Below are 120,431 nucleotides of genomic sequence, written 5' to 3'. Positions count from 1 at the left end.
AATCTGTGCCCAGGGTCCTTCTCCGTTTAAAATCTCCTCCCATGTCCAGGAGTCCTGAGATTTTGGCCGCTGCTGCCCGTTACCACGCTGCTTGGTCCTTTTTTGGTGGGTGATTCTGTCACGTTCGTCGTAATGTGGAAGAGAGGAGGACCAAGGCACAGCGTGAAGTGAATACATTCTTCTATTTATTTAAGAAGAAACACTAACCAAACTAATACAAAACAACAAAACGAACGTGACGCTATATATAACAGTGCAGACACAGGGAACTAACACATAGACAATCACCTACAACCCACAATGACAAAACAGGCTACCTAAATATGGTTCCCAATCAGAGACAACGACTAACACCTGCCTCTGATTGAGAACCATATCAGGCCAAACACAGAAACAGACAAACTAGACATACAACATAGAATGCCCACTCAGATCACACCCTGACCAAACAAAACATATAAACATACAAAGCAAACTATTGTCAGGGCGTGACAACACCAAAACAAAGATGCCCAGGGTACCTGCTCATCTGCATGAACGTGCCTTAGGCATGCTGCAAGGAGGCATGAGGACTGCAGATGTGGTCAGGGCAATACATTGCTATGTCCATACTGTGAGACGCCTAAGACAGCGCTACAGGGAGACAGGACAGACAGCTGATTGTCCTCGCAGTGGCACACCACGTGTCCAACACCTGCACAGGATCAGTACATCCGAACATCACACCTGCGGGACAGGTACAGGATGGCAACAACAACTGCCCGAGTTACACCAGAAACACACAATCCCTCCATCAGTGCTAAGACTGTCCGCAATAGGCTGAGAGAGGCTGGACTGAGGGCTTGTAGGCCTGTTGTAAGGCAGGTCCTCACCAGACATCACCGGCAACAACGTCACATATGGGCATAAAACCACCGTCGCTGGACCAGACAGTACTGGCAAAAAGTGCTCGGTTTTGTCTCACCAGGGGAGATGGTTTGATTCGCGTTTATCGTCGAAGGAATCAGCGTTACACCGAGGCCTGTACTCTGGAGCGGGATCGATTTGGAGGTGGTGGGTCCGTCATGGTCTGGGGCGGTGTGTCACAGCATCATCAGACTGAGCTTGTTGTCATTGCAGGCAATCTCAACGCTGTGCGTTACAGGGAAGACATCCTCCTCCCTCATGTGGTACTCTTCCTGCAGGCTCATCCTGACATGACCCTCCAGCATGACAATGCCACCAGCCATACTGCTCGTTCTGTGCGTGATTTCCTACAAGACAGGAATGTCAGTGTTCTGCCATGGCCAGCGAAGAGCCCGGATCTCAATCCCATTGAGCAGGTCTGAGACCTGTTGGATCGGAGGGTGAGGGCTAGGGCCATTCCTCGCAGAAATGTCTGGGAACTTGCAGGTGCCTTGGTGGAAGAGTGGGGTAACATCTCACAGCAAGAACTGGAAAATATGGTGCAGTCCATGAGGGGGAGATGCACTGCAGTACTTATTGCAGCTGGTGGCCACACCAGATACTGACTGTTAGTTTTGATTTTGACCCCCCCCCCCTTTGTTCAGGGTCACATTATTCAATTTCTGTTAGTCACATGTCTGTGGAACTTGTTCAGTTTGTCTCAGTTGTTGAATCTTGTTATGTTCATACAAATATTTACACATGTTAAGTTTGCTGAAAATAAATGCAGCTGACAGTGAGAGGACGTTTCATTTTTTGATGAGTTTATTTGTCTGAGGAAGTATTTTTTTTTTTTTGTTGGCTATCCAATATGTGTAATCATCAAATACTTCACCAAGCAGAGGGGAGGATAGAGATAAAATTGACAGAATATAAGTAGAACCAAATCACCCGACATCCCCATGCCTCCTCAAATAGGACTGTCATGAAGGATACACTAGTGAAATTAATACTATTGACATGGCAGGAACATATTAAAAGTACTGACGGGCCGGCCGATTCAATTGTTCAACATTTACACAGACATTTATTAAGAATATAAGCTCCAGAAAATAGGACATTCAGATGTCAAGTTCACCTATATATCCAGATTAGATTAGAATCAAGTTGCAGATGAATTATGTATTGCACATCACTTCAGTCCTCAAGAGGATTTAGCTAACAGAGTAATCATTTGTCAGTTAATCTCTCCAACGTGGTAACGCTGAAGACAGAGGATGGTTCAGGTTGGAGGGGGGGAAATTACAATAATATTGTCCTGTTCTGACATACACAAAGAAAATTATACATAATTGAATATCGTGCTTTCGTTTGCTCACTAATTGTTAGGGAATATATGCCAAATTAAGCCTTTGGAGAGTTCTCACTTAGACAACCTGTTTTTCTAGCTTTTCCAGATTTGGTCAGTCTTGTCAAAAGCATTAACGATTCAAAACTTTTCAAGTTTGAGCACGTTTAATTCAAACAGGGGTGAGGGGAAATGCTGAACAAAGCACATTGTATCTCAAACTAATCCATGACGGTTCTTTATCAGCAGAATCCCACAGATATTCCAAAACCTTATCACCTTCATTAAAATTACAGAAACTTTGTCTTTAAACAAACTTTGAGGAAAGTAGAAGTTAATACAAAGCAAACTTGTTTAAAGAATGCAAAGAAATAGCCCTGAAGTTCAGTCTCTTTCTAGAGTTGATTTTCGGGCTTTAAACACAAGGCTCTGGAAAACAGAGATAAATCTAAATGTGAACGTCTGAGAATTTGCCTTTATTTGTATGCTTGTGTGGGACCACAAACAGTTTCATATTAATACACTGTGACAGGTGAATGGGCTTTGCAGGATCTATCGACACTGCCCTCTGTAAACTGTGTCAATGTACTGTATGCCCTCTTTCTTATCTTCCTAATTATTCTTATTTATTTACCTGTACTCCCTGCCTTTCCTATACACATTATATTCGTGTAGGTGGGGTTGATGTTTGTTTTCCTACAGTATTGGAGATGTTATCTCTCTCTAATCTCTCCTGAATCCTCTTTCTCTTGTCTCTACCCCCTGCAGTGAGAGAGGGTATAAGGGAACAACTCCGTATGATTTGTGACCTGAGTTTATTTGTCCCCTTTTCACCGATCTGGGATTTTGAACATCCGCTATCCTGTGGAGCCATTCTCTTTCCATGCACAGTAGAGGGTCACACTGAAGTTGTCTCATCTGGTAAGCAGGTGTGACTGCTGCATCCATGGGGCTTTGTCTGATAACAAGCTATTTCCTCCTTGATCTCTTTGTCGATCTCTCTCTCAAACCTAAATGCCAAATTAAGAAGATAATTAGCACACAATATATCACATTAAGGCTGACTTAATTGGGTTGTTTTGTGAATGGATGTCAATTTGCCTGGCAGAAAGGATCAGAAAGGGAAATTAAGTTGCAAGGTTGAATTTTGATTACCTTTTTCTCTGACTTCCAAGTAAGCAGGGCCTCGGTAACATCCTGGTGCCCCACTTGTCACACTGAGCCCCATGAACACCAATATTTTTGGAGAGATGCTTACATTACTCCAGGCTTTGAACACTTCTACTGCAGTAATCCACTCCTGCACTTTGTGTCTTATCACCCACTTATCACCCACTTCCCCTGGGTTTCAACTCCCTCATCTCAACAAGCACTGGTGCTTTTGCAGAGCATTCACAGTCCAAAGCCTTAAATCCAAGGTATTTTTCTCTCTGAGACTTCTAAATATAATAATAGTGTGTACCGGTTATTTGTATAATTATAAAACATAATTTGTGAAAAAAAACACAGTCAGAGCTTCGTAGTGAGATGAATCAAGAATGCAGTCTGGCAGAACATGATGAACATAACAATTAGGACTAACAATGTCCATCCAACCGACTGACATGATCAGAATGCATAACTGTAAAAAAAGATATACAGCTGCAACAACTAATAAATACCAAATACCTAAAGTCACTTAAAACAATTCATAACTTGGTGCTAGGGTGGCAGGTAGCCTAGCGGTTAGAGCGTTGGACCACGAATACCCGAGCCAACAAGGTGAAAAATCTGTCAATGTGCCCTTGATTGAGCAAGGCACTTAACGATAATTTGCTCCAGGGGCACCGTAATACTATAGGCTGACCCTGTAAAACAACACATTTCACTGCACCTATCCAGTGTGACAATATAACCTTTTTGGGCTTAATGAATGGCAGTTTGTAATGAATTTAATTGCAAAAAGAAGCATAAAAAGCTTAAGTCAACAACACTTCCAATTGGTGGACAAAAATAGTGTCCCTTCCTCAGTGCTCTGTGAGCATCACTGTGTATGATTGTATTGTGTCTGATGATTAAAAGGCTCTGGGTTGGAACAAATTGAATTCTGTGTGTCTCCTATTTGTGCGTGTACATGGTGGGTTGTTTGCTGATAAACCGGAGCTTGCCACTAATAGAATCCCAGGTTATTTCCAGAGACAGTCAACAGGAAATGATACAGATATCTTAGGTGTCACAATAATACACCAGTAATATCTCTGACATAACTTATTTCTTTCATATTTTCCCCACATAATAATCAACCTCAAAGGTCACATACTTTGTACTAATTATATAGCATAACCTACATGCAATAGAGATTGTTCTCAAATGTCTGCACACTCTACCACTAAGATCTCCTCTCTCTCAATGGACATCGTGCCTATAAGTAATAAAGCAGAATTTTTGTGCCGCAGTTTCTCCATCATGTGGCCTTAGATGGAGCTGCAGTCTCAGTCACAAGAAGTTTGGGGCTTGATCACCCTGTATAGAGATAGTTGAGCTAGATAGCTGGAGTATTTATACAGACCCTGTAAGATAACATGGTGTCTAAGATAGCTGAGCATTATATAGTTCAGTACTCCAAAATGGCAGAATAGGTTAGGTATTGCCTGTCTATTAGCCTGTCAATTCATAGAGATTCATGAACGACTGCTGGTACCAAGGTAATTAGTGAACTAAGCTAAGGGAAGGCATGTGTATTTGCTAGTATAGTATAGTTAATTAATTTGTTTTATCTGCTGGATAAAAGGTCGGAAAAGCCCAATATCAGAGGGCAACATTCGTTTTTTTATTTGGACATAGCGGTTCTCAACATCCAAACAGTGGCATGGTGTACATTACATTAAAAGGGATTTAACCAGTCAGCACTCATGAACAGAGAGACATGAGAGAGAGAGAGAGAGGGAGAGACACATGAGAGAGAGAGAGAGACATGTGAGAGAGAGAGACATGAGAGAGAGACATGAGAGAGAGACATGAAAGAGAGAGTGAGAGTGAGAGAGAGACATGAGAGACAGAGAGAGAGAGAGAGAGAGAGAGAGAGAGAGATACATGAGAGAGGGAGACATGAGAGAGAGAGTGAGAGTGAGAGAGAGTGAGAGAGAGACATGAGTGACATGAGAGAGAGAGAGAAACAGAGATACATGAGAGAGAGATACATGAGAGAGACATGAGAGAGAGAGTGAGAGTGAGAGAGAGAGAGAGAGACGGTAGACAGTATGACGACAACTCACACTCACCACCACAGGCACTCAGCCAGTTTGGTCTCTGAATGTTACTTCATAAGCATTGTTATTAGCCAACATACAACATCCATTACCCAGGTTTAGCATACATTCCAGAAATCAAAACACTTCCTTGAACAGAACATCCTATACAGCTCATAGAAGAAGAGAGTTCACCATGTGCCTTATAAACCATGCAAGTAGAGGAGTAACACTGCAATGGTGCGTTCACTTTGTAGGAGGATGATGAGTATATGAGTAGAAGTAAAGGTTCAACCACAGCACAGACAGAAAACAGAAAGGATGAAATTATCAATCAGAGATGGTTTCACTGAACGATGCCATAAATGAGTAAATGTACAGCAGTCCAAGTCTTCTTTATAAATCGCTTACCCCTCCAGGAATCAACTAGAGCATATTAGACAATCAATCATACAAGTAAATAGTACATTTCAGTCGCTCTGGTAGTATGACATCTGAAGGGGTCATAGTACTTCTTCTATAGCAATGTGTACACTACATATTTACATCACTTGTTTTCTTGATATTCCTCAGATGAAATGATGTGTGGGAAGGGGAAAATATGAAAAAAGTGAATATCAAACATGACTGACTTACTATATCGTTAAAAAAGGTAAATATACAAGTTCATTAAAAACTGATGATGTGCACAAAAGGCACTTACTCATTTTAGACATAAATAAACAAAATACTAATAAACAAATATATACATTTTACTTTTGCAAATCAACATTTAGCATGTGTTTTACTTTATCTTTGAAAATACAGCTTATGTATGTTTGGGAAAAATGAACTTGAATGGACTCTTCAGTTATACCGATGAGAACTGTGGTTAATACAAAAATGTTATGTAATTCTTGTAGTTCAACGGGACAAAAAAAAACATGATTTGGTTGTCATCAGTGACAGTTCCTATTGATGGACAGTGCCATCTGTTTACTCATACCTGACCAGAATCACAGCACTTCTAGTTAAAGCAATACCATATAAGACCAGCAGAGGGTGTAAGTGTATAACTTATGTTGTTTGACTTGTCTCTGTGTGCCCTGCCTGTAGGCTAGAATCTACCCAGCAGGGGGCAACAGATGGAGTGGGACAGAATTGACTACAATGTTTGTGGTAAACAAAGCGCAAATGGCAAGCAAATGTCTGGGATGGGATCATGACAGCTTTTTCCAGTGAAAGTATGTATGTGTCTCATAGGAAACTATGTGTATGAAATCAAGATTTGCACACATAACAGTGGCTGAATAATATACATATGATTGATTATGGAATCACAGCATGAGATTCAGGTTGATATATCTGTCCTTGATTTTTTGTTCCACCTTGGCTGGCAATTCACTTCCATTGCCCACATGTTACTGCTACATGTTAGTGACAACAGGTATTCACATATTCCAAAATGGTTAACTACTAGGGTATAGCCCAACCCTCGAAAGCAAAAGGCCTAAACATTAAGTCACTTGTGCGTTTTACAGAGGAAGGGCACCGCAAACAGTCATTGTTCAATTGTCACATTGTTTGTGTCAAATGGTACAGCATAAAACATGCAGGGCAGCTACAATTTAACATGGCAGCTACAGTATAGGCCTACAGTGTCATCTTCTTTCAGTACGCACTTATATTTCCTCACTACAAAGGAGTGAAAACAAGAAGTGGGATGAGACACTGGAACATGACAGTGAGGATGTTAGAACCAAGAGGAGGAGAGGTAAGACCACTGTTCTGCTGTTATTATATCACAACACTTACGGTTCACTTCTCAGGCAACACTGGACTTGTCTAGGTAAGGTATCACATTTCAAATCACAAGGAATATTGTAACAGTACTTTGTAACATATTTTGCGCGTAGAAAGTATTACATAAATCAGACTCGAACAGGCAAGAGGTTGCTTTAAAGATGGCAAAGTGTGTATAGTTTGAAATCGGGTGCGTCGAAGGAACACAAATTAGTGTCTAGTTGTGGACTGACTTCACACAGGTTACTGTGTCAGCAGAAGACAGGCTCTTGTGTTGACCTCTAGAGCTGTTGGAACAGTGAGGGGCTATGTGGTAAAGGGCCATGGTCAACAGTATTCTCACAGTATTACAAACTTTTAAAAGATGGCTCAAACCTTACCATGGCAAACTATGGTATAATACACTCATTTTACTGTCTTAAATCTGAATAATATCTTGGAAGTATTTATATGAGGAATGATAAAGCATTTCAACAACAATACAAATGGAATAAAAGCAGACTCAACTGGAGACTGACTTGGCCTTATTTACAGTGCATGCAGAACTGCTGTGGGCAGAAGACAGAACATCAGGATCCATTTGAGTAGAGAAGCGCAAATGTAGTTTTAACTCATAAATACAATGTGTGGTATGATGACATCCACATGTCCACATACTCTAAACACAACTGTCCGTGCTGTGATGTGTGTGAGAAAGGGAAGAAAATAACAAAGGAAGCAGAAACCTTTTGATATTTTTTCGTTGTTTGCTGGTTGACTATTTGTGTTTGTTTTTTGACAATGCCATTCACATCTACTTGCCTGTTCCGTCTTGGCCTGTACAAGATTAACACACACAAAAAAATACATACTAATCAATAACTATATACAAGTTAAACTACATTTTGAGTTTCTTACAATTATCTCATATACGTTGACATGTTGTTACTTTGTTGAACATCCCTTATACTACAGTACAAACAAAAGGCATAACAACTTCAAGTAAGTCTCTATTTACAGCCAAAAGGCAGATGGCCATCTTGGTTTCAGTCTCTTAGAAGCAGTCTGGTAGACTGAGTGTCCAGTCCAGAGAGAAGAGTCTCATACACACCAGTAACGAGGGATCAGACATCATCTGGACAACTACTGCAGGATGAAAACCAATGCCAAAATTACACAAGTACTTCTTCATGTCTTGCAGTCAATGAATCTCTAAAAAGCGGGGCCACAGACATAATTTTGAGGTAAAAACGAAAACGAAAAAATTCCTTTTACTTTGAGGTGATTTTATTCATTCTCTTCAAGTCCGTTTTCACATCAAGCTTCAGTGTTGAGTTAATATGCTATCAAACCCCTACAGCCTCTCCACCTGCCATCACTATGGCAACTCAGGCTCACTCCAGGAGCTTTCTGAATTCAAGAAATTAAGTGAAACTCAAAACAAGGAGAGGGAAAATCCACACCTGTTCTCTGAGAACATATTGACAACACATCATCGCATTTCTATGGCCTTTCCTCTCCCTCAAGCTGTTGCAACATGAAAACCCTGAGTCTCCCTCAGAGTTACATGGTGCCTGACTTGTCCCCGGCTGCGTTAGCTGCAGAGCTAGCCGCGGCAGGGCTGTTGGGGAAGATCTTCTCAGTGGGGGTGACAGCAGGGCTTCCTACCCCAGAGGAACTGGAGCTGGAGGAGCGGTGCCCTGTGGGGGGCGGGCGGACAGGCCTCATGGGCGGGGGGCGCAGCTGGGCTCCGGCCAGACGGGCCGACAAGGCGGGCTTAAAGGTGGACATCATTTCAGAGGTGGAGCTGCTGCTGCGGCGCATGGCGGCGTCCGGGTCGCGGATCATGATGGTGTGGAGGGGGCTGCCGGGGTCCGAGTTCACAGGCTTCTTCATGGTGGTGTCCAGGGTATCCAGCACCACGTCTGGTGCTTGCTTGCCCATGTTTTGGCGCTCCAGCTCACGCAGCTCATGTAGGGCCGTGGTCATTGTCTTCTCTATGTCCTGACATACACAAAGTACACAGAAAATGTGAAAGGAGATAATTAACTTGATATAATTGCTAAGCCAAGCTAGGCTAAGTTAAGTTTAGCAATGGCAGTAGCCACTGATGCTGAGAGTCTAATGCAGAACCTTCTGTGCTTTTTATTCAGCTCTACTCCCCCGTGACATAGGTGCCAGACTGTCTCTAACGTTTACACTGAGACAGGGCTGCTTCACCCAGACACACAGACAGACAGTACAGCAGGACATCACATCTGCCTCTGCTCTCCCAGACACCACCTCTCTCTGCTCCCTCTCCTCACACAGTACAGCCCAACGGCACCAAATGAAGAGATTAACATCCCCTTTTAATGGCTGACACTCATTACCACAGTTACAATCGCACACACTCTCTCACACAATCACACAGACACACGTTTTGTTCTTCTATTCTCGTGGGGACCTAAAATGTATTTCCATTCAAAATCCTATTTTCCCTAACCCCTAACCTTAACTCTTACCCCAATTCTAATCCTAACCCCTAAGCTTAAAATAGCCTTTGTCCTCATGGTCCCCACAAGGGAGCATTTTACTTGTTTTACTATCCTTGTGGGGGCTTTTGGGGATTTTAGATCTCCACAAGGATAGAAGAACCAACCAACCCCTACACACACACACACACACACACACACACACACACACACACACACACACACACACACACACACACACTCTCTCTCTCTCTTACAATCACACACGCACGCACACACACAAACTCATTAGCACAATCACAATCAAGGTCATCAACATGGGCTCAGGCTGAAATAGGGCTCTGATAGGACCACTCTCATTAGCTGATCAGACCTTTTCCATTTCAAAATCTGCCCCTATTCCTTTTCCAGTTAGCCGACGCAGGGCTTGTGCTGCTATTATCAATGATCATTAGTACTCATTTCAGCATCGACATGAAATGCATTCTGCTTCCTGAGGGTGTTGGGGAGTTGCAGCAATGAGACAAAATCTAAATTGTGGAGAAAAAATAAATAATATATATATATTTTTGAAATGGACAGGTGATTCCATTCCATATTGTGTGAGGTTTTATGACTGATAAGGTTACATGACATGGGGAAAAGAGGTTATGCAGTTATACATTGGGGAGAGGTAATACTTTAGAACCTGGGTCTGATAGGACAGTGAAGGCCTTACCTCTGCCAGGACATCAGCCTCCAGTGACTTGTGGTCCCCCAGGCTGCTGTGGCGTGTGGCTCCTGGTACGTGCCTCAGGGGGTGGCCCTCGGGGTAGACCTTCCTGTCAGCATAGTTGATGCTGCCCGCACTGCCAAATGTGCCCAGGCGCCTCTTCTCCGTGCTCTCCAAGCGACTCCTGCTCACTGCCACCTTGTGGGGGCTGCTGGGACAGGCTGCGGCCCGCGGGGGTGTGTCTGTGCCCCGGGGAGGGCTGTGGGTCTCTCCGCTGCGGCGCTGAGGGATGGCGGCCCCGTCAGAACGTAGCCTCACCCTGAGGAGAGAGACAACATCACAGTCACAAAGAGTAGTATTAGGTTGGCCCTGGACACTGATCTAAAAAAAAAAACCATTTCAATGGGTATTCCTTCCCAGTCATTACCCACCTCCCCATGACTCCTCCAAAGTTGCAGTCGAGGGAGTGTTCACACGGTGATGGGACGTCGTTTTTGGATGAGGCCTTGTCATCCAGCAGTGGTCCGCTGCTCGCCTCGCTGTCCGCCTTCTGACTGAGATTATCTGAGAACGCATCATCCCTGAAAGGAGAGAGAGAAAGAGAGATGATAGAGTGTGGTAGAGATCTTATTTAGATGGTTGTTTATTCAAACTAATTGGTCCATATTTACAGCGGGCTCTGGTTTTCAATCTGCAGTCAGTTTATCTGATCCAGACAGATGGGGAGCCACTTCCCTGACTCCTTTTTGAACATTGATCATTCCAAAGTATTCCTAACACAGAAAGTAGCAATACGATATATAATTCTTACCTTACTGTTGACTCAACATCCAAATGGATTCATGAAACAGACACCAGCGATGATTAGCCACACTATAATTCGAGACTACGCGGCTCATCTTTCAAATGATTGTGTACATTTATAATGGGAATTAATATCTGAGGGTGTAAAACTTAAACCATACTCTGGCCTTCTTTTTAGCATCTTTACTCCTGCCTCTTAGCCTGATTGACTGACATCAAATCCACATTTAATTGTGTTACCACTTAAGGTGCACTAGTCAGTGAGGTGTCTTTGAGCGAACACATCATGCATGATTTTAATGATTTATCTGTGCCTTCCCTTTGTGATATTCAGTCAAGGATCTTCCATTAGTGTTACTGATGTGTAGCTGAGCGTTAGATACACCTGCCATGTGTAATTACTCTCAGGTTTCTATCACTTTAAAGAGGGAGATTTGTTGAGGAAAACACTTGATTACTGTAAGACTGACTGTTTCCTGCCTGCCTGATTTATTGTCAGACTGCTCATCGTCCATCGCTGAAGCTTCATGTTTATGAATTGGTGTTACTCACAGGTCCTGCACCACAATGTACTGGTGTGGGATCAGTCCGTCCACACCGTTGTGCCGCCCCTCCCACCAGTCCTCGGAGGCGCGGTGATACAGCAGTAGTGACGCTCCCTTCTTAAAGGATAGCTCCCGGGGGGTGCGCCCCACATAGTCAAACTTAGCGATGGCCTCAATCTGCTCCACCTCTGTGGACATAAAGAACAGCAGGAGATAAACATTGTCACAACCTGGACCACCTTCATTTCCTGATGTAATGACATAACTCACACCCCATTGAGATGTGTGGACTGAGTAGCCTACCCTACCCTGGCCTGTGTGTGTGGCCCAATCCAACTGCTTCACTGAGTTAATTAAGATAAATAAGGAGCCCCTTGCTCTAATTACTAAGACCTAAACAATGAGAGCATGTCTTCATGTTCTCAGACAATGGCCTCAGGCCTCTGGTCTGGGCTTAAGTCCAGAGAACTGTAGAGTACACTACTTCTCCAGACAGAGTTGTGATTGCAAAGAGCCTGTGAGGGCCGATAATAGCCAAAGAGGACAGGGGGACTCTATTTAATGGTGGGTTTGTTCTTCAGACTCTCAAATCAGACACAAGAGTCTCCAAGAGACAAAGAGCGAGAGGGAAAATAGGAAATGTCTGAGTTGAAGAAAAATAAAACGAGAGGCAGCATTACGATATAAACTCTATTCTCTAATAGAGAGGATGGTTACTGTTTGAGTGATACACTTCGATTCCAAGCATTATTGTGAGTTGAAGAGCAGCAGTAATTGAGTACCAATCAACTAACACTGTAGTCTGATCAGGGAACACTACTATCCCAACAGCTAGTAAACTGGTTGCCAACACATTCAATCCAATGACTTGGTCCTTTAATGACATTATGGGTCCCAACCTACTCACACACCAACAGCCAGAAGAAACAACGTTCATGCTATAGACAGCCTCCTGAGAGAGCATACGCACAAAGGCACAGGCTCTATTTGTCTGTAAGCAAACACCAGTCACCATTCAACCTTGGACCAGAGAACATTAGAGGACCTGTCTCTCACACAAACACACACACCCTGGGGCTAGGCTGATATCAATCACACAAACACACACACACACCCTGGGCCAGGCTGATATCAATCACACAAACACCCTGGGGCCAGGCTGACATCAATCACACAAACACACACACCCTGGAGCCATGCTGATATCAATCACACAAACACACACACCCTGGAGCCAGGCTGATATCAATCACACAAACACACCCACCCTGGGGCCAGGCTGATATCAATCACACAAACACACACACCCTGGAGCCAGGCTGATATCAATCACACAAACACACACACCCTGGAGCCAGGCTGATATCAATCACACAAACACACACACCCTGGGGCCAGGCTGATATCAATCACACTAACACACACACCCTGGGGCCAGGCTGATATCAATCACACAAACACACCCACCCTGGGGCCAGGCTGATATCAATCACACAAACACACCCACCCTGGGGCCAGGCTGATATCAATCACACAAACACACACACCCTGGGGCCAGGCTGATATCAATCACACTAACACACACACCCTGGGGCCAGGCTGATATCAATCACACAAACACACACACCCTGGGGCCAGGCTGATATCAATCAAACAAAGAGCCTGATGACTTGGGACACGCGTAACCTTGGTGACATCCCATAGAGGAGAGACTTCATCGCTACTTGTATTTGTAAGAAGTGTTGGCAACCTGAATGGACCGAACTGTCTGTTTGAACTACTAGCACACAGCTCAGACACCCATGCATACATCACAAGACATGCCACCAGAGGTCTCTTCACAATACTCAAGTCCAGAACAGACTATGGGAGGCACACAGTACTACATATAGCCATGACTACATGGAACTCTATTCCACATTATGTAACTGATGCAAGCAGTAGAATCAGATAAAAAAACCTGATAAAAATACACCTTATGGAACAGCGGGGACTGTGAAGAAACACACACACACAGGTACAGACACACGCATACGCAAACAAACGCTAGCACTCTACACACACGTACATACACGTATATCGTAAAATTGTTGTACGGCGTTATTATACATTTTCTATTGTAGATATGTAGTGGTGTAATGATGTAATATGATGTACTGTTTAATCTTTTGATTTATGTTTGATGTACAGTAAGTGCCTTAATGTGTTTGGATCCCAGGAAGAGTAGCTGCTGCCTTGGCAGGAACTAAAGGGGTCCAGAATAAATACAAATACAAATAGAGATATGCACATGTAGTGAGTGTTCAAAATGAAAAAGGAATCAAAGCTAGTCAGCTGTCAGATTGCACATCTAGATTTCCCTGTTAGGGAGGAGGGTGTGTGTGTACGTGGCAGGACTGCCCTTGACCACTGGTACTACAGCCACAGCCCAATGTGTGTCTATGGGCCAAACCAAACAGACAGAGACCAGGGGTCAGTCGGGGTTAAACACATGTATAAAATCAATTGTCTCCCAGTAGGAGATTTCCAAGTCAACCAGAAAGCCATTAGGTTCCTGTTCCATTAGGAGCTCCATCCAGCGGTGAAATGACCTACAGTGACATGGAGATAAAAGGAGGAAGAGGATAAGGAGAAAATAGGAGGAATATGAGATGGAGTAGGAGGAGGTGGAGGATAAGGAGGAGAGAGGAATATGAAAGGGGGGGAGAGACAGAAGAACATGGCAGGGTAACATTGTCTATCTTTGTCCCCCTCGTTAAATTAAGCTCTTTTGCTTCCTCAGAAACAAAATAACATGTCTGCCTGTCTGCAGTGAGGGTAAGATCCCTGTGATCATCACAATATAACTCAGTTTCTCTCCAAACAAGAGCAAATACTCAGAATAAAAACACAAGCTGATGGACACAACAGTCAAACTAGGCCCACAATGTGGTTTTATAGTATTTCTAATGACCTCATGTTCTAGATTCAGCTAGAAAGTGTTGCTGTGTCGGGCTGTAGGACCATGTCTCTAGACCCAGTGTGAGGGCCAGACTGTGGAGGGCGGCATCGCCTCAGGTCTGAGAAGAGCCAAGACAGGACCATGTGACTCACATTCCCTCCAAGCACACTAATTAAACAGCGGGAGATCACGATGCAGCGCCAAGAACCATGCCCTGCCTGGCCTGCTTGGCTGTGCCTCTGTACTCTCCTCTCCTCCCACCTCTCTGCAGGCGGAGCTGTGGGGGGCAGTCAGCCTTTGTCCTGCTGTTTGGTTCAGAAGGCTGGAGAGGGTGTTGGCACTCATTACCAACACACCCATCACTACAGATGGGGCTGTTCCCCGGGCGCCGATGACATGGATGTCAATTAAGGCAGCCCCCCGCACCTCTCTGATTCAGAGGGGTTCGTTTAAATGCAGAAGACAAATTTCAGTTGAATGCAATTCAGTTGTATAACTGACTAGCTATCCCCCTTTCCCGATAGGGTTACCCTAGCTTAGCTTAGCCAAGAATAGTACAGTATGGGCCTGCCCATTGAGAGCTAGCAGATAGCATCTCTGGTGTTGTTACTCGTGTTTTGGTTTTCCGAGTGCATTTAGCCCAATTATTCTGTCAGGGCTCTGAGCAGAAAAAGGAATATACAAAAGGCACAAAGGAGAAAGTCCCATGGGACCCGTTTACTATCGCTGAACAAAGAGAGAGCAGAGGACGGGAGAGGGAGGGAGATATATATATATATATATATAGAGAGTGTCACGGCTCATAGCCTGTGACAAAAATGAGGGGACACGAACAACAGGTATAGGCCAATTGAAAATGTTCTTTATTATAAACAAACTATTAACTTTAAACAAAGAAAAAGGAATGAGGTGTGGAAGTATCAGAATGTAAGGTGTATGTAAAGTGGATGGATGCATGAATCTGTGTGTGGGAATATGACTGAGTGAAAACTATGCAAAACTACAAAGGAACAAACAAAACAGGATCATACCGGGAGGAGCAGAGAGAGAGAGCGATTAGTGAAGCAGCAGTTTAAATACCCTGAGCCCAGGTGACTCCAATCACTAACGACCCTTCTCTGCCTGCAGGAGGAACCACCCCCTGCACTGCAGAGGGGCCGTGACAAGAGAGAGAGAGGGAGAGAGAGAGAGCTACACGGGGAGAGAGAGAGAGGGATAGAGAGGGAGAGCTACACGGGGAGGGAGAGAGTGGGAGAGAGAGGGATAGAGAGAGAGAGACGTGAGAGAGAGAGAGAGAGAGAGAGAGAGAGAGAGAGAGAGAGAGAGAGAACGAGAGATCGACAGAGAGAATAAGAGAGACGGAGGTTGCCAACATACAACCTTGTCTCAGGTTTGAAGCATGATGTGTTCCTGTGCATCCCTATGTCACGTCTGCTCCCCCTCTCTGAGGTCGCCAGGCTGCTCATCATTACGCACAACTGTCACCATCGTTACGTGCACCAGCTCTTCATCGGACTCACTTGGACGCAATCAAGTCATTGATTGCCTCCCCTATACCTGTCACTTCCTCAGAATCATCCCCATGTCTGCATTGATGTTGTTTTGTTTCTCTTGTCCAGACACTGTTTTTGCTTTGTTTCATGTCTATTTATTATTACATCTTGTCACAGTCTATCTGAGCTGTGCCTAGTTCTCTCCTTCAGTCTAAAGAAAACACAGAATAAGGTCAGTCAGTATGCAGGGCAACTCTATCTACACAGCCTTCTTATACGCCAGATCACATACCTTTCCTGTCCAAATATCAACAGAGTCTACACTACCGGTCAAATGTTTTAGAAAACCTACTCATTCAAGGGTTTTTCTACCTAGTAGAATAATAGTGAAGACATCAAAACTATGAAATAACACATATGGAATCATGTAGTAACCAAAAAATTGTTAAACAAATCAAACATTTTCTTCAAATAGCCACACTTTGTCTTGATGACAACTTTGCACACTCTTGGCATTCTCTCAACCATCTTCACTGGAATGCTTTTCCAACAGTCTTGAAGGAGTTCCCACATATGCTGAGCACTTGTTGGCTGCTTTTCCTTCATTCTGCGGTTCGACTCATCCCAAACCATTTCAATTTGGTTGAGGTCAGGGGATTGTGGAGGCCAGATCATCTGATGAAGCACTCCATCACTCTCCTTCTTGGTAAAATGGCCCTTACACAGCCTGTGGGTGTGTTGGGTCATTGTCCTGTTGAAAAACAAATGATAGTCCCACTAAGCGCAAACCACATGGGATGGCATATCGCTGCAGAATGCTGTGGTAACCATGCTGGTTAAGTATGCCTTGAATTCTAAATAAATGACAGACAGTATCACCAGCAAACCACCCCCACACTATACCTCCTCCTCCATGCTTTACGGTGGGAAATACACATGCGGAGATCCTCCGTTCACCCACACCGTGTCTCACAAAGACACGACGGTTGGAACCAAAAATCTCCAATTTGGACTCCAGACCAAAGAATACATTTCCACCGGTCTAATGTCCATAATTGAAATGCATTCCAGGTGACTACCTCATGAAGCGGGTTGAGAGAATGCCAAGAGTGTGCAAAGCTGGCATCAAGCTAAAGGGTGGCTATTTGATATAAAATATATTTTGATTTGTTTAACACTTTTTTGGTAAGTACATGATTACATATTTGTTAGTTCATAGTTTTGATGAATTCACTATTATTGTACAATGTAGACAATAGTAAAAATAAAGAAAAACCCTTGAATGAGTAGGTGTTCTAAAACATTTGACTGGTAGTGTATATCTATCACAGCTTCGAAACAACCACATACAACCTTAACCCTTTACCCTCGTGGAAATTGAAATGTTTCTATCAAAGAACTATAAAAAGCATACATACGCATGACCATGGTAGCAATTCAAAGAGAACAGTTTGGAGATTATGGGGAAATTATCTGACCAAAGGTGAGGACACAACAGTTCAACTGACACAAAACTGAATCCAAACATTACACCATCAATTTTATGTGCATTTTACATTTACTGTACTTTTCGCAGCAATTGTCAATTACGAAATCTGAAAATACTCTGGATACATTCAGTAACATAATAAGAATATTCATGGACATTTTGGGGTAGGTGCAACATAAGAAAAAACGGGTTTGAGTGAGAGGTCTAACTGGTGTCTTGAAGTGGCCACACACCTCTCCAAAGTGTGTACAGTACTGTAAGCAATTTCAATGCACTTTTGTGAATCAAGGAAATAGCCTTCAAATATAAAGTGCTTTTTTGAGAACTCCTAGCTTTGCCGTTAAGGAATTGAAGCAAGCACACTTAGAGTTTTTTTGTTTGGAACAAAGCCCTGCATCCCCACCATCACACAATTACTGTTGTTGTTTACGCAACGCAAAAACTTTCCATTATAAATCTCAATCTGGGTCAGGAGGGCATTATTAGAAAGCTTGTTCTATTCCCAACATGACTAGCTAAGTTATAAAATACAATCTTACATTGTTAGGCTTCACAAGGCACTGCAGACAAACAGATTGTAATTTTGGTGAGCATTGAATGGAGTTGTGAGTTCAATGATGTCCGAGTTTGTTGCGCTTGGTAGTACACACATTTAGAACAGCTGTCAGTTGAATCCCATACAGCACTGTAAAGTGGACAGCCTGAGTTCTGATATCATATATAGTATGTTAATGTACAGACACTGTGTTCCAATTGAGGCGTTTATCAATGACTAAATCTGCCATTTTCAACCCGTATACGGGACCAAAGGGTCTGTGAGTGTAAAGGGTTAAAACAACCTTTTATCAACTGCTCATCAGCTCTATAAAATCTACGATACATCTGCTGTTGTAATTGATATTACAGATCAATCTGTGCATCTCTATGGGGGACATTGTGGTCCATAGATAAATCCCTGCCCCTGGTCTGTCTAACCACTTTAATACTGAACATCTCATTACATCCTCTATATACCACGGCTACAGTACATTGGTGGTTTCTGCATCTGATCTCAATTATAATGGGAGGTCCAGTCCAGACACACTGAGCTGCAAAGCTGCAGTACACAGCAGAGCCACTGCTGCCTGGGGAGGGAGGGAGGGAGGGAGACACAGACAGACAGACAGACAGACAGACAGACAGACAGACAGACAGACAGACAGACAGACACAACCAACCTTCCATCATTAACATAGACAGCACAGGGTATGCTGTTATGTCATACTTTAGTAGACTATAATCATGTCTAGCACCATGACTAACATAATGACCACACGAGCGTTACGTGCGAGAAAGTTGAAAAATAAATGTACACATACATGTTATTCAATCATTGCATCCACAATGCTCGCGCGTGTCAACGAGCGTCTGCGTAGCCAGGCGCTAAAATAGAACTTGTGAAGCTTGACGCGCTGAACGCCCATCTCCTTGACGCCCATCTCCTCATTGGTTTTTAGGAGCATTTACCCACGTGGGTGATTAAAAGATGAACTGAGGTACACAATCCAGTTCAGTTGGTGGTGGTAATGCACTTTAAAGTTGGTTGCCAACTGCCATTTAAATCCAAAGAAGAAGACGAAGCCTGAAGGAGGAGAGATTACTAAATACGAACTTGGTTTACCCTTTTATCTGTGGATAAATTGTCGGAGTAGAGGACCTTGTGCATTTCAGGCAAAATAACAACCCAATGTTTATATCCCAGGACAAATTAGCTAGCAACAGCAAGCTAGCTAGCTAAATTGCCATAAATGTTTAATGCTTTTCGACCTGTCCCCAAATTAATATAGTTGGTTCAGAGTTCATTTTGATATTTCAACCTTTGTGTCCTGATCGCGTCTGGTGTGGGTGGACAAATTCAACATTCGCGCGATGGCGGACGCACGCTCACGCCCGGTCTAGTCAGCATGTAAGAACCACAGCAGGATAAACAGCAGTTCAGTTACAAAAACAAACACAACCCACAGAGTAATGAAACTTAAGACAACAGCAGGAAAGCAAGGGAAAGAGCACAAGCTTCAGGATTTTTTCAACAACCAATTGGTTATTCTGATTAGCTGTGTAGCCCGCTAGCTACAGCACATTTTATCTTAATCAATCACCCAAACCATTCCTCTACAGCGTGTCTGAAGGAGTAAAGGAACCCCATGTTACTGACCGTCATCACTGGTGTGTGGCTCAGTCCCGTTGTCAGCCTCATCGATGGTGCCTGGTTCACTGTGGGGGCTGTCACTGTGGACACAGAGAGAGAGATGGACAGTCAGTCAATGGTCAACTCAGACACACCCACAACACTTGCATAGGTTACAGGGTCTAAACTAATGCCTTCTCCAGGAAAGATGAGTTACAGGTCATACTTGGATCAGTACCAAGTGAGGGATTAATTGAAGTAGGGGAAATTTATGTCAGCATATTTCTCTAGGAAGTAGTACATGTTATAGTTGGACCAGCTCCAGGTAAGGGATTAATTTAACTATGAAAAATATGCATATTGATGCACGCTAGCTTGAAGCCATCTCTGTGAATTTTGATATGCGAAACATATCCAAACAGTATTATTGGCATCTGTGTAATTGAAATATAGTACACAGATATACACACACATATTGACACCCCCACACACACACATACACTCAAACATGCACACACAAAATCACCACATATGTTGCTGCTACTATTTACTACTGTATTTATTGTGCAGTTCTGTCAGTTTTACACCTGTTTACAATTTCTATCAGCATGTTAAATGTGCAACCAGAGGAAAAAGAACTCGGGACCACCTATACTCCACACACAGAGACGCATACAAAGGTCTCCCTCGCCCTCCATTTGGCAAATCTGACCATAATTCTTACCTCCTGATTCCCGCTTACAAGCAAAAATTAAAGCAGGAAGCACCAGTGACTAGATCAATAAAAAAGTGGTCAGAGGAAGCAGATGCTAATCTACAGGACTGTTTTTCTAGCACAGACTGTGTGCTGACATGATATTTTCCGGGATTCCTCCGGGATTCCTCCAATGGCATTGAGGAGTACACCACATCAGTCATTGGCTTCATCAATAAGTGTATCGATGACGTCGTCGCCATAGTGACCGTAAGTATATACCCCAACCAGAACCCATGGATTACAGGCAGGATACGCACTGAGCTTAAGGCTAGAGCTGCCGCATTCAAGGAGCGGGACTCTAACCTGGAAGCCTCTAAGAAATCCCCCTATGCTCTCCGACAAACCATCAAACAGGCATCAAACGAACCATCAAACATCAATACAGGACTAAGATCGAATCGTACTACACCAGCTCTGACGCTCGTCGGATGTGGCAGGGCTTGCAAATCATTACAGACTACAAAGGGAAGCACAGCCGAGAGCTGCCTAGTGACACGATCCTACCAGACGAGCTAAACTACTTCTATGCTCGCTTCGAGGCAAAAAACACTGAAACATGATTGAGAGTACCAGCTGGTAGGATCTCTCCCTGTCCGAGTCTGTAATACCAACATGTTTTAAGCAGACCGCCATAGTCCCTGTGCCCAAGAACACTAAGGTAACCTGCCTAACAACTATTGACCCGTAGCACATGAAGTCCTTTGAAAGGCTGGTCATGGCTCACATCAACACCATCATCCCAGAAACCCTAGACCCACTCCAATTTGCATACCTCCCCAAAAGATCCACAGATGATGCAATCTCTATTGCATTCCACACTGCCCTTTCCCACCTGGACAAAAGGAACACCTACAGTGGGGCAAAAAAGTATTTAGTCAGCCACCAACTGTGCAAGTTCTCCCTCTTAAAAAGATGAGAGAGGCCTGTAATTTTCATCATAGGTACACTTCAACTATGACAGCCACGTCAAGACCCAGCCACGTTTCATCTTCAATGCCCTTGCTGATGGAAGGTTTTCACTCAAAATCTCACGATACATGGCCCCATTCATTCTTTCCTTTACACGGATCAGTCATCCTGGTCCCTTTGCAGAAAAACAGCCCCAAAGCATGATGTTTCCACCCCCATGCTTCACAGTAGGTATGGTGTTCTTTGGATGCAACTCAGCATTCTTTGTCCTCCAAAAACGACTAGTTGAGTTTTTACCAAAAAGTTCTATTTTTGGTTTCATCTGACCATATGACATTCTCCCAATCTTCTTCTGGATCATCCAAATGCTCTCTAGCAAACTTCAGACGGGCCTGGACATGTACTAGCTTAAGCAGGGGGACACGTCTGGCACTGCAGGATTTGAGTCCCTGGCGGCGTAGTGTGTTACTGATGGGAGGCTTTGTTACTTTGGTCCCAGCTCTCTGCAGGTCATTCACTAGGTCCCCCCGTGTGGTTCTGGGAGTTTTGCTCACCGTTCTTGTGATCATTTTGACCCCACGGGGTGAGATCTTGCATGGAGCCCCAGATCGAGGGAGATTATCAGTGGTCTTGTATGTCTTCCATTTCCTAATAATTGCTCCCACAGTTGATTTCTTCAAACCAAGCTGCTTACCTATTGCAAATTCAGTCTTCCCAGCCTGGTGCAGGTCTACAATTTTGTTTCTGGTGTCCTTTGACAGCTCTTCTGTCTTGGTCATAGTGGAGTTTGGAGTGTGACTGTTTGAGGTTTTGGACAGGTGTCTTTTATACTGATAACAAGTTCAAACAGGTGCCATTAATACAGGTAACGAGTGGAGGACAGAGGAGCCTCTTAAAGAAGAAGTTACAGGTCTGTGAGAGCCAGAAATCTTGCTTGTTTGTAGGTGACCAAATACTTATTTTCCACCATAATTTGCAAATAAATTCATTAAAAATCCTACAATGTGATTTTCTGGATTTTCTTTTCTCACTTTGTCTGTCATAGTTGAAGTGTACCTATGATGAAAATTACAGGCCTCTCTCATCTTTTTAAGTGGGAGAACTTGCACAATTGGTGGCTGACTAAATACTTTTTTGCCCCACTGTATGTGAGAATGCTATTCATTGACTACAGCTCAGCGTTCAACACCATAGTGCCCTCGAAGCTCATCAATAAGCTAAGGACCCTGGGACTAAACACCTCCCTCTGCAACTGGATCCTGGACTTCCTGACGGGCCACCCCCAGGTGGTAAGGGTAGGTAACCACACATCCGCCACGCTGATCCTCAACACAGGGGCCCCTCAGCGGTGCGTGCTCAGTCCCCTCCTGTACTCCCTGTTCACTCAGGACTGCACGGCCAGGCACGACTCCAACACCATCAATAAATTTGCCGAAGACACAACAGTGGTAGGCCTGATCACCGACAACAATGAGACAATCTATAGGGAGGAGGTCAGAGACCTGGCTGTGTGGTGCCAGGACAACGTGATCAAGACAAAGGAGATGATTGTGGACTACAGGAAAAAGAGGACCGAGCAGGTCCCCATTCTCATCGAAGGGGCTACAGTGGAGCAGGTTGAGAGCTTCAAGTTTCTTGGTGTCCACATCCCCAACAAACTAACATGGTCCAAGCACACCAAAATAGTTGTGAAGAGGACACGACAAAACCTATTCCCTCTCAAGAGACTGAAAGGATTTGGCATGGGTCCTCAGATCCTAAAAAGGTTCTACAGCTGCAGAGCATCCTGACTGATTGCATCACTGCCTGGTATGGCAACTGCTCGGCCTCCGACCGCAAGGCACTACAGAGGGTAGTGCGAATGGCCCAATACATCACTGGGGCCAAGCTTCCTGCCATCCAGGACCTCTATACCAGGTGGTGTCAGAGGAAGGCCCTACAAATTGTCAAAGACTCCAGCCACCCTAGTCATAGACTGTTACCTCTGCTACCGAACGGCAAGCGGTGCAGGAGCGCCAAGTCTAGGTCCAAGAGGCTTCTAAACAGCTTCTACCGCCAAGCCATAAGACTCCTGAACATCGAGTCAAATGGCTACCCAGACTATTTGGGGTGCCCCCCCCCACCCGCTTTTTACACCACTGCTACTCTCTGTTGTCATCTATGCATAGTCACTTTAATAACTCTACCTACATGTACATATTACCTCAACTAACCGGTGGCCCTGCACATTGACTCTGTATCGATACACCCCTGTATATACTCTCGCCATTGTTATTTTACTGCTGCTCTTTAATTACTTTTTACTTTTATCTCTTATTCTTATCCATATTTTTTTGAAACTGCATTGTTGGTTAAGGGCTCGTAAGTAAGGATTTCACTGTAAGGTCTACACCTTTTGTATTCGGCGCATGTGACTAATAAAATTTGATTTGATTTGAGACAGTCGAGGCAAAGATCTGGGGAAGGGTACCAAAAAATATCTGTAGCACTCAAGGTCCCCAAGAACACAGTGGCCTCCATCATTCTTAAATGGAAGAAGTTTGGAACCACCAAGACTCTTCCTAGAGCTGGCTGCCCGGCCAAACTGAGCAATCAGGGGAGAAGGGCCTTGGTCTGTGGAGATGGGAGAACCTTTCAGAAGGACAACCATCTCTGCAGCAGTCCACCAATCAGGCCTTTATGGTCGAGTGGGCAGACGGAAGCCACTCCTCAGTAAAAGGCATATGACAGCCCGGTTGGAGTTTGCCAAAAGGGACCTTAAAAGACTCTCAGACCATGAGAAACAAGATTCTCTGGTCTGATGAAACCAAGATTGAACTCTTTAGCCTGAATGCCAAACGTCACGTCTGGAGGAAACCTGGCACCATCCCTACCGTGAAGCATGGTGGTTGGCAGCGCCATGCTGTGGGGATGTTATTCAGCAGCAGGGACTGGGAGACTAGTCAGGGTCGAGGAAAAGATGAACGGAGCCAAGTACAGAGAGATCCTTGATGAAAACCAGGTTCACCTTCCAACAGGACAACCACCCTAAGCACACAGCCAAGACAAAGCGATAGTGGTTTCTGGAAAGTCTCTGAATGTCCTTGATTGGCCCAGCCAGAGCCTGAACTTGAACCCAATCTAACATTTCTGGAGAGTCCTGAAAAAAGCTGTGCAGCAACGCTCCCCATCCAACCTGACAGAGCTTGAGAGGATCTGTAGAGAAGAATGGGAGAAACACTCCAAATACAGGTGTGCCAAGCTTGTAGCGTCATACTCAAGAAGACTCAAGGCTGTAATCGCTGCCAAAGGTGCTTCAACAAATTACTGAGTAAAGGTCTGCTTTGTCATTATTGGGTACTGTGTGTAGATTGATGAGGAAAAAAAACAATTCAATACATTTTAGAAGAAGGCTGTAACGTAACAAAATGTGAAAAAAATCAAGGAGTCTGAATACTTTTTGAATGCACTGTACAGCATCTACCTCAACTATCACCAGTATCCCTGCCCATTGATATGGTACTGGCCTTGCATATAGCTTACATTCTCATGTCTATATTATTTCTGGTGTGTTTTTATTTTCCCTGATTTAGTATTAATTCGGAGCTCTTTTTAAAATAATCTATTCTGGATTTGGCACTTTTCTATTTCTTTACCATGATATTGAATATGGCATTGTTGAGAAAGAGCCTACAAGTAAGCATTTCACTACACTGTTTAAACCTGTTGTATCCTGTGCACATGACAAATGAACTTTGATTTGATTTTGATTTGAATAATTAGTTCTACATGAACTTTAGAGTATCTGTATCATGAATATTGGGATAAAACGCGACAACGAGAAAAGGCCATATAAACAGTTACATAATATATCCTTCCATGCAGACCTGCTCTTTAACTAAATACAATTCTACATTTCTAGCCACTAGATAAAATTAATTATCTTAGGTATTATATCCAAGCACTGTCTGTAAAAGCATGTGCTTAAGAAAATACCACCCCCATAGGAATGCACTCATGCTTTACATAAATGAGCCTAGCATCCTCATCTCTACTACACACTCCAAATTCCGCTCTTCTCACCACATTATCAAGCAGGATGGTAATGTAGTCTGTGAGTGACCATGCCATATGCTGGAGCGGCCAGAAGAAGAACAATCTAACTGTACTGGTGATAAACCCAGGGTTACACAAGTAACAGTATTACTGCTTTAGCCTTAGCCATACGGTATGTCTTCAGTGCTTGTCTTAAAGATGGTGACCTCCCAGGTCTAGCTACTTCTCACCAGTAATCCTCTCCTCCAGTCATGCACTTCTCATAGACTGGCCCGTCCAGCTCACGGTAGCTGGGAAAGATGACCTCGTTGTGGATGATGATGGTCTTGATGACCTCATTGACATGCGCCTGGATGGCTACAGGGTCCTGTCCGTCGGGGATGGGCATCAGGGTGGGGCCGAAGCAGATGGCCAGGTTATAGGGATCCATCATGTTCTCATCACTGTACTGGGATAGACTGGAGGGGAAGAGAGAGAGAGAGAGATGAACCAATGAACTTCATAATTACATTATGAGGTGAATTGATGGGTGGATCCATTAAACATACTCAAAGACCTACGTTTGCCAATAAAAGTGAGGCCTATCTGTTTCCCAAATCAAATCAAAGTTTATTTGTCACATGCGCTGAATACAACAGGTGTAGACCTTACAGTGAAATGCTTCCTTACAGGCTCTAACCAATAGTGCAAAAAAGGTATGAGGTGAACAATAGGTAGGTAAAGAAATAAAACAATAGTAAAAAGACAGGCTATATACAGTAGCGAGGCTACATACAGACACTGGTTAGTCAGGCTGATTGAGGTAGTATGTACATGTAGATATGGTTAAAGTGACTATGCATATATGATGAACAGAGAGTAGCAGTATCGTAAAAGAGGGGTTGGCAGGTGGTGGGTGTCGGGACACAATGCAGATAGCCCGGTTAGCCAATGTGCAGGAGCACTGGTTGATCGGCCCAATTGAGGTAGTATGTACATGAATGTATAGTTAAAGTGACTATGCATATATGATAAACAGAGAGTAGCAGCAGCGTAAAAAGAGGGGGGGCACATAATGCAAATAGTCCGGGTAACCATTTGATTACCTCTAATATAAAGAGGGTTGAGTATGGCTGTGACTGTAGACTCTACACTCTACAGTGAGTTGAGATCTACAACTTCACTGAAGTAGCAACATGTCCTTTACAACATGAGTTGAGATCCATTTTGTCCCTCCACCACATCTCAGTATAAGAAAATCGTTAAACCCCCTACCTTAAGTTACATTAACCCCCAACATCCCAACTTAGCTAGCACATTCCTCAGTCTCCCTGTTTAGCTTAGATTCCCACACCCTTCCAACCTTAACAAGCCTGCCCTTAAAACTTCACAGTTTAACAGGCCTATTAATAAGCCATCCTGGTTTAGGGGGCAGTAATCCCATCCTCCCTTCCAGCAGCATCCCAGTCAGGCAAACGGCCTATCCTCACACTCATCTGTTTTAAGAGGGGCTCATAATCAGAACAGAGTGGTGTGGAGCTGTGGTGTGGAGCTGTGGAGTGGAGCTGTGGTGTGGAGCTGTGGTGTGGAGCTGTGGTGTGGAGCTGTGGTGTGGAGCTGTGGTGTGGAGCTGGAGCAGTAAAGAACTACAGCTGGCCCAGAGCCTAACTCTGTATGAGGGGGCATAAAACACAGAGGTAAAAGTCAGAATGTGGAATCAAATGCTTTGTTCTGCAGTGGAACCAAGCAAAGCGAGCATCAATAACAGCCCAATAAAACAGGACAGGTATATTACTGGGTTGATGGATCTGTTTCTGAGCAGGCCCGTAAATAAGTTCTAAAGAGCTGCTGGCAGACGCGGTAATAAATAGGAGGTGAACAGTAGGGCTGTTCAATAACTCTGGAAATCAATGTATTTTCCTCTCTGAATACTGCAGCGGAGATTCACTAGTTTTGTTGATTTAGTGCAGTACAGGGATTTTTCTTTTCCCCAAGACTCCGAAATTTTTATAAAGGTTATAATTTTAGACCTTTACTCCATCCTGTTTTACTGAATGCCCTTAGTGTATAGGTTCTCTGGTATAGGGACAACTCGATTCAACAACAGAGGACTGTGATATGTGAGCTGTTATGTCAATGTGGCCAACTTACTGATTGAGGAAAGCAAACAGGTATCTCATGACGATGATGACGGTGCGAGGAAGAGTCACAACAATCTGCTGGACGTGATGCGCTCTCTCAGCTCCAGACTCCAGTTCTGAAACAGAAGAAGGCCAGAGAGTCATAACACCACCTGTCACTGAGATGAATGGGAGGAGAGATAAAGACATGATGATCCATAACAACACCATGATCTATTGAATATACAGAATGAGCAGACTTTAGCAGGGGGCTGGCAGTCATACTAAGGTACAGTAATGACAACACAAACGCTCCTATTATTAATAGATAACCCCTCATTTAAATCAGAGGATATGGTGATTTGAGTGACTGGGCTATCTGGAGCAGGGGAAAACACTGCAAAGCTGTGCTGAGTTAGTAGACTGATGTGGTCCCCTCTCTCCTCCCTTCCTATTGGGTTTCTACTGAATCACAGGTGGTGTTGAGATTGTTTCCATGTGTTCCACTGCGTGCCTCTTGACCCTACCCTGCTATACCATAAAGCAGTGTGTGTAGGGTGTAGAGGTTGGGGAGTGATGATGTATCTGTGGACCTGGAGGTTGGCTTCTCTCTCTCTCCTATTCTGATTCTATCTCTACTAGTGAGGTACCCACCTAGATAGTGTGAATAATCCAAAGGCATGTACTGTACTGTAGCCCCAATTGTGTTATTTCACCACCCAGATGGGTAGGAATATGGTATAATTTCAGTTACCCTGAACACATTTACTACATTGACCAACAGTGTAGAGTCTACTCACTTATAGTAGACATGAGATCCAGGAAGCGTTCCTTGGGGAACAGAGGGTTCTCCAGGCCCCTGAAGTACAGCTTGAGGACCCCTGCCACTGAGTTGATGTCATGTTCATTCTGGTCTTCAATCAATGGGTCTTCGCCTAGTAAAACAATAGAGTAGAGTTATTATTTTGGAGGATCTGACCACTGCAACAGAACTGAATCACTGAAAAGATTAATCAATAAATACTTCATTACTGTACTTTTTTTTTTTTTAAGGTGGGCTTACAAATTCTTGCTTGTTACACGTAGAAAATAATATGAAGATTTCTACTGTATGTCTGAAGTTCAATGAGTTTGTAGTGTTATTGATCCTGAGCTGTAGAGGAAAAACTAAAAGCTAATCTATCACCATTTACCCCAAGTCTCACCAGGGACCTACCTCTCTCAAATGAGTTTTTAATATCATTAACCTCCACCTGGGATCCAGGCACACGGAATATGCCCTGCTGCTGGAGCCCTGCAACAACACATAGAAACATCATACTGAGTCCAAGGCTGAGCCTGAGCCCACCATTATCCCCACACCCAGATGGCCGATTACATGAAAGACCAACAGCGAACACACAACAGAGAGCAGGAAATGTAATCTAGTCATGAAGGGACATGTTTTTTCTTCTTCCAGGTGAGGGCCCCTCAGATGGTCTGCTGCATATGGTTTCTATTAGAGAACCCCTAATCAGTTTGTGGGGGTTTCATTAGGTCTAGGGGGGTAGGGGAAGGATGGGTCAGGAGGGGGGTACAGGCCTTGGGGCTACACCACTACGGCGGGAGTCCGATGTGGAGGTGGACAGAAGGATGAAGATATGAGGAGGGAAGGTTGAAGTGATTAGTAAACAAAGACCAAGGGACCTGTCAGTCCCTATGCGTGATGTGCTGCCACGTGATGTGTTACCACACTCCCATCACGTTATTCACTAGGGGCTGAGGTTAAATCATAGCAGGTTCAGTACCAGTCAAAAGTTTGGATAGACCTACAGTTCTCATTGAAGGGTTTTTCTTTATTTTTACTATTTTCTACATTGTAAAAATAATAGTGAAGATATTAAAACTATGAAATAACACATATGGAATCATGTAGTAACCAAAAAAGTGTTAAAGAAATCAAAATATATTTTAGATTATTCAAAGTAGCCATCCTTTGCCTTGATGACAGCTTTGCCCACTCTTGGCATTCTCTCAACCAGCTTCACCTGGAATGCTTTTCCAACAGTCTTGAAGAAGTTTCCACAAATGCTGAGCACTTGTTGGCTGCTTTTCCTTCACTCTGCGGTCCAACTCATCCCAAACCATCTCAATTGGGTTGAGGTCGGGTGATTGTGGAGGCCAGGTCATCTGATGCAACACTCCATCACCAAATAGCCCTTACAAAGCCTGGAGGTGTGCTTTGGGTCATTGTCCTGTTGAAAAACAAATGATAGCCCCACTAAGCGCAAACCACATGGGATGGTGTAACGCTGCAGAATACTGTGGTAGCCATGCTGGTTAAGTGTGCCTTGAATTCTAAATAAATCACAGTGTCACTAGCAAAGCACCCCAACACCATCCCACTTCCTCCCCCATGCTTCATGGTGGGAACCACACAGGCGGAGATCATCCGTTCACCTACTCTGCGACTCACAAAGACACAGCGGTTGGAACCAAAAATCTCAAATTTGGACTCATCAGACCAAAGGACAGATTTCCACCGGTCTAACGTCCATTGCTCATGTTTCTTGGCCCATGCAAGTCTCTTCTTATTGGTGTTCTTTAGTAGTTGTTTCTTTGCAGCAATTCGACCATGAAGGCCTGATTCATGCTGTCTCTTCTGAACAGCTGATGTTGAGAGGTGTCTGTTACTTGAACTCTGTGAAGCATTTATTTGGGCTGCCATCTGAGGCTGGTAACTCTAATGAACTTATCCTCTGCAGCAGTGGTAACTCTGGGTCTTCCTTTCCGGTGGCAGTCCTCATGAGAGCCAGTTTCATCATACCGCTTGATGGTTTTTCGACTGCACTTGAAGAAACTTTCAAAGTTCTTGAATTTTCCAGATTGACTGACCTTCATGTCTTGAAGTTATTATAGACTGTCATTTCGCTTTGCTTATTTGAGCTGTTCCTGCCATAATATGGACGGTGTTTTACCAAATAGGGCTATCTTCTGTATACTACCCTTACCTTGTCACAATACAACTGATTGTCTCAAACGTATTAAGGAGGAAAAAATTCCACAAATTAACTTTTAACAAGGCACACCTGTAAATTGAAATGCATTCCAGGTGACTACCTCATGAAGCTGGTTGAGAGAATGCCAAAATTGTGCAAAGCTGTCATCAAGGCAAAAGGTGGCTACTTTAAAAATCTCAAATATAAAAAATATTTTGATGTTTAACACTTTTTTGGTTACTACATGATTCCATATGTGCTATTTCCTAGTTTTGATGTCTTCACTATTAGTATACAATGTAGAAAGACTCTGGAATGAGTAGGAGTGTCCAAACTTTTGACTGGCACTGTATGTCTCAAGACCTGGAGATGTTTTAGTGACTGTATTACCTCTACCCAGAGGATATATCATATCATATGTTATGTTCACAGTGGAGTTCATAGCTTTCTGAATACCCTTCTATGCAGTCAATACAGTAAGGGTGTCATTTTAGTAGACTTACCATACAAATTGATGTGTCGAATACAGCTCTCAACCACAAGAGGAATAGGTTGACCTGAATCCTGAGAGCAAATCATGGCAATAGTGAGAGCAAAGTATGGATGACTGACACTAATACAGTGACAAGAAAATTATTAACCACAAATACTAGACTGTCCATATTGATAGATTCTGTTGTTTATGTATAATAAAATACATTTTAGCATACTGTGTATTCTATTAATCAGAGCACAGAGTATTCTAGACCTGCCCTGCACCCCACCATAAGGAAATACATGCCTCTTCTTGATGGCTTCATAAACAGCAGTGTCCACCAACATTCAAATGAGCACCATTAAAGTGACAGATATAAACCATTGCTATTCACAGCCCCTCATTATAGCAAGCAAACAGTCATGAAACAAGTGGAGTAGCAGTGACATGCTATTGGAGCTCATTAGTATGACTGCATGTGGAGGAGAAGGCAGAAATCAGCATGTAGAACTATTAGTGTAATAGTTTTCAGGTGGCCCCACTCTACAGCACCGTGCCATGCGCACTACCTCCCATCCTACCACCCCCCACTGATAGTACCTGATTGCGGGTACGGGCATTCCGTCTTCCCCTGGGGCAGAAAGTAGCGCAGCAAGGAGGTGCAGAGGGAAGGAGGCAGAGAGGCAACACAGTTAGAGAAGCACAGATGACAGACAGACAGAGACCCCCTGGAGGATAAGCACAGGTCAGAGGCCGCTGGGATGGCTTGAGATGCAGTGAGACGGGGTGCAGTGAGGGACAGAACCAACTAGCACAGGGCTCTCTACAGAGCCACTATGGGGACTATGAGACACGGTATCCTCACGTCTGAGGATTAGCCGAGGTTAGAGGCCTGTGCTACTACTACATCTAAAAGGATAGGGAGACACTAATTCTCCTTCACCATGTCTGTGTGCATCGTCAGAGCCATGGGAAGAGAGGAAGAGGAGGTGAGGTTAAAGACAGAGGTTACAGGATGAGGTTGAGCAGTAAGCAGGAAGAGAGCGCAAGGGAGAGAGAGGAGGACCCTAGCTGCCCTCTCTCTCCAGCCCCACAGAGGGCACTAATTCACACACCCTAGCCATGGGCGGGTACCTTGATGAAGGTCTCCATATTGCCGTTAAACAGTTTATGGTTATAGATGGAGCGCGGCCTAGGCTTCCGCATTTTCTGTGGTTTAGGGGGTAGAGTGGGGGGCCTGGGGAGATGACGGGTGAGGAAGGGAACAAAAACACCATATGCTGTGAAACAGTTGAACGAACACGCAAGGCTGAAATGCAGTTATGAAAACACCTTCCCAAATATCCCCGTCTGCTCTATGGTTTTTCTTTTATGTGTGTAGGCAGGAGGAAGTGATCCATATCCAAATGTTGAAAATTCTACCAAAACGAGACGTTTTATCACTTACTGGTGGTGTGTTATTTAAACCTGATGGCTCTGCCCTGTAATTAACCCTTAGGCAGCGCTAGGCTGGGCTGCTGGGAGTGTTGGGTCCCTGAGTGTCTCGAGGGCTGGGGGCTTGGGGCCCCTTCATAAAACCCACTCTGACTGACTTATTGAAAACATAAGAGAGATTAATGATTCCTAATATACAGTATATCACAAAAGTGAGTACACCCCTCACATTTTTGTAAATATTTGGGTATATCTTTTCATGTGACAACACTGAAGAAATGACACTTTGCTACAATGTAAAGTAGTGAGTGTACAGCTTGTATAACAGTGTACATTTGCTGTCCCCTCAAAATAACTCAACACACAGCCATTAATGTCTAAACCGCTGGCAACAAAAGTGAGTACACCCCTAAGTGAAAATGTCCAAATTGGTCCCAAAGTGTCAATATTTTGTGTGGCCACCATCATTTTCCAGCACTGCCTTAACCTTCTTGGGCATGGAGTTCACCAGAGCTTCACAGGTTGATACTTGAGTCCTCTTCCACTCCTCCATGACGACATCACGGAGCTGGTGGATGTTAGAGAGCTTGCACTCCTCCACCTTCCGTTTGAGGATGCCCCACAGATGCTCAATAGGGTTTAGGTCTGGAGACATGCTTGGCCAGTCCATCACCTTTACCCTCAGCTTCTTTAGCAAGGCAGTGGTCGTCTTGGAGGTGTGTTTGGGGTCGTTATCATGTTGGAATACTGCCCTGCGGCCCAGTCTCCGAAGGGAGGGGATCATGATCTGCTTCAGTATGTCACAGTACATGTTGGTATTCACAGTTCCCTCAATGAACTGTAGCTCCCCAGTGCCGGCAGCACTCATGCAGCCCCAGACCATGACATTCCCACCACCATGCTTGACTGTAGGCAAGACACACTTGTCTTTGTACTCCTCACCTGGTTGCCGCCAGACACGCTTGACACCATCTGAACCAAATACGTTTATCTTGGTCTCATCAGACCACAGGACATGGTTCCAGTAATCCATGTCCTTAGTCTGCTTGTCTTCAGCAAACTGTTTGCGGGCTTTCTTGTGCATCATCTTTAGAAGAGGCTTCCACCTGGGACGACAGCCATGCAGACCAATTTGATGCAGTGTACGGCGTATGGTCTGAGCACTGACAGGCTGACCCCCCACCCCTTCAACCTCTGCAGCAATGCTGGCAGCACTCATACGTCTATTTCCCAAAGACAACCTCTGGATATGACGCCAAGCACGTGCACTCAACTTCTTTGGTCGACCATGGCGAGGCCTGTTCTGAGTGGAACCTGTCCAGTTAAACCTCTGTATGGTCTTGGCCACCGTGCTGCAGCTCAGTGTCAGGGTCTTGGCAATCTTCTTATAGCCCAGGCCATCTTTATGTAGATCAACAAATATTTTTTTCAGATCCTCAGAGAGTTCTTTGCCATGAGGTGCCATGTTGAACTTCCAGTGACCAGTCAGTATGAGGGAGTGTGAGAGCGATGACACCAAATTTAACACACCTGCTCCCCATTCACACCTGAGACCTTGTAACACTAAAGAGTCACATGACACCGGGGAGGGAAAATGGCTAATTGGGCCCAATTTGGACATTTTCACTTAGGGGTGTACTCACTTTTGTTGCCAACGGTTTAGACATTAATGGCTGTGTGTTGAGTTATTTTGAGGGGACAGCAAATGTACACTGCTATACAAGCTGTACACTCACTACTTTACAATGTAGCAAAGTGTCATTTCTTCAGTGTTGTCACATGAAAAGATATACTCAAATATTTACAAAAATGTGAGGGGCGTACTCACTTTTGTGATATACTGTATAGCTGAATGTAAACATTATTAATCAGAGCTTATAAAAGCAAGCACACCTGCTGATAGTTCAGTTTATCCCTCACATATACACTAAGTGTACAAAACATTAGGAACACCTTCCTAATATTTATTGCACCCCCTCTTTTGCCCTCAGAACAGCCTCAATTCGTTGGGGAATGGACTGTACAAGGTGTTGAATGCGCTCCACAGGGATGCTGGCCCATGTTGACTACAATGCTTCCCACAGTTGTGTGAAGTTGCTGGATGTCCTTTGGGTGGTGAACCATTCTTGATACACACGGGAAACTGAAGCGTGAAAAACCCAGCAGCGTCTTGACACAAACCGGTGGGCCTGGCACCTACTACCATACCCCGTTCAAAGGCATTTAAATATTTTGTCTTGCCCATTCACCCTCTGAATGGCACACATACACAATCCATGTCTCAATTGTCTCAAGGCTTAAAAATCCTTCTTTAACCTGTCTCCTTCCCCTTCATCTACACTGATTGAAGTGGATTTAACAGGTGATATCAATAAGGGATCACAGCTTTCACCTGGATTAACCAGGTCAGTCTATGTCATGGAAAGAGCAGGTGTTCCTAATGGTTTATACACTCAGTACAGTGTGGTTAGCAGACCGGTGGTACTTTGGCGAGGCCGGTCATGGACAGGGAAAACTAAAGTTTGCCTGGCTACCCAGACTCCTTGCTCTGGCAAAACGCTACGCTACGCCCACGGACGTTAGTTTCTTCTCCACAATGAGTCTGAATCTGAGTACCTCCCCGACCCTTCACCGAATGCGAACACATTTGGGGCCGTCTGATTGGTCCAGAACCGATGGGTTGGGTCAGAGCCATAAAACACGTGGGTGAAGCGGCGGTGATTGGCATTGATGCTCTGATTGGCTAGAGACGATCCAATCACTGATGAATTTGTTTTGTTAAAATGCCCCTTATCTCCACAAACGACTTCAATGGCGATCTCAGACTAAAGATTGTAGCGAACGACAGAGCAGTGGAGGAGTCGTCAGGCTCAACCAAAGTAGCATTCCTAAAATATATTTAAGTCTTATCCAAACTTATAATAATATTACAAAACATTAAAATACACCTAGGAATTTACCTCATTTATATCACACACACACGTGCGCACACACACATTCACAGCACACACACACACACTAACAGCACACACACACACACACACACTAACAGCACACACACTAACAGCATGCCTGCTCCATCTGCACTGCGGTCCTGGAGCCCTTCCCAGAGACCGAGAGCAGTGACACACAGCCCTGTCCGCTCTGCCACCCAGCCGGAACTCTAAACACAGCCTCAACCATTCTGCTCATTGTGGCTTTGCATCACATGATGCTTAGGTTTGTATTAACTCCTGGCAATAAGGTAAATGGAGCAGAAAATAATGGTTGTATGTGAACAAGATGTTCTGAGAACTCCCTCCTGTATGACCTGCAGTAGCTTGTTCCTTTGTTTTTTTTTTTTATTAATTTCACCTTTATTTAACCAGGTAGGCCAGTTGAGAACAAGTTCTCATTTACAACTGCGACCTGGCCAAGATAAAGCAAAGCAGTGCGACACAAACAACATAGAGTTACACATGGGATAAACAAACGTACAGTCAATAACACAACAGAAAAATCTATATACAGGGTGTGCAAATGTAGTAAGATTGGGGAGGTAAGGCAATAAATAGGCCATTGTGGCAAAATAATTACAATTTAGCATTAACACTGGAGTGATAGATGTGCAGAAGATAAATGTGCAAGTAGATATACTGGGGTGCAAAGGAGCAAAATAAATAAATAACAATATGGGGATGAGGTAGTTGGGTGGGCTATTTACAGATGGGCTGTGTACAGGTGCAATGATCGGTAAGCTGCTCTGACAGCTGATGCTTAAAGTTAGTGAGGGAGATGTAAGACTCCAGCTTCAGTGATTTTTGCAATTCGTTCCAGTCATTGGCAGCAGAGAACTGGAAGAAAAGGCGGCCAAAGGGGGAGTTGGCTTTGTGGATGACCAGTGAAATATACCTGCTGGAGCGCGTGCTACGGGTGGGTGCTGCTATGGTGACCAGTGAGCTGAGATAAGGCGGGGCTTTACCTAGCGAAGACTTATAGATGACCTGGAGCCAGTTGGTTTGGCGACGAATATGAAGCGAAGGCCAGCCAACGAGAGCATACAGGTCGCAGTGGTGGGTACTATATGGGGCTATGGTGACAAAACGAATGGCACTGTGATAGACTACATACAATTTGCTGAGTAGAGTGTTGGAGGGTATTTTGTAAATGACATCGCCGAAGTCAAGGATCGGTAGGATAGTCAGTTTTATGAGGGTATTTACATTTTACATTTAAGTCATTTAGCAGACGCTCTTATCCAGAGCGACTTACAAATTGGATAGACTGCATCCAATTTATTGAGTAGGGTATTGGAAGATATTTTGTAAATGACATCGCCGAAGTGGAGGATTGGTAGGATGGTCAGTTTTACAAGGGTATGTTTAGCAGCATGAGTGAAGGATGCTTTGTTGCGAAATAGGAAGCCAATTCTAGATTTAATTTTGGATTGGAGATGTTTAGTGTGAGTCTGGAAGGAGAGTTTACAGTCTAACCAGACACCTAGGTATTTATAGTTGTCCACATATTCTAAGTCAGAACCGTCCAGAGTAGTGATGTTGGACGGGCGGGCAGGTGCAGGCAGCGATCGGTTGAAGAACATGCATTTAGATTTACTTGCATTTAAGAGCAATTGGAGGCCACGGAAGGAGTGTTGTATGGCATTGAAGCTCGTCTGGAGGTTTGTCAACAAAGTGTCCAAAGAAGGGCCAGAAGTATACAGAATGGTGTCGTCTGCGTAGAGGTGGATCAGAGAATCACCAGCAGCAAGAGCAACATCATTGATGTATACAGAGAAAAGAGTCGGCCCGAGAATTGAACCCTGTTGAGACTGCGAGAGGTCCGGACAACAGGCCCTCCAATTTGACACACTGAACTCTATCTGAGAAGTATCAGACACCCACTGACATCAAATAACCTTAAATATGCACCATGATCTTTGGATACATACATAGATGTAGCTTATCATTAATTAGAGACTTTGTTTATTTGGCTGAAGACTTGATAGTGTAGGACTGTGTATATTTTACAGTTACATTTTTATATTCATCATACAATAATCATTATTACTCTACCCAATGACTGTGCATGTTAAATCCAATTCCTATAAGTTCAGTTGAAAAGGCGTCTTGGAACAAAGGCAGGGGATTTGAAATGGTTTAGTTATCTTAAGACATCTTACCTCGAAGTCCCACATTCAGCCCTTTCTCCTGCAAACACAGAAGAGAGAAATGTCATTAAGAATATGAGGGCATGGTATGCAGTGCGCAGGCTAACTCCTGCTCCTCTACCAGGGCTCAGTGAAGGATTTCATGGGAATAGTCAAAGCTATTGAGGGAGAGCTGAATGGTCTAGCAACAACAGCATCCCTGAGACAAAGGCATTGAGCTGTCGCCGTAGAAACCTCAGAGAGGACCCTGTGGGGTGCAGGCCCGCTGCCCGAGGGAAGAAAAGGGCTCTGGGTGGGAGGTGGAAGACTGGGGGTACAGGGGGGGTCATCTCACACTGGTGACACTGTGCAATGTCAGTGCCAGCTCACTGAGCCCTTTGTCCCTAAGCCCTGTGCATGTCTCAGCACACACAGAGACACATGTGCACGTAAAAGCACCAAACCCAAATATTCAAATAGTTTCACTTTCAAACTTTCACCAAAAACACTCAAACAGCACCTCTCTCACACACACACACACACACACACACACACACACACACACACACACACACACACACACACACACACACACACACACACACACACACACACACACACACACACACACACACACACACACACACACACACACACACACACACACACACACACACACACACACACACACACACACAAACAATAAACCTTTTCTAATCTCAGGTAAACACAAGACATTGAGTGTAGGTTAGGCAGTGAAGAAGTCAGTTAGTTGTTATGACTGTAATCTATATCCATCAGAAGGGTTCTCCCACTAACCACAGCTCTAACTGCTGCATCTATGAACTCATTTCAAAGCCAATAGTTAATCAAAGGTTTATTAGCTAGGGTAGAGAAAAGCCTTTTATATAGAATCCATTGAGCATTGAATGAGAGACAATAGTGATGACTGACCCATTTCTCTATACATAATGTTGGCAGTACAGATGCCCTATCTTAATCTTAATGTTATGTTGATTTGTCCTGCCATCCAGGTCTCCAGTTGGTCATTTTGTACATATGTATATATAAGATGTACTTTACGCAATCCAAAAACCGTCCATTATAAACCGCAATCTGGGTCAGGTGAGCATGATTTGAAAGGTTGTTCTATTTCCAACATGACTAGCGAAGTTATAAAACATGATCTTACAGTGTTAGGCTTCACAAGGCAGTTCAGAGAAACAGATGGTAATGTTGGTGGGCATAGAAAGGAGTCATGAGTGCATTCAGGTTCGTGTGCTGCAGCAGATTCTCTTCAAGAATAAACAAACATTAGCTCATTGTGTTCAGGACAACCTAGGGTATGACGCCATGTCATCTTGTAACTGTACATCAGACATAGTGATCAGAAACGTTGACCCTGTAAAGGACATGAGTTTTATGATTGGCCCAGCGTCGTCCTGGTTAGGGGAAGGTTTGGCCGGGGGTGCTTTACAAATAGGCCGTCATTGTAAATAAGAATTTGTTCTTAACTGACTTGCCTCGTTGAATAAACATTAAATAAAAAATCTAAAAAAATAAATTTAATTTAGTGCACATTTGTGTTTGGCTTGCTTTACTACATCAAAGTGGTATTTATTATAATCCTCAACATCTCATCTTTTAAAATATATCAAGTCATCTTAATTTATAGGATTTTCCTCACTCTAACAACAAAAAAATTGCAAAAGTAGCCCAATTACCGGGTGAGATTGTGGCAGCTTCTTGTCGCGTGTGGTGTTCAGAACGGCTGTCAGTCAAAACCCATACAATGTTGTGAAGCGCAGTCAGAGCTCTGACGTCATGTATAGCATTCCAATTTAGGCGCTTATTAGTGCCCAAATCTGCCATTTTCAACCCGTATATGGGTATGAGTGTAAAGGGTTAAGTGGGTTAAGTGTTTCATCGTAACTACAAGAATACAGCAGTAATTGGTGACTGAAGTACTTTTGTTCAATGAGCCGAATGCTTTATGTAAAAGCTGTAAAGTTGAGGTCTCAATATTCTAAACCTACATTTCAAATACAGTGCCATAATCTAACAATAGGCAACAAATCATTATGATGGTGTATTTTGTATGACTAGCTGTGAGTTCTACCTGCGTAAACTGGAGATTTTCTTGATGAACCTCTCTAAAGTATCTACTACAGAAAATCTGTGATTTCCACTCAGAATCCAGGAGGGAAGCTATCCCAGTCACATTGACTAGTTTTCATGTTGACATAGTGCTGTAGTAATCTATACAGCGAGGTCTGATGTGTGCACCATGTGGTATTCTCCATGGTCTCTAATAACACATTCATGCATGTACACACACACACACACACACACACACACACACACACACACACACACACACACACACACACACACACACACACACACACACACATACACACACACACACTTAATGAGCAGGCTAGATTGATCACCTGAATAATTAAACATTGTTGGTATGTCCCTACACAGACAGCAGCACTGGGCCACGATCACACAAACAATCCAGCTGTGGGCTATGTTCACATGAAAACACATTCAAGCAGTCTGAGGTATCAGTTTGAGGTATCAGTTCATAGAGATCTGAAGATGACAGAGGAACATTAGAGATGCCTAAACTGAATAGACAAATCCATGTCGACCAAGTTTGTGCACTGTATGTGAGTATGGGGTGAAATTGTGTGTGTGTGTGCATGGCCTCAGCTGGTTGTACCTGCTGTCCCTCTCTACTAGGTGAACCTCTGGTGCAGTAGCAGCTGCTGAGATGGTGCTGCTGGGAGCTGGGACATCCTGACTGATTGGGCGTAAACTTCTCATGGCTGAGGTGACAAAGGTCCCCTTGGGAGGGGCCTCTGTGAGAAGGGCGGGGGTTTCTATTACCCATACTCCTCCAGGATCCTCCTAGAGGCTACAACATACAGGAACCAACCAGTGCAATGTCTCACTCGTGCAAATGAGAAGAGAGGAGTGGGGATCGATGGTGCTTTAGTGTTTTCTTGTGATATCTTTGATGCAACTCGCCTTTGAATTTGAACTTAATTTCTCTTCCCTGGTTCCCTTCTGCCCCTTGAGAAGAAACAAGTTCACGTGGTCTCCTCCCACTTCCTCTGCCAGGTTCAGCTTTGCTCATTAGATAAGAGCTCCACAACACTACTGGGCCTGATGGCGGCCATTTTGCAGACCCATCACCTATCACATAGGGATTTCTGGCTCATACTGAGCTAGGCGTTGACACGCAAGGCCTGGCGCCTGCCATTAACACCACTGTGACCAGAAGGAAGTAGGAGCATTAAGAGAAGGGGTGTCAAACTAACATTGATTTAAATAGATATGATGTCATTGGTGGAGAGACCGAGGGGCCTTACCTTCTCCCAGTGTCTGCTTCAGGAGGTCATGCTTGGCCTGCAGTTTAATGATGAGGTTGCTGCCGTTCAGGAACTCCTTGAATTTCTGTGAACCCAAACAGACCAGATGAAGGCGTCAGTGAGTGAACGGCGCTAATGGGATGTGACTGGAACAGGCGGAGACGCCTGCCATCCACCACAGAGGCCAGAGAACACATTCAGTCAGTTTCACTCTGTACGGAACAAACTCAATCTGTTCCAGGGATAATTGGATTTCCATGTGATTTCCAAAGCATGGGGCTTGTCATATGTGTTTTATGAAATAGTGTGATGGCTGATGGCTTGATGTTGATGTGCAGTACTGTACACTGCAGTGCCCCGCACTAAGCTGACACCTGAGGCCCTTTTAGTCAGGGAGTAAATGTTATGGCAGTACAGCCAGGTCTGTTACTTAACTGTGAAACAGATTTAACAGGCAGTTGCCCTGAGGCATGGCTGCATATCTCAGAGCAAAACAGACAGGTATGAAGGCTATGCATAACAGGCAGGTATGAAGGCTATGCATAACAGGCAGGTATGAAGGCTATGCATAAAAGGCAGGTATGAAGGCTATGCATAACAGGCAGGTATGAAGGCTATGTATAACAGGCAGGTATGAAGGCTATGTATAACAGGCAGGTATGAAGGCTATGCATAACAGGCAGGTATGAAGGCTATGTATAACAGGCAGGTATGAAGGCTATGTATAACAGGCAGGTATGAAGGCTATGCATAACAGGCAGGTATGAAGGCTATGCATAACAGGCAGGTATGAAGGCTATGTATAGCAGGCAGGTATGAAGGCTATGTATAACAGGCAGGTATGAAGGCTATGTATAACAGGCAGGTATGAAGGCTATGTATAACAGGCAGGTATGAAGGCTATGCATAACAGGCAGGTATGAAGGCTATGTATAACAGGCAGGTATGAAGGCTATGTATAACAGGCAGGTATGAAGGCTATGCATAACAGGCAGGTATGAAGGCTATGTATAACAGGCAGGTATGAAGGCTATGTATAGCAGGCAGGTACTCACAGTGAAGTAGAAGACCTCTGTCTCCTGCTGGTTGGCCCGTCTCTTGGCCACGTTCAGTTTGCTCATGTAGGTCTCAGAGGCCACAGACTTGATGGACTCAGTGGAGCGGCTATGCTGGAAGGCATCAGACACATCAAAGTCCTCCACAGTCAGCATGTCCTGCATGGTCTGCATGGTGGCGTCCAGTGTCTTCCTCACCTACAGCAAAGGGAACGATTCAACAACCAAAACGATGACAAATGAACTAGGATTTCCTACTCAGTCATCTGATCCATGTCCTTCAGAACAACAAGAAAGGGAAGAATTTCAACAAATAATGAAATGGTGACAAGCGAAACAGCATTTCCCCCCCAGTCATCTGATCCAGGTCTTTTGTAACATAATAGACCAGTAAGATTTTTTTAACTTCAGGGTTCCCTACGACATGTGCAAGGTCAAGTGTGAGTCATCACTGGCATATCCCATTTCAAAGACAAATTGACCCTGAATAACAACTGATGACCTTTGACTATAGCTGCATGACAGCTGGCAGCCTTCCTCTACCCTGAAGCAGGTACAGGGCTCATTCCTAGGCAGTGTACCAGATGACCCACCGGTCAGCCATCCATCAGAATAACAGCAGAATATGAATAGCGTCTGGTCTGGCTGGATGTAAAAGGGCTGCGGGCTCTTTCTCTACAGCATTGAAATTACCCGCCAGTTATATGAGATGTTATGAGACGGAGGCATAGCCATCAGGGCAGGCTGTAGCTAGCCAGCCAGGGTCATTAGCACCTCCGTTAGCACTTGCATCTACTCAGAGGGTGAGAGGTGTGTTTGTCTCCGTGTGCATGTGCGTGTGTGTGTGTGTGTGTGTGTGTGTGTGTGTGTGTGTGTGTGTGTGTGCCTGCTGCTCCCACTGAGAAGGACCAGTCATCACAACACACAATAGACCATCAACAGTGATGTACTGTATCTACATGGAACACCCATTGGTGTTATCACACACGTTAATATCACAAGCTGAATATACACTCTGCTCCCAAGGAGTGTGTGTGGGCCACTGAAATTAAATTGCGATGAGAGCTGATAGTCTCTAAAGACCGGCTGAATTTGGACGTGTCAGAGAGAGAGGTGACAGAGGCACAGAGGCTACAGAGCGGTCTCAGTGGGGGGAAGCAACAGACACACTGGGGGGATGCTATCATGGACTCCCGAGTGGAGCAGCAGTCTAAGGCCGTGCATCTCAGTGCTAGAGGCATCACTTCAGACCCTGGTTCGATTCCAGGCTGTATCACAACCGGCCGTGATTGGGAGTCCCGTAGGGTTGTGCACAATTGGCCCAGTGTCGGCCGGGTTAGGGTTTGGCCGGGGTAGGCCGTCATTGTAAATAAGAATTTGTTCTTAACTGACTTACCTAGTTAAATAAAGGTACATTTTAAAAAAGCCTTCACCTCCTCGTTCTCGATCTTGAGTGTGGCCAGGCGGGACTGCAGCTGGTGGTAGCGCATTAGGAGCTCAGTCTGCACAGGCTGCTGGGCACTCACCTGGCACACCTGAGAGGACACATAGACAGAGAGGTACGGGCTGGGCAACTTGGTTTTTCACAAACTGTCTCACAGGATTGGAAAAAACATGCTTGCTGTTTCTGCTGGCGTGAATGTGGTTTCCATGGTTTAACAAATGTATTGGTTGTACTTGTAACTTGGATACATTTCGATAAAGATATAGTATGAATCTATAAATGTACCAAATGTATCAGTCCTTTGACCCCTCTCACCTCGTCCCCCATGTGGGGCAGGTACTCGAAGCGCATGGGAGGGCAGAACACCTGGTTGTGCATGTCCATGATCTTGTGCTTGTCGCTGCGGGAGTCCAGGTTGTCCACGGCGTTCTCCATGATGTCCAGGCCCTCATGGCGACTAGTCTCCAGGTTGTACTCAGCTGACAGGTAGGTCCTGAAGGTACGTGCCAGGCTGGCATGGTAGCCCAGGTCGCAGCACTATAGAGATACAGTCATTATAGTATAGTATAATACAATAACTAACATAGGAGTAGAATATAATAAAAGAGTTGATCATGACCTGATTGGAAGCATAAGCCTAGGGTCCAGAGTTTTCCAGCTCAGGTCACGTGTCTAAGAACATACTGGCCCTAATTTTGAACAACCTGACAAACCAGTCTGAATCCATGCCCTCATTATACACAAGTCAATGTGATGAACTCAGTCTTTAGCATGCACACGATTCAGTTACACAATTCCGCTCATTTCCTACGAGCATGTTACTAACCTGACCTCCAACATGAACTAAATTCCAAATTAGACACTGTTGGGGGTTAACGGGCAGAAATAGAATACACCAAATTAGAGAAGCAGTAGTACAGTAGGACACCTAAGATAATTAGCTCAACCATGGAGCTGCATAAACTAACCTCATTACTATAGCCAAGTGGGTTTCTAAGAGGCTTCGAGGGGCCTGAGTCTGACTGCTTAGTGATTCACTAAACACTCTTTACAAAAAACACAGGAAGTTGTGCTCGACTCCAATGATAAACCCCCATATTTGTGGTTGTTTTATAACAGGGTCAGTGTACAATGAGTAAGGATATGGGAGCACAGAGCTCTTTATGGTACAGAGTTGTATTTCAACAGCCACATCCCATAAGAAACACACTGCCTGGCTCTAATGAGTTCCATGCTTTGATTGAATCATGGTCCTATCGTGAGTAGACTGTAGCAGGAGTGCTGACAGGCAGAATACTGCTACTGCAGAACTGATGACATTGTTTATTTGCATGCAAAAGACGTCTGTATTTTATTTCCATTGATTCAGGTGGACAGGGCTGACTTGCAGTGTGGATGTCTGTTTTGATGTCTGGCTGCTAGTGACTGTTTCTGTGTGGCATGACAAACAGGCCCTTATCCTCTGCAAAGCTTGTGGCGGCAAAGCACAGCGAGTCATGCTCACAATCTCTTTCCCTGCAGTGGGGCCGGATTTGGGATGACATGGCCCCTTTTGCTTGCCAGACACAGGAAGCAGCTCCAACAAAGTGACCCAGCACAGAGACACAGCCAACAATCAGAGGTCTCCGTCTGGCAGACCCCTGTGTAGCCTACAGCTCCTGGCTAGCTCCTTCACACTTCACACAGTTGATGTTTAGAACATTTTAAAGAGAAAAATCCTGGATGCAATCTCTCTCATTGCCAAAAGTCTGTCTAGCCTCAAGCCTCTCAGTTCAATTGCATCATATGTTTCTAGGCATACAGTACTTTACATATGCAGGATCTCTGTGTCCAACTCAGAGTATCAGAAGTGGCCAGGCAGGCCTGGGGCAATACCACAGTAACCACCCAGCAGTAGACCGGCAGGGAGGTGGGAGAGAGGGGGAACCACCAGGTAACCTGCGGCTGAATGATCCCTGCCACAACCACCAGGTAACCTGGGGCTGAATGAACCATGCCAACCATACTGGCCACACTGCTGCCTGTATACACAGAGCCTGCACCCAGACCCTGGCTAGGGTTTCATTCCTCCAGCCATTAGTGGTCCACAAAGCAAACTCACCCTGTTCACCAACCGTAATCACAGACTTCTCAGGCAGGCTTGCTGCTGGGCTGCATTGGCTTTGCATTTTGAATTATGATGGTGGTTCACCTAGGTATGGTTTTTTCTGTCATGTAACTGTGTATTACTCTCTATTTCTATAATCCAATGGATACTTTGGAGGGGAAGTTGCATACAGTTCAACGTAACACATTATTTATTAGAAGTGGACCAAAAGAAGAGGGTGAAAACCCTGGCTATATTGTAGATTTGAGGAATGAAGTAAAAGAAAAGGGAAGTGTTTTGTTTTGAAGTAGGAAGCACATAGGACCAGATTAGTTTCTGTGTGTGTGTGTGTGTATATGTGTGTGTACGTGTGTGTGTGTATGTGTGTGTGTGTGTGTCTGTGTGTGTGTCACCCAGGGTCATGTTTCACCATCAGTGTGTTTTGGTTGGCTCCCTGGGAGTGTGGTGTGTGACAGTAACAGGGCCATGCTCTGCTCCAAGCCTCTCAGCACAGCTTCCAAAGGGGCCTTAGCCCTGACAGCACTCCAAGCCCTCCCAGATAGATGAGGGCATGACAGAGGGAGGAGAGAAGAACAGGGGTAAGAGCGGGAAGAGAAGACCAGGAGTAAGGTATTCTGACTGTCAACACTGAACCATTCCCATCATTCATATTCCAGAAGAATCATAACAATGCCTTTTGGGTGGTAACATACAGTCCTGGTGTAATGTATACCTGGCAAAGCCATTCAGTTAGACATATAACAACAGTACTACTGGAGGGCTTAGAACAAAACTGTTGTGTTTGAGATTAAGAGACACAAAATGGAGGTAAACACTTTCAGTCAAACCGACAGAGCAGCTTGAAGCAATACAGCAAATGGGCTAAGAACCGTGAAACAGATGGTGAGATTATATAGTGTAGCAACGTTTGACCAACATAAGACCAACATAAGACCAACGTTAGACCAACATTAGACCAACATTAGACAATCCCAGCTGTGAGACACAAACCAGCCTGTGTGTCTATCGCATACTTACATCAATCATATCAGAGACATCGTGGATGTAGTATTTCGCCACAACGGCATTCGTTGCTGCCAGGTTCAACAAATAGTCGTTGCGGGCTTTAGTGCACTTCAGCTTGTTTTCGGAGTACTTGGCTTGCCTCTGGGGGAAGGAGAGGGGAGAAAGAGAGAGAGAGAAATGGAGAGCAGACAAAGAGGGGGAAAACAGTCTATGAAATGAAGCAACGTTGAGTGGGCTGAATGGTATTTGCACAATAACATAGGAGGATTGCTGTGCAGCCTGATGGCGTGGCTTAGTGTTGTCAGGAAAGAGGTCAGAGGGGTCCACTGTAAGAGATGTTTTTTAAGAAGCTCCATGTAGACAATATCATAAGTGGTCTACCCAGGCTGGTCCTTCAGTCACTCCCTCACAGCCATTCTGTCTGTCTGCTAACACTTGGCACAACAATCTGCACAGTCCAGATGTGAACAATGAAATAGCCATAAAATATTGTTTCGGTCCAGTGTGCTTGCAAACAAAAACAGACTAACACAAACAGTCCCTCTAGTGTTTTCCAATTGTGCTCACACATAAAACAAGTAATGTTTATAATGTGTCAATGACAAGTCATCTACGAGAATGAAATCTATAGAAATATGCTGTATTTAAACAGTTTAGATTTGTCATTGCAGAAATAACACATAGCTCTAGATGGTGCACCGGCTTTGTTGCTATGGTTAACTGGACATGCTGCATCTGCTTAATTAAGGCATCCAGCTGGGAAATATTCAATGAATCATAAAAACAGAAGAAGTAGTCGTCTGCTGTTCACATAGCATCACTAATGGATGCTAGTAGACCAATACATAATGGTATTGACAAAAACAATTGACTTAAATGGAAAGCAGCGGCACAGAATCATTGAGACATGGCTGACAAGCAGGACTAAAGAGAGAGACAATTTAACAGCCAAACCTTAACTTGTGTCTGTGTGTGTGTGTTTGAAACCACTCCTTATCCTCTTCCAGATGGATAATACTGGATAACATGTACTTCAAATACATACACATGTACTTCAAATATACATGATTCACTAACTCAAATTAGTGATGTCCATTATCGTGCAAATGAAAACAGTACATTGGAGAAAAGGGGATTATGGCTTGATTGTCTCATATCCTTGTCTCCTCTCCTTCTTGTCTCCTCTCCTTCTTGTCTCCTCTCCTTCTTTGTTTGGAGGTAGCTAGAACGATTCTGAATGAGACTGCCACTGTAGCCTGCAAAATGAAGTTACTAGGCAGCGTGGAGAGAAATAACGTTCATAGCTACAGCAAGTTATAAATAGTGAGTGGGGTTGGTATGGTTCTCCTGGCAGCATCTCTGTAGAGATGGCAGCCTGAGGAGGGAGGAAAGATGTCGGCCTGACAGCCTTTTGATTCCCTGAGCTGCACTGATAATGGAGATGCATTTGCATTGCAGAAATTCCCCCTGAAAATCAAATCAAATTGTATTCGTCACATGCGCCGAATACAACAGGTGTACCATGAAATGCCCTTCCCAACAACGCAGCTTTCAGAGTGCATGTGTGTCTAGCTGTGGACCCATGCTCCGTGCGGTCGGCTCTCTCTCTCAGAGCGGTGAGCTTACACAATGCACCCACTCTCACAAAGCCTTACTATCTTCTCATTCACATACTACTGAGAGGATCCCTCTGGCCCAAAATGAGCACACAAAATACCACTTATGGAAGTGACTAGGCTGAAAATGTACATTACTAGCAGCAGTTCCAGCCAACAGCTGTTATAGATATTATAACGGTCATCAAGCCTTGGTGTCAGCCTCACCTTCTCCTTCATCTTCTCAATCTTCCTGACGGAGCTGCGTCTCTGGGGCCGGTCCTCGTGGCGCAGCAGGTGGACGTTGAGATCAGCAGACTTACTGAACTGCTTCTCCTCCTGCTTCTCAGCGTCCTTCAGCTTGCTCTCAGCGCTGATGCTCTCTGTGTGGTACATGTGGTAGGTCTTCATCACCTGGAGGAGCAGGACAGGATGAGGAGGGTGGAACAAAAACTGGACATAGAGCGAACAAATGGGTGACCTGAGGTGACACATAGTTTGAATCTCTGCTATACTAACATCAAGCTGCATGATATATTCCCTTCAACGTTGGCATGTGGAAGCTGTTATTTGCCCCTTTGTTGGCCTAAGCTCAGTGAGCGTACACACACACACACACACACACACACACACACACACACACACACACACACACACACACACACACACACACACACACTGCAGGGTGTGTGTTTTTACTTCAGTGCTCGTGTCCCCCATTTAGCCAGCAGATGCCAGTCAGATAATGTTTTCAATAGAGCATGACTGGCAGACAGACAGACAGCACAGCATATCACAGTGGGTCTAACCCTCAGGCAGACAGACAGACAGGCAGACAGACAGCACAGCACCCTTGTAAAGTAGAGCCCTGATGTGTGCAGCATCTTAAAACGCCTCCTGTGCGTTTTACTCGACAGTGAGTGAGACCCAGTACTATAACTAGATCCACCCCAGGATGTTAGACTGACTGAGAGCCTGACATGAACGCTAGTTTGTTCTCTTCCAGTAGTTAATGCTCACTTTGTGTAGCATCTTGTGACTGGATGGTGTGGCTCCCTTTCATCTGGAAAGAGGACTAGACCCTTATGTGACCACCACAGGGTTAATGGTTAGTTCAGGTTATGTCAACTCAAACACACAGACAGAATCTCTACTATTTCCAGCTGACTGCTACTGTATGATAGTAAGGTTTCTTAGTCAGAATAACAGCAAATATCTGTCATCTATTCTATGCTTCCATCAACACTGCACAAGGTGCTACAAGTCTTAGGATATTCTTTTTTAAAAGACAAAGATTTGAAAGGCAAACACGTCAAAGCAAAAAAAAACTAAGCAAAAAAAAACTATTATCTTCTCTGGTATAAGACAGAGCTCACAGTGGAAAGAAGTCACTCCAGTGTTTTGAGAAACTAGGTCAGCAGTGTGCATCTCCCTAAGTTGGCAACCCAGTTCTCCAACAGCGTGAAAAGCAAACAGGGTTTCCAGTCAACTTGAGCAGCACAACTAAAAGACCTGCAGCTAAAGACAAAGACATTTGCAGGAACAATGAGGTGAGGCAGGGTCTCCCTTCCAGGAGGTGTGTGTGGTTGCTGTATGTCTCCACTCAGACAATACCCTGAGGCTATCTGACTTAACAACACACTCTCTGTTTTTGCACTGATGAAAGCTACCAGGAACATATTCCATTGTGGAAATACAGACAGACGTGATTTCCACTTAAAGTGAACCGTGGCTGCAGCATTGACATGCAGAGACCTCACCCAACCTAACATGACAGACAGATAGCACAGCACAGACACCACAGAACAGTGGGCCTAACCCTCAGACAGACAGAGACAGACGGACAACACAGAACAGTGGGTCTAACCTTTAGAATTTGAATTTTGTTTACTTTCTGAATTGCCTAGAATTGCAATTTCCACTTAAAGTAAACTGTGGCTGCAGCATTAAAGAGACCTCACCCAACCTAAAATGTTGCCACAAATGTGGCACTTTGATATTTTATTCTGTGTTCTATGAGCCTGTGAATTAAAGCCAAATTGTTTTCCTGTAGTTTGTCAACTGGAAAATATGAATGTGAGGAGACCTGTCACAATAAACATGTCCATTATGGATAACAATTACCATGACAGTGAGAGGAGCACCAGGAATGAAACAGGAGAGAGATGGAGAAACTGGGCCAGTTGTAACACTGAGACGATCTGTATCAGACTGTTCTGCTCATCTCAGACCCAGGTTGGAGACTGAGAGAGCATATCATCTCCATCATTGTTTCAACAAACGTACTACCAGGGTGCTGTGCTGCTGCATTCATTAGACAAACAGCCTCTAGTGGGACAGAGTTAAATAACAAATGAACCACGTGAACTGCAGCATGACTTTTTGTTCCTGTACTGTCTGGATAAGCACAGCCAGGTGAGTAATTGACTCTGTGATCCACTAAAGAGATTGCAGGTCTTTGCTCTCATTTCTCATTTCAGATTCACTAAATATAATTCAAGCCACGGGCATCAAGCCTCGCGCCCTCAAATCAATATCTGTCTCAGTGGCAGCCGCAGCAGATACTTTTCACAATGTTTGAACAATAGCTTAAGCCCAACACTCTTAAATCACTCCCCTCTGTGTTAGTGCATGTGAAAGGCATTCACAAGGGATTTCTGCAATTCTACTTCTGACTAAATACATTGTTGTTTGCAGTCCATAAGATCTGTCATCTGATTACCAATTAGCTAATAGCATCAAATGTTCTAGGAGCTAAATAGCTCCACTTGTTTTTTGCCGCCCGGTGTTTTTCAACCGCAATTTTATACAGAGAAAAACTATAGCAATAGTGGAAACCATAATCATCATTATCATCGTCATCAGAATCTTTCGGGAAAAAGTCACTGCTGTAGGTTTTTGTTAAGTTGGATTTTTGATTGGCCACCACATGATGCAGATGGGGCTTGAAGACGAGAGGGATCATTTGAGAGCCTCTCTCCGTTATCATTAAACATTATCATGGCTAGTCTATTCTACCAACATATTTAGCCAAGCTGGGCCTAGCTGCATGTCTGGGCTGGGCCTAGCTGTTGAAGAGCAGGGGGAGCAGAATAATAATGATCTATTCAACTGTCTGCTCCCTGATGCATTTGGACTCTCTGGCTGTGACCTTGAAATGCACACCACTGCTGGAGCGACCCCCCTGAGCCTTACCCCACACAGGGTAGCGGCTTGGACACCAGCCGCTTAAGAGGAAAAACAATCTCATCTCATTCAAAAACATATCATCTCTCTGTGCTCGTGGGAAAAGCCTGGTAGACTAAAGGGCAGACAGAGGTGCTGCTGATGGAGCTGTGAGCTCTCATATCCTTTCCTTTAGTATGTAGAGGGTGCTGCATACATGTGCAGGGTGAGAGTGGATCCGTTAGTGTAGACTAGAGAGTGTGATTGGACATGGAGCTTTAGAAACGATCAGTCAATAAAATATAGTATGCAGTGGAGAAAATGCATGAGTTTATTTACTGAAACATATACCACCTTTAGACAGATACTAATTGATTTGGTATAAAAAAAGACCAATGTCATTATTATGCAGTCATACACTGAGTATACAAAACATTAAGAATCAAATCAAACTTTATTTGTCACATGCGCCGAATACAAGTGTAGACCTTACCACGAAATGCTTACTTAACCAACAGCGCAGTTCAAGAAGAGTTAAGAAAATATTTACCAAGTAAACTAAAGTAAAACATTATAAAAAGTATCACAAAATAACAATAACGAGGATATATACACCTGCTCTTCCCATGACATAAACTGACCAGATGAATCCAGGTGAAATTTATGAGTGATGTCATAAATCCACTTCAATCAGTGTAGATGAAGAGGAGGAGTCAGGTTATAGAATGATTTTTAAGCCTTGACACAATTGAGAGATGGATTGTGTATGTGTGCTATTCAGAGGGTGAATGGGCAAGACAATCTATTTAAGTGTCTTTGAACGGGGTGTGGTAGTACAGTAGGTTCCAGTCACACCGGTTTGTCTCAACAGTTTCCCTGTGGGCATCAAGAATGGTCCACCACCCAATGAACATCCAGCCAACTTGACAACTGTGGGAAGCATTGGAGTCAACATGGGCCAGCATCCCTGTGGAACGCTTTCGACACCTTGTAGAGGCCATGCCCCGACAAATTGAGGCTGTTCTGAGGGCAAAAGGGCGGGGTGTAACTCAATATTAGGAAGGTGTTCTTAATGTTTTGTCCACTCAGTGTATATTTTACTTTACTGGGTAAGGGCTATAGTGCATTACAGGTGAAAGTCTGTCTTTGGTCCTTTCGCATTGATCTTGGTTGATGATGTTTCTGTTTCAATTAGTCACCTATTTGTAACTCACTATAACCCCCTTTCTTTTCACGGTGTTGTGGTGGACATGTCCTTTGATAGGCTGTCACTCATGACATCAGATGAAGAACTCATCCAGTCTGCTGTACTTAGGGGGTAGCTAGAGGAGGAGCCTCTCCAGACATGGGCACCTTCAGTATCAACTTCACAACGCTATAGGCGGGCACAAGCACAGTGTCACACAGTGTGCCCTTCATTTCTCCCTGGTAACAATGGAAAGTTTATAGAAGAATTAATAAAGCACAGAGAGAAGCCCTGATGGACACAACGATACAGTAGACCCGATGGTAGAGCAAATGGTGGTTAAAGAGTTTCCATTCTTTTTACTGTGGGCCCAGCCACTGGCATCAGAACAGCCTGCAATGTGGATGTGATTTGAGCTGCAGCCTGCAGCTGGCCGACTTGGAGAGAAATGCAATGTTCCATTCCATCATCATAACAATCACCATCCTCCTCCTCCTCCTTATCATCCCCTCCATCTGAGCTAAACACTGCAGTTGGAGAGAGAGAGAGAGAGAGAGACATAGACAGAGAGAGACAGAGAGAGAGACAGAGAGAGACAGAGACACAAAGAGACAGAGAGAGAGAGAGACAAAGAGAGAGAGAGAGACAAAGAGAGAGTGAGACACACAGAGAGAGAGAGAGAGACAGAGAGAGAGAAAGAGAGCAGGACAGAGAGAAAGAGAGAGAGAGAGACAGAGAAAGACAGAGAGAGGGAGAGAGAGAGACAGAGACAAAGAGAGAGACAGAGAGAGAGACAGAGAGAAAGAGAGAGAAACAGAGAGAGACAGAGAGAGAAAGAGAATGAGACAGAAAGAAAGAGACAGAGAGAAAGACAGAGAGAGAGACAGAGACAGAGAGAGAGAGAGAGTGAGACAGAGAGAAAGAGAGACACAGAGAAAGACAGAGAGAGAGACAGAGAGAAGCACTAGCCTCATCACATTGCTCTCTGTAGAGGCCTTGATACTGGCTGTGTCTGGATGAAGGGATGCATCGAGAAGGATGGATTCTGACGGGGGGGAGGAGATAGGTTTTGTTGTACTCACAGTGTAGAGTTAGTTTGATTCTGACGGGGGGGAGGAGATTGGTTTTGTTGTACTCACAGTGTAGAGTTAGTTTGATTCTGACGGGGGGGAGGAGATTGGTTTTGTTGTACTCACAGTGTAGAGTTAGTTTGATTCTGACGGGGGGGAGGAGATTGGTTTTGTTGTACTCACAGTGTAGAGTTAGTTTGATTCTGACGGGGGGGAGGAGATTGGTTTTGTTGTACTCACAGTGTAGAGTTCGTTTGATTCTTACGGGGGCGAGGAGATTGGTTTTGTTGTACTCACAGTGTAGAGTTCGTTTGATTCTGACGGGGGGGAGGAGATTGGTTTTGTTGTACTCACAGTGTAGAGTTCATTTGTCACTTTCACCAGCTCCTCATGCATCTGAATCCCAATGTCCTTACTCTGAAAAACAAGGGGTTGGAAAACAGTTAGGGCCAATGCACATCAATCAATGTACTGTCATATATTAACAAATAGCTAGAATTGTGATGAATATCCTGTACCAACAAACTGATAGGCAAAGTTTTTCAGTGTGTGGGTGGTGATGAGACACTGTCTGGATCGATTTGAATCTTGACAGCACTTTAAGAAGGTGTACATACAGTACAGAGAGAGACACCCTGAGAATGAGCATAGAGTATAAAGATGTGATGGATGGACAGAAACATAAATCATTCCAAAAGAGAGACTTCCAGCCAGAACAGCCAGTGGAACACAATCAACCACTAGACTAGTGAATTAACTACTTCCCCTCTGGCCTCACTCTCTCTGTCTGAAGAGTGCTGGAGTGCGTGTGGTTTCATGTTCCACCCCTCTCCGTGGGCTATGTTTAGCTACTGATGTTTAGGTGCTGATTGTTAAAGCTGCTGTTTAGTTGTGGTGCTTGATGAGTTAATGTCTCATCCCTCTCCTGATGAACTGCCACTTCTGGTCTGTACTGAGTGGATGGGGAAACACCCCCACTCAACGGTTGTTTGAGCCACCACCATCAGCATTTATAGTGTTACCACTTACTTGCTATATGATGTGGACACACATAATGTTGCAGTTCATTGAGGTCTTTCCATTTCTCATTCAAGTAGATGACATCAGTAATTACTCAAGCTGAGAAAAGGCACAATCAGCTGTTTCATCTTTCCCTGGTGGCAACCAATGTCCAGACTGTCATTCTGTCATGTCATGTACAGTGTTGTTTTTCAAAAGGAGCCTTGAGAAATATGCTGTAACTGATGGAAACTTGACGTGTCAATGACATTGAGTTCTTCTAACAGCTTTCAAGATGGACCAGGACTCTGAGTAATGTGTTTTTACAAAGGACAAACACTTAGTGGCCAGTTTATTAGGTACACCACCCCGTTCACGAAAATTGTTCACTCCTACAGACAGTGAGTGACGTGGCCGTGGCAGACTGGCATCGAAGCATTCAGTTACTGTTCTATTGAATGTTAGAATGGGCAAAACGAGTGACCTGTGCCAGATACTGCTCCAGTATCTCAGAACGGCCTGCTTCCTTTTCACATACGACAGTGTCTAAGGTTTACAGAGAATGGTGCGACAAACAAAAAACATCCAGTCAGCGGCAGTCCTGTGGGTGAAAACAGCTTGTTACTGAGAGGTCAAAGGAGAATGGCAAGAATCATGCAAGCTAACAGGCGGGCCACAAACAGACAATTAACGGTACAGTACAACAGTGGTGTGCAGAACGGCATCGCAGAACGCACAACTCGTCGGTCCTTGTCACGGATGGGCTACTGCCACAGACGACCACATCGGGTTCCACTCCTATCAGCTAAAAACAAGAAGAAGCTGTTCCAGTGGGCACGCAACCATCAACACTGGACAATTGAGGAGTGTAAAAACATTGCCTGGTTCTACGAATCCGGTTCCTGTTGCGTCATGCTGATGGCAGAGTCAGGATTTAGCGTAAGCAGCATGAGTCCATGACGCCATCCTGTCTGGAGTCAATGCTACAGGTTGGTGGTGTAATGGTGTGGGGAATGTTTTCCTGGCACACTGCAGCATTTACAGCCATCCCACACAACCTAGCTAGTAATGATGAGAGTGGGAACACACCTGGTATTGTGGGAGCTCAGTGAGAGAAAGTAATTGCTAGCATGGCTGTACGTGCGACAGGAAGCAATCTGTTCCTAGATTGAGACTACAGGGGTGTGTGAATCCACCCACACCACACATTACTGTATTCACAGAAAACAAAGTAGGCACACAAAGGAAATAACACCTGTACTAACTTCACAGAAGTATGACTGACTAACCTTTTCTCAGAAAAGTTTTTCTAGAGAAGAGACCATGAGTAATTACTCTCTCAAACTCTATCTCACATATATATAGGAAGTTTCACACTCCCATATTGTCCCCAAAGCCTCCACTGTCTAAGAGTCTGTTCCAGGCCCTAGCTTTGTGTATATTGAAACTGATATATGGTCCCTATACGTCCATGTCTGCTAGGATTTATGGTTCTGCCTGCTAAGATGGCCCTCTGTGGACATAAATCATAGTGGAGGGTAATACTGCGGGATCGATAGTCAGCAGCGCTGCTACTCTCTGACTCTACAGCACAGAGCCAAGCACCAGGGATAATCTCTAAACACACACAGGCCTCATACACACACACTGAATCACACACACACACACTCACACTCACACACACAGGTAGTTGTACGTAAGCTTGCACGCAGGCACACACACACCCTTTTCATACTTGAACGCACATCATCTATTTTTGTATAGCTTACGCCAAACAGGTTTAACCATAACAACCAAGCCCTAACATACGCAGGCTGATGACAAGTAAAAATTGGAACGTGGAATCAATCACGGAGGGAGGGGCTCATAGCAACAGGAGGAGGGGCCAGCTGAGATGGAATTTTCTGAGCTTTGGACAATACTGGTGTCTCCCTCCACCCTTTAAAATATATTGAGAAAAGATGGAGAGAAAGAGAGCAAGAAAGAGGTAGCAAAATTGTTATTCTATTTTACCTTCATCATCAGACCTCCCAAGGAGTACAGTCGTGGCCAAAAGTTTTGAGAATGACACAAATATTAATTTCCACAAAGTTTGCTGCTTCAGTGTCTTTAGATATTTTTGTCAGATGCTACTATGGAATACTGAAGTATAATTACAAGTATTTCATAAGTGTTAAAGGCTTTTATTGACAATTACATGAAGTTGATGCAAAGAGTCAATATTTGCAGCGTTGACCCTTCTTTTTCAAGACCTCTGCAATCCGGCCTGGCATGCTCTCAATTAACTTCTGGGCCACATCCTGACTGATGGCAGCCCATTCTTGCATAATCAATGCTTGGAGTTTGTCAGAATTTGTGGGTTTTTGTTTGTCCACCCGCCTCTTGAGGATTGACCACAAGTTCTCAATGGGATTAACTTCTTGAGAATACAGGGGGTGCTGTTTTTGCATTAGCATAATTTCCTCTACAGATTAAACTGCCTCTTATTTAATTATTGCTCTTACTATATGCATATAATTAATACCATTGGATAGAAAACAATCTATAGTTTCTAAAACCGTTTCAATTTTGTCTCTGAGTGAAACAGAAGTCATTTGACAGCACTTTCCCTGACCAAGAAGAAGAATGCAAGATGTGTATGCTCGCTTCAACGCTCTGCCTATATATGGTCACGCCACCTATGACCCGAAACACACTTCATTCGTCTTCCTCTGGGTGTCAAGAGGACGTCAGAGGAGAAATGTTTTGTTTATCTTGTACTGACGTGAAATAAGACCTATTTCTTTGGCGTGACCGACAACTTCCGGTTCTCTGAATCGCGCGATTTGTAGGTGCGATTGTCTACTGTTTTGCTGCCGTTACGGATGAAAACTATCTCCGTCTCGAAGTTTGTTTGATACATGTAGGTAAAAATGCACTTTAAACAAGGCTGTTACCTTCTTGATGTGTTTTCTAACAATGCTCCAGTTACAGATTATGATCAAATGCATATACAGTATATATGTGTTTTTAATCCCTTAAGTCTCCTTTGGTTGTATATCATCTTAATGTATGTTTTTTCAATATAGTTTAATCAGATTATTTGAATTTTTTCGGGAGTTTTGCCGTGTTCCGTTCTGTGACTTTTTTTACTTTGGCCAGTCGACCAGTACATATGCTAAATGAAGAGGGAAAGTTGCCATTATGAATGGATTGAACGTCTCATCAGGACTAAGGACACCTTGATCAACATTCTGATGAAAGATCAGCAATAGTAAGACCCAATTTACGATGTTATTTCATATATCTGTCGTGCATATATCTGGTCGGGGGCGCCCAGCTGGTTCTGGCTGGCGTGGCTATGCTAATTTAGCGCTACATTTTGTTTTCGCTATAAAACATTTAATAAATCAGAAATATTGTTTGGATTCACCAGATGTTGGGCTTTCAATATCTGTACGCTGTGCATTTTTTCTGAAATGTTTTAAGACAAGTAATTAGTTATATGACGTTGGTCTCTGTAATTGTTCTGGCTGCGTCGGCACTATTTCAGATTGCAGCTGCAATGTAGAACTGTGATTTATACCTGAAAAATTCACATTTTTCAAAAAAAAACTATGCTATACCATAAATATGTTATCAGACTGTCATCTTATGAAGTTGTTTCTTGGTTAGTGGCTATATATATTTTTATTTAGTCGAATTAGTGATAGCTACTGACGCAGGAAAAAACTGTTGGAGTAAAAAAATTGTGTCTTTTGCTAACGTGTTTAGCTAATAGATTTACATATTGTGTCTTCCCTGTAAAACATTATAAAAATCTGAAATGGTGGCTTTATTCACAGGATCTGTATCTTTCATTAGGTGTCTTGGACTTGTGATTTAATGATATTTAGATGCTACTATTTAATTGTGACGCTATGCTAGCGATGCTAATCAGTGTGTGTGTGGGGGGGGGGGGGGGGGTGTGCTCCCGGACCCGGGGTAGGTGCTCGGTAGAGGTTAAGGTCTGTGGAGTTTCCTGGCCATGGACCCAAAATATCGATGTGTTGTTCCCCGAGCCACTTAGTTATCACTTTTGCCTCATGGCAAGGTGCTCCATCATGCTGGAAAAGGCATTGTTCGTCACCAAACTGTTCCTGGATGGTTGGGAGAAGTCGCTCTCGGAGGATGTGTTGGTACCATTCTTTATTCATGGCTGTGTTCTTGGGCAAAATTGTGAGTGAGCCCAATCCCTTGGCTGAGAAGCAACCCCACACATGAATGGTCTCAGGATGTTTTACTGTTGGCATGACACAGGACTGATGGTAGCGCTCACCTGGTCTTCTCCGGACAAGCTTTTTTCCGGGTGCCCCAAACAATTGGAAAGGGGATTCATCAGAGAAAATGACTTCACCCCAGTCCTCAGCAGTCCAATCCCTGTACCTTTTGCAGAATATCAGTCTGTCCCTGATGTTTTTCCTGGAGAGAAGTGGCTTCTTTGCTGCCCTTCTTGACACCAGGCCATCCTCCAAAAGTCTTCGCTTCACTGTGCGTGCAGATGCACTCACACCTGCCTGCTGCCATTCCTGAGCAAGCTCTGTACTGGTGGTGCCACGATTCCGCAGCTGAATCAACTTTAGGAGACGGTCCTGGCACTTGCTGGACTTTCTTGGGCGCCCTGAAGCCTTCTTCACAATAATTGAACCGCTCTCTTTGAAGTTCTTGATGATCCGATAAATGGTTGATTTAGGTGCAATCTTACTGGCAGCAATATCCTTGCCTGTGAAGCCCTTTTTGTGCAAAGCAATGATGGCGGCACGTGTTTCCTTGCAGTTAACCATGATTGACAGAGGAATAACAATGATTCCAAGCACCACCCTCCTTTTGAAGCTTCCAGTCTGTTATTCGAACTCAACCAGCCTGACAGAGTGATCTCCAGCCTTGTCCTCGTCAACACTCACACCTGTATTAACGAGAGAATCCCTGACATGATGTCAGATGGTCCTTTTGTGGCAGGGCTGAAATGCAGTGGAAATGTTTTTTGGGGGATTCTGTAACGGTCGTTCTCCACGGTAAGTACAGAGAGCAGGCGCAGGTCTTCTACCTGACTTCGCCAGACTCCCTTTTAGCCCCCCCCCCCCCCCCCCCCCCTCGTCCGAAGAGGAGGAGTAGGGATTGGACCAAAGCGCAGCGTTGTTACATGACATAATGAAGTTTATTAAAGTGAGGACAAAACACGAAAAATCTTCAACAAACTACAAAACAAATAAACGATGTAGACAGACCTGGACTAGAGAACTTACAAATACGAAGAACGCACGAACAGGAACAGACTACATACACGAACGACAAACCGAAACAGTCCCGTGTGGTGCAACATACACAGACACGGAAGACAACCACCCACAACAAACAATGTGAAACAACCTACCTATATATGGTTCTCAATCAGAGGAAAAACGACAACCACCTGCTTCTGATTGAGAGCCATACAAGGTCAATTAACACTGACACTTAACATAGAACAAACAACACAGACTGCCCACCCAGCTCACGCCCTGACCCACTAAACACAACTATACAAAAGGAAAACAAGGTCAGGAACGTGACAGATTCAGTTAATTTGCATGGCAAAGAGGGACTTTGCAATTAATTGCAATCCATCTGATCACTCTTCATAACATTCTGGAGTATATGCAAATTGCCATCATACTGTTACGTCCGTCGTTGGAATGAGACCAAGGCGCAGCGTGGTAAGCGTACATCTTTCTTTATTTTTGATGAACACCCAAAAAACAACAAAAGATAAACGAACGTAACGTTCTGCAGGCTACACAGTAACTGTACAAAAACAAGATCCCACAAACTAAGGTGGGAAAAGGCTGCCTAAGTATGATCCCCAATCAGAGACAACGATAGACAGCTGCCTCTGATTGGGAACCATACCAGGCCAAACAAAGAAATAGGAAAACTAGATTGCCCACCCAAATCACACCATGACCTAACCACATAGAGAAATAGAAAGGCTCTCTGAGGTCAGGGCGTGACACATACAAACTGAGGCAGCAGACTTTGTGAAAATGTATATTTGTGTCATTCTCAAAACTTTTGGCCACGACTGTACAGGGAACATGTCCTGTTAAATCAGATATGAAAGAGCCTTGGCTTGAATGTGATAAGTGATAAGATCTTTTAGAGAGAAATATGTGAAAGCCTCCTGGCAGCAGTTGAATGGCATTTGTATACATGGTGGCTCTGATGTCAGACACTGCAGAGGGAGACAATGTGGAGCAGAGCAGGGAGTGGACAATCCTGATGCAACACACAGTAAGAATATAGATGTGACAAGTCAGATTGTGCTGGCCTACAAATAATACATTCATGAAATACTCTCTTCTCTCTCTAAAAAAAAGGGGGAAGAACACAGTGCAGCCTGATTCTATTGTTTGTTCCATTAGTCTTGACTGGATTTTGAACTGTGCAACCCACTGAGACTTTGCAGTTCTCGACAGAGCCATAGCTCGACATGGGTGCTTTAATTAAGCAATAATGCACGAGGGGGTGTCGTATAGCAGCCTATACCGTAGCCTATACCACACACCCGGGTAGCCTAGCGGTTAACAATGATGGACCAGTAACCAAAAGGTTGCTGGTTTGAATCCCTGAGCCGACTAGGTGAACATTACATTTTTTTTGTCATACCGGTGATAAACGTAAGGGATAATCAACGAGGGGCTGTGCGTTCTATGGAAAATAATGAATGGCAGAGAAGGTTTGTTCTACGACGCGCTAGAGTAATTCAACTGACCTTCCACAGAGTTGCCGCATAGAGACCTGAGTTGATTATCCCTTTTATACCATGCCTATATTTCAACACATTTGCTGCTAGAAATGTGTTCAACATCCACCGAAGTAGCTATCAAGCTCTAACCAGACTCAGAGGCTACTAAACCTCCAACAGAGAACACCTCACTGAGGATAGATACTACAACAAAGACCTGTGTCTTTTCCCCTGGACAGATCAGGTCTAGAAAAGGCCCAGAGTTTTTCCTGGTCAAGTTAAAGGTCAGATCGCATGAAAATGGCACTATCTATGGAGTATTGATTTATGACTGTCTGGATATCAGAAATCTTGGGCATCGGGGTCTTTCTTTCATGGGCTGCTTGATTCACTTGTAGCCTACTCAGCTCTCTCCTCCATTCATTTGCTTGAAAGCTACAAAACTATGCAGCACATTTCTTCAACATGTTATTCATTATGACCTCTAGGCATGCCAGCGAGTGCACATAGCTCCATTCATATTACCAGCCAGAGGAAAAGCTACTTGAGGACACTTCACTGACTGACAGGAGGCTGTGTTGTTCTGTTTTCAGCCCTGGCTGGTGCTCTCTACAGTGTTGCTTTTACCCCCATTCACATTCCTGCCGACACACACACACACGCACAGTAGTGTGTGAATGGAGGATGGCAGTCGGGCTGGGTCTCACCTCCAGGAAGTCCTGCCAGGTGTAAACAGGGGTCTGTGTGTGGGTTAGACCTCAGTCATCTCTGCTGACACAGGGCAAGACGCTGCTCACAACAGCAGGGGCCCAGGGGGAGGGGTAGGGGGCCAGGTGGATTAGGGGACCAGGGAGGTTAGGGGGTCAGGAGGGTACCCTAGCCTGCTCTACCTCAACCCTGCTTCTCTACTACTACTCCACAGGCCACATGGAACAGACGGAGGTATACAATGTGCTGACACACAGGACAGCTGGTAATGTAGCTGCTCAAAAAACAGCCCTGCTCACACAGTCTCACGGTAGCCTACCATCAATCTGTATACCAAAGTTGGAGTATGGAAAGGATGGAGGCAAATTGCTTTCTTTCAGACTCATTTCAAAAGTCCTGGTTTGAAAGCTGGTTTGAATGCGGTTCTAACCAAAAAAAACAATGAGGCCTGGTATTAATTGTGTATGATCACGATCTTAGAGAAAGATCAATCGACATGCTGCCCATTACTGCTCAGCAAACTCACAAAACAAGCCAGAGCTCTTTTGTATCTTTGCCTCTAACCACATTGGCACTGGTGATAAGGAAAGGTGTAAACAGAGGGACAGACGGACGGACAGAGGGATGACTGACATATTAACTGACCTTCTTGAAGAGGCGGATTACGTCCTCGCTGATCTGGGCGAGGCGGACGATAACGTTGTTGGTATAGATGTCATTGAGGGTGGCGTGGTCCCTGCTCTCTCTCCTGGTCTGGTTCAGTACCAGGTACCAGCAGTTCACACTGGACAGCAGGTGCTGGTCCTTCCTGAACACAACACAGAGAGGAGGGATTAGGAATGCAAGTGTTACTGTAACATACAGTACATTCCTGCCATTTGTCTCTGCTTTTATCATTTCAATATTTCTAAGGCCTACTATCTGATTAGGGTGTCTATTCAACAGACAACAGACCAAAAGTGATGGTCAGAGCAAATATCTGACCTCCCGCAGAAGGTTGATGACTTACCATTAAGTTAAGCATAGCCCATCCCCAGTAAATGTGAATGAGTACGTTGCCCACGGTTGCTCTGGGTAGACAACACCCACACATGCATTATGTTGTTCTTTTGACAGCTTTTGTTGGAGTAAAACACGAGGGCTACTAAGGCTGATTCCTGTTCACACTAAACAATACAGCTGCTGCATGATCCCATTGTTGGCTGACTGCAGAGACAACCACACTGACCTTAGACATTACAGCACTCTCTCTCTGCCTGTCTCTCCCGACTCTTTCTCTCCATCTCTCTCTACCTCTCTCCCACCGACCCTATCTCTCTTCCTCTCTCCATCCTTCCCTCCCTCACTCCCCTCTCTATCTCAATCTCTCTATAGTGATAGCACTAGGCCAGAACAGACGCCATTAGTTTCTCTTGCAGCGCCCCAGTCTGACACGGCATCGATTGTTTAATTCCTTAACGCTGGTAACCATAATGACCCTGACATGGGCTGACTGAAGCCTAATCCGCTTTCACGGCATCCCCCTCCAGTGTAGGTTAACTCTCACACACACACACACACACACACACACACACACACACACACACACACACACACACACACACACACACACACACACACACACACACACACACACACACACACACACACCCCTGTCTCTCCGTCTAAACCCTATCTCAACATTAATCAATCAACAAACTCTGGGGAAAAGGACAAAGAGGAGAGAGGGGTCTGAGGCAGAGTGAGAGAGATAGCAGGATAGGGTTTCACTGAGCCAGGGTGAAAACTGCACATGCAATTACTGCAAAGAAAAGGGATGAGCGCTAACATCAAAGGCTCCCCTCTACAGAGAGCTTCCGCAATGTTAATCACTTCTAATGAAGCTGATATCTGTCTGTTCCAGAGGGCTGCCACCATTATTCTCCCACAGCAAGACACCACAATGTACACAGTTAACATGCTATACAGTCATGTGGTTCTACCACAGCCATACATACTGACAGTCTATGACTGGTGAGAAGCTAATGCAGGTAAACTCAGCTGAGCCAAGATGAATCTCACCATTTGAGGAAGAGGAAGGACGCTTGCTGCGAAGAAGAAGTTGGGCAGAGAATCATATTATACTTTGAAAGCAAGAATTCAGACTTCTGCATTTGAAAAGGTCTGATTGAGCATTGTCCATCGGATCACGGTATAAAAATGACTTTTACAGAGGGACTTTGTCAGGGAAGCAAGCCAAACACGTTGATTTGGAATCAAGAGGAATCGGAGAAGTAATTCTCCAATCAACCCAAATTACAATATGGGCCAGTCCAATAATCAAGAGGTCACTAGTAATAATGGGACGATTAAATTGAACTTTGCGTTGCTATGGCAAAGGGATTAACAGCCTCAGATAGACTAGATAGAGGAAACGTTAGGCCTGTAGGTGACTCTCTAACCACAATACAAACTCAATGGGGTGAAACATGTTCACCTTGTCTTCTGGGATGGCCTATTTCCGTAATCCTTAATCACAACCAGGCTCACAAACACACACTCTCTCTCTCTCCCCACTCCCAGTCTCTCTCTCTCCCCACTCCCAGTCTCTCTCTCTCCCCATTCCCAGTCTCTCTCTCTCTCCCCACTCCCAGTCTCTCTCTCTCTCTCCCCACTCCCAGTCTCTCTCTCTCTCTCCCCACTCCCAGTCTCTCTCTCTCTCTCCCCACTCCCAGTCTCTCTCTCTCTCTCCCCACTCCCAGTCTCTCTCTCTCTCTCCCCACTCCCAGTCTCTCTCTCTCTCTCCCCACTCCCAGTCTCTCTCTCTCTCTCCCCACTCCCAGTCTCTCTCTCTCTCCCCACTCCCAGTCTCTCTCTCTCCCCACTCCCAGTCTATCTCTCTCCCCACTCCCAGTCTCTCTCTCTCTCCCCACTCCCAGTCTCTCTCTCTCCCCACTCCCAGTCTCTCTCTCTCCCCACTCCCAGTCTCTCTCTCTCCCCACTCCCAGTCTCTCTCTCTCCCCACTCCCAGTCTCTCTCACTCCCCACTCCCAGTCTCTCTCTCTCCCCACTCCCAGTCTCTCTCTCTCCCCACTCCCAGTCTCTCTCTCTCCCCACTCCCAGTCTCTCTCTCTCCCCACTCCCAGTCTCTCTCTCTCCCCACTCCCAGTCTCTCTCACTCCCCACTACCAGTCTCTCTCTCTCCCCACTACCAGTCTCTCTCACTCCCCACTACCAGTCTCCCTCACTCCCTCTCAATTCAATTCAAGGGCTTTATTGGCATGGGAAACACATGTTAACATTGCCAAAGCAAGTCCCTAGCCATCCAAACAACAAGGCTCTATTTACAGGGCTCCCTGTCTGTAGAATTGCACTCCTCCTCCGCTCGGCTAGGCAGAAACGCTGCGCAGGCATCTCCAAGCCCCTGTAATCGCTGATCAAATATTCATCTGCCCGTAAAATCACTGTTTTCCCTGATTATTAAAATAAAGTCAGCTGTTTAGCGTGACAGCAGCTCAGGGCTTGTAGGGTGTTGCCTGGGAGAGAGCAAGAGGGAGAGGGAGTTCCAACGCTCTGTGACAAAGCAACTGTGTGTTCAAAGGGCGCTGAGGTATTTGGGCATCTGGGTCCACAGCCTCAGCCTTATTATTATTCACTAGAACAAGTACAGAGGTTTGAGCTACATACATACAATACCTTAGCTGCCTATTCATTGTGACTTTCAATGCACCATTGAAACTGCCAACGCTGCAAAAACCCACCCACACCACTAGACCATAACTATAAGTAGAGCCTCCGAAAAGAGACATCTGAGAATCCGGCCAGGCCTGCCACTGATTCTCTGGGTTAAACCCTTTTCCTGAGGAAATAGACAAAAGCAAGCCGGCTCTCTTCTCCCCAGCTGCTGTCCTCATTTCACAGGAAGTGGGAGCAGAAGGCAGGCAATTAGACCTGTGTGGCTGTAGCAGGACACATCTCTTCTCCGAGAGGGAGGGAGCTGAATATTTTCAACCAGTGATACTGTAGAAGCAGCCCACAGTGGCGCTGGTTTTATAGTAATGGAGCACATGGTGGCATATCCACAGGTCACAGTCCTAGTATAAGTCATAAAGGGCCTCCTCATCCTCAGACCTCACACCTGACACTATAACTCCTCCCTGTGTCTCCAGGTCGGCAGCAGCCAGCTCTCCTTCCTGTCTCTCTGGATGGTTGAGTGTCAGTCAGCAGCCTTACTGCAGGGTAATACAAAGCTTCAAAATGTTCAGTTTTCCAATGGTTCCTTCTGTCCCTATCATTAACATGGAGAGAGTGGAGGATGAGCTCCCTGAGACTCAATAGGCGTGATGGGTAAGGAGAGAGAAGAGATAGGAGAGAGGAGAGGGGAGGAGAGGAGAGGAGAGGAGAGGGGAGGAGAGGAGAGGAGAGGAGAGGAGAGGAGAGGAGAGGAGAGGAGAGGAGAGGAGAGGAGAGGAGAGGAGAGGAGAGGAGAGGAGAGGAGAGGAGAGGAGAGGAGAGGAGAGGAGAGGAGAGGAGAGAAGAGGGGAGGAGAGGAGAGGGGAGGGAGAGAAGAGAGGAGAGGAGAAAAAAGGGGAGAGAAGAGGGGAGGAGAGGGGAGGGGAGAGAAGAGAGGAGAGGAGAGAAAAGGGAGAGAAGAGGGAGAGAAGAGAGGAGAGGGGAGAAAGGAGAGGAGAGCCTCTCTACAGCATCAGGCTCATCTGTTAGGACAATGGTTCCTAAACTTTTTCAAGGCGCCCATTACCGCATTGGAGAACATCCCACACCCCCCCCCCCCCCCTCCCTGCGTGCACACATACAATGTCTATTTCAATGGGCACAAGCACTGTTCATGACACAAACTGTTCACACCCCTCTTAATGATGGAAAGAATTTAGCAGGTTTAATGCTTATTTTCTGCAATTCTACACATATTGTCATGGGGTGCAAAGAACATTTTGCAGTTTTAAAGCAAATGTTCTTGCAATTCTATACATTTTGCCATGTCTAATGTCTATTCATGTGATATTTATGTGACAAAAAAAATACAACAATATCTACGGGCTGAAAAATCTAAACAATAAAATGGTAGCTGACATGGGCTAGATGATTAGTTTGTCGCTCTGGATAAGAGCGTCTGCTAAATGACTTAAATGTAAATGTAAATTAGTGACTAACATGACAAGAGGAACTGATGATGCACCACCCAATTTCAAAATTGCACCTTGTGCATTCTACTATCACAACTTTCAAGAGTAAGTTTAAAGACTGAGTGAGTTCAATTTGGGAACCACTGTGTTAGGACACTGCTCTGTCTTTCACCAGCATGCTCACCATGTGTGTGTGTGTGCGTGTGTGCGTATGTGTGTGTGTGTGCGCGTGCGTGCGTGTGTGTGTGCGCGTGTGTGCGTGTCTTTAGAATCTGAAGATGCCTCACTATTCATTTCATTCAAGGATGAATAACTGATAAGCTGTCTCCATAATGTAGTCTATACCCTTAACAAGTTGAAGTGATGTGTAGAAGAATGCTCACTCTTTAGTCACGGATGTATAGAACACATAAGACCTTTCAGAGGACTTCCACAAGGAAGTACGCATTATTAATCACACCAGGGTTGCATCCCAAATGGCACCCTATTCCATATCTAGTGCACTACTTTGACCAGGGCTAAGACATCTGGTCAAAGGTAGTGCACTATATAGGGAATAGGGTGCCATTTGGGACACATCCCAGAATTTAGAGCACTTTGAAGAGCTTTTAACCCACTCTGCACTGCTTATCTCAGCAGAACCTTTTTTTGTGGGGAAGGAAGGCATTGCCAACATTTGATAGCAAGCAGCTGCAGAGCAATGTGGTGGTGGTGATGGTGGTGGTGGTGGGGTTGGAGTGTTTGGCAGGGCCTGAAACACACACACACACACAAACACACACACACACACACACCCTACCTGGTGCTGCTGATAGTTACCTCATCCAGCTGTAAACCTAAGGGATATGGGACTACAGGCCTCTCCCACTTTCCCTTGGAGAGGAGTTTGATGTTTGCTCTGAACACACCTAGCCTTTCTCTGACAGGGACATAGTTTAACATTTAACCCCTGTCCTGCTCTGACCCCACTCCACCACCGGGGAAAGACTCAGTGATGGGCGCTGTACAGATGATGAGGGGCTGTACAGTCAGTGTGCTGGGTAGGACTGGTTGGCACACAGATCAGAGAACGTATGGTTCTCAGTTATGTCCGGAGGTTAGAAATGCACTGGTTCAATAATATCTGTATAGACAGAATATGATGTACAGAACATACTGGAGTCTATACTAAGGAATATTAATTCTAAGCCATTTGGGGGAATGCAGATTGGCAGCCCTGGGACTGCCTCTGACCCAAAGGCAAGTACGCCAACCTAGCAACCCCATGCATAACGCATAGCATTCTTCCGGGCGTCACTGGGAAGTTAATGCCCTCTGATACTCATAAGCTTATGAATAATTAGTGAAGGAATCAATGGCACATGATCATGAATACAGCACATGAATTATCAGCCATTCAGGCTAAAGCTAAATCAGGCTTCCTTGCTGATTGAGTTATGTGAAATCCTTTTATCAAATAACATCCATAAAGACATAGGATATTTTTACATTGCTGAAGGGGTCGGTATTTGGACCAATTAAGACATTTGATATTAGATTAAATGTCAAAGGCAATCAATAGAACATAGAGTTATGGGCTGTAGCCCATAGTATGTAGCTACATAATACATTGCAGGATGGTTTGGTTTTTAATACGAAACAGTACAGTTCTTATTTATAATGAAAAATCATGTAAAGTCAGTCTTTCATGTTTTGCAGTAACTGGTACATGTTTTGTGTTTTGCAGACAGACAGGCAGCTGGACGGAGATCGCAGGCAGCAACATCAGATGGAACGGGGTTGAGACAAATAAGAAGAGGCCACCAGAGTGATTGTAGTTAAGCAGAACGAGCATGGAGGAGACAGTCTGGCTCAGCGCGATACCAGGGCAATCATTAATGATGACCTCTTACACACACACATACACACAACACATGCACTAACACACATACGCAGGCAGGCACACACACGGTCACACACACAGACACACACACGGTCACACAATAACACACAGGATTGGATGTTAATGGAAGCTTTATCTTATCTCTCTCAGACAGGTTATGTTTCCTTTCAATATTACATGAGCTGCTTTCTAATGGCTTGCTTGCTGTTGATTATTTCTAATCCCTGTTTTGACTGACCATATTCAGCCATTAATTTAATAGGGTGTGATTAAAATCCCCATTTAATGATTAACCCTGAAACGTTTCCTCAATCAATGTCTTTTGTCTGTCTCATAGACATTGAAGACCATTTAATGAGCAATAGGAAGTGCCTGAAGCCCCACAAACACAATGGTTTAAAGTGATAGTTCACTCCACAATCAAAGTTGATTTGATCTCTAAGTGGTCTAATGTCAAGATGAGTCCAAATCCCATGTCATCTGTTGTGTAGATCTAGCTATATGCAAAAAATGAAAAAGATAGGCGCCATCTAAAGGGTAGAGAGCCCACTCTCTTACAGTGAGGCCACCATTTAATGGAATAGCAAATAGACTTCTGGTGGTTGGTGTTTTGGTGTTGGTTGGGTGGGTTGACTGGGACCAGACTGACAGATTTCAAGCAGAGACCCAGGTAGGCTGGAGCAGTACACTCTTAGAAAAAAAGGTGCTATCTAGAACCTAAATGTGTTCTTCGGCTGTCCCCATAGAAGAACCCTTTGAAGAACATTTTTTCCCCCATGTAGAACCCTTTCCACAGATCCAAAAAGGGTTCTATCTGGAACTAAAACGGGTTATTCTATGGGGACAGCCGAAGAACACTTTTGGAACCCTTTTTCAAAGAGTGTAGGTCTGAGTTTAGCTGAGCTACAGGGATCTCTTGCCTACTTATGCCCTCAGCTTCTCCTTGCATGTGGTCCAATCAGAGGGGGAGTGATAGGATACTTCACCCTCATCTTAATTAGTCTAACGAGAGATACTAGAGCCGCCTGATTTATTAATGTAGACAAGCCAAGATGAGACCGAGCAGACAGACAGCCCCATGGCAGAGCAGCTGTAAACTACAGTGGTGTTGGGCATTGTATCAGTGACTGCTTTCATAAACTCGGCTCATAAAGCCGCATTTGTATTGTGGGTTAAACCAACAGGACAGGGGCAGCGACCCAGCAGCTCAATGTGGACGTCTGCCCTGGCCAGGCCAACCAGAGTCTTTAACTGTGCCGTTTTAATTTCCCATAGTGTTGTGCAGTGCAGAGCAGAGGCAGCGGACTGCCATACATGAGTTGCTAGGCAGCGGAGGGGTTATGCTGTTCATGACCTATCCTTCCACAGAGAGCTGGGTTGCTGGGGTGGCCTCACAACTCAGAAATATCTACAGAGAGCCAAAAAACTGAGAGTAGGAGCTTGTTTGTGTTTAAACTAATGAGACAGTAAGAACAGGGTAAAAGACAAGTATCCATATTACATACGTGGGTGATAAATACTGTAACAGTATATACAGTCGACGGTGTGCCCAGAGTTTACTTACAACGTGAGGGTCTTTAACAAGGCCACTGTCAATGCTAATTGGTCAAATGTTTTTATGGTTGAATTTGGTTGGAGTCCAAACTAAGCCATTTTACATTTGAATCATTTAGCAGACACCCATATCCAGAGTGAAATACACTTAGTGAATTCATTTTAAGATAACTAGCTGGGACAACCACATATCACAGGCATAGAAAGTAAATGTTTTCCTTAATAAAGTAGCTATCAGTAGAGTCAGATGTGGCCCTCATAAAGAAGTGTGTGTAATGTGTTAACACACAAATATCCAGTGTGTGTGTGTCTTGCCTGATAACTACACACAGCCAAAGACTCAGCCAAAGACACAGCCAAAGACTACACACAGCCAAAGACTCAGCCAAAGACACAGGCAAAGACTACACACAGCCAAAGATGGATGCTTTACACTGCAGCCCTATGAGTGAGTAAAGTGGTTGAGGCAGCCTTGGCGAAGGCATTGAGGTGGCAGAGGGAGATGAGATGCAGAGTCTGGTAAGAACTGTGTGGCTGCTGCCTGCTCTTCAACAACTGTTTGGATTGGTCTACTAGAAGATGAACTGTACAGTCAGTGCAAGTGTGTTGGTTAAGCCAAAGTGTCTGCAGCAGTACAGGCCTGTTTACTGTCTGCCTGGCCTTGGGGGCCCTGGTGCAGGCTGCCTCCTCTAGAACAGCTGGCCTCAATTACTGAGTCAAATCCCCATCCAATTCCACAGGGCCTGAACTCAATGGATGATACAAAGCCCTCTGAAACACACCCGCTACTCTATTGCCTGCACTGACATGCAAAGCTTCATCACAACTGTTATGATCACTGTTATCATATTAACCTAGTTAACCTTTAGAATGTGTTAAAGTGTAGCTTGCTATTATATTCAAAAGTTGGGTAGAGCTCATACTATATAGATAAAGAATGAGGAGTACATTTTGCAGCATACGACTGCACTGTAATCAAATGCTGCAGTGTGAAGGCTGAGGCTGGCTAGCAAGCTGCAAATCTATCACTGGCAGCCCACCATGGCAGAGAATAATCAAGTTTTCCATTGATGTAATGCGAAACAAGGCCCATTCTCTTAGCATGCATGGCCGCGGCCGTGCCTGGACCTTATAGCATAATACTGGTGAAGGCCTGGCTGGCTGTGACTCCCTCCTCAGCCCAGAACTACAGGAAGAGGAGCATTATATGTGGAGATTCTGGAGTGCCAATTAAAATGGAGCTTTCATCCAGAATGAAATTCCTTTTGTATCGCCTTTGTATGGTTTGAGATTTCTAAGGAGTAAAGAGGAAGAATCTTTTTCGCTTGCATATTCTAAGAAGGATGTTTATATCCTAAGGCTATCCAATCAGAGTGAACCTAAAACGCAGCAGGAGTCGGTTTTGGAAAGATTACGGTGAGAAAGAGACATGATGGAGTAGTATAAGATCTGGGAATAAAAACTTGGCAAGAATGGATGTGTACTGAACAAAAATATAAACACAACATGTGAAGTGTTGGTCCCGTGTTTCATGAGCTGAAATAAAAGATCCCAGAAAGGTTCCATTTGAACAAAAAGCTAAGAATTAAAAAGGTATGGTTGGATTATTATTCATCTTAATTTAAGACAAATACTGGAAACAATAGAACACTATGAAAAATCTGGGAAACCATGCCTGGTATTCATAGCTGACTTTGAAAAGGATTTTGATAAAGTACGACTGGAATTTTTCAATTTTGGAGAATATGTCATACAATGGGTTAAAGTTGTGCATAGTAACCCTAGGTGTAAAATAGTAAATAATGGCTACTTCTCAGAAAGTGTTAAACTGTCAAGAGGAGTAAAACATTGTTGACCTCTATCGTCATATCTATTTATTGTGGCCATCGAAATGTTAGCTATTCAAATCAGATCCAACAATAATATCAAGGGGCTAGAAATCCAAGGCTTAAAAACAAAGGTGTCATTGTACGCTGATGATTCATGTTTTTCTTTTAAATACACAATAAGGATCCCTCCACAGCCTCATAGAGGATCTAGATAATTGTTCTAACTTCTCCGGATTACGTATTGGATCACAAAAAATACAACTTTTACATTACAGTGTAGTTTACTAATAAAATGGTCTGACGGTGAAGTGGACATATTCTGTATTCATATCCCGAAAGAAAGAAATGGTCTCACTACAATACATTTTAATAGAAAATAGATAAGATCTTGCTACCATGGAAAGGAAAATACCTGTCTATTTGTGTAAAAATCACCCTGATTAACTCTTTTAGTCATATTCCAGTTTACATATTTGCTTAGGGCCTTGACTACACCTAGCGACTTGTTTTCTAAATGATATGAGCAGAAAATATAACATTTTATTTGGAATGGTAAACCAGCCAAATTAAACGGGCCTATTTATATACTTAATATGAAATCGGAGGGCAGAAATTATTAAATATGAAAGCATAGACCTCTCACTAAAGGCTTCAGTCATACAAAAGTTATACTTAAGTCCGAACAGGTTCTCAAGCATATTAGTAAGTGTCACGGCTGTTGAAGGAGGACCAAGATGCAGCGTGGTGAGTGTACATTTTCTCTTTATTTTAGAAATGACGCCGACAAAACAATAAACAATACAAAACAAACCGTGAAGCTCAAAGGCTATGTGCCCTAAACAAAGTCAACTTCCCACAAAAACAGGTGGAAAAAAGAGCTACCTAAGTATGGTTCTCAATCAGAGACAACGATAGACAGCTGGCTCTGATTGAGAACCACACCCGGCCAAACACAAAGAAAAAGAAAACATAGAAATAAAGAAACTTGAATGCCCACCCTAGTCACACCCTGGCCTAACCAAAATAGAGAATAAAAACCTCTCTATGGACAGGGCATGACAGTACGAATGTCTCGCCCCATGTTCAAGAATGGCTTTTTTCCCTTTATTCAGATTAAAACCTTTCACTTTCGGTTATTTGAAAATGAAATAATCCCAAAAATATTGCTATTTTTAAAACATCCATAGAAAGTTGGTAGCAATTTCAGTTTAATCTACCAGAAAAGACCGAACAAATAATCCAACAAATATTATGGTTAAACTTAAATATGCTAATTAATTAAGAAATATATATTCCTAGGGAAAAAAACGGTATAATCTTTGTAAATGATATCATAAATACGATTGGTGTAGTTATGTCACACATGCAGCTAATAAAAATATATGGAAATGTCTGCTCTACTCAAAATTACAACCAACTATTTACAGCATTACCGCAAAAATGGAAGAGGCCATTGGAAGTGGGAGAAAGTATGGAACTTGTCTGTCGGCCCTGCATTAAAGACCAAAATTTGTTAAAGAAAATTGTAATAAATAAAAAAGTATACCAGTTTAGTTTAAGGACCAAAAGAAAAGACAGCTATGCCATATATCTCCATATCCCCGGATTTCAACCGCAAGCTCTGGACATTTACACCTGGATTTCGCAGCTAGCTAGCTGCTATCCGTGTGACTATTGGCTTACGTTGATCCCGGAGCAAACATCAATTATTCCGGAGCTAGCCAGCTGAAGAGTTCCATCAGCCACTCCTGGGCTACAATCACCTATCCGGACCCGTTTTACTGCCAATGCGGAGCCCCACCGGGCCTTCCCGACTGGGATACCGACATTATCTGCCCGAGGGAGTTACCCAACTGGCCCCTCCGTCGCAACGTTACCTGAACGCCCATTTGCGGCCTGCTAATTGTTAGCTGTCTTATCGGCTGCTATCTGAATAAGTCTATCGGACAATTTTTTCTTGGGTCACTATAACTATATCTATTTTGCCAATTGGATTGATCCCCTCTACCACACGGAACCCCACTAATCTACCGACGGAAACGCACGAGGTGGCTAAAAACAGACCTCCATCCTATGCTAGCTTGCTACCGATGGCCCGGCTAGCTGTCTGAATCGCCGTGATCCCAACCAACCTCTACTCACTGGACCCTTATGATCACTCGACTAAGCATGCCTCTCCTTAATGTCAATATTCCTTGTCCATTGCTGTTCTGGTTAGTGTTTATTGGCTTATTTCACTGTAGAGCCTCTAGCCCTGCTCACTATACCTTATCCAACCTTTCAGTTCCACCACAGACACATGCGATGACATCACCTGGTTTCAATTATGTTTCTAGAGACAATATCTCTCTCATCATTACTCAATACCTAGGTTTACCTCCACTGTATTCACATCCTACCATACCTTTGTCTGTACATTTTACCTTGAAGCTATTTTATCGTCCCCAGAAACCTCATTTTACTCTCTGTTCCAGACGTTCTAGACGACCAATTCTCATAGCTTTTAGCCGCACCCTTATCCTACTCTTCCTCTGTTCCTCTGGTGATGTAGAGGTGAATCCAGGCCCTGCAGTGCCTAGCTCCACTCCTGTTCCCCAGGCGCTCTCTTTTGATGACTTCTGTAACCGTAATAGCCTTGGTTTCATGCATGTTATCATTAGAAGCCTCCTCCCTAAGTTTGTTTTATTCACTGTTTTAGCACACTCTGCCAACCCGGATGTTCTAGCCATGTCTGAATCCTGGCTTAGGAAGCCCACCAAAAATTCTGACATTTTCATCCCTAACTACAACATTTTCAGACAAGATAGAACGGCCGAAGGGGGCGGTGTTGCAATCTACTGCAAAGATAGCCTGCAGAGTTCTGTTCTACTATCCAGGTCTGTACCCAAACAATTTGAACTTCTACTTTTAAAAATCCACCTCTCTAAAAACAAGTCTCTCACCGTTGCCGCCTGCTATAGACCACCCTCTGCCCCCAGCTGTGCTCTGGACACAATATGTGAACTGATTGCCCCTCATCTATCTTCAGAGCTCGTGCTGCTAGGCGACCTAAACTGGAACATGCTTAACACCCCAGCCATCCTACAATCTAAGCTTGATGCCCTCAATCTCACACAAATTATCAATGAACCTACCAGGTACCACCCCAAAGCCGTAAACACGGGCACCCTCATAGATATCATCCTAACCAACTTGCCCTCTAAATACACCTCTGCTGTTTTCAACCAAGATCTCAGCGATCACTGCCTCATTGCCTGCATCCGTAATGGGTCAGCGGTCAACAGACCTCCATTCATCACTGTCAAACGCTCCCTGAAACACTTCAGCGAGCAGGCCTTTCTAATCGACCTGGCCGGGGTATCCTTGGAGGATATTGATCTCATCCCGTCAGTAAAGGATGCCTGGTTATTTTTTTAAATGCCTTCCTCACCATCTTAAATAAGCATGCCCCGTTCAAGAAATTTAGAACCAGGAACAGATATAGCCCTTGGTTCTCTCCAGACCTGACTGCCCTTAACCAACACAAAAACATCCTATGGCGTTCTGCATTAGCATCAGACAGCCCCCGTGATATGCAACTTTTCAGGGAAGCTAGAAACCAATATACACAGGCAGTTAGAAAAGCCAAGGCTAGCTTTTTCAAGCAGAAATTTGCTTCCTGCAACACAAACTCAAAAAAGTTCTGGGACACTGTAAAGTCCATGGAGAATAAGAACACCTCCTCCCAGCTGCCCACTGCACTGAAGATAGGAAACACTGTCACCACTGATAAATCCACTATAATTGAGAATTTCAATAAGCATTTTTCTACGGCTGGCCATGTTTTCCACCTGGCTACCCCTACCCCGGTCAAAAGCACTGCACCCCCCACAGCTACTCGCCCAAGCCTTCCCCATTTCTCCTTCTCCCAAATCCAGTCAGCTGATGTTCTGAAAGAGCTGCAAAATCTGGACCCCTACAAATCAGCCGGGCTAGATAATCTGGACCCTTTCTTTCAAAAATTATCTGCTGAAATTGTTGCCACCCCTATTACTAGCCTGTTCAACCTCTTTCGTGTTGTCTGAGATTCCCAAAGATTGGAAAGCAGCTGCGGTCATCCCCCTCTTCAAAGGGGGGGACAAACCTATATCTCCCTCTTCAAACTGCTACAAACCTATATCTATCCTACACTGCCTTTCAAAGGTCTTCGAAAGCCAAGTCAACAAACAGATTACCGACCATTTAGAATCCCACCATACCTTCTCCGCAATGCAATCTGGTTTCAGAGCTGGTCATGGGTGCACCTCAGCCACGCTCAAGGTCCTAAACGATATCTTAACCGCCATCGATAAGAAACAATACTGTGCAGCCGTATTCATTGACCTGGCCAAGGCTTTTGACTCTGTCAATCACCACATCCTCATTGGCAGATTCGATAGCCTTGGCTTCTCAAATGATTGCCTCGCCTGGTTTACCAACTACTTCTCTGATAGAGTTCAGTGTGTCAAATCGGAGGGTCTGTTGTCCGGGCCTCTGGCAGTCTCTATGGGGGTGCCACAGGGTTCAATTCTCTTCTCTGTTTACATCAATGATGTTGCTCTTGCTGCTGGTGAGTCTCTGATCCACCTCTACACAGACGACACCATTCTGTATACTTCTGGCCCTTCTTTGGACACTGTGTTAACAACCCTCCAGGCGAGCTTCAATGCCATACAACTCTCCTTCTGTGGCCTCCAATTGCTCTTAAATACAAGTAAAACTAAATGCATGCTCTTCAACCGATCGATGCCTGCACCTGCCCGCCTGTCCAACATCACTACTCTGGACGGCTCTGACTTAGAATATGTGGACAACTACAAATACCTAGGTGTCTGGTTAGACTGTAAACTCTCCTTCCAGACTCAATTCAAACATCTCCAATCCAAAGTTAAATCTAGAATTGGCTTCCTATTCCGCAACAAAGCATCCTTCACTCATGCTGCCAAACATACCCTTGTAAAACTGACCATCCTACCAATCCTCAACTTCGGCGATGTCATTTACAAAATATCTTCCAATACCCTACTCAATAAATTGGATGCAGTCTATCACAGTGCCATCCGTTTTGTGAACAAAGCCCCATATACTATACACTGAGACCTGTACGCTCTGGTTGGCTGGCCCTCGCTTCATACTCGTCGCCAAACCCACTGGCTACAGGTCATCTACAAGTCTTTGCTAGGTAGAGCCCCGCCTTATCTCAGCTCACTGGTCACCATAGCAGCACCCACGCGTAGCACGTGCTCCAGCATGTATATTTCACTGGTCACCCCCAAAGACAATTCTTCCTTTGGCTGCCTTTCCTTCCAGTTCTCTGCTGCCAATGACCGGAATGAACTGCAAAAATCACTGAAGCTGATTTAACTTTAAGCACCAGCTGTCAGAGCAGCTCATAGATCACTGCACCTGTACATAGCCCATCTGTAAATAGCCCATCCAACTACCTCATCCCAAAACTGTATTTATTTATTTATTTTGCTCCTTTGCACCCCAGTATCTCTTCTTGCACATTCATCTTCCGCCTATCTATCACTCCAGTGTTTAATTGCTATATTGTAATGACTTTGCCACTATGGCCTATTTAAATAAAAGTGAAATAAAAAAATATATAAAAAATATGGCAAATAGAAATCAAAACTCGATGGTGTTCAGAGATAGATGGGAGGAGTTGAGTGGAGCTGAAGGGTGGGACTAAAACAAAAGATAACTATTGTAAAATATACTGTCTACGTATAATATATATAGTATATATAAGCTGGAAGTAGAAGCCTACGTTTTGTTGTCCATTAGTTTACTCCAATTAGGAAGGGTGGTAGGGTTAGGGGAAAATAATGAAGGAAAATATACAGTACCAGTCAAAAGTTTGGCCTGATTCACACAGTCTCCTCTGAACAGTTGATGACCCTTTCTAGGGAGTTATTCCTAGCCACCGTGCTTCTACACCTGCATTGCTTGCTGTTTGGGCTTTTAGGCTGGGTTTCTGTACAGCACTTTGAGATATCAGCTGATGTAAGAAGGGCTATATAAATACATTTGATTAGATAAGATTTGAGACGTGTCTGTTACTTGAACTCTGTGAAGCATTTATTTGGGCTGCAATATGAGGTGCAGATAACTAACTCCAATGAACTTATCCTCTGCAGCAGAGGTAACTCTGGGTCTTCCTTTCCTGTGGCGGTCGTCATGAGAGCCAGTTTCATCATAGTGCTTGGTGGTTTTTCTTCATGTCTTAAAATAATGATGGACTGTTGTTTCTCTTTGCTAATTTGAGCAGTTCTTGCCATAATCAAATCAAATCAAATTGTATTTGTCACATGCGCCGAATACAACAGGTGTAGTAGACCTTACAGTGAAATGCTTACCTACAAGCCCTTAAACAACAATGCTTTAAGCATTAATAAGTTTTAAAAAATGTTAGTAAAAAAAAAAAAAAAGTAACAAATAATTAATTAAACAGCAGCAGTATGTATAATAATATGCAATAATATGGACTTCCAAATGCACTGTATATAATCAAGGGTTTTCTTTATTTTTACTACTTTCTACATTGTAGAATAATAGTGAAGACATCAAAACTATAAAATAACACATATGGAATCATGTAGTAACCAAAAAAGTGTTAAACAAATCAAAATATTTTTTATATTTGAGATTCTTCAAAGTAGCCACCCTTTTCCTTGATGACAGCTTTGCACACTCTTGGTATTCTCTCAACCAGCTTCACCTGGAATGCTTTTACAACAATCTTGAAGGAGTTCCCACATATGCTGAGCACTTGTTGGCTGCTTTTCCTTCACTCTGCTGTCCAACTCATCCTAATCCATCTCAATTGGGTTAAGGTCGGGAAATTGTGGAGGCCAGGTCATCTGATGCAGTAAAAGTTAAAAAAAATATGAAAAACCCTGGAATGAGTAGGTGTGTCCAAACTTTGACTTGTACTGTATATCTTTACCCCATATATGGGGGATTGGAAATGATGCAGACAATAATATTGATGGAATCCATAATCTATCTGCAATATTAAAGCTGATCTACCCCTAAAAGAATATATATATATATATATTTTAAATAAGCATATTTCTCAAAAATGTTGTGCACAAATTTGTTTACATCCCTGTTAGTGATCATTTCTCCATTGACAAGATAATCCATCCACCTGACAGGTGTGGCATATCAATAAGCTGATTAAATAGCACGATCATTACACAGGTGCACCTTGTGCTGGAGAAAATAAAAGGCCACTCTAAATTGTATAGTTTTGTCACACAACACAGATGTCTCAAGTTTTGAGGGAGCGTGCAATTGGAATGCTGACTGCAGGAATGTCCACCAGAACTGTTGGCAGATAATTTAATGCTAATTTCTCTACCATAAGCCGCCTCCAATGTAATTTTAGAGAATTTGGCAGTACGTCCAACTGACCTAACACACCACAGACCATGTGGAACCACACCAGTCTAGGACCTCCACATCCGACTTCTTCACCTGTAGGATCGTCTGAGACAAGCCACACGGACAGCTGATGAAACTATAGAATTACTGCACAAACTGGCAGAAACCGTCTCATGGAAGCTCATCTGCGTGCTCGTCATCCTCACCAGGGTCTTGACCTGACTGCAGTTCAGCGTCGTAACCGACTTCAGTGGGAAAATGCTCACTTTCGATGGCCACTGGCATGCTGGAGAAGTGTGCTCTTCACAGATGAATCCCAGTTTCAACTGTACCGGGCATATGGCGAGCAGTTTGCTGATGTTAACGTTGTGAACAGAGTGCCCCATGGCGGCGGTGGCATTATGGTATGGGCAGGCATGAGCTACGGAAAATCAACACTATCGCATTTCATCGATGGCTATTTTAATGAGGAGATCCTGAGGCCCATTGACTTGCCATTCATCATTTCTTTTTTACCTTTTATTTAACTAAGCCAGTCAGTTAAGAACAAATTCTTATTTTCAATGACGGCCTAGGAACAGTGGGTTAACTGCCTTGTACAGGGGCAGAACGACAGATTTGTACCTTGTCAGCTTGGGGATTCAAACTTGCAACCTTTTGGTTACTAGCCCAATGCTCTAACCACTCGGCGACCCCGCCGCCACATCATGTTTCAGCATGATAATGCTCTGCCCCACGTTGAAAGGATCTGTACACAATTCCTGAAAGCTGAAAATGTCCCAGTTCTTCCATGGCCTGCACACTGAACAGAAATGTCACCAGTGGAGGCTGCTGAGGGGAAGACGGCTCATAATAATGTCTGGAACGGAGTAAATGGAATGGCATCAAACCATGTGTTTGATGTATTTGATACCATTCAACTATTCCGCTCCAGCCATTACCACAAGCCCATCCTCCCCAATTAAGGTGCCACCAACCTCCTGTGCATGTCACCCATTGAGCATGTTTGGGATGCTCTGGGTCGACGTGTACGACAGCATGTTCCAGTTCCCTCCAATATCCAGCAACTTCACACAGCCATTGAAGAGGAGTGGGACAACATTCCACAAGCCACAATCAACAGCCTGATCAACTCAATGCGAAGGAGATGTATTGCGCTGCATGAGGCAAATGGTTGTCACACAAGATACTGACTGGTTTTCTGATCCATGCTCCTACTTTTTTTAAAGGTATCTGTGACCAACAGATGCATACCTGTATTCCCAGTCAAGTGAAATCCATAGATAAGGGCCTAATGAATGTATTTTAATTGACAGATTTCCTTACATGAAATTAAATTGTTGCATGTTGCGTTTATATTTTTGTTCAGGGTAACTTCATGTGTACTCAATAAGTTCACACGCTCTCAGGCAATTCAAAAATAAATTCTGCCCACCCAAGCACACACACAAACATAGAGTAGACAGGTGTTTGCAAGGCAAGTAGACCCATAAACACACGTTCGCACACACACACTCTACTCTCTCCCTCGCTGCCTCAGATACAGTTTAAATATTTGTCTCAGTTTGAAGCTAGGTGGTCTCTAGCCATGTCGTCGTCTCATCTCTGCAGGGAGGGAAACTCACTTGAACTGGTGGTGTTCTCTGGAGCTGCGGATCTTGTTGGAGAAGCGCTCGGCCAGTTTCTCCAGGCTGCGGGAGTACTCCAGCTGGATCTCAGCCTTGCGGCGGAAGAAGTCCTGCAGGTCCTGCAGCAGCTGGATACGAGACTCGGACTGCTGCTCCAGGCATTTGAACTGCTCCACCAGCTGGTTACGGATCTCTGTGTATCAAAACACAAAACAGAAAGTTGGCAAAAGTCAGTCATAACAGGGTCATCATCTCCAACAGATCAAGGTATGGGGAGGGATTCAATCAACCCTTCCTTCTCTATGTTTTCTATCTTTGTTGACACGTGCTCCACAAACGTCTCTGAATCCATATATCTGAGAAGAGTTAATGTATTTGCTGTTTTACACCACCCCAAATCATTCTGTGGATTTATTCAAAAGGGATTAAAAAAAAGTGCAAAAGAGACATTTAATACTTTATCTTATTATGGGTTTATAATAATTCTGTTATGATATTTGTGCCAAGGATTATTTTCCAACTGTGAAATAGGTTACGGATGGCAGGGAAATCTCATTAACACTCACAGTTTCTTATTTTTTAAACTGGGCATGTTTTCCCTCAAATGGCTGCCAATAGCTTTTAAGTGAATATTTTGTAAAGTTAGTGTGGGAGAGGTGGAGAAATGATTGTTATCGATCAATAATGACAAACCTGGCATTGACAACTTAGGTGGAAAGCTACTGAGGATGGTATCTGACTCTATGCCCACACTTATCTGTCATGTATTTAATCTGAGACTAGAGGAAGGTGTTTGCCCTCAGGCCTGGAGAGAAGCCAAAGTCATTTCGCTACCCAAGAGTGGTAAAGTGGCCTTTACTGGTTCTAACAGCAGACCTATCAGCTTGTTGCCAGCTCTTAGCAAACTGTTGGAAAAAAATTGTGTTTGACAAAATGTGACCCGTTTCAAGAGACTACGCACGTCATTACTTCAAAGCATAAGAATTTCATGTCCAGTTGGTTTAGCCATGGAAAAAGAAAGGAAGTGTCTCGCTAGCTGTGATTGGCTGAGATAATGGATGAACTGGACATGCTAAGAGATGAGTTCGGATTGGTCTGCCATGTAGCAGACCAATCCGACCTCACTAATACTCTTGTGACTCTTGTCAAATACTCTCCGCTATTTGACCTAGATATTTTGTGTCTATGTATTGATATGTAGGTTATGTGTGCTGTTTTTTTAGTTCTGTCCTTGAGCTGTTCTGTCTATTAATGTTCTGTATTGTCATGTTTCATGTTTTGTGTGGACCCCAGGAAGAGTAGCTGCTGCTTTCGCAACAGGTAATGGGGATCCTAATAAAATACCAAACGTTGGCTGAAAAATAACTGTTTTCACCTTGTACACCTAACAACCATGAAATGTCTGGTCACATATTTCCAAGCAGCTCACTGTGTTAACAAAGTGTTTCTCTCTCTAACAACCCTCAGGCAAAGCTGTCAATCAGCACCACACATGTCTGAAAGAGCTGTAAGTTTAATGTTGTTGGTCCCTTAGTTGTAGTGTAGTAGTCTTTTTTCTGTTTTCAAACAGACTGCGTTAACCCTAGTTCCACTCTGGGCTATTGAACATCTCTTTAGGAAGATGAGACCCGACCGCCTGCTGAATGTAATGTAGTGTAATGGCTCCAGAGCTGAGCTGAACTAAAATGAGTTGTGTGAGAACTGGCTTCAGGAATTCCTACAGCAGTGGACCTATAATCAAACTGCTGTCAATGAGTAGGTGCATCAAACACTCGCTTGGACTAAATCCTGTATCAGAAGCAACCAACATCTTATGAGGGGAACCTGACACTAGCAGTCTCACTGCAGATCCTTGATGCTGGTCTGTACCCAGGAGAGAAACCGGAGTCTTCATTGGCTTTGTAGTGTTCTCATTGAGATCCAACTCTGCATCGACAAAAGAACAAAGACTGACCTATTTAACAGAACAAACCAGCAAACCTGAGATTCCTCTTTCTGATCTGAATAAAAGAGTGACAGTAAACAAATGGAATAAAAGGGAAATATTCTATGAAAGCAAAGTAATACTAACTAGCTACCGGATTGAAAGGTGGTATCACTAGCCAACAGAAAGAGAAAGCCTTGACCTCATATCCTGTATTCAGCATGTGGGATCGGGGGGGGGGGGGGGGGGGATTCCTGGGCCAAGGTTGACTGTAAGCTTAAAGAACAGAAATATGGGATGACAATCTGTGGTTAACCATTGTCCCAGCTCTTCCCTTTACCCAGGTGCCTCCCTCCCTCCCTCTCTCTCCTAGTTTCTGTGACTTCAGCCTGCAAGGGCCTTCATAGAGGTCTCCTATAACTAGTACCATCCCTGGAGATGCTACTACAACATAAACATTCCAATCCATACTTCCAGTGACTGTGAGCCTTTCCCAGACCAAATGACAGGGTCACGTCCTGACCATAGAGTCCTTATTTTCTATGGTGGAGTAGGTCAGGGAGTGAGTGGGGGGTTTTCTAGTTATTATTTTCTATGTGGGGTTCTAGTTTAGTTTTTCTGTGTTGGTTTTTGGTATGATTCCCAATTAGAGGCAGCTGGCTATCGTTGTCTCTAATTGGGGGATCATATTTAAGTAGCATTTTTTCCACCTGTGTTTTATGGGATATTGTTTTGAGTTAGTGCACGTAGCACCTCTGTAGTCACGGTTCGTTGTTTGTTTCGTTCTTTTTTTGTTTGTTTTGTGCACTTTCTAATAAATTATGTGGAACTCAACATCCGCTGCGCCTTGGTCCGATAATTATTCCAGCGAACGTGACAGACAGTTTTTCCTCCTTTCTTTCCATTATTTTCTATCGTTCTCTTGTTTTCCCTCTCAGCACGTAGGCTATCCAGTGGCAAAACAAGCAGAGCCGGGAGAAACGCCCCAGAAAAAGCTGACAGCGATTCGCATGAATGGCAGGGAGCACTTTTTAAAACGCTCTCATGAAAAACAGAGGACTGTGAACCAGCAGCTGCAGCGGTGGATTTGACAGACGATTGAAAAGAAATTTGGTCGCACATGCCAGAAGTGTGTCCTCGCCTCTTAGAAACCATGAGCAATTGCCCAATTTTTCCCATGTATTCCCGATTCCTCGTTTTGCACCTCCGCTGTGGTTTATTTAAAGTGTCTGTACCCTCAGTGGTTCTTTTCAATCTGTGAAGAGGAGGAATGCTGTGAATTTAGGCCGGCAGTTACAGACGATGCTTTGCCCTTTTGAACAGTACCAAAACAAGTATTGTAGCCAGCATGACATCAGTTCAAAGAAACCTTTTCAAAATGGACCTTTTAACAGAATCAAAAATGAAATATTCTGGATTATGTGTAAACATCAATGGTTTATGGAATGAAAAGGAATCCATGAGATCAAATGTAAACTGCTTTATTATTGGCTATGGCCCAATTCTGAAAGCAATCAAGTTATTAGAAAAAAAGGAGCTTGTTTGAGTCTGTGAGCACCCTATTTGAAATTAAAATTTGAATCTCAAACAGTGTTTTTGGTTGACTTGTTCAATCGTTTGTATGGATAATAAACACGGACTACACCCAGTGTTGGGGATAGGGGGAGGGAGGACAGCGGTAATTCAAGGGGAGATGGAGGTAATTCAAGTCCCCAAAATGAACAGGCGCTCTACTAATTAGATGTAGGCCATAAGAACAACCTTTAATTGAAGGGTACAATTTTATTGGCTTTGACACTGTTGTTTGATTAGGCAATGCAGCAATTACACACGGCAAGCGCACTGCATTTCTTCTCTACACGTGTTTCCATTTGTGGAGATAGGGCTGAGACAGAAATAGCTTGATGAGGCAATTCTACCACAATTACATATGAGGGAGAGAAGCTACTTACTGAACAACCTTTATCCTACAACAGAGTAGCCCTTTTGTCTATTTACACCACTTCATCTGGGGGTTCACTACCATACACTGTCTGAGTTTGATACCTGAGCAAAAATTCCAAATCAGCACAAATACCTAACAGTAAGATCATCAGTGCCGGATGCAGGCCACATTATACATTCAAGTTCAGCAATCAGTACTCTAGTAAATGTTTTTTTCAAACAAACAGTGTCAAGAATACCACTTTATTTTTTAGCTCTGCACATTTGCTGCAATCTTTGAGTTGATCATCAACTATCGTGCGTCTCCACAGCATAAATCGATGGCAAATGATTGTACCAATCCAATCCAGTTACTACTGCACTTTAAAATAACATGACTTTTCTGGCAAGCCAAAGTGATGAGGCAGTATTACTGTCTCTCCCTGAAAGTTATTGGAGTCACAGGCTTCATTCATTATGCAGTTAAGCATGCAGACAGATGTGCCTTTGTGGAGAGGGAACAATCCACAAGCACTTGTTTATCCCTGAACAGCCTTCTCTGTATTGATGAAACTGTAGGTCTGTGTGGCTGTAACTTGTGTGTACAGTGAATAAGTCTGCAATAGAGAATGCACTCTGTACAGTACAGTAAAGGCTTGGGCGATATACCACTTTTACCGTATACCGGGGTATTTCGAAATACCGACGGTATGATTTTCAATACTGTTAAAAATAATGTTTTTATTTTTTATTGGGAAAACACAGCGTTGTACGAGATCTTCATATTCTTGGCAATTTCTCGCATGGAATAGGCTTCATTTCTCCGAACAAGAATAGACTGACGAGTTTCAGAAGAAAAGTATTTGTTTGTGGCCATTTTGAGCCTGTAATCGAATCCACAAATGCTGATGCTCCAGATACTCAACTAGTCTAAAGAAGGCCAGTTTTATTGCTGCTTTAATCAGTACAAAAGTTTTCAGCTGTGCTAACATAATCGCAGGAGGGTTTCTAATGATCAATTAGCCTTTTAAAATTATAAACTTGGATTAGCTAACACAACGTGTCATTGGAACACAGGAGTGATGGTTGCTGATAATAGGCCTCTGTATGCCTATGTAGATATTCCATAAAAAATCTTCCGTTTCCAGCTACAATAGTCATTTACAACATTAACAATGTCTACACTGTATTTCTGATGAATTTGATGTTATTTTAATGGACATAAAATGTGCTTTTCTTTCAAAAACAAGAACATTTGTAAGTGACCCCAAACTTTTGAACGGTAGTGTATATAGGACAAAACACACATCACGACAAGAGAGACACCACAACACTACATAAAGTGAGACCTAAAACAACAACATGGCATGGCAGCAACACATGACAACACAGCATGGTAGCAACACCACATGACAACAACATGGCAGCAGCACAACATGTTAGCAGCACAAAACATGTTACAAACATTATTGGGCACAGACAACAGCACAAAAGCAAGAAGGTATGACGGTATGAAAATATGGACACCGCCCTAACCTAGTATAGTATGAATGCTTCTCTGAAGGTATGCTTGAAATACTGTACTGAGGTGCAATTTGCATGCCGGTAAACTCTTACTAATATAAAACATGTCCTTCAGTTTATATTGTAGATGACCTCCCACAAGCTCACTAGGAAGCAGATAAGATTTCATGGACCTCAGCTTGGCTCTGCTGTCTCATGCCCATATCTTAACCAATGTCAAATCTCCAATAATCATATATTTAGTTTGGCAGGAATGTCTAAACCACAGTCAATGAACAAGATGTTAGACTTATTTGAACTTTAAGCACTTGCACTTTGTCATGCAAATGCCAGCCAAATTCAGACATTTTAAGACTTGCCACTTATCCTGCCGACTTGTTTGTAATTATTCTGTAAATGTTGTTGTTGTGTTTTTCCATTTTAATATGTGAATTTGTCTGTATGTACTTTTAACTGCTGCTAAATGAATTGCCTCTCGAGGACTAAGTGTTCTGAAATCCCTTGCTTAATTTATACTGAAATGAAATGAAAAAAGAAAGCTATTTTTAGAAAAAAAGTGCACATTTGTCTACATGCCAACAGTGAGCAACAATGCCTAATTTATCATAACCTTTACAGATAATGAATCCTAATATCAAAAGCAATAAAAAAAAACATGAATTTATTGAAACTGTAATATCAATACTGGTTATGTTATATCGTGGAACACAATCTTCAAAAAGGTAGTAAGCTCAGCAGTGTGGCGCTTGCTTGCAGATGCCTGTGCAATGGCATAGCCTTGTTTTGTTAATTTAGCAGACAAGACACTCTTAATTCCCCACCCCACCTATTTTAGTTTGAAGTCATTCGCATCTCGCGTCTGGACCAGTTATTCTTCTTTTACATTTTTTTTTACTTTTTACCCCTTTTTTGTGGTATCCAAGTGGTAGTAACAGTTTTGTCTCATCGCTGTAACTCCCGTAGGGACTTGGGAGACGCGAAGGTCAAGAGCCTTGTGTCCGCACTGCTTCTTGACACAATGCCCACTTAACCCAGAAGCCAGCCACATCAATGTGTCTTAGGAAACACCTTTCACCTGGCAATCGTGTCAGCGTACATTGTGCCAAGCCCACCACAGGAATTGCTAGAGCACGATCGGACAAGAACATCCCTGCCGGTCAAACCCTCCCCTAACCCGGACGACGCTGGGCCAATTGTGCACCGCCCCATGGGTCTCCCGGTCACAGCCGGCTGCGACAGAGCCTGGACTCGAACCAGAATCTCTAAATGGCACAGCTAGCACTGCAATGCAGTGCCTTAGACCACTGCACCACTCAGGAGGCCCTGGAACAGTTATTCTTAAATAGTGATCATATGAAACAGAGCTGAATTTGGCAAGTTGAAAGACATTTTTCAAGGTTACAAACCAAAATCTGTCTTCTTTTCGATATACAGACGTTCGATTGAGTTTATTATGCCGTGTCCTTGGAATGGATTAACAATTCTAAATTGAACACTGCATGTGGATGAATTATGGCCAGGACATCTGTTAGGCCTAGGCTTAGTGATTCTGATGAAAATACGCTCTGTCTTTATCAAACTAATGTATAGCCAATGTTGACTTTGTGGCTGTCGTAACTAGTGATAACCGCAAAGTAGCCGAAGCAAAAATGATTCCAGAACTGCATCTCATTGTCGGAACACATATTTCCATACTTCAGTTAACCAGTCCATTTTGAATTTGTGATAAAAATGTTGGCATTTGGCAAGGAATGTAGCTTGTGTATCTCATCAGTTAAATACGATTTCTTTAGGAGCACACAGCACGCATGTGTAGAAGGAGAGGTCGTAATGCAATTGAGTGTGTGAGACATGAAAGAGAAAGGACATTTAGGGAGCAGAACTGTGTGATGCTAGGCTTGGTTTCTTTTTTGTTGTGTCCCACAAATGCACATGTACAAATGGAACACTACAGTTAAAGCACATTAACGATATCTCAGCTCACTGGTCACCATAGCAGCACCCACTAGTAGCACGCTCTCCACCAGGTATATCTCACTGGTCAAACCCAAAGCCAATTCCTCCTTTGGTCGCCTTTCCTTCCAGTTCTCTGCTGCCAATGACTGGAACGAACTGCAAAAATCACTGGCTTTAAGCACCAGCTGTCAGAGCAGCTCACAGATCACTGCACCTGTACATAGCCCATCTGTAAACAGCCAATCTATCTACCTCATCCCCATACTGTATTTATGTATTTATCTTGCTCTTTTGCACCCCAGTATCTCTACTTGCACATGCATCTTCTGCACATAAACCATCCCAGTGTTTAATTGATATATTGTAATTACTTCGCCACCATGGCCTATTTATTGCCTTAATAAGACTAGGGGGCGCAGTTTTTGCTTTTGGCTAAAAAAGCATACCCATTTGAAACTGCCTATTTCTCAGCCCCAGAAACTAGAATATGCATATAATAGTCAGATTAGGATAGAAAACACTCTGAAGATTCCAAAACTGTAAACATTTTGTCTGTGAGTTAAAAAGAACTGATATTGCAGGCTAAAACCTGAGGAAAATCCAACCAGGAAGTGGCCCTGTTCTTGAGACCTCTCTGTTCCCATGCATACCTATTGACCATATAAAGGGATATGAACCAGACTTCTTTTTCTATCTCTTCCCTAAGGTGTCAACAGCCTTTAGACATAGTTTCAGGCTTTTATTTTGAAGGATGAGCGTGAACGACCACATTGCGTAAGTGGATAGGTGGGGGCTCTCCGAGGGATTTTTGCAAAAAAGTGAAAGGCAGCCATTGTTTCTCTCGGTCCTAGTGAAAAGCCAACTGTGCCGGTTGATATATTATCAAATAGATATTTGAAAAACACCCTGGAGATGGATTATAAACAACGTTTGACATGTTTCTGTGGACATTATGGATATAATTTGGAGTTTTTTCCGGGGTTGTCGCGAACGCTCTTTCCGGTGGATTCCTGGGCATAACGCAGCAAACAAACGGAGGTATTTGGATATAAAAAATATCTTTATGGAACAAAAGGAACATTTGCTGTCTAACTGGGATTCTCACGAGTGAAACCATCCGAAGATCATCAAAGGTAAACAATTAATTTGATTGCTTTTCTGATTTGTGACCAAGTTACCTGACGCTAGGTGTTCTTATTGTTTTGTCGAGCGATCGATAAATTTAGACAAATGCAAGTATTGCTTGCGCTGTAAAGCATCATTTCAAATCTGAGACGACAGATGGATTAACAAAAGGCTAAGCTTTGTTTTGCAATATTGCACTTGTGATTTCATGAAATTATATTTTATTATATACCGTTCGCGCTAGGCTAGGCTAGTCAGCGTTTCTGATGACAAATATCCCGGATCCGGGATGGGTAGTCCAGAAATGAAATTTTTCGACTGTATTATTGACTGTATGTTTTGTTTATTCCATGTGTAACTGTGTTGTTGTATGTGTCGAATTGCTATGCTTTATCTTGGCCAGGTCGCAGTTGAAAATGAGAACTTGTTCTCAACTAGCCTACCTGGTTAAATAAAGGAGAAATAAAAAATATATATTTAAAAAAAATCTCAATCCCATTGAGCACGTCTGGGACCTGTTGGATCGGAGGGTGAGGGCTAGGGCCATTCCTCCCAGAAATGTCTGGGAACTTGCAGGTGCCTTGGTGGAAGAGTGGGGTAACATCTCACAGCAAGAACTGGCAAATCTGGCGCAGTCCATGAGGAGGAGATGCACTGCAGTACTTAATGCAGCTGGTGGCCACACCACATACTGACTGTTACTTTAGATTTTTACCCCCCTTTGTTCAGGGACACATTATTCCATTTCTGTTAGTCACATGTCTGTGGAACTTGTTTAGTTTATGTCTCAGTTGTTGAATCTTGTTATGTTCATACAAATATTTACACATGTTAAGTTTACTGAAAATAAACGCAGTTGACGTTTCCTTTTTTGCTGAGTTTATATGTGCTGCATGATGCGACAATAGGCTACTGATGTTTTGAGAAAGTCGCAAAAAAACTTGCGCTCTGTTTCTTGACTCAGGCTACACATGCTGTTCTCTCAGGTTCGTTTTTCAATCATGGGTAATTTTGTCCTATATTTTTATTTTTTAAATATTTTTTTTTTAAAATCACCCGCAGGAGGTCTTTTGCCTTTTGGTAGGCCATCATTGTAAACAAGAACTTGTTCTTAACTGACTTGCCTAGTTAAATAAAGCTTATATTAAAATAACATTTTAATAAATGCATACTCTGGTTATTTCACTTCAAGCATCAACCACTGTTTGAGTAGCATGTAGCCTCTTGCTACGTGACAGGTTATATTCCGCCCAAACTCTGTATGCCACAGGCTCTCCAACCCTGTTCCTGCAGCTACCAAGTGCTTAATTTGGGAAACCAAGTAAAATCAGTTTGGGAAAATGTTTAGTTTTCACAACTAAACATATTTCATTAAACTGTTGATAGCCCCTTTCTCTGCACGATCCAGAAAGGAATGAAGGAGAGAGAGGAGGAGATTGAAACACACGATGGTGAGATATTCTGTAGTTAAAGGTAATGTGACAGCCTTTAAAATATAAAAAGTTACTATGCTATTCAAAATCAAATTCAAATTCACTATAATTGTAGGCTAACTCTGTAAGCTGCCCTGCACAATCAATGAACCAACAGCATCTCATAGGCCTATACTTTCTCTCCAATACTCATAGATAGAAGTTTTAGAGTGTAGCATAAAATAACCAGTCCATCCAGTATACATAATAATTCAGTCTACACTCAAAGGTGATTACTAGAATGTGTTTAATTTAGGAGTATAGGCTAGCTCGACCAAATATGCACCAAAGACATCTTCAATCAGCTTTTTTTATTCATGTTTTTCTGCCTTGCCTAAAATACGGTAGGCTATGTATTGTATAACGGCACAATCATTATTTTAATTGAAAAAATAATAATCAGGCTTGGGCTCATATTCACATTGACATTTTCTTCACTTAGCAGACACTCTTATCCAGAGTGACTTACAGGAGCAATTAGGGTTAAGTGCCTTGCTCAAGGGCACACCAACAGATTTTTCTAGTCATCTCGGGGATTCAAACCAACGACCTTTCGGTTACTGGTCCAACACTCTTAACCACTATGCCTATCCGTATGCACAAGCTCTAATGTGCATATGGTTGTTTTGAATTAATCATCACCTTAGAAAGCGTTGTCCATGTAGTTTTGTTAGGCTTTGAAACAACATCCACAATGACCATGTTTCAACCTGCTGTTGAACTTATTTCTTCAAATTGACCATCACAGTGAGGTGAGTTTTAAAAGTACTATAGAGCTACTGTGTTTGATGTGATTTTCGATTGCATTTGCATTGATGTCAGAGTGGTTTGAGGGAAACTAGAGCCCTCAGAACCAGGCCATTAGTGACCTGCAGTACCAATGCATGTCCTAAGTGCATAAAAGGAGATTACCGTGATTCAACGGTCACATGGATTTTTATTGCGGTCACCACAGAGCACTACAGTCCCCCATTACCATCTCAAACACTGTGGCCTGTTATGGTGAGTGGAGTGCATCATCTCAACAGATAATTTCTGATCCTTCATGTTGGCTGGCGCCCACATGAGGAGGAGAGATGCAGGAATCCAAATGCGGATCCTGGGGGAGGCGCGTGAGAGTGTGTGAGCGAGATCAAAACGTTTGCAGTGCATCTGTGAATACTCCATTGTAAAGAGGGGCATTAGTAACAGACACTGAGCCTCTGCCACGCATTGTGACTAAGGAGGTGAGAAATAACACAGCCAATATGAATATGAGTATGAATGAGTCGGAGAGTCGTGGGTGTAAAGGGAAACACAGGAGGTTCATGGGTTTGTGTAACATCTGGGTGCGCCGCATGAAAAATAAACAGCCTCATAAGAAATTAGCCTCCTTGGCAACAATATCCCAGGCCTGCCATACCACTGTGGGATACACACACACATGCATTACACACACACGAAGCACATACACACACAGAGCACACGTACGCAGCAGACAAAAGTGTCCCCTACACAACTTTGCAATATCTGGCATCTCTACTGCAGAGTTTACGGTCTCCTTGCAAAATGCTCATGAAATTCAGCTTGGAGTAGACTCTCATACTGCACATGCCTGATGGCAATAGCCTAACCTCATCATTGCACTCTTATCCTCTTCCATTGCCAGCTTTAGGTAGGTGTGGTAGACATAGTATCCCTGTCTGTGTAACCTTCTCTCCCTCCTCCAGGCTCAGTTTTCCCCTCTTCCTCTGTGTCTATCCCTGCTGTAGGGCTCTGTCTGTCTGTCTCTCCCAAGTGCCAGCCCTCTCTGTCTGTCTGTCTCTCCCTAGTGCCAGCCCTCTCTGTATGTCTGTCTCTCCCTAGTGCCTGCCCTCTCTGTCTGTCTGCCCTCTCTCTCCAGTGGCTGATTCACCCAGACCACTGCAGCATGGCACAGCCTCTCTGCTCTGGTACCACATGATAAGGCAGTAGCAGCAGAGGCTGATCAATGGCTGGCCAGGACCCAACTGATGGAGCATCCTAAAGCAGAGAGCCGTGTGTCTGTCTGCCTGTTAATCATGTATCCCTGGTCATTACCTTCTGGTTCTTATTAGGAACTCATGTTGAAATGAGATTGATACAGTTCAACCTAGGGAGGGATAAATATTCCCTCTGCATTGAATAAACATTTGTCACATGCTTATAGGTGCTTTGGCCGGGGTAGGCCGTCATGGTAAATAAGAATTTGTTCTTAACTGACTTGCCTAGTTAAATAAAGGTTAAATAAAAATAAATTAAATAAAAGGTGAAGTAGCCCTGTGTCTTCTTGCATGTGTAACAGTATTACTTCTGTCCCTCTCCTCACCCCAACCTGGGCTTGAACCAAAAAGCATTGTTACCTATTGCGGCACAAAAGCCACGGCCATTACAGAGCAAGGGAAACAACTATTTCAACGTCTCAGAGCGAGTGACATCACTGATTGAAGCGCTACTAGTGTGCACCACTAACTAGCAACATGTTATGGTGGAGATTTGCCAATCATAGTCATAATATTATGTGAAGATTGCTTGAGTAAAGTATTATTTGCTAGGTGATATCTGATTCCCTTTCAATTGCCAATTCCTTCTATCTCGATTTCTTCAAACAGTTACCTATCGAGTGGAACACCGTGAAATATCTAAAAGGAAGGAAATATGGAGGACAATAAATAGGACCTTTAGACTATAAATGTCATCTCCACATCACAAGTCCAGAAGTTCAGTCAGACAGACCACTTTACAGTGACAGAGAAATCACGGCCAGTCTCTTTCGCCCTCTCATCTTTCCTAACCATTGATTTTCTCTCCTTCCTGAGCATCATCATCACAATGTCAGTATGCTACACAGGGCTGAAGCTCATGGAAGCAAAGACCCTGGCGCACCAGACACGTCCTTTCACAACACAACCCATCAATCACAGCCGTATCCAGGCACCAGCTGCCATGGAGGACTACGGAGAATGGGCCACATGGTGTCTCCATGGCAACGCAGGCGTGCACGTGTCTCTTGGGAGCAGCTGATTGGAGGAGAGCAGGGTGGGGAAATGCGGATAGGTGCGGGAGTGGGGTGAGAAGGCACGTGTAGGTTCACTTCTTGTGACATGACATGAATGTTATTCTCTCTTTCTGTTTCTGGGTGTGTAGCAGCTGAGGCATTTGATGTATCAAATAATGTCAATATAAAAACATAATCTTGTGTTATTCCTTTGTATTATTACTGCTCTGAAACACATCCCTTAGCCAAGCTAGTAAATACAATGGCTTTATATTTCCCTAGCATTAACCCTGAACATAATTTGGAGCAATACAGTACTGTCTACTGTCTAATGTTATGTACCAGTCAATTTCACCTTTATTTAACCAGGTAGGCCAGTTGAGAACAAGTTCTCATTTAAAACTGCGACCTGGCCAAGATAAAGCAAAGCAGTGCGACAAAAACAACAACACAGAGTTACGCATGGGATAAACAAACAGACAGTAAATAACAATAGAAAAATCTGTATACAGTGTGTGCAAATGAAGTAAGGAGGTAAGGCAATAAATAGGCCAATAGTGGCGAAGTAATTACAATTTAGCAATTTACACTTGATTGATATTTGTGCAGATGAGGATGTGCTAGTAGAAATACTGGGGTGCAAAAGAGCAGAAAAACAAAAACAAATATGGGGATGAGGTAGGTAGTTGGTTGGATGGGCTGTTTACAGATGGGCTGTGTACAGCTGCAGCGATCGGTAAGCTGCTCTGACAGCTGATGCTTAATGTTAGTGAGGGAGATATAAGTCTCCAACTTCAGTGATTTTTGTAATTCGTTCCAGTCATTGGCAGCAGAGAACTGGAAGGAAAGGCAGGCAAAGGAAGAATTGGCTTTGGGGATGACCAGTGAAATATACCTGCTGGAGCGTGCTACGGGTGGGTGTTGCTATGGTGACCAGTGAGCTGAAATAAGGCCGAGCTTTACCTAGCAAAGACTTATAGACGACCTGGAGCCAGTGGGTTTGGCGACGAATATGTAGCGAGGACCAGCCAACGAGAGCATAGTGGTGGGTAGTATATGGGGCTTTGGTGACAAAACGGATGGCACTGTGATAGACTGCATTCAATTTGCTGAGTAGAGTGTTGGAGGCTATTTTGTAAATGACATCGCCGAAGTCAAGGATCGGTAGGATAGTCCGTTTTACGAGGGTATGTTTGGCAGCATGAGTGAAGGAGGCTTTGTTGCGAAATAGGAAGACGATTCTAGATTTAACTTTGGATTGGAGATGCTTAATGTGAGTCTGGAAGGAGAGTTTACAGTCTAGCCAGACACCTAGATATTTGTAGTTGTCCACATATTCTAAGTCAGAACCGTCCAGAGTAGTGATGCTAGACGGGCGGGCAGGTGCGGGCAGCGATTGGTTGAAGAGCATGCATTTCGTTTTACTTGCATTTAAGAGCAGTTGGAGGCCATAGAATGAGTGTTGTATGGCGTTGAAGCTCGTTTGGAGGTTTGTTAACACAGTGTCCAAAGAAGGGCCAGATGTATACAGAATGGTGTCGTCTGCGTAGAGGTGGATCAAAGAATCACCTGCAGCAAGAATGACATCATTGATATATCCAGAGAAAAGAGTCGGCCCGAGAATTGAACCCTGTGACACCCCCATAGAGATGCCAGAGGTCCGGACAACAGGCTCTCTGATTTGACATACTGAACTCTATCTGAGAAGTAGTTGATGAACCAGGCGAGGCAGTCATTAGAGAAAACAAGGCTGTTGAGTCTGCCGATAAGAATACGGTGATTGACAGAGTCGAAAGCCTTGGCCAGGTTGATGAAGACGGCTGCACAGTACTGTCTTTTATGGCGGTTATGATATCGTTTACGACCTTGAGCATGGCTGAGGTGCACCCGTGACCAGCCCTTTGAAGAGGGGGATGACCGCGGCCGCTTTCCAATCTTTAGGAATCACAGACGATACGAAAGAGAGGTTGAACAGACTAGTAATAGGGGTTGCAACAATGGCGGCGGATAATTTTAGGAAGAGAGGGTCCAGATTGTCTAGCCCAGCTGATTTGTAGGGATGCAGATTTTGCAGCTCTTTCAGAACATCAGCTGTCTGGATTTGGGTGAAGGAAAAGCGGTGGGGAGCTTGGGCCAGTTGCTGCGGGAGGGTGCAGAGCTGTTGGCCGGGGTTGGGGTAGCCAGATGGAAAGCATGGCCAGCCGTAGAGAAATATTTATTGAAATTCTCGATTATCGTGGATTTATCAGTGGTGACAGTGTTTCCTAGTCTCAGTGCAGTGGGAAGCTGGGAGGAGGTACTCTTGTTCTCCATGGACTTTACAGTGTCCCAAACATTTTTGGAATTAGTGCTGCAGGATGCAAATTTCTGTTTGAAAAAGCTAGCCTTTGCTGACCGTGTGTATTGGTTCCTGACATCCCTGAAAAGTGGATATAGCGGGCACTATTCGATGCTAGTGCAGTACGCCACAGGGTGTTTTTGTGAACGAATAACAGTGAAGACATCAAAACTATGAAATAACACATGTGGAATCACATAGTAACCAAAACAAAGTGTTAAACAAATCAAAATATATTTTTGACTCTTCAAAGTGGCCACTCTTTGCCTTGATGGCAGCTTTGCACACTCTTGGCATTCTATCAACCAGCTTCACCTGGAATGCTTTTCTAACTGTCTTGAAGGAGTTCCCACATATGAGCCCTTGTTAGCTGCTTTTCCTTTACTCTGCAGTCCAACTCATCCCAAACCATCTCAATTGGGTTGAGGTTGGGTGATTGTGGAGGCTAGGTCATCTGATGAAGGACTCCATCACTCTCCTTGGTAAAATTGCCCTTACACAGTTGGAGGTGTGCTTTGGGTCATTTTCCTGTTGAATAACAAATGATAGCCCCACTAAGTACAAACCAGATGGGATGATGTATTGCTGCAGAATGCTGTGGTAGCCATGCTGGTTAAGTGCGCCTTAAATTCCAAAATAAATCACTGACAGTGTCACCAGCAAAGCACCCCCACACCATCACACCGCCTCCTCCATGCTTCATGGTGGGAACCACACATGCGGAGATCATCCGTTCACGTACTCTGTCTCACAAAGACACGGCGGTAGGAATCAAAAATCTCAGATTTGGACTCAACTAACCAAAGGACAGATTTCCACCGGTCTAAGGTCCATTGCTCGTGTTTCTTGTCCCAAGCAAGTCTTTGCAGCAATACAACCATTAAGGCCTGATTCACGCAGTCTCCTCTGAACAGTTGATGTTGAGATGTGTCTGTTACTTGAACTCAGTGGGAAAAAAATTTGGGCTGCAATCTGAGGTGCAGTTAACTCTAATGAACGTATCCTCTGCAGCAGAGGTAACTCTGGGTCTTCCTTTCCTGTGGCGGTCCTCATAAGAGCAAGTTTCATTAAAGCGCTTGATGGTTTTTGCGGCTGCACTTGAAGAAACTTTGAAAGTTCATGAAATTTTCCAGATTGACTGACCTTCATGTCTTAAAGTAATGATGGACTGTCGTTTCTCTTTGCTTATTTGAGCTGTTCTTGCCATAAAATGGACTTGGTATTTTACCAAATAGGGCTATATTCTATATGCCAACCCTACCTTGTCACAACACAACTGATTGGCTCAAATGCATTAAGAAATTCCACAAATTAACTTTTAGCAAGGCACATCTGTTAATTGAAATGCATTCCAGGTGAATGCCTCATGAAGCTGGTTGAGATAATGCCAAGAGTGTGCAAAGCTGACATCAAGGCAAAGGGTGGCTACTTTGAAGAATTTGTTTAACACTTCTTTGGTTACTACATAATTTCATATGTGTTATTTCATAGTTTTGATGTCTTAACTAATATTCTACAATGTAGAAAATAGTAAAAATAAAGAAACCCTTGAATGAGTAGGTGTTCTAAAACTTTTGACCGGTAGTGTATGGCTTACAGACCCTTTCCATAAGTCCACTCAAGTTTCTTCAACTGTCTTCTGACTGTGATTAGAGTGATGCTGATGTTGTGCTGTGATGCCAGCAGAATCCATACTGCATTTGCCGATCACCCATCATCTTCAACCATCAGTGAATCGATGGCTCACTCACTGGAAATTGAATACAATGTAAAAATGATGACCAGCAGGGTCAAATAATATAAACAGTGGTTATAGAGGGTGTAACCGGTCAGCACCACAGGAGTAAATGTCAGTTGGCTTTTCATAGCTGAGCATTTAGAGGTCAAGACAGCAAGTGCGAGTGAGTGAGTGAGTGAGTGAGTGAGTGAGTGAGTGAGTGAGTGAATGAGAGGATCGAAACACACAGTACCAGAGCAATAAGAATGTCAGTTTAATATGAAGTGCAGATCACCTCCTATTACCCTTCTCAGAGTTTTAAGAATTGTGTGTGTTCAATTATTTGTGACAATGTGGCATTTAAAGCATATTTAAGAAAGAAGCAATACGATTTCAAGCAATAGCCTACCCGTGTGTGGTCAACTATTTCAGTACCGTTTTGAGCTGTTCTGAGACAAGCATGGGGACTGGTCTTGATAAATCAATGAGATTTTTATTTCCACTGAATATCCATTTAGGTATTGGTTAGAACACAATTAGGGTGTGGAAATGTTAAGATATTTTTGCTCTTAGTACTGTAGCCTACTCCCGACCAATCACGTTGTACAGCGCCATATTTTCCTAATGGAAACCCTGAGGGTTTCGTTTTTCGTGGAATAGAAACACCATAATATGAAACAAATTAATTAAAATATATTTCTTAAAATAAATCCCATATAATATGTCCTTACTTAAATTCTCTAGTACAGCCAATATAAAAAAGTAAAATGCTTCTCAAAGATGCCCTCTGGTGGTCAAACTAGCATTAACTAGCATTAATGGCAACAACGGCTGACACTTAAATAACATGCCATAGAATTCTGCGGCAGCCCGCAAGGTGTGCTGCAGTACGACGCAACTTTTACAGGAGGAACCACTGTAAATGCCGTTTATGCTCGCTTTAAGGCAAGCAACACTGAAGCATGCATGAGAGCACCAGTTGTTCCGGACAACTGTGTGATCACGCTCTCCGTAGCCGATGTGAGAAAGACCTTTAAAGAGGTCAACATTCACAAGGCCGAGGGGCCAGCCGGAATACCAGGACGTGTACTCAGAGCATGTGCGGGCCAACTGGCAAGTGTCTTCACTGACATTTTCAACCTCTCCCTGACTGAGTCTGTAATACCTACATGTTTCAAGCAGACCACCATAGTCCCTGTGCCCAAGAAAGCGAAGGTAACCTGGCTAAATGACTACCGCTCCGCAGCACTCACGTCGGTGGCCATGAAGTGCTTTGAAAGGCTGGTCATGGCTCACATCAACACCATCATCTGAGAAACCATATACCCACTCCAATTCGCATACCGCCTCAACAGATGAAGCAATCTCAATCGAACTACACACTGCCCTTTCCCACCTAGACAAAAGGAACACCTATGTGAGAATGCTGTTCATTGACTACAGCTCAGCATTCAACACCATAGTGCCCACGAAGCTCATCACTAAGCTAAGGACCCTGGAACTAAACACCTCCCTCTGCTACTGGATCCTGGACTTCCCGACGGGCTGCCCGCAAATGGTAAGGCAACAACACATCTGCCACGCTGATCCTTAACACTGGGTCCCCTCAGGGGTGTGTGCTTGGTCCCCTCCTGTACATCCTGTTCACCCACGACTGCATGGCTAAGCAAGACTCCAACACCATCATTAAGTTTGCTGAAAACACAACAACAATGAGACAGCCTATAGGTAGGTCAGAGTCCTGGCAGTGTGGTGCCAGGACAACAACCTCTTCCTCAATGATGAGCAAGACATAGGAGCTGATCGTGGACTACAGGAAAAGGAGAACCGAATAGGTTGTAGTGGAAAAGGTTGATAGCTTCAAGTTCCTTGGTGTCCACATCACCAACAGATGATCGTGCCCCAAACACACCAAGACAGTCATGAAGAGGGCACGACAACACCTTTTCTCCCTCAGGAGACTAAAAAGATTTGGCATGGGTCCCCAGATCCTCAAAAAGTTATACAGCTGCACCATCGAGAGCATCCTGACTGGTTGCATCACCGCCTGGTATGGCAAATGCTCAGCATCCGACCGCAAGGCGCTACAGAAGGTAGTGCGTACGGCCCAGTACATCACTGTGGCCAAGCTTCCTGCCATCCAGGACCTATATACTCGGCGGTGTCAGAGGAAGGCCCAATTTTTTTTCAAAAACTCCAGTCACCCAAGTCATAGACTATTCTCTCTGCTACTGCACAGCAAGCGGTACCGGAACGCCTGGATTGTGTCTTAATGTCAGTGCTGGGAACTGTTCTGCTGTGGGGCTCACCTGTGGAGCACAATGGAGCAATTCACAAAACACAGCCTAACGTCTCCCCTTTGCTCCACAGTCATGAGCCTCAGACATTCCATGGGGCTACTTGTTAAAACAATCCTCTCTACACATGGATTCATCATTGAGCCATAGTGCAGTATAATGTATGTTGATGTTAAGTGAATGTATCAGCCAGGGGTGTCAAACTCATTTTTCCCGCAGACCGTATTCGGTCTTCACTGAGATCCGTAGAAACACACTTAAAATTTATGATATTTCCTGGTCGTCAAAATTAGCCATTAGTTCTCTAACCATCGCTTTTGCAATTTCCGATTTGTTTTGATGACTGTTAGCAAGCTGGACACAGTGAAATGACAATAAAAGTAGGTCCTTTATCATTTCTACAGAGTTTCGATTAGGTTTTAGTAATTTCAATGTCGATTATAATACTTGTTTTACTTAAACCACCTGCAGGCCGGATTGAATGGGCTCATAGGCCAAGAAGATGATTTAGCTCCACAGTGCTCTTGATCTAATACATCCATCTAGAGTAGACTGCTAGCAGGAACACCACCTACGTTTAGTCACTTGACAAATGTGCTCTTCTAGATCTTCAGTAATGTATAATGGGAGTCTTTGCTGCGATGCTACAGTACATCTCTTCTGTGCTGCTAATAGCTGTCTCAGCTAATTGGTGTTTTCATTCATTATCAATGTTTTATGGCACGTGCTTTATTGCTATATCATATTGTTAATCAGCCAGATCCAAGGATAATTAGGAGTTTATTAATTTAAAAAAACTTTTTCTCTCTTCCTATTTTGTGAAGTGCAGTAGGTCTAGCTAAGAGTTGGCAGTTTGCTGTTGCTAATGTTACTGGTTGTAGGACGTCAGTGTTATTTTAGCACTCCTCACCGCTGGCCATCTCAGAGACAGAGAGGTTAAATCATCTGAAAAGTAGAGTGGCCCCGCTGTGTCCTCCATGGAAATTCCTTGGCTAGGAACTAATGTGGCCTCAAGACCATGCAATCATTTCCCCTGCCTGGCCGTGCTCCCGGAGCACACACTTTATTTAGGATTTTTTCCCTTCCCTTTCTGTAATGGTTTTTGGAGCTTTTGTCTCACTTACAATTCTTTCGAGCACATAAAACTGACTGCACGCTGAGTTGTGTGAGATCATGTATTGAAATGGCAGTAAGTATTAAGGAAAATTCAATCTCATTCCAGTCGTATACTGACTGTAGGCCAATGTGTACTACATCAATACGGAGGCAAACATAACGCTTGAACCTGGGGACTAATCTGTTATTGTAACAGACAAATGAGAAAGTAATACCCTGCAGATCACACATTAAGCAGAAGCCTTTGCTTTTCAACAAAGGCCTGATTATTTATGTAATCCATGGAAAATGTCTACAAACTAGCAATTTGTTGTAAGCAGCTTCAGTCACTTCAGATTTGGCCAATTGGGACCAGGACAACTACAGTACAGCAAACACTGATTGCATTGGCTAAGTTGGCCAACACATTGACCTTTATGGTGAGGCAGGGCCTTATCATAGTTTACAGTGATCTAATGTAGACCAGTGCCTCACGATGGTGGTTTGGACCATAGACATCATATAAACCACATAGTTGGGACCCACTGGTTGGTACTCACGGCCCAATTCCTTCACACTATGCTCAGTACACTGTGGCCAGAAATCTTGTTTTGATTATTAAGTGGATCATGGCACAGAAAACTAATGACAACTGATCTAGAATAATTATTAATGCCAAATATTCATACTGTTGATTATGGTTGGTTATCAACAAAGGGAAATAAGAAGCTAGTCTTCTTGGACTTACCCGGATACATAATCAGTGGTGGAAAAAGTACCCAATTGTCATACTTGAGTAAAAGTAAAGAAACCTTAATAGAAAATTACTCAAGTAAAAACCAAAACAAACAAAAGACAACTATTGTAAAATATACTGTGTCCGTAAAATATATATAGTACGTATAAGCTGGAAGTGTTTTTGTCCATTAGTTTACTCCAATTAGGGGAGGGGTGGTAGGGTTAGGGGAAAATAATAAAGGAGAATATAAAAAGTATATACAGTGCCAGTCAAAAGTTTGGACACACCTACCCATTCAAGGGTTTTTCTTTATTTTTACTATTTTCTACATTGTAGAAAAAGCAAAACATACAGACACTCCCAACTTCACATATTTCAAATGGAATGTCATCATTGTTAAACCAAAGCTCATAGTCAATAAAATCAGCAAGCCTAAAACTAAGTTTGGGACGGCGTGATATGAAATAACAAAGCACATGCCTTGTTAAGCACATTCACCAGCAGCGCAGCCATGACAAATTTGGCTGCGCTGGAAACAATTATTCCATGTCAAAGACTTCAAATTATTCTATGCTTTATTGCAATACAATAAAGCTTTAAAGTATCTGTCCAATCTTTCCAGATTTCTATTAAATATGACCAATAAATAATTACAATAGGAGGGAAATAGTTTTCCTTCCAAAAAAAATGGTAATTGGGTATGTTTAAAAGCAACTTTTCTGTGTTGGAATGGTGTGGGTGTACCTAGGGCTGTGGTGGTCAATACATTTTGTCAGACGGTTATTGTCATGCAAAAGACTGCCCGTCTCACGGTAAACAAACACATTTAGCATCTGCAGGCCTCCACGCATACAGCTGTACAAGACACTGATGAGCGCCTTTCGAACATCTACTGTCACACCCTGATCAGTTTCACCTGTCCTCATTATTGTCTCCAGTGTATTTATCCCTGTGTTTCCTGTCTCTCTGCGCCAGTTCGTCTTGTACGTTAGTCAAGTCAACCAGTGTGTTTTTACCATACTCCTTTTGCTATTCTCTTTTTGATAGTCCTCCCGGTTTTGACCACTGCCTGACTCTGGACTTCTTTCCCACCTGCCTGATCATCCTGCCTGGCCTGACCTTGATTCTGCCTGTCCTTCGGTATCTTTTGGACTCTGATGTCACGCCCTGACCTTTAGAGAGCCTTTTTATTTCTCTATTTGGTTAGGTCAGGGTGTGATTTGGGTGGGCATTCTATGTTCTATATTTCTTTGTTTTTGGCCGAGTGTGGTTCCCAATCAGAGGCAGCTGTCTATCGTTGTCTCTGATTGGGAATCCTACTTAGGCAGCCTGTTTTGCCACCTTAGTTTGTGGGATGTTGTTTTTGTACAGCTCTGTGTAGCCTACTGAACGTTACATTTGTTTTCCTTTGTTGTTTTTGGGTGTTCATTTTTAATAAAAATAAAATGTACGCCTACCACGCTGCACCTTGGTCCGATCATTTCGACGACAATCGTAACATCTGAACTGGGTTTGACCCTTTTGCCTGTCTACGACCATTCTCCTGTCTTCCCCTATTGAATTCCCCTATTGAATTAATAAATATTGTAAGACTCCAACCATCTGCCTCCTGTGTCTGCATCTGGGTCTCGCCTTGTGTCATGATATCTACAGTCTAATAAATCAATTGAATATACACCATCACAATAATTATGATATGATGAAAATGTATTTCAGAAGAACAGAATATGAGTTAACCTACTGTATACTATCTGGCTATGTGCCATGCCATCGGCAGTAGGCTAGTTCATTTAGCACACAAGATAAGTCTTGTGTCCTGTGCCATTATTGTATAATACATGTAGATTTAGAGTTGATACAAACCTCATAATGTGTTAGAAATCAAAAGATATATGGGCTGCATGGTGCGACTCCAGACTACTGATGGTTTCAGAAAGTCACTAAAAAAGCTTGTGCTCTGTTCGTTGCCTCAGGCTGCACATGCTGTTCTCTCATCAACTGATCATATTTTCACCCATCAGACTATTCTCAATGTAATCTTGTCTTTACTTATATGTAACATGTGTTTTGATATAGACTGGCCTATTATCAAATGGGCAAGAACAAGGGCAAGTCAAAAAAGACATGTCATCCATAAGCACTGGAATAGTGGAGGCCACTTTTCCGCAGGTATGTTTTTCACTCATGTCAGGTAGTGACAGGTGATATTCCGCCAGTATTCTGTATGCCATGGGCTCTCCAACCTTATTCCTACAGCTACCCAGTGCTTAATTTGGGAAACCAAGTGAAATCTGTTTGGTACATCAATAGCAACATGTTTTCACAACAAAACACTGTTGACAGCCCCTCTGCCCGCTGGAGAAAGGAATGAAGGATAGAAAGGAGGAGATGGAAACTCACTGTGGTGAGATATTCTGTAGCTAAAGGCAATGTGTCAGCCTATTCATTATGAAAATACAAAAAATGCCCTATTTCTAGGCTATTCAAAATCAGATACAAATCTACTATCTGAATTTGTTTCATTTAGGCTAGACCAATTATTTACCAGGTCACATGTGCTAGCAAGACAGAGGGCCTGGGTTCGAGAATCTGTGTGTGCCAAATCAGGAGGAAGTGGTAGTTGATAGGAAAGCAGCGTGACGACCTTTACATGTATACCGTCATTAATCATTAATAATATTCATGAGAGTAGAACGCTGATTGGCCAGCTCATCCTCTATGAGGAAATTGCAAGCATTTTTAGAACGGTCTGTTTGAGGTGTTTGTTTTTTTAAAGTGTTCTTTTCTTCAATTTATGCTTTGTCCACAAATACGAGTATAGGATGAGTCAACAACATTATTTGGGTATGAGTAAACAGAATAAATTAACTTTTAAAATTTAGATTTTTACTAGACAGTTACTTTAAAAGTAATTTGCTAAGGCAAAACAGAAGAGCACAGGGACAATCAGAAACATATATAAACATAGTGGTGTTCTGTTCCAAGCTAAACTTACGAAAGTTCTTAATTCTTATTGTCAGACGTGCAAAATAGTATTTATTCTCTAACTATTCACATAATTTCACTGAAGGGCTGAAGACTAGATGTACCTGTGCAGTACAGTATGTACAGTACACATCTCTGACTGTATCTCAGTAATAGTAATGGTGTGATCACTAGGGTTGACTCTAAATATCCCAGGGATGTTAAGCAGACCTCTGGGTAACATTGAAATTACACAGACAGAGTGCTGTTGGGTATACCTGCTAAGTGAGATGTTCATTAAATCCCACTCAGATTTGATTGAATCTGCAGAACAGGTTGAGTTTGTTTGCTTTTGGTCTGGCTGAGGAGAACCTGCAGAGAACGGCTTCTCAAAAGCCCAGCAGTGGAAACCTGAACCCAAAGGTGTGAAAACTAACTTGACCAGACCACAGAGTGTTGCCTGCCTACAGCAACATGACCCTGTTTCCTCTGCAGAGAGTGTGTGTGTGTGTGTGTGTGTGTGTGTGTGTGTGTGTGTGTGTGTGTGTGTGTGTGTGTGTGTGTGTGTGTGTGTGTGTGTGTGTGTGTAAGGCTGCCAACAAGACAGGTAACCTACTGCCCCATAGCAAGGGCTGGGCGTAGGGGGAGAGGGAAAAATAACAGCCCATGATAAGTAACAGACAAATCTAATGAAAATGGACCATTAACAAGACAACCATGCCACGGGAGCTGTGCCGTAAGGCCCGGCTACACAACTGAGTGGTTTAGAAGGAATTATGAAAGGGGAGAGAACAAGCGGTAGAAATGCAGCAGAAATTAGTTTTTTATCAAGCCAATCTAACAGAGTAGGAAGCAGAGAGAAGCTTCCATGTAAGCAGTAACGGATGAACAAGAAGGAGCTGAGATTATAGTATGTTGTGTCTCACCCGATGGTGGGCACAACACAAACACCTCAGATTATGTAAAATAGGCTCTAAACTACAACATATGCGAATATGAAAAAGTTTAGATAATTGACATTCACAAGGTTAAAAAAATGACAAGATTTATTTGAAAAAAACGTTTTTCAAGACATTATCAAATAGTTTGACAAGTTTGTAAGCTGTTCAAATTAAATAAATCGCAACAGTTAATATTTTTCAGTGACAAAGACATGGATGTCTCATGGTAGGGTGGGGTATGCAAAATAGGTCAACTTTGAGCATCTCTCTCTTAAATATTTTGGCAAAGTAACTTTCTGACCACTTCTACCATGGGCAAACATGTATGGAAAGTTTAGTTCAAATGAAAATGGATACAGTCCATTTTGAAATCATCCTCGTGAACTCAAATGACTATTAAAGTCATTCACTGATTCACTGACACCATTCTAGCAATGTTCTAGCAATACAAACCAAGCAACCTTGCAGGAGCCAGCTGTGCTTGCCATGGCCTATCAGAAAGGCACCACTGATTATCAATCCTCTCTCTTTCTTGTATACATCATCCAACCCCAAAGTGCAATAACTCACCATATGACATGTGCCACTTCACAAACTGAATCTAATCATGGTAGCAAACAGTGGCTGGGCACTAGAGAAAGAGAAAGCTGCCATTGTTAACCAACTGATGTCAGAGCCCCCCTGTGTTGGTGGCCGGAGACCCTCCGTGTGTTTGAGCAGCTGAGAAAGAGTGATGAGGAGGATTTCTCCATAAATTAGCATCAGTCTCTCCCTTACCCTCTTGTCTTACACACAGCCAGGCTTTATAGAACAAGAGCAAGGCTTCCATTATTCTAATATTTCTACCACTGTTCTTTGTATTTAGTTACACTGTTTATACACACCAGGTATTTATTTATATACTGGATTCTTGACATATGAAGCTCACTCTAATATACTGTATCTAGTGCTGTATATTATTCTTAGTATATCGTGTTTAAATTCTTCCAGGATACATATATATTTATTGCATTTTGATTACTGTTAGAGTGCTATATGAGTTGTTTAAAAAAAATACTTGGGGATTCGAACAAGCAACCTTTTGGTGCTCTAACTGCTAGGCAACCTGCAGCCTCTCTCCCTTCATGGTTCATTTGGATGGCTTACATTATTTACAGCATTTCATGAAGCATGCTAAAATATTCCCTGTCTTCCCATTTCTACAGTAGTAGAATACAGTTCACATTGATCAAGATGGATTCTCTCTCTCTCCCTCTTCATTATTCTTAATGATCTAGCTCATTCTCTTATTTGCCTCCTTTGAATTTTACACCCCACGGCCACTACCCTGAAATGCATAGGAACACAGTGACAGCAGCACAGGGCTGGATTATCTAGGACGGCACTGGGTGAAACTGCATCATTGATATGATCATCATTGAAAACATGTCTCGCCCAGCCCAGTGATAAACATGGTGAAAAACAGATTAACATGCTTGACAATAATAAGATACAAATCCCCAGCGTCAACCCCAACAGAATTCCCTAATAGTCTTTATCTCAGGCCTAAATCACAAATTCAATCTCTCAGTCGGTGATCCATCACTAAATTAGAGATAATCCCAGACTTTGAAATCAATGAAACAGAACTATGTACAGAAAGGTGCAGTGAGGCAGGTCCAGGCAACAGAAGGCCAGTTGATGCCAGCCGAAGTGTGTTCATCCACACTATTATAGGGTGTGAACAGTGAGAGTAAACACATTCAGTCTAATTGATCACAGATCATATGAACAGCTACATTATTGTTACCAGAACTTTAATACTGTATGGCCCAGAGTAAGACATTCTGTCAAATAAACTAAACCTACTTTTGCCTAATTAGGGTCTAGTGCGGTAGGTAGCCTAGTGGTTAGAGCGTTGGGCAAGTAACAGAAAAGTCATTGGTTCAACCAGAGCCGACAAGCTGAAAAATCTGCTGATGTGCCCTTGTGCAAGGCACTTAAACCTAATTTGCTCCAGGGGTGCTCTACTACTATGGCTGATCTTGTAAAACAACACATGCACCTACCTGGTGTATGTGACAATAAAATATATATAGATTCTCTAACGCTGCGTTTAGACAGGCAGCCCAATTCTGATATTTTTTCACTAATTGGTCTTTTGACCAGTCAGATCAGCTCTGAAAAAGTGCTTACGTGAAAAGACCTGATGTGATTGGTCAAAAGAACCAAGAGGCAAAAACACAACAGGGCATAAAGATTCAAAGAAATTATCATAACATTTCACTATAAGCGGCATGAAAAACAACATCTGTATCTTTTTATTTCATAACACCTTAAGAGCCTATCATCCACATGACAAGACCCATCAGCCAGACCTAGATATGTCCCCTGTGAGTGTCAGCTGCCTGGACTCTGGGGAGACGTGTTAGATGCCATGATAGGGTAAAACATCTGTTCAGAGCAGAAGCCACATAAGCCTGAATATAGACCCCACAAGACCTGCCATGCTGTTCAGTCACAGCACAGATAGCAAAGACCCCCTTCCCCTCCACCTCTCTCTCACACACACACACACACACACACACACACACACACACACACACACACACACACACACTCTCTGCAGAGGAAACAGGGTCATGTTGCTGTAGGCAGGCAACACTCTGTGGTCTGGTCAAGTTAGTTTTCTTGCTTGATGCTCCTTGATGCTCCGATGCTCTGTCACTTCATAAGCATCAGCCAGATTGCTGAAAAACACATACTGTAGGGGTATGTATGTTTATATTTAATTATAATGACATTCTGAGAGCTGGGATATTTGTTTGTGCCCTATTCCGAAGGTGACACATGCAATATAATGTAGATTACTTTATTAATCATTCATCTGTCTGTCTGTGTGTGCGTGCCACCCTGCATACCACTGCTTTCTCTGAAACTAAGCAGGGTTGGTCCCTCAATGGGAGACCAAATGCTGCTGGAAGTGGTGTTGGAGGGCCAGTAAGAGGCACTTTTTCCTCTGGTCTAAAAATATTTGAATGCCCCAGGTCAGTGATTGGGGACATTACCCTGTGTAGGGTGCTGTCTTTCAGATGGGACATTAAATGGGTGTCCTGAATCTCTGTGGTCACTAAAGATCCCATGGCAATTATCGTAGAGTAGGGATGTTAACCCCGGTGTCATTGCTATATTCCCAATCTGGCCCTCATACCATCATAGCTGTCATATCTGGCTCCCGAGTGGTGCAGCGGTGTAGGGTACTGCATCTCAGTGCTTGAGGCATAACTACAGACACCCTGGTTCGAATCCAGACTGTATCAGAACCGGCCGTCATCATAAGGAGGAAACATTCAAACATTTGTGGTCTCTCCCACATGTCCACTGGCCTTATTAATGGGTCCTAATCAATAGGCCGATAGAAGATCATTGACATATCACCTGCAAAATAGCTACAAAGAATAGTGATGCTGATGATGAAGGTGACCAAACCAACCACCAATGCCAACCCAATCTGCCTGGTCTCATAGACTAGACGTAACATAGTAAACATACATTTTGAACAGTCAAATTAGTAATGAAACAGGTAGGAAGCAGGTCTCGAACCCTCGACGTTATAGCCCGAAGTTCAGCGCGCTATCGACTGTGTCGCAAAAGCATGCTCATGCTCGAGTCGATTTCCGCGCTTATAAACCCATGTTCGTTACACTACTCCCTCCTTTCAAAGAGTGCGTCCTCGCGCTAGCTTGCGACTCTACGTCTTATAGGAATGCGCTCACCGGCCAAGCACACGCATTGTCGGGGATGCAAGGTCCGATCACTTCTGACACCAATGTAATGAAACAGCAGGGAGCAGGTCTCGAACCCTCAACCTTCTAGCCCGAAGTCCAGCTCGCTATCGACTGTGCTGCAAAAGCATGGATCGTTACAATATATTTCATGTTTGGTAGGGTTACATAAGACAGAAGGTTACTTAAGGCAAAAACTAAAGTAGGGTGGTTGGTTGGGGTAGATGGGTGGGCATATAACGTGAACGTCTAACAACCAAAAGGTTGCATGTTCAAATCTCATCACGGACAACTTTAGCATTTTAGCAACTTCTTACTACTTTTTAGCAACTTTGCAACTCCTTAGCATGTTAACTAACCCTTCCCTTAACTCTTTAACCTAACTCCTAACCTTAACACTAACCCATAGCCTAGCTAACGTTAGCCCTCTAGCTAACATTAGCATTAATCACCTAGTCAATGTTAGCAACAACAAATTGTAATTCATTACATATCAGACGTTTTGCAAATTCTTAACATATTGTACATTTTTCAAACTCGTAACATATCATACGATTTGTAATTTGTAACATTTCATACAAAATAGATTTGGAAATCCACAAATGAATACATAACCATATGAAACGTAACATTTCATACTAAATGGAGAGATCGGTTTTACATACAGAATAATATGAAATGCTCTGAGACTAGGTTGACCCAATGAGTAACCTAACTTATAGCAGGTATAAAATATCCAACTAGTGATGGACTCTCAGTCTACTGCACTCAGAACTGATAAGGGGGCAAAGCAGGCAAAGTCTCAAAAGCAAAACGTTATTTACTTATGATTCATTGAAATGTAGTATTGCAACTATTTGTTTCAAAATACAGTAGCCTATATGCGTTCCCACTTGTGTTCCATGTGTCATTTAGCTTGCACGGCTATTTATGCACACACAAGATCAAAACATTTCTTAATTTGCATATCCTTTATTACCCACCTTTGACTTGCGTTTCATATTCTCCTATGATCTCCTTGTCCTTCTTGACTCTAGTTTGAGATGACATTTTTCCTGAGGTATGAGGGTGAGACTCGGTGAGATGTTGAGGCTTGCGCGAGAGGTCCTCTTATGATTCTCGACTCTCGCTGCGTTTTTCTCCGTATTCTTTGTGTGTAACCGATTTGCTCAATGTAACAAACAAAAAAATCCTAACTTTCCAAGTAACACTAGACAATAAATAAATAAATGCAAAGCGACATTCTATAGTTAGCTCGCCTAATGCTCACCTGCATAGGGCTTGTATGTCTCTCTCTTGCAGAGAAATGCTATGCTTCTGTGAGAGAAGAGGGGCTCGTCCTTTCTTGAGATAGCATGCCATCCAACGCAAAAACTGCAGCGGAGAAAAGCAAAATCATTCTACTCAAAGCAATAAAATAATGGACATAAAATGATGGGAGTGTAGGCAAGTCGTTCACTCATTCCGGTGGTTGGTGTTTTCTAGAGTGCCCAAAAATGAATTGTTGTGCGTGCGCAGTCGACACCGATCATTCTATGATTAGCTGTGCGCGCTTTGAAAATTTGCGCTGCTGGGAAAGATGAATTGAGTCGAACGTCATACGAGTCTCCTCCCATTGTAGAACCCCCTCCCTGAAGCTCTCGCGCTCTATCTCTCTCTCTCTCTCAATCACACACACTCACACATTTTGCTGCATGAAATGTGGTATCTGTTTCTTGAATTTGATATGATATCTTGCATATTCTTCAATATTGGCTAAATAGTGTCTTATTCTTTCATTCTGGAGTCTTATTCTGTCATAAATGGTTGTTAATTATCCTGTAATTATTTAAATGTAATTAATGGACATGATTAGGTGATAGGCGCTGCTATTAAAAGCTCCCAGTCAGTAAATTTTTCAATGGTATCCTGCTTTAGTTTTTCACATTCATGTTTTTATTAGAAGGTGTATTGGTCCAAACATATTTATAATCATCTATTCAGAGAGAAACATAGCAAACACCCTTTTTAGTGATCATTGCCATGGCAACCCACCTCCAGCAGTACTAACACACATTAATATCAACAGCACTAAAGTTCCTCCTTTGTGGCAAGGGAGAGCCTTTGCTGTCTTTTGACTACCAGGTTCATGTGTGCAGACACCACACACTGTTATATCACACACACTTGATATGCAGGTCCTGTAGCGGGGTGGGAGTGCAGCAGTCATGTACTGGGGGTGGGATGTGAGGGGGAAAATGCCTGCCTGGGGGTATATAGGTCAGTGTGTGTAACAGTATAGCTTCCGTCCCTCGCCTCGAACCAGGGACCCTCTGCACACATCAACAACGGTCACCACGAACCACCGTTACCCATCGCGCCACGAAAACCTTAGGGTTCTTGGCAATGAAAAACATCTCCAAAAGGTTCTTCAAAGAACTTCTTAGGAGGTGGGGTTCATCGAGGAATCCCCATTGTTGCTGGAGTTCTTCAGGAAACTTTGCAAACGCTCATGCGACAACAGTTCAAAAGGTATCTGTTACGTTAGTTAGCTATAGTTCAGAAGAATTAACGTACATATTAGAAAGCCGAGTTTGACCGTTGGCGTTGTATGAGCTACAGTACAATAACGTTAGCTAGCTAGCTAACATGAGCTAACGTTATGTTCTAACTAGGCAGAACTAGGTTTGTATTATTTCCTGAACTATATTCTGTCCCATATATTGTATATCGTTTTGCATAAAGCCAACATGGTTTCACACTCATTAACGTAAATTTCCAATCTAGAGAAATTCTCACTTTTGAGAGAATGAACTAGCTAACGTTAGCTTCGACGCTAGCTAACTAACTAAGGATAGTGACCTGTCCAGACGAGATGTTACAACAAACTGAATCAGCAATGGAGGGTTTCCTCTTTATTTAGCCTGCCAGAGCATGCAATACTATTATGAACTCCCAAGGGGGGCATAACATTACATGTACAATACTGTAATGACCTGACAAGATCATAAATGAACAATTGTCCAGACAGAGACTTGAGTTTGCGAATTGACGGTTTACTAAACCAACTTTACACAGGCTACTGTTTGGGCCGTAGCACACGCCAAATAAATGGAAGATAACCCACAAGCCGATCGTGACCTTCTCTTGTGAAGCCCAGACGTAAAGAGGGAGAACAAAGGCGAAACCTGGTCTTAACTTCCAATGCTCCATCCCCCTGCCCAACCCACCTCCACGCCACTCCGCCAACCGCCAGGATGCCCGGCATCAGAACATTCCAGGCATTCCCGTGATTGGCAGATAGCAGGTTGATTGACATGTCGGACCCCGCGAACACTGGGTACTGGTCAGTACAACACAACCACCTACTAGCCTAACACATAACACACAGCTGTCTGTGCGGGTCGCTACACAGCCCCCCCACCACAAAGTCCCTCGTCCCCGAGGGAACAAACAAAGTCTCTGAAGCGACCCGGAGGTCTCCTTTGCCTGCGTGGCCGTGATGGTCGCAGAGTGCCCCTCTGGGAACCAGGGGATGAAGGCAGGGATATGGGGGACAAGGAAGCCGGAACGGGTAATACAGTCCGTGGCTCTGGGGAACCACGCGGTGACACAGGGGGGGAGACAGGGGGAGCAGGCTGTCTGGAGCCTTATCTGCGGCACCTGGGGGTGGGTGCCTGGAGAATGTCATTGCCAGAGAGGGGAATTGTGGGGGTTCCTGGGGTTTGGGGAGAAGAGGCCCCTCTGTATGGGGCTAACCTGTCCCGGTGCAGTGCCACCTTTCTCCCCCTGGGAGGAAGCTGCACCCGGTAAACAACCTCCCCTACCCTCTCCAGGACACTGCAGGGTCCCACCCAGTGACTGTCCAACTTGGGGCATCTGCCTTTTTTCCTCGGCGGGCTGTAGACCCAGACCAGCTCCCCAGCCACAAAGTACCTTCCCCGGGTGTGCACGTCATAGTTCCTCTTCTGCCTCACACCTGCATTCATCAGCTGCTCTCTGGCGAAGGTGTGGGCTGTCTCCAGGCGGTCCTGGAGTCTCCGGGCATACTCCGGCCCCGGGGGAACATGAGGGCTATCCAGGGGCCGACCAAACGCCATCTCCGCAGGGGTGCGGATCTCTCTCCCCAGCATGAGGAGGGCAGGCGTGCAGGAGGTGGAGTCTTGGACAGCGGAGCGGCATGCCATGAGGACCATAGGCAGGTGCTTGTCCCAGTCACGCTGGTGTTTGGAAGAGACGATGGCCAGCTGCTGTCCAAGCGTTTTGTTGAAGCGCTCCACAAGGCCATCACTTTGAGGATGGAGAGGAGTAGTGCGGGTCTTGTGCATACCCAGCCTCTCACACATGGTGGCGAACACACGGGACTCAAAGTTTCTGCCCTGGTCGCTGTGGATGGACTCTGCCGCTCCAAACCTGCTGAACATCCCCGCTGTCAGGGCGTCGACGATGGTCTCTGCCTCCTGGTCAGGCAGAGCATAGGCCTCGGGCCATTTTGTGAAATAGTCCATGGCCGTGAGCACCCAGCGGTTTCCACTGTCTGTGGTGGGGAACGGCCCAACTACATCCACTCCCACCCTCTCCATGGGAGCCCCCACTGGGAACTGTTGGAGCTGAGCATGAGAGCGGCCTGGGGGGCCCTTTCTCGCTGTGCAGTTGTCACAGCGGCGACAAAAGTCCTCCACATCCCTCTTGTGCTGCCCCCAGTAGAAGCCCTGACGGAGACTGCGCAGTGTTTTTGTGACCCCAAAGTGTCCAGTCCCCACCCCCCCATGAGTACTCTGGAGCACAGCCTCCCGCAATGCTTTTGGGACCACCACCTGCCACTTCTCCTCTCCCGTAGCTGACTCCTTCCATGCCCGCTGTAGCACGCCATCAGCCAGCCGCAGTCTCTCAAACTTTGACCACAACCCTTTGGTTGCGAGTGAGAGCGCTGTCACCTCTTCCAATGGTGGCCTCACCTGCGCCTCTACCCACTGTAGCACTGGCTGTAGGTCTGAGTCCCGTCCCTGCTGCTGCCCCCATTCAGCCACGTCGACAGTCTGCAGCTCACAGCAGACAGGCCCGCTCGCCCGACACACTGTGGCACAGACCCCCTCCTCTGCACACAGCTCTCTCTCCCGTCCCTCTCTCCGTCCACAGTGGCGGCAGCCGTCTGCAGTACAGGGCCGACGGGACATGGCGTCGGCGTTGGAGTGGCGTGCCCCTGCCCTGTGCACCACCGTGAAGTCATACGGCTGAAGCTCCTCCAACCAGCGTGCCACCTGCCCCTCTGGCTCTCTGAAAGACATGAGCCACTGGAGAGCAGAGTGGTCAGTCCTTACAGTAAAGGGCAGACCACCCAGGTAGTACTTGAAGTGTTTGACGGAAGCCACAACAGCCAAGAGCTCCCGCCGGGTGACACAGTAGCGGCGCTCATGTTTGTCAAATGTTTTGCTGAAGTACGCCACCACTCTCTGCCCCTCTGGCCCCACCTGGGCCAGAACCCCACCCATGCCCACATTGCTCGCGTCTGTGTCCAGGATAAAGGGCAAGGTGAGGTCAGGGGGGGCGAGCACGGGGGCCTCAATCAGTGCACGTTTGAGGGTGTTGAACGCCTCCCCACACTCCACTGTCCAAGTGAAAGCCTTGTCCTTAAGTGATACGCTACTACGCCAAGTCTTTCCTGAACTACCAGTCATAAGCTTTAAGAGATGTCCTACCCTAAATGACAAATTAGTCCACAGTTATCTTCCGGGTGACTCTCAAAAAACTTGGCTTGACCACAAACCCAAGGGCTCTTTTAAATGTAACCAGTGCAACCATTGCAGTAATATTGCACAGAAAAAGTATTTTGTTGACACAGCTTCTAAAATGGAGTATTACCTCAAGCATTTTATTAACTGCAAAACCACTCATGTCATCTATAGATTGGAATGTCCACAGTGCAAGGTGTTCTACATTGGACGGACAAAGAGACCCCTTCAAGATCGCTTGGCGGAACACAAGTACGCCATACGGGTAGGCAATGAAGACTACCCCATGGCAAGGCACTACAAGTCCTTACACCATGGCAACCCTGCCTCCCTACAAGCTATGGGTATTGATCATGTTCCGGCCTCTATTAGAAAAGGGGACCGTCTTAAACAGTTAAACCAAAGGGAAAGTTTTGGGATTTACAAACTACAGGCCACTAAATACCCTGGTTTAAATGAATATATGGATTTCTCACCCTTCCTGTAGGGGCGTGATGGGTCCATTTGCTGTCATCTAGTGGACATTTTGCTCAATTGCTCTCAGCTATGTTTGGACAGTTGTTCATGTTTTGCTGTGGTCTGGTGTACTGTGGAATATATTGCTTTCTTGTTCTGGACACTTCTCCCAGTCATGGTTAGGGTTGGAACTGCCTCTCTGGGTGTTCTGATGCTTCTAGCTTGGAGTTGTATGCTCATGATAACATAGCTACAGTATTTCACCTTTTCATGTGTATATTATTGCTTACTAGGTGTGTCCAATTTGGTAACCACTCCCTCTTCTAATTACGGCTAATTGGAAAAGCCTTTCAAAAGAGGACATTGTATTCTCCTTTTTCTGTACTCCCTGACGAAGGCCATGCAGCCGAAACTCGTCGGTTTTTAAACAACTTTGTTTCTATTGAACATGCCATACTAATAAAGGCATTTTAATTAATTATATGAAGAGTGCCTTGGTCCTCCTTTCTTTTTGATGACCAATTTACACCTTTACCAAAGAGCACCTTCTATCTACCAAAATATACTATAGTGTACCTTAGTAGCGCTCCCCTTCCTCCTCTTTCTGAAAGCCTTGTCCTTCGGCAGCAGGCGGTTCAGTGGAGCAGCAACGCTTGAGAAGCCCCGTACAAACCTCCTGTAGTACGAGGCCAGGCCCAGGAAGCTCTTCAGCTGTCGCTGGTCGGTAGGGGTGGGCCAGTCTCTGACAGCCCCTACCTTGTCCTCCATGGTGCTGATCCCCTCCTTCCCCACTCGGTGGCCCAAGAAGGACACCTCTCTCCTCATGAAGTGGCACTTCTCGGGGTGGAGCTTCAGACCTGCGGCAGCCACCCTCTCCAGCAGACGCCGTAGCGCCCCCCAGGGCTGACTGGAAGGAGCTGCCATGGGCCAGGATGTCAGAGGTATACCAGACACTGCTGTCGGGGGATGCCATCCAGCACCCTGTCCATCAAACGCTCAAAAGTAGCTGGAGCGTTGCACAGGCCAAAGCACAGGACCTTGAACTGCCAGTGTCCTCTGTTAGTGGAGAACGCAGTTTTGTCTCTGGCCTCTGGGGAGAGGGGCACCTGCTAGTAGCCACTGCGGAGGTCTAGTGAGGAGAACCAGGAGGACCCCCTAACCAGGTCCAGCGACTCATCGATACGTGGTATGGGGTATGAGTCCTTCCTGGTTACCTCATTCAGCCGCCTGTAGTCCGCACAGAACCTCAGCTTGCCCCCCTTCTTCGGAACCATGACGACTGGCGCCGCCCAGGGACTGTCTGAGGGCTCAATGAAGTCTGCCCGCTGCATCTCCAACACAGCCTTGTCTGCCGCCTCCTGGCGTGCCAGCGGGATACGGCGGGGACGCATCTTGATGGGTCGAGCATCACCTGTGTCGATCTCATGCTGCACCAGATGAGTCTGACCCACCTCTTCCTCACTCAGCGCAAAGCTGTCTCTGAATTCAAACAGCAACTGCCACAACCGTTCCTGCTGCTCAGGGTCAAGACCAACACAGTTCCTCCCCCATATCTCCCTCACTGCAGACAGTGTCCTCTCCTCTCCCATCTGGGGTAGCTGGGCTGGGGGGGGGGGGGGGGGGGCGCGGCCCGGGCTTACAGAGGGCTGTGTCTTGGAGGAAGCTGGGGGAATGTAACACACCGCCGTAGGTGACAGGGGGGCTGGGGGAAAGTCACACACAGCTGTGGGGGAGGGGGGGCAGCCATGAGTCTCTGCTGCTTTAACTGTTGGAGTAAAGGGTTTGTTGGGTTGAGTGATTGTGACATTAGGGGGGGCCATGGTGACTTCCGGCCCTCCCTGGAAGCTCAGTGTGCCCCTATTTAGGTCTAACTGGCAGCCTGTGCTCCTAAGAAAGTCCAACCCCAGGATACAAGGGTCCTGCACAGCCGCAACCCACACAGGATGATGCAGTCTTGCCCCCTACTGTCAGAGTCATTATTCCCTTCCCTTTCATGGGTGCCAGCTCACCTGTGACTGTGCGGAGCTGCACAGTTGTAGGCTCACACTGAGTCCAACCTGGCACAATATCTGGCCTCACCAGGGTTACTGTGGACCCAGTGTCCACCAGGGCGGAGCAGGGCACCCCCTCCACAGTGACAGGGACATGACAAAAGTCCCCAACACAGGTCCGGCCCACCACAACAACAGGCTCCATCCGCTTGCTCTCGTCTGCTTCTGGGGGAAGTGGAGCCTTGCTTCCCCGTCTGTGCCGGTGGGCTCCTCCTGAAGAAGATGGTGGTTGGGATAGAAAGCCAGGGGTCCGCACTACCCGGTCTATGCGGACCCCGAGCCGTTTCCGAGCTCTGGGGGACATGGGGCAATTTCGGCGCAGATGGCCTGGCTGGCCACAACCCCAGCAGACCCTGGGACCAGGGCGTGTGTTTCGTGCCGCCTGTAGCGACACAGCACGAATGAGTTCTGTCATTTCAGCCACCCATGCAGGCTTTTCCGGCTCCGGGCTGCTCTGCCCCCCAGCTCGCACAGAGGGTGTGTCTCCCTGCACCCCCACCAAAGCCCCAGCTGAAGCCCCAGCCCACACCAGCTCCCTCTCCAAAGCCATCTCCAAGGCAACTTGTAATGACTCAGGATGAGCCAGCTGGGTCTGTATGCGCAGCTCCGTAGGAGAGAGCGCCTGTATGAACTGGTCCCGTGCTAGCTCGCTCTGCACGGAGGGGGGCATGTGAGCATATGCCCCCCGAGAGAGGCTCTCAATGTCATTAGCTAGCACCCGTAGAGGCTCTCCAGGCTGCCTGCGTCTATTACTCAGTTCGGAGCGCAGTAGCCCGGGCTGTACACACTGTCCATAGCGCCTCCTCAGTGCTCCCACTAAAGCACCATAATCATGTCTGTCCTCGGGGCTAATCAATATCAAACAGGCCAGAGCTTCATCCGTGAGGCATAATGCCAACTGCAGTGCCCTTTCTTCATCCGACCACCCCTTAAAATGAGCTAACAGTTCAAACTGAGCATGAAAAGCTTCCCAATCCGCCTTACCGGAATACTTCGGGGTCTTAACAGATACGGACGCAGCCGGGAACTGGGCGTCGCAATGTTTGTTTACATCCTGAGCCCCAGATTCCTCGTCGACGTCACCACTTCGGTCCGCCCACCAGAATCCGCGCGAAACACAGTCGACGAGGCGCTCATGCCCGCTTCAGCCGCCATCACTCTAACGTCCTCCCTCAAGCGGCCTCTGCGCTCCGACGCCCTGGCGATCTCCTCAGCCAAAACCTCCGACGTCCATGCACACGCACCTCCTTGGTCATAATCGTCCCCTACCTCCACCTTCACTTTCGGATTCCCTCGAAGCATTTTCAACCCCCGTTCTCACCTACGGTAGCTAGCCACAGAAGTCAGCTAGCTAGCTGGCTAACTTTTATCAACGTTTTTACTTCTGACACCAAAGTAATGACCTGACTAGATCATAAATGAACAATTGTCCAGACAGAGGCTTGAGTTTGCGAATTGACGGTTTATTAAACCAACTTTACACAGGCTACTGTTTGGGCCGTAGCTCACGCCAAATAAATGGAAGATAGCCCACAAGCCAATCGTGACCTTCTCTTGTGAAGCCCAGACGTAAAGAGGGAGAACAAAGGCGAAACCTGGTCTTAACTTCCAATGCTCCATCCCCCTGCCCAACCCACCTCCACGCCACTCCGCCAACCGCCAGGATGCCCGGCATCAGAACATTCCAGGCATTCCCGTGATTGGCAGATAGCAGGTTGATTGACATGTCGGACCCCGCGAACACTGGGTACTGGTCAGTACAACACAACCACCTACTAGCCTAACACATAACACACAGCTGTCTGTGCGGGTCGCTACACGAGATGTTACAACAAACTGAATCAGCAATGGAGGGTTTCCTCTTTATTTAGCCTGCCAGAGCATGCAATACTATTA

At 44.3% G+C, this 120,431-nt stretch overlaps 1 protein-coding gene across 2 annotated transcripts; it reads right to left on the bottom strand.

The window, feature by feature from the left end:
• Positions 1-5,020: 5,020 nt before the first annotated feature.
• LOC129815462 (SLIT-ROBO Rho GTPase-activating protein 3) lies at positions 5,021-111,931 on the bottom strand. Of its 2 annotated transcripts, none has more exons than XM_055869330.1 (22): positions 111,301-111,931; positions 81,541-81,736; positions 62,763-62,925; positions 54,023-54,085; positions 48,476-48,661; positions 46,665-46,793; positions 43,856-44,077; positions 43,530-43,631; positions 42,097-42,294; positions 41,042-41,126; positions 37,692-37,719; positions 32,234-32,336; positions 31,128-31,188; positions 28,863-28,940; positions 28,447-28,581; positions 27,678-27,783; positions 25,778-26,005; positions 19,874-19,947; positions 11,764-11,944; positions 10,839-10,988; positions 10,414-10,726; positions 5,021-9,225 (listed from the first exon to the last, which is right to left on the bottom strand). In XM_055869330.1, exons 1-22 carry the CDS (start codon positions 111,365-111,367, stop codon positions 8,785-8,787), a joined length of 3,309 nt encoding a protein of 1,102 aa, XP_055725305.1. In that variant the 5' UTR covers positions 111,368-111,931; the 3' UTR covers positions 5,021-8,784. The 2 variants fall into 2 exon arrangements, with proteins under 2 accessions (XP_055725305.1, XP_055725306.1); XM_055869331.1 differs by lacking the exon at positions 32,234-32,336 and adding an exon at positions 31,700-31,730.
• Positions 111,932-120,431: the final 8,500 nt, after the last annotated feature.

This window comes from Salvelinus fontinalis, chromosome 18 (genome assembly GCF_029448725.1).
Source record: "Salvelinus fontinalis isolate EN_2023a chromosome 18, ASM2944872v1, whole genome shotgun sequence".
NCBI lineage: Eukaryota > Metazoa > Chordata > Actinopteri > Salmoniformes > Salmonidae > Salvelinus > Salvelinus fontinalis.
Note: the sequence above shows the minus strand (reverse complement) of the source record. Positions and strands in the feature narration are given on the sequence as shown.

Coding starts and splice junctions, on each gene's coding strand:
- LOC129815462 (XM_055869330.1), bottom strand. CDS start 111,367: ATGTCATCTCAAACTAGAGTCAAGAAGGACAAGGAGATCATAGGAGAA. Junction 42,295..43,529: donor TCAAGATCGAGAACGAGGAG/GTGAAGGCTTTT, acceptor CCTTTGCTGTAG/GTGAGGAAGACACTGGACGC. Junction 10,989..11,763: donor TACATTGTGGTGCAGGACCT/GTGAGTAACACC, acceptor CTCTCCTTTCAG/GGATGATGCGTTCTCAGATA.